The following is a 125,988-nucleotide window of genomic DNA, read 5'->3' as shown; positions in this document are numbered from 1 at the left end:
CAAGCCCCTTTCAACTGATTCTGTCTTGGGTCCATCTGGACTTCCCTAGTGCCTGGATCTGCAAGGACTGCCCCGTCGTGGAGACCGGAATCGTTCTCGGGCAGCCTCCTTTGTTTCCGGGTAAAGAGTCTCGCATCCAGCCTAGCCCTGCCATCACATCTGGTAGTCTCGACGAATCTCGAGGATTCGGTGCTCGTATACACGAGGCTCGCGCAGAGGCCGCCCCGCTGGGGGGCGACGAGCGCCACTGCGCAGGCGCCGGTCTTCCTTTCTGGACACTGCAATTCCCAGAAGGCCACGCAGCGTTCCCTGCGCCGCTAAGCCCTGGAGCCGGGCCCGCGCGGAAAGGGCTCGGGGCCGTCGCCGCGCTGCATTATGGAATACATAGTCTAATAGAAAGGTCTCGGAGCACAAACTCCCGACGAGCTCACGTGTTTACTTAGTACACTGGAGGGTGGGGTTGCAGGAAAAGTAAATGAGACGTAGCTACAGGATTTCGTCATAAAACCGCGACCAGACAGGCGGCGCCATCTTCGAACTTGGACTTCCGGAAGGACTTTGGCGAGGGTGAGTGTGCCGCTGCGGGGTGTGCTGGGGGCCCCACGATTACTCCTCCCCCTTCTTTTCTGGTATCACTAAGATAGTGGGGACCAGCTGCCGGCTGCGCTGTTCCCTTTCTGCACTGCATCGCGACCTCCAGTCCCTGCGCTGCTGCAGAAAGCATCATGCTCCCCACCTCCTTCCCCACGGTGGCAACCGTGCATCCCTCATCTCTGCTATCTACAGGTCTTGCCTTCTTCCTCCACGCGGTGCCCGTAACACTGCATCCTGTGTCCCGGCCAGGCGCCGCTGACACTGCGTCCTTTGGACTCTGCGAACCTAGAGTAGTCCTCAGTCTTCAAAAATTGGGGGCTGGCCTCCGGCACAATGTGGTAGTGAAAGCTGCGCCCGCGCCCAGGACTGAGGATGGGCAGGCGGTCACCCCTATAGTGGTTACGGGTCAATCTCCTATTGCGTCCAACATCTTCCTGAATTTGGCTCTTCCAGCCCTTGGGTTTGTGTCCCGCGCGCTGCAACCCCATTGACTCAGCCAGGGTCCAGTTATGTTTCTCTGTCTAGTCCTTTAATCCCATAGCAAGTTGGCTGTCTGCTGGGGAAGACAGAGGTGGCGACTTCACCCCCACCCCTGGTAACAAACTCTGTTACAGGGCTGTAAGGTATGGCCAAATCTATTTGCCCCAACGGCATATTGTTACACAAACTTAAGTCGTTTCTGTGCTGTCCTCACTTTTTGCTATTCCTTCTTACAAACTGTATTATCGTTTTGTAATTGGTTTCTTTCAGTTAATTTCAGTGTCTAAGTGCTTTAATCTTGAGGTAAGCAATATAGATGAAACTGGGTTTCATGGGCTAGTTTTAAAAACACAATCATATGAAGGTGTTCATTTTTGTGCCACTAGAATCATCAACCATTTGTAACATAGGAACACTTCAGCTAACAATGTGTTACATAAAATAGTGTGTTTAAAGTAACTCCATACTTAAGGGACAGTGTGATCTGATTATTTTTCTTGGCTGGAGAGGTCAGGCTGGAAGCCTGGAGCAGCATGGGAACCAGAGAAGTTGGGGTGCAAATATAAAATTTTACAAACTCGAGTGAAAATTTGCTGACCATCCCTTCCTTGACAAGTGTTCAAAGTTTGTATTGTGAAATTGCAAATGGAAATTAATCACCACACCTTGCTGCTGCCTCCTATGAGAAGTGAATCCTTGAAGGGATTTTTGTATATTGAGAAGTTAGCTGTTTAATCAATAAGCTTTCAATTATTGTGCTCACCATGTAGCAGTTTCTGGATACAGTAGTGAATCAGATAGGCAAGAGCCCTGTCTTACAAAACTTTCAGGGAAGATAGATGTGAAATAAGTAAATATACATATTTCTTTTAAGAAAAATTCAGGTGGACTGAGAGCTACCTTTAACATCCCAAAGTAGCAAAATTATTAGAAGAAAATTTCCTATTTAGGATGAAGCAGGGTAATTAAACCATCAAGACAGTTTCAGAAGTTTGAGAGAAGGAGGAGGAATATGGGTCAAAGGATAGTTGTATGTGTATTAAGATGAAAACATGAACATATGTAAGTGCTCTTTTTTAAAAAATTAATTTATTTATGCATACAAGTGCTGGGATACAGGCCAGAGATGTGTGTGGGGTATGTGTGTGAGAGGATTCACCAGAGACAAGAGTGGGGAACAGAATAGGGAGATTGAATGAAATATACTGCTGGGGGGAGCAGCAGTGGAGTCAGGAGAGGTCTGCTGCGCCATGTGGGTTGCTTCTTGGCTGGAGGGAGATCGAACTCGTGCTGCAGAGGCTGGGGATTGCTTCATAGTGTGATGCTTAACCACTTGCGCCACCAGGGAGGCCCCTCTAAGTGCTCTTTAGAAGGAGCCCATGAAAAGAAAAGATTAAACAATTCCAGTTTCGTGGAAGTAGGGTAGTGGGGCTACAACACAAGTGGAAGGTTTGGCCTTGGAAAGTGGATAAGGGGTTCAGAGGCTGGAAAGTTAGGTCACTCATCAAGAAATAGAAGTATTTCCCACTGGATGGATTTAGTTTGTTTTTAGTATCAGAGGCAGAGTAATCTACTGAGATTACTGTGCATCAGGCGTTAGAGTGGAAAGAGTATGGGAACAAGTAGAAGGTATGATTGCTTGGGTGGTTGGTTCATCCAAGGCTTGAATTTCATTAGCCCTGTGAAACAAAAAGAAAAAAAATGAAAGGAAGTTCATAATATCAAAAAGTGTCTGATTAAAATAAAGGAACCTAAGCTAGATAGGATACGGGCAACATAGGGAGAAATTGGAAACATTAATGGAAAGTGGCTTGATATGATTGAAGAATTGACACAGTGATAGTCGTTGAGCAGTCTAGGTGGAATGATCAGATACTGAGATGGCTTAGTGATTTTGGACGTTAATAGGTTTGGTGGGCCTCCCTGGTGGCGCAAGGGGTTAAGCACTGCAGTATGACACAATCCCCATCTTCTGTGAGTTCCACCCCTGATCCCCGGCTGGCCAGGGAGCAGCCCACAGGGCGCAGCAGACCTTTCCTGTCTTGCCCGCTGCTCCCCTCAGCCGTGTATTTCAGTCCATCTGCCTGTTCTGTCTGGTGAATCCTCTTTCCTTCCCCCCCCCCCATCTCTGGCCCCAACTCTTGTATGCATAAATAAATAAATCTTTAAAAAAATAGGTTTTGTGTGCTGATAAGCAGGGTATGACAGTAACAGTGGTTTAGTGGGATATTCCAGACCTTAAAGAAATAAGGTTTTTACGAGAGAAAGCACTGTTGACTTGGAAGTGACATTAGAGGGGAATTGAGAAGACAGTGATCCCACTTTCTACCTTGTGTTAAGTGGGCTATGAGAGAATGAGCAGTCTCTGTGTGAGAGCCTAGACACCTAGAAATTTCATTCTTGCAATTTTTTCATCCTAGATTTCCATCCTAGAGCCTCTTTAAATCTTGCCCATTAAATGTGCTCTTGAAGAACTCAATCTTAGACTTGAGTTTTTTTTTTTTTTTAAGATTTATTTATTTATGCATATAAGAGCTCTGGCACAGGCCAGAGATGTGGAGGGGTGAGAGGATCCACCAGAGACAGAGTGGGGAACAGAACAGCCAGACTGACTGAAACACATTGCTGAGGGGAGCAACGGGTGAGACAGGAGAGGTCTGCTGCACCATGTGGGTTTCTCCCTGGCTTGCTCGGGATCGAACTCGTGCTGCAGAGGCTAGGGATTGCTTCATGGTGTGGTGCTCAACCCCTTGCACGACCAGGGAGGCCCAATCTTAGACTTGAGTTTAGATAGAAGAGAGGCAGGGCAGGAATCTCAGGCATTTTGCTGGTGCAGATTGTGGCTGTACTGTGGTTCTGAATCAGAACCAGAGAAGGGTTTTCCCCATTTATATATGTTGCTTTCTGATTGCAGAGGTAACCTAAGGGGCCATCAGCTATGGCAATGGCTTCTTGATTCAGCATTTTAATAAATTTCAGCTAATGAAATTCAAGCCCTGGATGAACCAACCACCCAAGAAGCCATTACGGCATAGGAGAGACCATGTGGTTCTTGAACCAGCAGCTGTAAAACATCTTCCCAATCTGACTAGCACTTGTTCCTAAACTTTTCCCCCAACTCTTGTGATCCTGCATGTAAGTGGTTCTTACTTTGAGTATGCATCAGAATGACCTAAAGGACTAGTTAAACTGTATCTCATAGTTTCTGAGTTAGTAGGTCTGTGGTGGGACTAGATATTTGCATTTTAATAAATTTCCAAGGGATGCTTGGAAACCATACTTTGAGAGCCACTAATGTCAATCATATAATATCTTGTGATGAATCCTTTTTAGCTTGAACTCTTTACAGAAGAACTGAACGTGGACCAATATAGAGGTCATTATTTTATTCACTTCATCTCTGTTCTTATCTACTTGACCTGTCAATGATTAGAAGTAATTTTTAAAAACCTGAAGATTTTGCTTGATATATTTTGCTGCTGTGTTGTTAGATGTCTAAAGGTTTATGATGTTTATATCTTTTATATGATTTAAGAATTTAAAAAAAAATTATTTATTTATACAAGCACTGGGTACAGTCAGAAGCATGGGAGGGTGAGAGAATTCACCAGAGCCAGAGCGGGGAGCAGAACAGGCAGACTGACAAAGCACACTGCTAAGGGGAGCAGCCGGTGGGGAGGAGAGGACTGCACGCCATGTGGGACCCTCACCAGCGGTCGGGGATCAAACCGGCGCTGCAGAGGCTGCGGGCAGCTTCGCAGTGCTCAACCGCTGCACCACTGGGGAGGCCCTTTAAGAATTTTTATTCACTAAAAAATATTGCCTTTTTGCCTCACTTAATACTGCCCCATGAATTCTACTTGATTACCATCGAAACTCTTATTTTTTTAAAAAAAAATTTATTTATGCATATAAGAACTGGGGTGTAGGTCAGATGTGTGGGGGTGTGTGGTGAGGGGCTTCACCAGAGACAGAGTGGGGAGCAGAACAGGCAGATGGACTGAAATACACTGCTGAGGGGAGCAGCGGGCATGTCAGGAGAGGTCTGCTGCGCCATGTGGGTCACCTCCCTGGCCAGGGATCAAACTCATTCTGCAATAGCCGTTCTGCAATACCTGGGGATTGCTACATAGTGCTGATGCTTAACCCCTTGTACCACTAGGGAGGCCCTAGAAACCTGCATTTTGAGATCATCCTGTTGCCTGTACATGAATAACATCCTAGTTTAAGAATTTTCTTTCTTTTTTAAATTTTTAGATTTTTTTAATGGTTTATTTATTTATGCATACAAGAGCTGGGGCACAGGCCAGAGATACTGAGGGGTGAGAGAATTCACCAGAGACAAAGTGGGGAACAGAATAGGCATACGGACTGAAATACACTGCTGAGGGGAGCAGCGGGCGAGACAGGAGAGGTCTGCTGCACCATGTGGGTTCCCTGTCCGGCTGGGGATCGAACTCGTGCTGCAGAGGCTGAGGATTGCTTCATAGTGTGGTGCTAAACACCTTGTGCCACCACCCTCTTTCTTTTTTTAAAGATTTATTTATTTTTGCATACAAGAGCTGGGGTGTGGGCCAGAGGTGTGAAGTGGTGAGAGGATTTACCAGAGACAGTGGGGAGCAGAACAGGCAGAGACAGAATGGGGAGCAAAACAGGCAGATTGACTGGAATACACTGCAGTGGGGGGCAGCAGGCGAAAAGGGAGAAGTATGCTGAGCCATGTGGGTAGCTCCCTGACCAGGGATTGAACTCGTGCTGCATGGCTGTGAATTGCTTCATAGTGTTGTGCTTAACCCCTTGTGCCACCAGGGAAGCCTCCATCACATTTTACATCATTCATCATTATAACTGGTGCATCATGTTATGTTACTAGACATTTTGTGAAAACAGTGCCCCTGGAGGATAATTAATATTTTCCAAGTGCTTCCTCTTCCCTCCCAAATAATTCTGTCCTAAAACTGTTATATAGGGCAGAGCAGGCAGGCACTCTTGCCGGGAGCTGTCTGGTGTAGATGACAAAACTTGAGTGAAATGAGAGAGGCCATCGTTGGGGAAGATAGAGTGACTCTGGGGTGACTGGAGAGCTGGTCCTGGGCATATGGGCCTTCTCATGCTCTTCTCCTGGGAATGTGCATTTCTAGAAACTGCTCCAAGGAGGCAACCTTGGAATTGTCTTGATGTACCTAGTATTTCATTATCTCCTGGCATCAGGCGTTTCTGAGAACTCTGAATCTTACTTGACTTTTTTTCTTTCTAGGGCAAATTTAGTATCTTCACTCAGCTATTTCTTTTTCTTGTGATTTGTTACTGATTTTTTAATTTTTCTTTTACACAGCCCTATTGATCTATAGATTGAGATTTTCCTTTTTTTTTTTTTTTTTAAAGATTTACTTATTTATGCATGCGAGAACTGGAGTACAGGCCAGAGGTGCCGGAGGTTGATAGGATTCACCAGAGACAGAGTGGGGAACAGAACAGGCAGACTGATTGAAATCACTGCTGAGGGGAGCAGTGGGTGAGACAGGAGAGGTCTGCTGCGCAATGTGGGTAGCTCCCTGGCCGACTGGGGATTGAACTTGTGAGATGCTGCAGTAGCTGCAGGTAGCTTCATAGTGCTGTGACTTAACCTCTTAACCAGGGGAGGCCCTGAGGTCTTCCTTTATTTTAGGAAAGAATTTTTGTTTTTAAATCTTTTTTATTAACTTTATTTATTATTGAGAGTATTCTTATTTTTATTTCAGGAAATTTTTTTCTGTTAAATTTTTTTTTTAATAGAGGCATGTTTTGTTTATTTACTTGTTTGTTTGTTTGTTTTGTTTATACATGCACTGGGTACAGTCAGAAGCGCGGGAGGGTGAGAGAATTCACCAGAGCCAGAGCGGGGAGCAGAGCAGGCAGAAGGACCGAAGTACACTGCTGAGGGGAGCAGCGGGCGGCAGGAGAGGTCTGCGCACCATGTGGGACCCTCCCTGGTGGCCGGGGAGCAGCCGGGGATCGAACCGGCGCTGCAGAGGCCACGGGCAGCTTCACAACCTAGCGCTCAACTGCTGCGCCACCAGGGAGGCCCTCTGTTAAATTTTTGAAGTTCTTTTTTCAGTTCCCATTTTTCTTTGCTTTTTAAAAAAATACATAGTGAAAAAAAATTATTTACAGTTAGCCAGCTGGGCTCAGTTTAGATGATCCCAATTTTGTTGGCAACATCCAAAGCATTATAGTCAGGAGCCAGTCGGACATATGCCTCCTTCTCTCCAACAGGTGTGATCAAGGTGTTGACCTTGGCACGTCAACATCAAGAACCGCTGCTTTTTCCTGTCAAGCTTTTCTTCACAGCGTGTTCAATGTAATGCTTGTTGGGCCTTGACATCCACAGTGAACACAAGTGTGTTGTTGCTCTTCTTCATGGCTAACTCATTGGTCAAGGGGAACCACTGATGGCATAGTGGTCAAACTTGCTTCTGTTGGGGGTGCTCTTTCCAGGATATTTGGGTTACCTTCAGAGCTGCAATGTCTTGTGCCCCCAGAAGGTGGTGATGTGTGGATCTTCATTTTTTTCTTTAATTTCTTGTTGTAGATGCCTCTCAGCACTGCTTTCATGGCCTTCAGAGTTTTGGCTTTGGGAAGAACACCTTTGTGGGAAAAAAAATAAAGCTGCTCTCTCTTCAGGAATATCATTTATTCTTATGTTGGCTCTCTGCTTTGTCTTTTCCATCTATATCATCTTCTCACTAATCACTTCTATCTCTCTGTAATCTGTGTGGTTCTTCTTGACCTGTCCTCTGTATCACAGGTTCTCTCTTCAGGAGTTAGTTTCTGTGTGTAGCTTCTCTGGTTTTCATTTCTATGACTTTGTTCTTTTACTCGTCTTTTTTTTTTTTTTTTTAAGATTTATTTATTTGTGCAAGCACTGGGGTACAAGCCAGAGGCGCGGGAGGGTGAGAGAATTCACCAGAGACAGAGCAGGGAGCAGAACAGGTAGAAGGACTGAAATACACTGCTGAGGGGAGCAGTGGGTGGGACAGGAATGGTCTACCGTGCCATGTGGGATTCTTCCTGGCTGGCTGGGAATCAAACCGGTACTGCAGAGGCTGCGGATAGCTTCACAGTGCTGCACTCAACCCGCTGCACCACCAGGGAGGCCCTCTTTTACTCATTTTCATCCTGTGACTGCTAACTTACTTTTTACCTTTCTATTTTATCTCTTCTTTGATTTCTTGTTTCTTAGATTCCACAGTCTCTCTCTCTCTCTCTCTTTTTTTTTTTTTAAATACAGAAGATTTTGTGGGAAATTTCTTCTTTTTTTAAAAAATATTTATGCATACAAGAGCTGGGGTGCAGGCCAGAGATACCGAGGTGGGGGGGGGGGAGAGGATCCGCTAGAGGCAGAATGGGGAACAGAACAGGCAGACTGACTAAAATACACTGCTGAGGAGGGCAGCGGGTGAAATAGGAGAGGTCTGCTGCGCCATGTGGGTTGCTCCCTGGCTGGCCGGGATTGAACTCATACTACAGAGGCTGAGGATTGCTTCACAGTGGGGTGCTTAACCCCATGCATCACCAGGGAAGCCCCTGTTGGAAATTTTCTTTTGTTTTCTGGAGCAGTCTTTGAAAGGTTATTTTTCATCTTTTTTTCATTTGTTTGCCTGTGTCTTTTCCATTTGTTCTATAGTAGCTATATGCACAGGTCCTATTTGGATCCTTTTTGTCTGTTTTGCTAAATTTTGAATGTGGTACTTCTGTGAGGGCTTGCTATTTACCACAGAACTGTGTAGGTAGATTCTCACAGACTCCTACTTACCTTGGCTATTTTGTATCCTTAGTACTTGGGTTAGAGGATTGGTTGTTACTATAGTTTATAATCCTGCTCAGACTGTAGTTTATTCAAGAGAGACAGTTGAGAACTTTTAATTTTCTGTATTTGTATTAGCTGAGGCTGATTATTTCCTTATACTTAAGTCATATACAGACATTGGCGCGGGGGGTGGGGTGGGGGGGGCTGGAATTCCCTCCTGGGATTTGAGCTGTTTCTCCTCCCTTTTTCTTAGACAAAATGTTGACACTTGCAGAGTTCTATGCTCAGGTTTTTGGTTTAGTGGTCAGTGTTTTGTTTGTCTCTGTCAGTCTATTTTAGTTCTTGGTTGCACAGCTGATTTTCTGGGCTAGAGGAAAATGAAGATTCATGTTCATTCTTCAGTGTGGAAAGGGTCTCAGTGGTAGGATGTGGTGGGATGTTCCCTAACTGCCTCATAGTCTACCACTTCCCCATCCAGGTGAAAGCTTGGTGGCAGGGTACTAACTCTTTTATTCATTCTTAAATGAATCCTTTCCTTGACTAATATTCTCAAAGATGGAAGTGAGTTCTAGTCATCTTCCTTCAGTTCAGTCTACATTTTATAGTATCTGGCTGCTATTCTTTATAGTCTGTTTTAGGAAACCGTGGCTTCCTAAAGCTGTAATATATATTCCTTCTCTCTTGCTCTGTAACTTTATTGGTTTTTCAGGAAGGAAGTATCAACTAATCCTTTTTTTAAAAAAGATTTATTTATTTATGCATACAAGAGCTGGGATACAGGCCAGAGGTGGGGGGGTGGATGGGAGGATTCACCAGAGACAGAGTGGGGAACAGAACAGGCAGATTGACCAAAGTACACTGCTGAGGGAGCAGCAGGCAAGACAGAAGAGGTCTGCTGCGCCATGTGGGTTGCTCCCTGGCTGGCCGGGAATCGAACTCATGCTGCAGTGACCGCGGATTGCTTCATAAGTTGTTGCGTCTTAACACTTGTGCCACCAGGGAGGCCCAGCGAAGTATCAACTAATCTTAAGAGCTTTAAATTAAGTTATATAAATAAAGCACTAAATATAGTGCTTGGCAGTTAATAAATGCTAACTATTGGTTTTGTCATATCACCAGCTCCTAGAGCAGTGTCTAACATTTAAAAGATGCTTAGTAATCATTGTTGAATGAATGCATGATCAGGGCAGAGGGGCTTGGATTTCTGATTTAGAGGGCATAGTGAGAGGAGGAGGAGAGAGGAAACTAGAGAAATCTGAGCCAGTGGAAATAGCTTTTGCCTTCTACTCATTTGTATGTCTCTGCAGGAGCAGCCATTTTAGGGGGTGCTGATGGATACCTGCGGGGTCGGCTATGTTGCCCTGGGGGAGGCCGGCCCCGTGGGAAGTATGACTGTAGTAGACTCTCCTGGACAAGAGGTGCTAAGCCAGCTTGATATCAAGGTCTCTTCAGAAACAACCAGTGCAGAAGCTTCCATAGAGATGTCATTACCTACCCCTTTGCCCGAATATGAAGAGTCTCTTGATGAGAGTATGCTCCCTCCAGAAGAAGAAAGCCTCTCCAGATTGGAGCAGCAAGGTATGTACCTTGTCCTTTCATCTTCCTACCTTTCCATGCTTAGATGAAAGAGAACAGGTTGAACTCACAGGGTCTTACAGACCTGGGTATGGTGTTATCTATTCCAAAGAGGTTTGAGAGTTGGTCCCATCTCACAGACCCATATTCTTCTCTACAGATCTTTCTTCAGAGATGTCAAAGGTCTCAAAGCCTAGGGCCTCAAAGCCTGGCCGGAAGAGAGGTGCTAGGACACGGAAAGGCCCCACAAGGCCCCAGCAACCTAACCCTCCATCAGCCCCTCTGGTTCCTGGTCTCTTAGATCAATCCAACCCTCTACCCACCCCCATGCCTAAGAAACGAGGTCGAAAGTCCAAGGCAGAGCTGCTACTCCTGAAGTTGTCAAAAGGCCTAGATCAGCCAGAGTCTCCACCTCCAAAGAGGCCCCCTGAGGACTTTGAGACCCCTCCTGGGGAACGACCCCGCCGAAGGGCTGCCCAAGTGTAAGGATTGTGGGGCACAGCTTGGTGGAAGGGGGGTTGGGGTGAAGGGCTTGGGGTGGGGCACATGTTGGTGAGCTGAGAAGACTCATGAGCAGGTAATGGGGGCTGGTGTCTGGGTTCTGTGCCCTGTCAGTAGCCTTCTGCCTTGTACCACGGCATCTTTGACGTGTTGCTACCTTGGTCTGTCTTAGAGGTTTCTTTTTGTTCCTGTATCTTCCAGGCCCTCATTTCATCACATGTAAGCGTATATATGTGTTCTTCTCTTTCTTCCCTTCGCCCTCAATGTTGTTTGACTGAAGGGTGCTTTAGAGTTGAAGTCAGACAACCTGGGTTTGGATTCCACATGTTATGTGAATCTTCTTGGTCAAGTCACTTCACTGCCCTGGACTTCTGTTTCTTTATCTGTCAAAGGGGAGGGGAAATGAAAAGCTGCTTCACAGGGTCACTGGGAAGACCCCGTGAGATAAGACTCAGCCACATGTCCAGAAAAGTGGGCTCTCACTTAAGTGTTTGTGAGTATGACTCTGAGACTTCCTTATCCCACAGGGCACTTCTGTATCTTCAGGAACTGGCTGAAGAACTCTCAACAGCCATGCCTGCGCCAGTGTCCTGTCCTGAGACCCCTAAGGACAGCAGCCCCACCAAACTGAAGAAAAGCCAGCAGCAGGCAGCCTGTCAAGGCGGAGAACAGGATGATACTGCACGGGATGAAGACTTTGTTCTCCAGGTCGAGGCTGAAGATGGAGAAGAAAGTGAGGTCCCAAGTGAGAGTTCTTCTGACCCCGAGCCTGCGGTGCCTCAAAGCACCTCACGAGGATCCACTTCAGGGGTAATATAAATGGACAAGAGAAGGAATGGGAAAATAGGATTATTAGGGGTGAGCGGGGTGCCCAGGGGAAAAGCTTCAGCTTAGTAACTATGATGACCAAAGTAGAAGGAAGGAGCAACTTTAGAAACAGTTGATATTGGGGGGGGTGGGGGCGGGAGGCAGAGGGGCTGAAGGTGAAAGTAAAAAGATTATTCACTCATATATTGAGTATGCTTTGCTAGGAAACACAGACACGAATAAAACAGAATCCTGCTCCTGCCTCTCAGAGTTCACAGTGGGATAAGTGCCACCAGCCACCTGGAGGACAGGTAATTACTGCTTAAGCTTCACAGAGGAGTGAAAGTCGGGCTAGTTCCTGAAAGGTGGATAGAAGCTTGCCCGAGAGGGTCGTTTTCCCAGAAATTGATTGTGATTGCAGCCCAGGGCCTGGGGGAAAGTGGTGGGGAGATGAGAGAGGATGAGAAGACTAAGACTAAGAAGGGTGATTGTCTATTTGTTTAATTATGGTAAAATATATAGGTAACAAAACTTAACTATTTCAAGTGTACAGTTCACTGGCTTACGTAATGATGGATACCTGTGGGTATCCACAACCTTCTGCAAGGTTCCATTTCCGAAATTTCTTCATCATCCCAAATAGAAACTCTGTACAACAAAAGTTTCTGGTAGAAAAATTACATGATAGGTTAGGAAAACAGGTCGAATTGCATTTGACAATCAGAAGACAGCTTCAGTATTCCTGGTGGAGACAGTGAGGACATGAATCAAGCAATAAGGGCTGGGTGGGGGTGTGTGGGGGGAGGTTCCAGGAATGTAGAAGAGAATTAACAGCACTTGAGAGTTAAAGAAAGGAGCAGCAGTTTCTTGCTTCCATGGTGCTCTCTAGCACTGGACTCAGGAACACAGGGAGTGTGGGAGGTGCAAGAGGGATGAAGCTCGACGGGGGAGGTAGTGAGTTCTCCTTCTAACGTGTTGACTTGGAGGTGCTGGTGGGTGATTGGCCATCCTCTGGTTGCTAGTGCCTTGTCTCAAGTGCATTAGTTGGGGAGCACCCAGTAATCAAGATAAATATTTCGATGCAACATTGGATAAAATCAGAATTAATGCAACAAATCTATGATGAACCAGATAACATTTTAAGTAAAGAGAGGAACTGTTTCATTGATTTTTCTTCTTGCTTCAGGCTCTAATATGGCTCTGGCTCAGCACCATACTGTAGGGGTCTAGAATTTGTTGGAACTGAGTCAAGTTTATACTTACTAAGATGTAAACTTGATAGTGAGACATGACAGTAGTAGCCAAAGCCCTGGGACATGGGATAAGATTACTGGGGCAAGCCTTAGAGAGGGTTGAGAGGAAGGCAGAGGGACTCAGGTATATTGTCATTGACCAGCGGGATAGCCAGGAACATGAAAAAAGGTGGGAGGAAGGAGAGCCTATCCCATAGGACAGGCATTTCAAGAAGCACATGGGAGTCTTCTGAATCAAATGTTGGGAGATACCAGCAGCGATGGGCACAAAATAGATAACACACTTTGCAGTTTTGATGAAGAAAGGTGGAGAAGTCACTGTAATGGCTGACATTTAAGTCTTTGGAAAGGCCCTCTGAAGGCAGAGATTGGAGGGGAAGTAGTGCCAAGAAAAGCAAGAGCTGGGAAAGATGTCTCTTGGGAACTTTCTCCAGCCTGTCAGATTCCCTCTCTAATACATACATCCTTCAATTTGACCCCTAGAAGCAGAAACCACACTGTCGGGGAATGGCTCTCAATGGCTTGCCAAATCACATCATGGCTCCAGTTTGGAAGTGCTTTCATCTCACCAAGGATCTGTGAGACTTAGGGAAGGGTGCCTGGGATGAAGGGGTTGGTGGGGGTGGGGGATCTTAAGCCAGAGAACACTGACCACTGCCACCATTCATAAAAGGTGCTGCTCCAGAGGCAAGAGCTCTGTAGAACTGTGCTGTCTGATATGATAGCAACTACCCACATACAGCCACTTACATTTAAATTGTTAGGGCCTCTCTGATGATGCAAGGGGTTACGTGTCAGCCCTGTGAAGACATCCATAGCCACTGCAGCATGAGTTCAATCCCTGGCCAGGGAGCTACCCACATGGCACAGCAGACCTCTCCTGTCTCACTCACTGCTCCCTCAGCAGTGTATTTCAGTCGATCTGCCTGTTCTGCTCCCCAATCTGTCTCTGGTGAATTCTCTCACCTCCCTGCACCTCTGGCCTACACCCTAGCTCTTATATGTATAAATAAATAAATCTTTAAAAAATAATAAATTTAAATTGTTAAATAAGTGTGAAAGTCCACGTTAGCCATCAAAGATGCACTAGTCACATTTCAAGTGCCCAACTGCTACTGGCAGCTTGTGCCCTGTATACGGGACAGCCCTGTTCTAGAACCGCTTCTCCTTCATTAATGCTGCTTCTGTTCCTTAGCCGAGAACAGAAGCATTCATACTGGGAGTTTGCAGAATGGATTCCTTTAGCCTGGAAGTGGCAGTTGTTATCTGAACTGTAAGTTGAAGAGACATCTCTGAAGCTGTGGGGGCATAGCAGGGAGGTGTCACCCTTGGGGATAGAAAGGTGGCAGAGGAGAACTGTAGATTTATAGTGGGAGTCCTGGGGTGGGTGAAACTCTTCCAAGTTCAAGCTGTTTCCTTTGCCTTTCCCCAGGGAGGCAGCGCCCTATCTGCCCCAAGAGGAAAAATCGCCACTCTTTTCTGTGCAACGGGAAGGGCTTCCTGAAGATGGCACACTCTACAGAATAAACAGGTGAAAACTGTTTTTTTCTGACTGTAGGAGACAACAGGGAGAATGAATGTTAAAAGAGACAACAGAATGGCACCATCCTTCCCCCTGTTGCTGGTTCACTTGGCCCCAAAGGTGGGAGTCACAGAAAGATCTGGAAATCCCCTCCGATTTGCTGTTCTCCTCACTGCTGGTCAGATTGAGGGCAGCTAGGGAGGTTGAGGGTCAAACCAATTTACCAGGTCACATCTACTCAGATGGATCAGGGCAGACTGACCTGAGGGAGAACACTGGGAAGCTAGAGGGCACTGCTTATTGTCTTTGAAGGTGACCTAGTGCTAGAGACATAGTAGCTAAGGGCCGCTCTCACCTGTAGGCTCTTGTGATGTTCTCGTTCTGACAGTTCATACTCACTGTCACTGTAGGTAGAGCTCCCATTCTGTCCTCATTACCGGCTTGTTTTTTTTTTAAGACTGTATTTTTAGGGCAGTGTAAGGTTCATAACAAAATTAAGGGGAAAGTCCAGAGAACGCCATATCCCCCACCCCCGTCCCCCACACACAGTCTTCCCCACTGTCAGTCTCCCTCACCGCACTGGTGTTTTTGTTACAACCCATGAACCATTGACACATTATCTCAAATCCATGCTTTACAGTCATTCGGTCTTATTCTTGGTGTTGTATGTTCTGTGGGTTTGGAAAAATATGTAGACATACATGCATCCTATAGAACCTATTATCACTCTGAAACTCCTCTGTGTTCCGCCTGTTCATCCCTTTGCCCTACACCAACCACTGAACTTTACCACTGATCTTAGTCTCCAGAATTTTGCCTTTCCCAGGAAATCATGGAGCTGGAATCACATAGTATGATCCCCTTTTCAGACTGACTTCTTTCTCTTAGTGGTAGGCATGTAAGGTTCCTCCATGTGTTTTCGTGACTTAGATAATTCATTTCTTTTTACCACTGAATAACAGTCCTGTGTCTGGATGTACCACTGTTTAATTACCCATTTGCCTATTAGAGTCCTCATTGCCTTTTACTAACTCCTTTTTTCATGCCATCTTTGATTTTTTTCTCTAGATTTAGCTCAATCACAGCACACCCAGAGCGTGGAGATGTATCTTTCTTCACGGGGGGACCACTCTGGGCTCTGGACTGGTGCCCAGTGCCAGAGGGGGCAGCGGCCTCGCAGTATGTGGCCCTTTTCTCCAGCCCTGACATGAATGAGACACACCCTCTGAGCCAGCTTCATTCGGGCCCTGGGCTGCTCCAGCTCTGGGACCTTGGGACATTGCAGCCAGAAAGCTGGTGAGGTGGGGCTGGGACACTGCCACGGGAGGTACTGGAGGAGAGAAGGATGGGCTGGCATGAGGGGATGCAAGGGCTGAGTTGAGATGAGGGGAGCACAGGTTCTCGCAGCCCTAGGTCCCTTCTTCCTGCCCATTCTCCCCGCGTGCTTTCTCTCTTCAGTCCTGGCAACAGGGCCCATTTCGTCTATGGGATTGCTTGTGACCATGGCTGCATCTGGGACCTCAAGTTCTGCCCCAGTGGGGCATGGGAACTTCCAGGCACCCCTCGCAAGGTACCTCCCATTTGATTGTGGGATGGCCCGGGGGCTGGGAGCTGGGGCCAAAAGACCCTGGGTAGTCCCAAGGCTGGAGGAAGGGTTGATGCGTGACGGATGGAGTTTTTCCAGTAACTCCATATATTTTTAGGGACCTCCTGAGAGGTTCTTGATGGCCACAAGCCTCAGCACACATCTGGTCTTACCCTCTAGGCTCCTCTCCTGCCCCGTTTGGGTCTCTTAGCGCTGGCCTGCTCGGATGGGAAGGTGCTGCTATTCAGTCTGCCCCATCCTGAGGCCCTGCTGGCTCAGCAGCCCCCAGGTGAGTAGCACAGCAGGGGAGTGGGGCTGTGGTAGTAGTGGCCGGAGCCTTGCAGGTCCTGTCTATCTCCCCGAAATTCTTCTAGGCCCAGTCTCACTAAACCCCCCCCGACTCAGCCCCCCTCCCATTCTGAATTCACATGCTTTGCTTCTGACCGCTCTTCTTAGCCTGCAAGTGGTACGCTCCTCTTTAGTCTGATCACTGTGTTCTTTCAGCACTTTACCTCCCATCTCCCCTGTTCTCCTTCTGTGCTCTCAGGCCTGCTGCCATAGTTAACTGGCTGTACAAAGAGCTGCTAACGACTGGGGCTGATGGAGGGGGCTCATCTCCCCTGCCATATTTTTCTATACCCAGATCCAGCTCTCAGGCTCTCCCTCCCTCACCACCACACGAACATAGACAGTGTCTTTGTCATGAAGAGAGGGAGAGAATATAGTGCTGAAGATGAACATAAGAGGAAGGGGTCTAAAGGCAGCTCCTGTTGTTGAATTTATTTGTTTTTCAACAGTACTGAGTATTTAAAGAGGAGGGCACCCACGTTTGAGCCCTGAGAGAGCCCACATTTGGTGGTCTGGTGGAGGAATGGGTTGAAGAGGGAATGGAAGGTGAGGAAGTGAAGACAGATGTGTAGCTATTTCTCTCATGAAGTTTTACTGCGAAGGGGAACAAATGAGGGTGGTGGCTGGAGGTGAATAGGCTAAAGGAAGGATGTTGTTCGTTTCTTTTATTTGCCCGGAGACGGTAGTGTGTATTCATGTGTGACTGAGAATGCCCAGTAGGGAGAAAGTGGATGATGCAGGAGAGAGGAAGGATAAGCAGCCAGGTAGTGTTGTGGAAAGAGGAGAGGGGTTGAGAAGAGAGCAGGGGGAGGGAGTAGCCGTGCTGATAGGGGGAGGGATGCCATCTGCCCAACAGGAGGAAAGAAGACGGGGAGATTGAGATAGGTTTCAAAATGTGATGTAGAAAGATAAGTGCATAAGGGAAGGTCAGTATTGAAAGGGTGGGTGAGGCTCTAAGAGCGGGTCTGATTAGTCCTCTGGATCCAGAGCGTCAGTTTGCACTCTTCTTCCCTCACAGATGCAATGAAGCCCTCCATCTATAAGGTGAGTGAGGAACCTGCTATCTTAGCCGAGGCTCCATCTTCTAGAGCCTCCCCTGACTGATTCCACAGTGAGTCTCCTACCTCTGAAACATCTCCCCATCCTGCTAGATTAAACACATTTGAGCCTTCAGTCCAAACAGTAGGTACCCCTAACTCCCCCCATCTCTTCCCTGCAGGTACAGTGTGTAGCAACGCTTCAGGTGGGGTCTATGCAGGCTGCAGACCCCCCTGAATGTGGTCAGTGCCTTAGCCTGGCCTGGATGCCCACCCGGCCCCACCACCACCTGGCTGCTGGATACTATAATGGTAAAAAACAAAACAAAACTCAGGAGCGATTGCTCTTTAAACTTTTTATGTATGCTTGCTTTTTGGTTGTTTCCTTTAGGTTCAGTGTTAAACATTATATAGTTATAAAAATATTCAAGCATAAAAATACAAAGAAGAAAAAAATCTACACAAAAAATTTTCCACACAGAATAAAGAGTAGAGATGAGTATCATTTTGCGGAGTTCTCTATACATATATAAAGATAAAAAGATTAGTTGAAAGAATTCTATAAAAATAGGATGGTATTGTGTTAGCTATTTTAAGCGACAACGTATTTAACTTACTTTTGTAGAAAAGACTGACGTGAAACTGAAAGACATTAAACATACTTTTAAAATTAAAAGGGCAAATAAAATATATAAATGATGTTAAGTAGTTGTAGTTGTGAAGTTGTTTATAAGTGCCGTTCATTTTTAGACATCGTCAGCGGCCTGTGTGCTAGGCAGATTAGCACATTAGCACTCTTCCAGAGATTCCTCTCATCCTTCTCTCCATCTTCTAATTGTGTTTTTGCTGATATTCTTACATCGTTGGGGTGCATGATACTTGATGCTGTTTTGCTGTCTTAATTCCCAAAGTTATTTCCTCTTAATTCTGTATTGAAATGTCTGCCTCTCTCCACCAGTCCTTTTCATCTCGGTCTCCCCCTTCACTGCTGAATTATAATACCCACTTGTCATTCACTGTCAACAGTTTTTTCAAGGAAGGCTTATAGGTGCTACATTCCCAGACTTTATAGATAAATGGGATTTTAGCTACAAATGCTTTTCTAGCTTTTGTTTATTGAATTCTTATTATTCTCTTGGTTTGTGTTTTATTTTTACCCAAGTTAGATTTTTCACTACTTTTCTGCCAGCCTGTTCAGTGGTCAACAAGTTACTTTCTGTCTGTCTATTTTGGTTCTTCTACATTTTGTTGCCTTTGGCTTCTTGCCTGTTATCATAGTCTTAGAGCAGAGTTAGCAAACATTCCTGTAAATATCCAGATAGTAAATAGTTTATGCTTTGCGGACTATCTGACTATGTTAGAAATACTCTGCTATTCAGAGTGAAAGCAGCCACAGATGTTAGGTACATGAGTGGATGTGGCTGTGTTCTTAACAAACTTGACCAAAAGAGGCAGGTTATATTTTGCCCGTGGGCTGTAGTTTGCCAGCCTTTGCCCTAGAGGGTTTATGCTTTTTAAAAATTCCTGTTTTACTTAATAGAGAGTAGACGCTACTGGGTACAGTCAACCTATCTTTCAGCTGCAGTTCCCAGGCTAAGCTATTACTTTTTTTTTTTTAAGATTTTTTTTTAAAAGATTTTGTTTGTTTATATAAGAACCGGGGTATTGGTCAGAGACACTGGAGGGTGAGAGAATTCACCAGAGACAGAGTGGGGAGCGGAATAGGCAGATGGACCGAAGACACTGCTGAGGGGAGCACCGGGCAAGGCAGGAGAGGTCTGCCATGCCATGTGGTTTTCTCCCTGGCCGACTGGGAATTGAACCTGCACTGCAGAGGCTGTGGACAGGTTCAGAGTGCGGCGCTTAGCCCACTGCAGCACCAGGGCAGCCCATATTACTTTTTTTTATTAATGAGAATTTAAGCTGAAATATCAGATCAAGTCTTTTAAAGTCGGAGGGAATATTGACTAACTAATGATAATCCCTATATCAAAGAGAGAACATGTGGGCCTCCCCAGTGGCGCAGCAGTTGAGCGCTGGGTTGCGAAGCTGCCCGAAGCCTCTGCAGTGCCAGTTCGATCCCTGGCTGCCGGGTGAGGGTCCCACATGGTGCTCAGACCTCTCCTGCCGCCCACTGCTCCTCTCAGCAGTGTACTTCGTCATTCTGCCTGTTCTACTCTCCGCTCTGGCTCTGGTAAATTCTCTCACCCTCCCGTGCCTCTGACTGTACCCAGTGCTTGTATAAATAAATAAATAAATCTTTAAAAAAAGAGAGAGAAAACATGTTAGTGGGCAGACCGAGGGGCACCCTTAGACCCCCAAACCTGCCTGTTTTGAAGGGGTTCTGCAATCCACCACATAGAGACAAAACATACTCTTAATGTGTAAGACCTTCAATAGGAAAGAACTTTAATACAATTAGTGTTCAATAAAGAGAAGAAAAAGAAAATAGTTAAGGTAGTTTCCCCATGAAACACCCAAAGTTACACATTGCCTCATGGGTAAATGCCCTGCCAAACAGGGTAGGCCCAAAGCAGGGCCACTGAGGCATGAAAGCTTGCCACAAGTCTAAGGCACCTTATGGTGGAGAACCATAGAAAGGGGGCCAGGCAAGTCTGGAAGAAAAAGAGTAAAATCAAAATATAAGTCAAGATAAAGACTGCCATTGTCAGCCTCCCCACAGGTCTCTCACCCATGTCTCTATTTCTTTCAAGTGTCTCCTTCCATGCCCCCCAAGTCCCTGGTGCAAGTCCAAGGCCAAGAAGCAAACACAGCTTTTTCGCATGTCTCTGCTCCATGTGCCTCCTCCAGGTCTTTTCTCTTCTTTCTAAGTCCACTCCCAAATCATCTTGCAGTCTTTTTCAGAGTCTCCTGAACACTCACTTCCATGCTTCCTTAGGTGGAGGAACCTGGAACCTCCTTTCTGTGGGGTTTACACTGTTAGGAGCCCACCTTTAATATCAACACATTCTCTCCCTACCTCAGGCATGGTGGTTTTCTGGAACCTTCCCACTAACTCACCCCTGCAGCGGATACGACTCTCTGATGGCTCATTGAAGCTCTACCCCTTCCAGTGTTTCCTAGCCCATGACCAGGCCGTGCGTACCCTTCAGTGGTGCAAAGCTAACAGGTGCAGTGAGAGAGTTGTAGAGGTGGGAGGTGGACACTGGGACCAGCTCACTCTTCCAGACTTGTTCATATTTCATCTCTTCCTTCTCTCCCATCTTTTCAGTCATTTCCTAGTTTCTGCAGGGAGCGACCGGAAAATCAAATTCTGGGACCTTCGAAGACCTTACGAACCAATAAACTCTATCAAGCGCTTCTTGAGTACAGAGCTGGCCTGGCTGCTCCCCTACAATGGTGTCACGGTGGCTCAGGACAACTGCTATGCCTCGTACGGCAGGATGAAGATAGGAGGAGCTGGGAACAGGCCTTAAGGGTTGGGGTGTCAGATAGTGAGGAAAGGAGGGCTCAAAGTTGTTTCACTGAGGTAGTCTCAAGTCTGGAAGGAATTGGTGGAAAAGAAATGACTGATCTTAGGAAAAACAAAGTTTTATTTTCTATTTCTCTTACAGTTATGGACTCTGTGGAATTCATTATATTGATGCTGGTTACCTTGGTTTCAAGGCCTACTTCACTGCTCCTCGAAAAGGCACTGTCTGGGTGAGCCCCTTTCTTCACAATCTTTATTATACAGAAAAATGATTCCCTTTACTTATCTAAGGGGGGATCAGAAGAGACTGTAGTTATGGATAGAAGAAAATAGGTGTGTGGTAGCACCAAAGACATGGATTATGGAAAACTTCTGTGCAAGTGTGTGTGGTGTGTGTTCCCCTTTTTCAGACTTTGCAGTTGTTACCATTTTACAGAACTGAATAAATATGAGTGAATGAATGAATGAAATATATCTCTTCCTATTAGAGTCTTTCAGGATCTGACTGGCTTGGGACAATAGCCGCAGGAGATATATCCGGGGAGCTCATTGCAGCTATATTGCCTGATATGGCACTGAATCCAATAAATGTCAAGCGACCTGTAGAGCGAAGATTCGTACGTATATGAATTTTTTTTTTTAATAGAGGCATGTTTATTTATTTATTTGTTTGTTTGTTTGTTTGTTTGTTTATACATGCACTGGGTACAGTCAGAAGCGTGGGAGGGTGAGAGAATTCACCAGAGCCAGAGAGGGGAGCAGAGCAGGCAGAAGGACCGAAGTACACTGCTGAGGGGAGCAGCGGGCGGCAGGAGAGGTCTGCGCGCCATGTGGGACCCTCCTCCGGTGGCCGGGGAGCAGCCGGGGATCGAACCGGCGCCGCAGAGGCCGTGGGTAGCTTCGCAACCCAGTGCTCAACCGCTGCGCCACCGGGGAGGCCCCGTATATGAATTTTTAATGACAGCTCATCGTTTGGATCCTGATGACCTTCCAAATTATTGCTACAAATTAGTAATTGAGTGCAAGTTAGTCCTTGGTCTACCAGTCCTGAAATTATGTTTAGAAGTCTTGGCACAACGTGTACATAATCTTCCTGTCCTAGTGCATCTGAGCATGGTTTTGATTTGTTTTAGAATTATTTTATTGAAAGATTTTTATCTATTTTGTGTAGAACTGGGGTATGGGCCAGAGGTGCGGGGGTGAGGAGGAGGGTAGTGGGAAGATTCACTAGAGACAGAACGGGCAGATCTACTAAAATACACTGCTGAGGGGAGCAGTGGGCGAGACAGGAGAGGTCTGCTCCCTGGCTGGGATCGAACTCAGGCCATAGTGGTGGGCCTTCACAGTGGTAGCACTGAAACTTAATCCCAAGGCCACCAGGGAGGCCCCTGAGCATATGTTTAAACATCACTTCTTTCTTCCAATTTTAAGTGTCTCCTATCCAAAACCAATTTTTTCCCCTATTATTTGGTCTTCACTATTAAAAAAACTAACCTTATGGTCTCTTTCTAGCCTATATATAAAGCAGATCTGATGCCCTATCAGGACAGTTCTGAAGATCAAGACCACTCTTCTGCTTCATCTGGGGTCCCCAACCCTCCAAAGGCTCGGACTTATGCTGAAACTGTGAACCATCACTACTTGCTCTTCCAAGACACAGATTTGGTAAATTGAGGCCAGGAGGATGGGTGTGGCATTAGAAGAAGTATAAAACTTCAGTCATATGTATAGTAGGGAATCCTAAGAATTTCCAGCACAAACATGCAAGACTAAGAAGCTGATCCCTTTCTCTCCTGTGATGCTCTGCCTCCCCAGGGTTCCTTCCATGATCTGCTCCACAGAGAGCCAGTGCTGCGCATGCAGGACAGAGAGGGGCACTCTCAGCTCTGCCTGGACAGGCTGCAGCTAGAAGCTATTCATAAGGTAAGAGCCCTGTCTCTGATCTTCTCCACCCTCCACTCTCATTTTCTCCCAACTCTGCACCTGTGATCAAGGAAGTGGAAGATAAAAAGGTAACAAGCACGGAAGGAGGGAAAACAGCTCTGGCAGCCTCCTCAGCTTGATAGACACACCTCACTCATTGTCTTTTTCCTACTCTGTCACCCCATCATGGGTCCTATTCTGTCAGACAGTGGGCCATCTTTTGCTCTTATAGCTGGACTCTCCCTATAGCACCAACTCTCCCTCTTTTATTTTCTATTCTCTTCGCAGGTACGTTTCAGCCCAAACCTGGATTCCTATGGATGGCTGGTTTCTGGGGGGCAGTCAGGGCTGGTTCGGATCCATTTTATCCGTGGACTCACCTCTCCAGTGGGCCACCGTATGCAGCTTGAAAGCCGAGCCCACTTCAGTGCTATGTTCCAACCAACCTGCCCTACTCAAGGACCTGGCTTCCCTCCAACCAGCCATTGCCTTCTGCCCACTCCCTAGTCGTGACCCACACAGGACCCTTGGAGTGAAGTCTGCCATGAACAAATGGCCCCTATGCACAGAGCTATAGGAACTGAGGCCTTCCTGGACAGTGATATTGCCAGGCCTGGACCTTTAGACCTGCCAGGACTCTTTAGATTTCGCTCCTTCCACAGACTTTTGTCATCATAGCCTCCTGCAGGCAGAGGGGCTCTCCCTCCACAAACTTGCCAGGCTCAGCCAAAAACTATGGCTCATGAGAAACACTCAGGCCTTAACATAGGCTTGGGAGTCAAATTGCTCATATTGAGCATATTGTGAAGTGGGTAAAGCTAAGTAAAGGTACTGGGTGTTTTTGAGACCACATGTGAGTGGGTGTTTGGAGAACTGGAAAGGGTATCTGCATGAAGGCTCCTGTCTGATTGCAGGGTCCAATATTACTGCCTTCCCAAACTTCCTTTTTAGAGTAATCAACACACAGACCCATGAATGGGTGATAGTAATTTGGACTGAAGCTGCTTCTAGTACTTCTTTAACTGAGGAACACCACAAACACCCTAGCAATAGAGCAGTGGCTCGGATCTTACTTGCTCCTGCTATGAAATATTCCCAATCACTGGTTATCTGACCCTACTTGAATACTTCTAGATAGTCATGTTTTAAAACCCTCCATTTATATCGAGTCAGAGTATACCTCTTTAAATTTTACCCTGCGTATTAGGAAACCTAGTCATTCTTCCCTGTGATTTCCCTTATAAGCATTTAACAATAGCTATCATGTGTTTCCCAAGTCTTTTCTTCTCTAGATTAAATATCTTCAGTTACTTTAACCATTCTTTTATGATTTTGATCTTTCATGATATGGTCACACTGTTGACTTATTAAACATGTTTAGCTATATTATTGCTATTATGTAGGTGTTTAGAACCCAACTAAAGTAATGTTATGTCTCAATCTTGTTAAAGTCCTTTTGTGGAATGCTGCAGACTCATCGTGACTGCAGTACAGTCTCCTAAGCAAGGACAGACCCCAGCAATGAGAAGTAGGCAAACCTTAGTCCTGCAATGTATAAGAGTATAATCTGAGTTTGGAAATAATCAGATGACCTCAGGATATAGAGAAAAGTACTCTTACAGAAGGGAGTGGAAATTACTTTAGTGCCTGTGTGGAGCAAACCCCTCTGGCACTCTAGATCAATAGACCAAATGAACACCTTTCTGCCTCTTCAATCTAGGGAATTATGTCAAAAATCACTTTAAGTAGTTCAGTTTTCCTTATGTACTGAAGAGGGTACAGAACTGGAAGAAGCAGATCATTAACAGCAGAGGGACCACAACCTTATCAGTGCAAAGGAGCCAAGTATTACACCATCCTGTTGTGACCCAGCTCAGGTTCTACCTTTTTTTTTTTTTTTTTTTTGAGCTGACTGATAAATGCCTTACATTTCAGAGAAGTTTGGTTCATTCTACACAGCAATTCCTTGATAGTGCGTTGTGAAGTCTCACACCAGGTGGTAGGAAAGTTGGGGCCTGGGGACCCACACTGATGAGGCTGTAGGTTGGTGCTGGCCTCTGCACCTGCTGCTGATTCCCAGCCCTTTTATCTACCCCAGGCTACTCCCCTTCCAATCTGCTCGCCCAGTATATCCACTTCATGCTATCTGTGGATTCCTACACTTGATTGCCTCTGTGTCTTTATTACCTTTGCTCACATTAGTCCCTCCAAGAGTGTCTTTTTCCATCTTTCCTAAGTCCTTTTCATTCTTCAAGATTCCAAGTCAAATTCCATCTTTACCAAAGAGCTTCCCAGATGTCTCTAGTAAAATGTATTCTCTTTTCTATGTGTTTCTAACAGGGAGGAAGGAAATGAGAACAAGTGTTACATATTATATACTTGATCTGTTTTCAGGTACTTTGTATGTTAATCTTATGAGGTAGGTATTACCCCACTCAATATCATTCTGAGTGATTAAGCATTCTGAATGAGATTACGAAACTACCAAATTATGGTGCTGGGATTTGAACTAGACTAATTTCAGGATACAACGTTGCAACTTAACATTTGGTGTCATTACATATACTAGTGTAAATTCACTCTACCACAGTTTTTTGTATATAGAAACCTTTAGTTAAATATTGAAAAATCCTCTTCCTGTGTTTCTCTAATATCTGAAAGTTCTTCCTGCCTTAATCATACAGGGATTAAGCAAATTGGGCTGGGACTACTGAGGTGGAGAAAGAGATTGCTGTCTCTTGAAGAATGGACTCCCTGGAGATAGTTAAGCAAAGGCTCTCAGCCTGACAAATACACTGCCAGGGATTTTGTTGTGTTTCTGCGATCCTAGGAAGGAAGTTGCACTATATTCACAAAATTTTAAACTGTTAGAGCTGGAAAGGGATTAAATCATCAAATCTGTTGGACTTCAACTGTTTCGGGCTTCTTTGTTTAAAAGTAGCTCTTTCTAGAAATTTGTTTAAAAGTAGCTGTTTCTACACACACACACACATACGTGCATACATACACTTACACACACGCACACATATACAATTGAGTTTAAGAACCAGGAGTGATACCAACCCCCCCACACACACACTTTGCCCCTAAAACCAAGGAGTCCGGTTTGAAAAACAGTCATTTCACAGAAGAATCTTAAATTCAAGTTTAGCGGTGGCCACTGCTGCACAGCCCGCTAGTTAATGAAACCTGTAACTAAACCTGAGGTTCTGTAATCCCAACGCTTGTCGGGGGTCACCTACCCAGCATTGCTAAAGGCTATTGTGGACAGAGCACGAACTAGCTGCTGTGAAGATAACAAATACAACAAGACCGAGGCTCCCAACTGAGGCTTCTGAAGATACACTAAAAAGGCAACGCCCGCCCACTTTACTATGGTTTATCGTTTCCAAACTGATTCCTGAAACAAGGACGTCAGGGCCGGGGCTCGGGGACCGCGAGGTCTATGGGTTGAGACCCGGGCCTGGACGAGACGGAGGCCCAGGTCGGGCCCCGCCCAGACCCGGCGCAGGCTACCGGGGAAGGCGGCTGTTCCGGTGGGAGCTGAGCTGCTCCGCCCGAGCGCGGGCGAGTCAGCCCCCCAGCGTCCTGGCGGGGGCCGGGCCTCGGGCGGAAGGGGCGGGGCCAGGCGGAAGTCCCGGCGCCGGCTCCGGTCACGTGCAAGGGGCCGCGGTCACGTGCGAGGGGCGCGCTCGCGTGCGGGCAGGTGAGTAGCCCGCGCTCCGCAGCCGCCGGCGCAGCGTGCCTGCTCCCCTGGGGTGCACCGCGTGTGTGGCAGGCGCGGGCCCGGGAGTGACAGGCCCCTTCTCCTGTGTGGCGTGGACTTAGGAAGGGTGTGGGTTTGCGCGTGGAGACGCACCGGGCTCTGGATGAAAGCCAGAGCTAACCTGTCCTCACAGAGTCCCGGGCGGGACGGCGGCCCCCAGGACCCTGCCTCGGGCTGCGGGGGGGGTGGCGGCTGGCCGCCTCCGGAATTCCAGGGGCGCCCCAGACTCTGACAGGAAGCTGTCCGGGAAGCATCCCTCCAGAGGCCTCTGCCTCTCTGGGACCCGTGGGAAGCGGAGAGGGCAGAGGGGGTGGGCGCGAAGGAAAGTCTAGCGTGTCTTCCGTCGTGGGGAGGAGCACGGGGGTGAACCCCTCTCCTCTTGGCTTGACAGGATTCATGGCACTGTGGCGCGCATACCAGCGGGTCCTGACTGCTCACCCATGGAAAGTACAGGTTCTGACTGCTGGTGAGTGTCTCTCTGGCACCCGAGTGGGACCAGAGCTACCTGATTTGGGAGGAAGAAGCTCACCCAGAAGACTCCTTGAAGAGCTGTCTGTCTGTCTGTCTGCTTCTCAAATTGTACCCATACTGTTATGGAGGGTGGGTTTCCAAGGCTATTCTTAAAAAAGAGGGTATGACTAGTTGACCTAGTTGTAAAGTCAGATCTGGACGTCCTTAAAAAGCTGAGATGTAATCTCTTCAGGATAAAGGCATTGCTCCAAGAGGCCTTAATTTAGATAACTAGCGATAACAGATGCTCTTCTAACATTTTGGTGTGCCAAACACTTTCAGCACATTAATGTTATCTCATAGGGTGAACTAGGTTGCTTGAACCCACTTTTGATCACACATCGATAAGTGCTGGAAATAGGGCTGTTACCCCAGTTTGTTTTTCTTAGTTTTTTTTTTTTTAATCATAGCAACTCTTTTTTTTTTAGAAGTACTTTTTTTTTTAAATTTTTATTTATTTATTTATACAAGCACTGGGTACAGTCAGAAGCACGGGAGGGTGAGAGAATTCACCAGAGCCAGAGCGGGGAGCAGAGCAGGCAGAAGGACCGAAGTACACTGCTGAGGGGAGCAGCAGGCGGCAGGAGAGGTCTGCGTGCCATGTGGGACCCTCCTCCGGTGGCCGGGGAGCAGCCGGGGATCGAACCGGCGCTGCAGAGGCTGCGGGCAGCTTTGCAACCCAGCGCTCAACCGCTGCGCCACCGGGGAGGCCCTGTTTTTCTTAGATTTTTAAAGTGAAATATAACTTAAAATACAAAAGGATAATAATACAGTTTAAAGTATTAAAACAAGTACTCCTGTATCAATACTCAATTTTGAGATCCCTTGAGCACTTCTCCCTGACTCAGACAAGAGATAACCACTTTATTTTTTTTTTTAAAGATTTATTTATTTATGCATAGAAGAACTGGAGTACAGGCCAGAGATGTGGGGGATGAGAAGATTCACCAGAGACTGAGCAGGGAACAGAACAGGCAGGTCGACTGTAATAACACTGCTGAGGAGAGCAGCAAGTGAGACAGGCGAGGTCTGCTGCACCATGTGGGTAGCTCCCTGGCCAGGGATCGAGCTCCTGCTGCAGTGGCTACAGGTAGCTTCATAGGTTGCGTCTTAACCCCTTACACCACCTGGGAGGCCCCAAGAGATGGCCACTTTAATTGAGTTTGGTTTTTATCATTCTTTTTGATTTTTTAAAAATAGGGTTCTGTTACCTATGTTTAAATCCCCAAACAATATATTAAGCAAAGATTTAGTAATTCAGTAATTGAGTTTCGACCTCATAGAGCTAACCCAGTGACTTACCTGCATTTGTTACCTTCTCCATTTTGCTGTTACCATCTTTGTTTCACAGGTTAGCTAACATAAGAGGGGGTGGCGCAGAGTAAATTTTATAAGGGAAGGTTTAGAAGGTCTGTGAGAATTAGAGTAGTGGCAAGGGTGATGGAGTTAGGATGGGGTCTTCCCTATGTTTAAAGTAGGGGAACAGAATTCTAATGAGAACCGGTTGGCCTCTGAGAAGCAAAGACCGTTAAAAGGGTGTTGGGTGGACAGAAATCTTGTTATTAATATAGCTCCACATCACCACTAAAAACCTCATTGGCCCTCCCAGAGTCCCTTTCCAGGCTTATGTGCCCAACCACCCCATGTCTTGTCCTCAGAGTGTCCGTCAGCCTGTATGACTCACCTGGCTGCGTGTGTGGTGACTCATGCAGGACTGTATGGCTGTGATGGGAACTGACACGCTGGGCCTTTTGCCCAGCCTCAGATTCCCTCAGGGCCTCTAATGCCAGAAGGAAGGTTCCCTCTTGTGGTTATCAAGAATAGGAAAGGAAGGATAATCCTTATGTTTTCCTATCTAAGGGATCTGCAGCTGACTAGAAGCAAGTGCAGATAAGTGGCTGAGCTGGGGTGCCTGTCTTGGTGATAGAGCCCTGTGGCTCCACACCTGCAATCTTTCTGAGGTTGTGGGGACATTTCAATGTAGCCCTAAAGCAACCTCTAATTAGAGGTGTCCTCTGACTTTTCCAAGTCTTTCAGGCTTTTCCTTCCCTGCTGCTCAGTGTATTTGGATCAACCACAAATAAAGGGAGGAAGTAGATTTAGATTACAGAGCTGTTTTTAGACCCCATCACCGTAGTTCGTACAGTTCCATGGGCTAACTCATCACACAGGAAAACAGAATAGAGATTTCAGGCTTCAGGTTAGAAGACCACAGTTTGAATAGCACTTAGTAACTGTGTGAGTCAGGCCAAGTCAGTAAATCTCTTTGGGCCTCAGTTTCTTCCTTTAGACCTTATGTTTAGTTACGTGATGATCTCACGGATTCATTGTAGGAATAAGTCTTTGAAAAGGCATAAAAAATAATTTTAAAAGCTAAACAAAAAATTTTCAAGGCTTAAGGTGTTGGCCTTTTATATGAGTGTTGTCAACCCAGACACAATAAACTGTTCTTTTTAGAGTGGTATTTGGATTGGGTTTCCACTTACCATAAATCTGAACATGGATAACTATGTAAGCCTTGCTTCTCCAAAAAGCAGGGCAGAAGCTTCTGGGCAGGTGCTTAATTGTTAGGAACTGGAAAGTAGTCCTATGCAGGCAAGAGGGAGAGTCAGTATAGGGAGAGGCAGCAGTCAGCACACCTGACTGCTCAATCCCTTAAAACTGACTGAGAAGCTTCCTGAAAAGTCCCTTAGGACTATATATGTGAATAGTCTTCTCTGGAGAAAAGGAGAAACCTTTACCCACCTACTCCTGCCCAAATTGGTCAAAGCTTCACCCCATGGGATAGTTAACACCCCTGTGCTACCAGGCTGCACAAGCACAGTCCCCAGACAAGCATCCACAGTGCCGCCCCAGGTATGACACAGGCCTGAGGGTGGGATCTATCAGGTAGAACTGCGGCTTAGTGGCTGGAGTAAGGAGTGAGTCAAAAAGAGCTGAAATGGTTCAAAAGAAGTGTTAGTTACACCCATTTTTAGCCAAACCAGAGTTAGGAACAGGAACAACCTAGACAAAGATCTGTGTGTTCCGCAGAGTCCGAGTCAGCCCTATCCCGTCCCTTCTTTGGGGCCCTTCCAGTCTCCAGTGGATCGAGGGTTCAGCTCCATTCATCTTCGACCACCCTGATCCTGCTGTGGGAACAGCTAAGCTTCTGCAGATACTGGTTTCCCTGGAGTCTGAATTAAGCCAGGAGCTAGGAGCTCAACAGGCATTAGAGACCATCTAGTCCAGCCCTTGACACTACAGAGAAGGAAACGAGGCAAGAGGGCAGAGTGACATGCACTGAGATCTTGCGTGCTCACTGGAGAACTGCATAGAACCCGGGCCATTTCCCAGTGTATTGCTCTATGCTTACACTGCTGGGGCCTCAGGTCGCTGAGTGTACCCTGTCTGGTCTGGACTTAGATAACTGACAAGCTGCTGAACCTCCATTTTGTCTCACTTTCTGGCAGGAGGGTTCAGACCAAGAATGGGGAGAACATTCAGACCAATCCCAGAGAATGCACATTCCTCTCACCACTTAGCTTCACCTTCCTCTGGCAAAGTTTTGCTGGGCAACTCATGGGGAGGAAGGAGTCAGCAGCGCCTCTGGCCCTGTGCCAGTAGCTGCATACCTGCTGACCCATGCCGCCTACGCTCAAGGACTTTCCTGCCCCTCTGCATTCTCATCTTCCACTAACACTTTGTTTTCTTGCATGGAAGACTCCACACAAAAACCAGGAGAAGAACAAAATAAGGGAAGTAGGGAATTTACCCCCACCTGTGTCTAGGAAGAGGGGGTAGAAATTGGGGCTTTTCCACTAGTGGGCAAGGGGCAGTCCCAAATACTGCTGGGAGGCAGGCTCCCCCCCACACCTCCCTCTGCTGGATCCGGTGGTGAGTGACGGCATGAAAACTGGCACCTACCCAGGGGCATGATGTCACATCCGCACCAGTGTCTGCCCGCTAGGCTTTGTGCCCAGCCCGGCATTGGGGCATCACTGCCCAGCAGCCCCAGGTTCCTGCCCCATTGGGACTCGGGCCTTATTTCTGCAGACCCTCGGCCCTAACCACCTGGAAACAAGTCCATGGACAGGACAGCCAGATCACTGGAAGATCCAGATAATTATGTCCCAAAGAGCCTGGGTTTGACTTGAGGCTGCTTGAGCTCTGGGGTTGGAGGAGATGGAGTGACGAATCTGAATGTCAGACTGACTGCTCAGTCAGTGACTTGGATCAGAAATCAGGCCCGGCTCCAGGCTGGGACCCTGCTCCATGCTGTGACCAAAGCCTTAGACCACCCAGGAATTGATGGAGGCCATTGCTGTGGGGCGGGGTGGCTGATGAACAGAGGGAGACCTCTGGGTTCTTTTCTGTCTGAAATGGCCAGAACTGGTGGCTGTAGAGCTGCACACACTTACTGCAGTGATGACTCTGTCCCCTGGTAGTCCTCAGATTTGACGGGCACAATTTGGGTGCCTAGAATCCATCTTAAAGACTACAAGCTTCATGACTATGAGGCTAGAAGTAAAGGACTTCTGTTTTCCTACCTAGCTGTGTGACTGCTGACAAGTTGTGAAGAGTGAAACACTCACCTCACTTTATGACTATTTCTTCCCCAGGAATATTGCCCACCCCACAACATGGCAAGAACAGAAGTGATCCCATTCTGGGGAGTCAAAGACAGAGGGGAGTGCATTCATACAAGAGGTATCCTTGATAAGCATGGCTTTGGGGCCTTATTTGAACAGGAACCCATGCCAAGCAGCAGTCACAGTAGCCTCTTGGCGCCTTCTGGCCCCTGAGTCCAAGCCAGGCGCAGCTGGGACTTCCCCGGCTTCCTGTTCCTCCTTGGGGGAAGGCCTGGTTTCAGGTCCTGGCCTCACTTCTTAACCAAGTCACCCCCTCACTCAAAGACATTCAGTGGAGGTATGACCCCTTTCTCCTAGGCCTTTAAGGAGGACTAAATATGTGAGCCCTTCGTAAACTGGAAATATCTGCCTAGGTAGAATGTTAGACTGTTAAACACCCTTCGTTTAGGAAGTGACTGGCTGTGTTACCCCTACCCCTGGTCCTCAGTGTCAGGGTCACTCTTCCCTTTATGCATGACCAGGCAGTTGGTGACCCCAAGTTGTCAGAGGAGGGATAGAGAGGTAAGTGCTAACTGCGTGGAGAGGGCAGCAAGCTTTCAGTCTCATCTGATCCTCATACCTTGAACCTCAAGTACTGCCCTTTGGGCTAGACCTTGAGTACTTCTGTCCTTTTGAGGAGCAGTCCTGTTGTTTGCTATAGTACATGGGACATTTGTCCTCTGAGCATCCAGCAGAGGCTTGGTTAGGTGTGGTAGGGAATAAGAGAACAAAAATGCCTAGATTGTTCTATCCTTGCCCTCTGGGAGGGTCTACCTAGGCATGTTCTGGGAAGACCCTCCACCACTTGGGGAATTCAAGGGAGAAGAGAGGTAGGGAAGCCTTTTGGGTAAGTGGGGGTGGAGCTGCACCATGGCTAGAGTGCCAGCAGCCTAGGTCATCTATAGGTGCCAGCCCCGGCTCTCAGCGCCACCCCACTTCCTCTGACGAGCTTCTCAGGGGCAGGCCATGAGGCGGGTGTGGGGGAAGAACAGTGAATGTACAGCCAGCACAGACGTCAGAGGCAGCTCTGGGCCAAGGAATGGGGTTGAAGGATGTGTTTGCCCAGTGCTAATTGAGGGCACAGGGAAGGTGGTGGCTGCGGGGCTCTAGGGGGGCTCTCGTTACTCAGTGAGATGAACAGACAAGCCAGAGATCATACGGTCACTCCCAAGCGGCCCTTTAAGTGTGTGTTTGTTGGAAGCCATCACGCCACCTTAACTGACAGGGGTTCTGTAAATAGTGATTATTTCTATCTTGGGTTTTGGGTGTGGGTGTCTGACTGGGCCTGCATGGAGTTCGGTGTGCAAGTGAGGGGAGAAGATGTGGGTGCAGAGGCCTGAGGGGAGACGTGACTGTAACACCAGCTCAGTCTGAGTGGTGAATGGGGAAGCCTGGGCTTGGCCAATTGTGCTAAGAGGTGACTGGGACTCCTCCTGAGAGGATTAGTAGCTTACCATTTGTCTTCCAGCCTGGTACCATTCAAGTGCTTGTTTTAGAAAAAGAGTTGTTCTTGCTGTTCTCCACAAATATGGACTCTAACACCAAGGTGAAGGACATTGCCCAGGATTTTGCCTTGGGTGGGGGCGAAGACCAGGGTTCCCTACCATTGCACATGTGGCCTGTTATAGTACAGTGTCCTGGGAAGTGCTCTGTCTAGGAAAGCAAGCCACCTGCTCTTGTGTTGACTCTGCCGCTTAATGGTTATGTGAGGTCCTGGACCTTCATATCCACTATTCTAAAATAAGGGGTTTGGATAAAATTACCCAGAAGGTCTCTCCAGTTCTGACAGTTGCTGGTTCACAGTCCCTGGCACCTTAGATTCTCCTTCCTCTCTCTGACTCCTTCGTGGCTCAGTGTGGAGTTCATGGACCCTGGCCTGCTCAAGGCTGTTCGTCCCAGTTTCTAGTACGAGGTGTCACCAGCTTCGGGAAAAGAGAGCTTGGAAGCAGCAGGAAGGGACTCTAGGGAAGGGCTGTAGGCCCCAGAATTAAGCCCTTGGCTTCAGAGTGCCGGCGCCTACTTCATTTAGTCGACTTGCCTCCCTCCTTGGTAGGCTTCTTTCCCCAGGAGTTATCCTGACCGTACTTGTTTACCTACACAGGGCTGCTGATGGGTCTGGGGGATGTTATCTCACAGCAGCTGGTGGAGAAGCGAGGTCTGCGAGAGCACCAGACCGCTCGGACCCTGACCATGGCCTCTCTGGGCAGTGGCTTTGTGGTAAGTTCTGCCAGGGCTGCCATATCATCCTTTGCTCTCCCTTGGCCTCTCACGTCTAGCCAACCTTGAGTGTCTGCTTCCCTTGGGACTTGGTTTCTAACTCTAAAAGCCAAGTGCTCCCTTCACTGCATCCCTGCTCTGCCATCTGGGCTTTACTTCCAGGGCCCGGTAGTAGGAGGCTGGTATAGGGTTTTGGACCGGCTCATCCCTGGCACCCGCAAGGTGGATGCACTCAAGAAGATGGTGTTGGATCAGGTGAGCAGAAGGAAATCAGGAAGGGTGAACTGTGTTGTGGGTGGCTGGGGCCACAGGTGCTCCCAGAACTCTAATTTCTCTTCTCTAGGGGGGCTTTGCCCCATGTTTTCTAGGCTGCTTCCTCCCACTGGTAGGGGCTGCCAATGGACTGTCAGCCAAGGACAACTGGGCCAAGCTGCAGCGGGTGAGCTGGGCAGGATTGGGGAAGCTCTTGGGCTGGCAGTGCTAGGGGAGTGAGACAGTCTTCATGGCACAGAAAAGGGGAGCATGCAGATAGAGACCCAGGCTCTGGAGGAGTGGAGCAGAGAGGGCGTGGAACAGGAACGTGTTCTGGAACTATCACACTTTGTGATAGACTGGGAGGGGAGCTGCTTGAAAGTGCAGGCACTAATGTACTCCTTTTCTGACTCCTCAGGATTATCCTGATGCCCTCATCACCAGCTACTATGTAAGAGCTGACACCTCAACTGCCTCTTCTTCTGCTTCCTTGAGTCCAGAAGTGCCCAGGGATTGTGGGTTCTCCTGACATAGAAACCCCACAGTTGGGATCACTCTCTTGCTCCCAGTTGGGAAAGCACTCAGGAAAGCATTCTCCTGGTTGTCCATCTTGTTCTTGTCTGCAGAGGTTGGAGCAAGACCAGGCAAGGCAGCCCCCCAACCTTTGCCTTCTCTTTCTCGTAGCTCTGGCCTGCTGTGCAGTTAGCCAACTTCTACCTGGTCCCTCTCCACTACAGGTATGACAAATCCCTATGCTATCCTTCAAGGAAAAATCCACATTACAAATATTTGGAGACAAGGTGGTTCTCATTTCAACCTTGCACTACTTTGGATGGCCCAAAACACTTTGCCCTGATCAGTGCTCCTCGGGCCTCCGAGCACTGTATTGCAAGCCTCCTACCCGTTACCTGTTCCAGAGTATCTGCCACTAACCTTTTGTCAGAGGGTGTCCTGTTCCACAAGCCAGGTCTGTATTCACCCTGAGCTCTCTGTTTGCTGAATATCTGCAAGGGCCATGTCTGGGCCAGACAACCTAGGCTAGACAGAAAGGTGGACCACATAGAGCGAGTAGGATCCAGGCTGGCCAAGTTAGTCCACTGCAAAGTATGTCTTACACTAATAATAAAGGTAGTTGCTGAAGCTGCAATAAAGGATATAGTAGATCTTGTGTTCAGTGGTTAAAATTTATGTTGGTGAGGCAGGATGCTTTGGAAACAGAAAAATATAAAATTCTTCAGAGAAAACAGGGTCAAATTTTTAAATGAAAAGCATAGCTAGGCAGCTCTTCCTGCCCGCTTGTGTCTATGCAAGTGTCTTTTACTCTTCTGTCCCTTTCCCTAATAAACCTGTCCTTTAAATATAAAAGAAAAAAAAAGAAAAGCATCGCTAAAAGGAATAGAAACTTATGAGCCAAATCCTAAACATTAGGGTTCTGGCAACACTCTCTGAAACTACAGCAAAGTAAATTTAAAATAAAGAGGAGTTACTTTATATGTCAGGCAGTACATTTTTGGAAGGTGAATTCTCCTCAGCTGGTACAAGATGAAGAAAGGTGTGTATTTAGAAGGGACCTGGACAGGGGCATGGAGGACAGAGAGGACAGAGCCATGCATGGCAAGAGAGCTGCTGAGGGGATTTGACTTTGAAACTGTTGTCCAGAAGACACAGCGCTAGGACAGCACCAGAACCTGAGCTGGCTGTCCTCTGGTCTGAGCCAGTGCCTCACGCCCCCCACCCCCCGCCTGAGGGGCAGATGGAATCTGAATCTGGACACTCTCAGAGATAATCTCTCCTTTTCCATTGCACTTCCCTCCTGGCTTGTCCCTTCTTGCTCTTCACGATGCCTTTCCTGTTCCTTAGGTTGCCTGTTGTCCAGTGTGTTGCTGTTATCTGGAATACTTACCTGTCCTGGAAGTCACATCGGTCCTAAGCCTGCCTCCCTCCCATGCTTCCACCTTGCAGTGATGTAGCTTACCCCTGGAATGGGCAGGCAACCTCCTCAAAGTGCGCTTACTAGTTTTCATCAGTTGCTTGTCAAAAATTAATGGGTTAGCACTTTGAAATGGCTCATCTCACCCTTAAATGTAACCTGATTCCTTTTGAAGTCACTGAAACCTTTATTATGGTCTTACACCCACCACATTGTAGGTACTTCATAAATATTGGGTGAACAATATGATTTGTCAACTTTAGTTTATACCTGTATTCCAGCAGATGCCTCTCATCCCTCCTCTTCATAGACCATTTGTTTCCCTAACTCTTGCCAGCCTTGGCTCCAGCTTTTTGGGAACCCTTCCTCAAACCTTTTAATTGGCACCTCTATAAATATTAAATACATAATCTGGAGCTTGCAGAGGCACTGAGTAAGCCCTAGCAGAAAACTGTTGGGGAGTCAAAACTTCTAACGCTGGAAAAAACCTCCAAGAAGCTAGAAAGAAGAGTTCACCACGCTCAGTCCTTTCGTATGAGGATGGTGAGGTCCACAGCAGTGAGATAACCTGTCCACATCACTCGTTAGTGGCAGGTACAAAGGTGCACACAAGTCCTATAGGTTGAATATTTGCAGCATCCCTCTCCCTGCCAATGTTCATAGTCTAGTGTCCAAAGTAATGGTGTTTGGAGTGGGACCTTTGGAAAGTGAGTAAATCACAGGACCAGGGCCCTCATGGTATTGGTACCTCTGAGGACACCAGATAGCACCCTCCCACCTTCCACCATGTGAGTCACCATCGTGAGCCAGGAAAGCGGGTCTTCAGCAGACATTGACTCTACTACTGCCATGATCTGGGACTTCCCAACCTCCAGAACTGTGAGAAATAAATGTTTATTGCATATAAGCCACCCAGATTGTGGTATTTTTGTTATATCAGCTCAAATGGACTAAGATGAAGTTTTCTTCCTACCCAGTGATCTTAATCTGGAGGGTGAAAGATGTGGTAATGTTGCTGCACTGGCTCCCAGGAGAAAAAATTAACTTGGCTAAGCTACCACTTTGGGGAAGACTCAAACAGATGGACCAGTCTTTTTGTGATCTGAAAGCACCCTGAGATCAGAGGGGCACCCCCCCCTTTTTTTTTTTGGTGATTCTTTAGTCAGCTAACCCTAGAATTTAGATCCTAGAGCTAAAATGTGATTTTTAAAAATCTGGCTGCCTCTGGGTGGGCGCTATGGTGACAACGAACTGCCAGCTGCCAACAGTGCCCTCCAGTTTGCTGAACTGATAGCTGGGGCTTGGCACTGAGCAGCAAGCACCGTCCCTAGGTGTCTGGCCCCTTGTAGAGGCCCAGGGCTGGGTCAGCACCACGGACAGCTCCGCGATCCGCCTGCCTTCCTGTGCCGGAGCCTGGCGGCCGGGACTGCGCTGCGGGGGGGACCGGTACTAGTCACGGACTATCCCAGGCGGGTAGGGGGCTCTTGGCCCCCAGAGCAATCTTTGCAACCTGGTCACCTTCTCGCTCTCCTGCCCGGTGCCGCTTCAGCACCAGCCTTCCGGGCGCATGCAGCGTCCCGAGGCGCGCCCCTCGGGGTCTCACAGCCCGCCGGACTCGCGGCCGCGGTCGTCATGCTTCCACAATCAGTGCATGCTCCTCGCTGACGTCAGCCGAGCTGTCCTGGCGCTATATAAGGCTGGCGACGGTCCCGGGACAGACCCCGTGTTTCCCAAGGCGCCCTCAGTCCGCCCCGAGGGACAGAGGCTGAAGCTCCGTCCTGCGCGGTGCAGACGCTCTCCGGCAACCGTGAGTGGCTCCGAGCGTCGGCCCAGACTCCGGCACGGGACTCCCGGCTACCCCGCCGCGACCCGCCGGGAGGGAGGGAGGGTAGGAAGGGTGCCACGGGACTGGGCAGCGGCCGGGGGCTGGAGGGAAGGGTGTGGGCCTGGGGCAGCAACTGCAGCGGGCGGTGGGGTTCTGGACGCGCGCGGGAAGGGAAGTAGCGCTACCTGCGGCTGCCCCAGGCGCACCTCACCTTGCACTCCCGTGTGTCCAGGGCCGGTGGCACCATGAGGCGGGCGGGACGCGCGGCTCTCCTGGCGGCGGTGCTGGTCCTGGCACAGTTGCGCCCGGGGAGCAGCCAGTGGAGCACCGAGGCAGCGGCGGTCGGGGTGCAGGACCCGAGTCTGCGCTGGAGTCCCGGGGCGCGGAACCAGGGAGACGGGGCCCGTGCGCTCCTCCTGCTGCTGGCCGAGCGCTTCCCGCACCGCGCGGGGCCGGGCCGATGGGGAGCCGGGACCTCCAGCCCCCGCCCGCGACGGGACGACCCTCCGCTGTCTATTGACCTCACCTTCCACCTGCTGCGGACCCTGCTGGAGCTGGCGCGCACGCAGAGCCAGCGGGAGCGCGCCGAGCAGAATCGCATCATATTCGACTCCGTGGGCAAGTGATCGGCAGGGTCTGGGGCCCTGTAACCCCGGCCCGTCCCTTCTCCCGCGCCCACCCGGCGGGGCCAGGCGCGACCAGAACTGACCCAGTCCCGCGGGACTAGAGCCCCAGAGATGCCCTGAGCACTCCGCGTTACTATTTTTTAATAAAAGTGCTGAAGAGCCTTTGGCTTCCGTTGCAGGGGGTGGGAAACCACTGCAGGGTGGGAACCCGTGGGAAAGTGGGGTTGGGAAAGTGGGGTTTCCCCGACTGGCAGGAGGAACCAGGTGCTGCAGGAGGGCTCCCCAAGAAGAACGTTCACCTAGGGTCACCCAGGAATGCAAGTCCTGGTGCCGCCGCACTCTCCCACCCTTTTCCCTTGGCACTGGGTTCGGCCATGGGTGCTCAATGACAAGGAGGTGCCGAAGAGGGGTTCCTCCATTTCCATCCCCCAAATGGTCCCAGTTCCGGAGAAGGGCGGGATGGTGATGAGCAGCCTCAGAAGCCTGGGCTGAGTGGGCAGTGAGAGGAGCAGCGCGTCAGGATGCGTTAATCCTTTATTGAGCCCCTCCCCACCGCGGGAGAGCTGGTGGCATGGTGGTCTCTGCAGATCCTCCACAACCCAAGCGCCAGACCTAAGGGCTGTGGGCTTCCCAACAGAGGGCGGGTCAGTGCAGGGCTGTGACGGAGAGAGAAAGTTCTGGTGGGCGGGAGGTGGAAAGGAATAAGACCACGACAAATCCCAGCTTGGCCACTTTCCCCAGCCATGTGGGTTTCTTCCCCGCCCCCCACCCACCCACCCTGGGCTCCCAAAGGAGTGGCCGGTGGGGATGCAAGTGCACTTCTGCACCAGCGTGGTCAACCGAGAAAGGGACAGGAGCGTACCTGCCGCTTCCCTTCCAGCCACACTCACCTTCTGGCCCATCAGGCCGCTCTTCCTCTGGCCCTGCACTGCCCTCTTCCCCATCCAATGGCGCCTCCTCATCCTCTTCCTCCCCGAAAGCTCCTAGGGCACAGGAAGGCCCTGTGAGCCTAAGCCCACCTTCTCTAGTCCCCCACCCCTCCCCCACCCGGAGGGCTGGGCTGCCCAGTCCCAGTTGCCTGCGGCCCCATTCTCTCCCTGCTTCCTCACCCGGCTGGAAGTCGATGGTCCTCAGCATTTCGGCCACGTGCTCCACACTCACGCTGAACTTCTCCATGCTTTCATAGCCAGGCTCCGGCCTCCCAGCCAGCTCCACCTTTGACATTGTACCAACCCTGCAGCAATGGCTGCCGCTCAGCTGGAAACGCCCCAACACCCTTCCCCCCTTCCCCATGTCTGTGGAGCCCCTGCAGCCCAGTCCTTTCCATGCCCGCTCCGCCTACTCACTTATTGATCAGCTCCTTGGCCTGCTGCAGGGAGGAAAGGAGGGTGAGAGTAAGCCGTTTGCCAGCCTTTGACAAATCCCCATTTCTAGTGCCCACCACAGACTCGCAGCATAGGTGGGGATGCTTAACCCCATTTGTTAAGAAGGGAAAAAAACTCAAGAGGGCAGGTGACTGCCCAAGGCTTTAGGGCAAATAGGTGTCAGAGATGAGAGTTTAATTGAACCCAGGTCTCCATGACTCCCCCTCCCCACCAGCCTAGAGGCAGCAGCCACCCTCCCCCGGGCCAACCTGGAGGTAGAGCGCCATCTGCGGTTCCTCCATGGACTGGATAGCCGACTCCACCAACTTGGAGGAGGCTTCCAGGTGGTCTCCGTACTGGCGGATGAGGCCACGCACGTGCTGCAGCTTCTCCTCCTGCTCCTGAGCTAGCGCCTGCAGCAGCTCACCCTTCCGCTCCTCCAGCACAGCGCACAGGGTCTCGAACCTCTGGTTCAGCAAATGCTTCTGCCTCCGGCTGTTGTCCTAAAACACAGGGAGCAAAGATGATACCTTGTAGCTGGACGAGCACACCCCCACTTGTCCCACTCCCCATTTCATGGAAGACACAGAGTCCAAGAAGGAAAATGATCACAGCACCAATTAGTGGTAGAGCCAGAAGGCCAGCCAAGAACTGCCAATTCCCAGATCTTTTCAGTAATAATAATAATATATTTAAAGGAGTTTCGCGAGTGCTATATATACCTCTACCTCTGGCTCTGGATTCTGTTATCTCATTTAATTCTCAAACAGATCCAATGAGGTAACTACATTTCATTATCATCGTTTGCATGTAATTAAAAACAAAGCCAAAGCACAAAGAAGTTAAGTAGCTAGACCAAAGTCACACAGCCTAATGAGGGGCACAGCTAGAGTTCAAACCCAGCAGACTGGTTCAGCACATCCCACGGCTGTGATCTACCTCCAGGAGCCTAGAAACTTTCCCTGCCTCCCATCCCAGCTCACCTCGATGGTCTGGCACACCTCCTCCATCTGAGTGATCACTGCTTGCACACGGTCATTGCCGGCCACCAGCATTGCGATGCCATCACTGAGCTCACTCTGCCACACACACAGGCCGGAGCTCAGGGCTGGGGCTAGAGCCACACCCTGCCCTGGAGCCAGGCCTGTGCAGGAGGAGCCTGTCCCCTCCACCCCACCCTCAGAGCATCTTCAGGGCCGCTTTTCCAGAGAGCTAGAGGGCTTGGAACCACCCCAAATATGTGGAAGCACATTCTATAGATTCTATCAATAGAAGGAAGTGGAGAGGGGAAGGCCCTCAGCACCACATGGGAAAGGAACAGACATTTGTCAGATTGTCAGATATTCGCCAAATGCCAGGCTCTGGGCTCGATGCTTTATTTGTTGAATCCATCCGTCCTGAAAAATTTTCAGGGACTACCCATTGGGATAATATTGTCTCTTCTCCATTCTCTTTATTCCATGACTCTGCCGTAGCCGTATGTTAGGTCACCTCGTCTCCAGTGCTGCATTCTGGTTATATTTTCCATCCTCTCTAACTGTTCACTAATTCTCTCTTTGGAGACATCTGTCACTTAATTCACCTAAGAATGTTTTATGGCAATAATTATATTTTTATTTTTTAAAGTTTTGCTTGGTTCTTTGTGAAGTCTGTATTTTTGATAGTCTACTATTGATTTTTACAATTCCATTTTTAAAAGTCTTCTGGACACACTGTTTTTCAAAAACTCCAATATCTGAATTCCTCAGGGGTCTAGATCAGTAATTTTTGTTTTTGCCAATTCCACTCATGGCATATATAATTTTTTATTTTTTTAAATATTTTATTTTATATAATTCTTACAGCATTTTTCATTTTTGCACAATGTATACATTTTCATTTTGGTTATATTCCCCATACAATTGCACCCCCCCTTATTTTGACCCTAATCCTTCCTCTCCCCGCCTTCCCATGGCGTATATTTCTTTGCCTCTCTTTAATAATGAACTAATCTTCTGTCATTCTTAATCCAAGGAAAACCCAAAGGTCTAAATCGAGGGGCTTTTCCCTCCTGACCGAATTTGCATTTGTTTTTGTCAAAAGCCAGGTGGCTATTAGCTTCTGGGGATCCAGTTAACTTGGGATTCCGTGGGGGTCTTCAGTCAGGCCCCTACCTTTTAGGGGCTGGAGACTTAATCTCATCTCTCTTGGCTCAGCCATGCTGCCAGCATTTGCCATGAGCGCACTCTGCCACACACATAGGCCAGCGCTCAGGGCAGGGGCTAGAGCCACACCCTGCCCCGCAGCCAGGCCTGTGCAGGAGGGACCTATCCCCTCCACCCACCCTCAGGGCATCTTCAGGGCCTCTTTTCCAGAGTTCTGGAGGGCTTGGAACCACCCCAAATGTGTGGTAGTCCTGTTTTCTCTGTGTTCACCATTCAGGGTTCACTTCCCCTTCACTTGGTCTCCCTCCTGCTGCTCCTCCACCCATGCTGCCTCCACTGGGAGATTTCCTTTGTGCCCACCAATATCATTTTAAAATTTTAAAATTATGCTTCCTATAGAATTGAGTTATGTGATAGTGAGGGCCTTGTGAATTTCTAACCCACCATAGTGAAGCCTCTGCTTGCATCCACTGTTAACTTGATCCTCACAACGACCCTCAGAAGTAGGCATTTTTATTCCCATTTTGCAAGTGAGGATGAGAGAGGCCGGGTGCTGAGTCACTGCATAGACCCTGAACGTGAGCCCTGATCTCCCTGCCCTGAAAGCCAAGTGGAGCTAGAGCCTGAAGTCCAAGACCCTTCTCATGTCCCCACCTCTGCCTGCCTGCTCCCCTGGCCGCTGCTGGATACCTTCTGGCGTTTGTAAATGGTGGGCAGCGGAGCCACCTCACAGTCCTTATGGGCTCCAAAGACCTTGCAGAGGGAGCAGGTGGGCACTTCACAGCTCAGACAGTAGATATTGATCTTCTCGTCTTCGTGCTCCTCACACATGAGATGCTGCTCGGCCTTGGAGTGCAGAGGCCTGGAGGGGGGAGTGCAGGGGGCTCAGGGGCCCAGGCGGGGGGAGCTGGGCTCCGAGACTGTGGGGCCCGTGAGCACCTTCTCTTCAGCTTTCACCAACCACCACCTTCTCTGCTCCTGCAGTTGGTGCTAGAGCCAGGCAGCAAGCACTGCCGCGCTGCCCTTCATTCGAGGGCTAGGAAGACCAACGGTAGAGGAGGCGAGACCCAGGGCCAGTCTATTCCCGAGAAGTCCCGCTGGACAGCACATCGTGGGGAGTTGGCCAGGACCTTGCTGGTGAACTGCCAGCCCCTATCTGGGTGGAGAGGGTGAGGGGGAAGCACTGGCCAGGGATCAGAGACTAACCAAGCTGGGTGAGTTGGGGCAAGCCACTCCCCATCTCTGGGTCCGGTCCCCTCCTCTGAAACCCAAGGGTAGGTGGATTGTTTCAGCGCCTCTCTTCTGGCTCTCTGGGCTCTCTGTCTGGGCCTCAGGGAGAAGCCCTGACAGCTCACCGGGATGACTCCTGCTTGTAGATGTCGATGATGTTCTCCACCAGCAGGTTTCGCTGTAGGCCATAGACGCCATGTCGGTCCAGGACAACCTCATGCCTGCAAGATGGACATCGGAAACGGCCTCCCGAAGACACGGTGGTGGAGCTCCTGGATTGCCACAGAGGGTTTGAGGCCTGTGGGGACAGACAGAGTGAGTCATGAGGGGAGGGGGCAAGCAGAGGAAGGGTCGTAGGGGTCCAGGAGTAGGAGAAAGTGGAAGGGGAGACACCAGCTCCTCCCTAAGACTGGGCCCTCCTCTGAGAGCAACTCAGGGTAGATGGCCAAGGAAAGATCTCACTTCCTGCCTTTGCCTTATTACTCGGCCCTCCTCCTTGAGTGTCCCTCCATCTAGCTTTTGTCAAGGCCAAGTCAGGATAGACTCTCCCCAAAGGGCTCCAACTTGGAGCTAGGGGGAGACATTGGTCTTTGGCAGGAAGGCTGAAATCTGGATGGCGTAACCTATGTGCTCCAGCCTGGGGCTCTCACGGCCACCTCTGGGGGACAGTCTCTGCAGCCCTGGACAGTACAGGTAGGCCCAACTGCTGACCAATGGGATGGACAAAACAGATGTGCCAGGTGATTCTGGGAAATCTCTCTAGAGACTGGGAGTTAGGTTATTGTGCTGTGCCAGCACTGTTCTACTGTGTAAGTGTGGGTAAGCAGTTGGCCTTTGTAAAATTAATGACTAGATTGTATTCATTTAACAGCAAATATTGAGGATACCAGGTAACTGCTATGTTTGGGGGAGAAGATAAAAACACATGTATCCCTGCCCTAGGGACAAGCAAACTACAACCACAGCTGCCTTCAGCAGGCTAGGTGTTACAATAAGTTATGTAAGATGGGGGTTGTAAGCTAAGGAGATGTTCATCCCTTCCTTCCACTTCCACCACTTTTTTTTAAGGATTTATTTATACAAGAACCGGGGTACAGGCCAGATGCGCAGGAGAGAGAGGATTCACCAGAGACACAGCAGGAAACAGAACAGGCCGACTGACGAAATACACTGCTGAGGGGAGCAGTGGGTGTGACAGGAGAGGTCTGCAGCACCATGTGGGACCCTCGCCAGCAGGCTGGGATTGAACTGGCGCTGCAGAGGCTGCGGACAGCTTCACAGCATGGAGCTCAACTGCCTGCACCACCAGAGGAGGCCCCACTTCCACCATTTAAAAAACTTGCTTCTGGGCCTCCCGGGTGGTGCAGCAGGTTGAGCTCTGTGCTGTGAAGCTGTCCTCAGCCTCTGCAGCGCAGGTTTGATTCCCAGCCAGGGAGAAACCCACATAGCGTGGCAGACCTCTCCTGTCTCACCCGCTGCTACCCTCAGCAGTGTCTTTGTTCTGCCTGCCTGTTCTGCTCCCTGCCCTCTCTGGTGAATTCTCTCACCCTCCTGTGCCTCTGACCTGTACCCCTGTTCTTGGATAAATAAATAAGTCTTAAAAAAATAAAAGTCTTCTTCCTTTGAAAAAAAAAAATAAATAAAAAACTTGCTTCTCCCTAAACTAGGCACGATTGCTCTGCATTGAGGAATTATCCCTGAACTAAGCAGAACCAATCACATTTTCTCTAGGAACTTGGATTGAGATCCAGAAAGAATTGAGGTAGCCAGACTATGTTCAACCAAGAGCTGACAGTGTGGGCAGCCCAGTCTTGAGCATGTGGAAATGGCGAGGGCTCAAGCTATGAGCAAAGCAGGCTGTCTACAGAGAAAAGAGCCAATTTGTGGAGCACAGCAGAGAGGGGAGACCAGGAGAGGCTGCATCAGGTTCTGTGATATTCTCTCCCTCCCTTTACTTAATAATAGGGCCCCTGAGCTCTTAGGGAGAGATATGGAATCAAGATGGAGGTCCAAGTCTCTCTCCCAGTTGGGTGTGGCCCATACTGGCCAATGGGAGAGAGAGAGTCAAGTGTTTTGTGCAATTTCTAGGAAGTATCTTTAATGGGAGGGAGGTGAGAGTTACCCTACTCTTTTATCTTTCCTGCTGGCTGGAATGAAGTTGGAACGGCTCAAGTTGAAGCAGCCATCTTGAGCCATGAGGTAGCGGAGAATGGCAACAAGAAAATAGGAGTGAGGGGTCTCCCTGGTGGCGCAAGGGGTTAAATCTTAGCACTATGAAACAATCCGCAGCCACCGCAGCATGAGTTTCATCCCTGACCAGGGAGTTAACCCACAAGGCGCAGCAGACCTCCCCTGTCTCGCCCGCTGCTCCCCTCAGCAGTGTATTTCAATCCCCCTGTTCTGCTCCTCAGTCTGTCTCTGGTGAATCCTCTTACATCACACCCCCCCATACCTCTGGCCTGCACCCCAGTTTTTCTATGCTCAGGTAATATACTTAATGCTGAACGTGAAAAGCAGAATGTCCCAATCTGCAGTTTGAAGTACGTTTGCTACTAGATGTGTTTCACCCTTGCATGTTGTAAAGTCATCAAAGTCAGAAATCCAAACTCAACCACGGCAAGTTGGGACCCATTTGCACAACCTCTCAGAAGAGATGGGAGACAACTGTGGCCCAGGTCAGGAAGGTGAAATGAGGATGTTTGGGAAGTTTGCTCTAACCCTTTCCTGCCTCTCTCTCCCTATCAAAGCATTTCTGTCCCGTGTCCCCAAACCTTTTGCAAATGCTGAGTGGCTACTTTGGGAAGGTGATCACTACTGGGCACGTGGATAAAATTGTTACCCCTTCTTTTTTTTTTTTTTTTTAATAGAGGCATGTTTTTATTTATTTGTTTGTTTTGTTTATACAAGCACTGTGTACAGTCAGAAGCGCGGGAGGGTGAGAGAATTCACCAGAGACAGAGCGGGGTCTGCGCGCCATGCGGGACCCTCCTCTGGTGGTGGCCGGGGAGCAGCCGGGGATCGAACCGGCGCTGCAGAGGCCGCGGGCAGCTTCGCAATCCAGCGCTCAACCGCTGCGCCACCGGGGAGGCCCCTGTTACCCCTTCTTTACCTCTATCTTAACAGGGAAAGCTGCGCTGCTATGAAGATCTGATTTGGGATCCCCATCTATGACCTGGGAAAATAATTCTCACAGAGCTCCAAGTTCCTCAGGTATAAAAAGGGACCGCTAAGTACTGGCGCCTTTCAAAGGCTGAGGTTCTCTGAGCCTTACCTGACAGGTTTATTATGGTGAGAATTTCAGAGCCCCTGGCCAGCGTGTGTTTGCCTGTGAGATGGCAGAGGCAGCTGGTGGTTTTTCTAGCACCCTCCTCCGGGCAGGCCACGGTCTGCAGCTCCCACAGCCGGTGAAGGGCAAGTCTGTCCTGGCGCGCCCTGGCCGTCGCGGGAGCGCCCTCTCCCGGCCGATGTCAGCAGTGCCTGAACCCCCACTTCTGCGGCCGCTGTGGCGGGGGTGGGCGGCCTCCTCCCGCCCCGCCGGCTAACCACGCGGCTCCGCTGCGCACCTGCACCTGCACCTGCAGCGAGCCCTTTGTTTCCACACCGCACCGGTATCTACTACATTTAAATTCGAGGAGGATTTTCATAGAGCTTCCTCAGGACAGGACGCGGCGCTGGACCCCGCGCGTTCCCCCGCGCGCCCCGCGCATTTAACGGGGGGGGGGGGTCTGTCCAGCAAAGCCGCGCGGCCCGGGGGTGCTGCTCATTGAAGCGGGCGCCCTCACACGCTGCCGGGGTGGAGGGGGTGGGGGGGGCGGGGGGCGGGGGGCGGGGGGGCGGGGAACATGGGTTAGAAGCAACTATCTGGAAAGCTCTATGCAATATTTGACCCAGTAGTTCCACTTTGGACTTTATTTCAGGATAATAACTCAAACTATAATGATTTATGCCGAAAGATATTCACCAAAGCCCTGGGGCAACAGGATACATGACATAAGTAATTGTAACCCCATTCAGTAGGATACTCTTGATCCGTTTAAAAGAATGAAGTAAGCACTTCATGGGGAAATAGCACTAAACTGTCAAGTGGGAAAGGTAATTTAAGAAAGACTGAAAGAACATTTATTTTTTGGAAAAAAAGGTTATTATACTTGATGGAAGCCCGTTTTTTGGTGTTTGTTACTCCATGTGAAAGGGGAAAATGGCAAGATACACTACCAGACGTGCACAGTATTTTGTCTCCCAAGTTGTATTATCTGTAAGATTTGAATTTCATATAATACATCTGTATTACTTTATAATCAACATCATAATTTATAATTACATTATAAAGCAACAAGAAAGTTGCTTTTTTAGATGGAAAAATGCTGGCATTTATGCATACAAGAGCTGGGATGTAGGCCAGAGGTGCAGGGTGGGGAGGGGGTGAGAGGATTCGCCAGAGACAGAGTGGGGAGCAGAACAGGCACATCTACTGACATACACTGCTGAGGGGAGCAGTGGGTGAGACAGGAGAGGTCTGCTGGGCCATATGTGGGTTAGCTCCCTTGCTGGGGATTGAACTCAGGCCACATTGGCTGCGGATGCTTTCACAGTGCTGACATTTAATACCATCCACCACCAGGGAGGCCCTGTTAGGATTTTAGATAAAAAAAAATAAGGCTATAAATGTATATATAGATAGTAAAATCCAAATTTGGAAGTGGATGATGAGATTTACAGTGATTTAAATTTGCTATTCTTTCATTCATCTACATTTCTCAAATTTGCCTTTCTAGATCATGAGTTACTTTATAAAATGCATACAAATTATATTTGTAATAATGCCATTGAGTGATAAAATTGTGGGTGATTCCCTCTTTCCGTTCTTCCTCCTCCTTATCTTTTTTCATTCTCTCAAAAGTAATTTCCAACTTTTGTATTGCTATAAGGCCCATGGGGGTTGGAAAAAGCTTTAAAGAATGCAGTGCTCCGTCCTGACGTGGATGAAGAGGGGGTGCTAGAGGGCCTTGAGAGGCAAGGAGATGAAACACTGCTTTCCTCACTCCCTGAAGAACAGCGTAAATTCAAGGGAGGGATTTAAGCAGATGTTATGTGAAGACAGGCTGGATATGGAGCGGGAGATGGTGGGCAGGAGACCAGAGGAGTTTAGGTTACAAATAGGGGAGTCACAGGGAGAACCCAGAAAGGTGGACTTGACAAGAAGAGCTTTTTTGTTAAATCATGGTACAATAAGGACTAAGAAATAACTGATGAACTGCTGTACACGGAAATGTTTTTGTTCTTTCCTTAAATCTTATATTACACAAGGCAGCCCGCCCCATGGAGTGACATTTTGTGAGCAGTGATGTGATGCGCAGAGGAAATCCGTCGCCCCAGGAAACAGCACACCTGAATTGCTGTCTCCTTTGGCTTGTGTGTCGGTGACCTGTTCCCTGCGTTCTCCCCTGTACAATGGCAACAACAGCCCTCTGTCGAACTCACATGGAACCGGGCATGTGAAGGTCTCTATGAAAGCACTGTGCAAAGGGATGGTAATAATCCTAATCTAGGCCTTAAAGATACACAGTCACACCGAACCACAGGATATAAAATCACTGTTCTTGCTTCACTGTGAAGGATAAAATGGAAAAAAAAAATGGCATTAATTCTAGGTTGCGTTTGAAGCTTCTGTATGGCACATGTGCCATAAGCTCTTTTAGGTGTGGTGCCTTCTACTCCTATGCATTGTTCCACAGCACCAACGGGAATGTTCCACTGAGAAAGACACTCTGTGACTGCGGTTATTGGCCAATCTATACTCATCTCCGAATGGTTTCCATCTTCCCTAGCTCTCCAGAGTGATGCTAACTTAGGGGTTGTTAGAGGCTCTTTCCCCCGACCTGATGGCCTGGCCATCCTATCTTGCCTGCTTCTCCCCTCAGCAGTGTACATTTGGTCATAGGGATGAAGGGTGGATTGTGCAGGTGCTCAGAGCCAGCCCCATGGCTTACACTGGAGAAACCAGGGAAATGGTGGGCAGGAGACCGCACATTTGAAGAAAAGTTGAAGAGACTCTGAGTCAGTAAAAACTGAGCTGTGGGTGGGAAGCGGAATTTGAGTGGACGGTTAGCTCTGCTCAACAGAACCTAGCAAAGAGCCCGGCACCAGGGCTTGGTGAAAGTAAGCTGGCTGGAAGGAAGAGGGAGTCAAGTTAGGATGCCAGTAACAGAATGGGAAGCCCTTAAACAGTGGAAATCTATACTATTCTATTATATAGCATAGTTTATACAGAATATACTATTCCTTGAAGTTGTGAAATCAGAGTGTTAGAATTACAAAGGTGTTAAAACACCTTTTTAATCTGTATTTGTGCAAACAGGCTTGGAGAGGTGACATATCCTGATTTACATTGTGAAGAAAGTAGAGGCACTAGAACCCAGGATCGCCAAATCTCAACTTAGGTTATTGTTCTTCAAAACCAAGTTTCTTCCCTAAAGTAAGTAAGACCCCAACCCCTCTACAAGGTTAATGCAATTCACAAAATTTCTCACAAAAGAGACCTGTCCAGGGATGGACTGGGAAGTGGAGGCAGGCTGGGGAGGGTTTTCAGTGGCGGGGCTACACTTGAAGACAAGGCCTGGTCAAGAACTGATAAAAGAACTGGCATTTGGGGTACACTGAAACAGCAGTCACCTCTTTCCCAGACCACCCTTCTATTGAAGAAGGAGGCCACTTTCTTGCTATTTTTCTCTCTATAAATCTCTCCCTAAGCAAAAGCCCTCCAGAAAAACTGTTCCTGAGCCACCTTCTTACAAAGCCTTCTGTCTGTGAAATTACAACAGGTTGCAGCTCATAAACAAGTGCCCACAGTGAAGTGGGGGCAGGTATAAAAATAAACTGAAGGCTTGCTTTAAAGTAGTTTAGGAGCGAACAGAGTTTACAAATACAGAAACACATGGGAAGATGTCTGTGTCAAATTCCCACACCAACAGCTTTCCTCTAGTCAAAATGCTTGGTAGCTGAGTGGGTGCAAGTGTGGGGAAAGAGGGAGAGAGGAATTAGAGGGGGTTAATGTAGTGTTTTATTCTGTTTAAATTAAAAGCTCTACATTAGAGCTTTTAGAGCATTACAGCTCTAAAGAAAAGCAGTTGAATAATAATGGCAAATGTGTCAGAGTATGTATGGGGACAAGGATTTGACAGCAATATGCAAACATGAAGATAATTGTGTTGGGGGGAGGTGGGATGATGGATGATTTCCACCCAAACTCTTAATACTTCGCCATTTTTTTAAAAGATTTATTTATTTATTTATACAAGCACTGGGCACAGTCAGAAGCGCGGGAGGGTGAGAGAACCCACCAGAGCCAGAGCAGGGAGCAGAGCAGACAGAAGGACCGAAGTACACTGCTGAGGGGAGCAGCGGGCGGCAGGCGAGGTCTGCACGCCATGTGGGACCCTCCTCCGGTGGCCAGGGTGCAGCCGGGGATCGAACCAGCCCTGCAGAGGCTGCAGGCAGCCTTGCAACCCAGCGCCCAACCGCTGCGCCACCGGGGAGGCCCAATACTTCGCCATTTTTAATTAAATGTTTTAACTTTTTATTTTTTTAAAGATTTATTTATTTTTATATAAGCACTGGGGTACAGGCCAGAGGCGCAGGAGGGTGAGAGGATTCACCAGAAACAGAGTAGGGAGCAGAACAGGCAGAATGACCGAAATACACTGCTGAGGGGAGAAGCAGGCAAGATAGGAGAGGTCTGCCACACCTAGGGAATCTCTCTAGCCTGCTGGGAATCGAACCGGCGCTGCAGAGGCTGTGGACAGCCTCACAGCACTGCACTCAACCTGCTGCGCCACCAGGGAGGCCCTGTTTTAACTTTTAAACTTTGCTTCCTGGTTCTCTTATAAAAATCAAATTACCAAAAATTCTTGCTCATTGTCCAGCACAGCAATTTTAAGGACAGTAAAACACTGGACACCATCCAAGTATTTTAGAGACTGATTAAACAGAATGTGATTCAGTGACAATGGAATACTCTATAGTCATTTAAAAAGAAGAGATAGACCTGATGTACAGATAAGGGAAAATAAGCAAAGAGAGAGTGAGTGAACAAAGGCAGGTATACAGTGTACATACAAACATGTACCCATCCATGGAAAATTTCTGGAAGGATACCCAAGAGAGTTGTTAATAGCTGTGTCCACCTGGATAAGGGAATTGAGGGCCTGAGGTGCAGATTCAGAAACACAAATTGTGTGTGTGTGTGTGTGTGTGTGTGTACTGGTATCATTTGTACATGTCCTGTTAACTTTCTAGACAATGTTCTAAGAGTAGTCCCCCCGAAATGATTTTAAGATAGAGGAACCAAAAGTCCTATTCTTGTCCTCATACTTAGAAAACAGACAATCTGATTATGCCTGGAGTTGTCAAAATGTGGAGGCAATGTGTGAAAAACTAAATATGTTCATCTTTCAGAGGGAAATCTACTGAGATGTATATACATAAATGCAACTAAAGAACTGGGTCAGCCTCCCACCTGGCCGTCCCAAATAAAGCAGCAAGGAAATGAGCTGTTTGGTCTCCTCTCCCCAGAGGGCTCAGGGGCGCTCTTCACTTGAAGATACACATCAGTCCTGATCCTCAGAACCATGACCAAACCCTGGGAACCATGCTATCTCCCAAATACTCAGCGCAGGGTTTGATATAAGCCATCCCCAGGTCTTGCTGGGTCCAGATCATGTATTCCAACACTTCAGGTGACCAAGACTGCCCGGGCACAGAGGGCTGTCTTGAACAAGGGAGGCCACTTTGTATCTTCTGGCCTCCACAGCAGGAGCAAGCTATCCCTGGGTGTCTCTGCTCCAGCACACCATGCACCTTGCACCTTAGTAATCTGACCACGTTTTACAGGATGCATTACCTCCACTTCCAAAACCTCTCTTTGCTTTCAAGTATTTCAGGTTCTAATAAAGGGTGTTTTACTACAAACTCACAAGAAGGGGTGGCAGAATCTTTTTGCCATTCCCTCCTAGGCATCTCAGTCTGAAGGAAGTTCAGAGAGTTACTTAAGACCAAAGGGAAAACCAAGATGGTAGGCAAGACACAAATACTTGCACATGATGTGGTGCCTGGTGGGACAGGAAGAGTAGTTGGTCTAGGACGGGGAACTCACTGGTTCTGGACACTCTGGAGCCAAGAAGTGGCAGGTTTGAACACTTAGAGGAACAGGCGGCAGGGATGGGCCTCGGGGAGCTGGCAGGAGAGACCACAGCATGGGCACTAGTGTAGGTGGCAAACAGCAGCAGAAAGCGTGGGCCACAGGGCAGGTGTGGGGCAGCCTGACTTAGTTGCCCATTATCTTCCCCCAACATGCTGTCCCAAAGAATTTACAATGGAAGCATTTTTCTTGGTTAAGCTGAAAATCACTTATGCTCCACATAGTCCTCAAATTTCAGATTCAGATGAAGAACATGTCCTCGCGATGGCCCTTATGGCGGCCATGCATATTAAAACAGGCAGCGCTGATCTATCTGACTTTTACTTCACTTGCAAGGTCATTTTGTGTGTGCACCTTTTCCCCTCTCTTTGATCTTTGTTCCATTTTATAGATGATGAGAATCTACACCAGTGGCCCAGGGCAAGAAAGCATGGCTGTTTATAAACTATTCTGGTATATGCTGCTTTTATTTTTAAAGACAGTAGCTAAAGTGACATCTGTGAATTTGATTAACTATGCTTTGTCCCGCGACTACAAATAAACCATAACAGGTTGCGTTTCTGGGAAGCAAAATTTCTTCTGCTTTCTCCCTGCTTAAGTAACCACAATCCTTTGGAACCAATAGGCCCCTTTACTGACCATCTGGAGTGGGCCACAGGGGTAAACTTGAGGGAGAGCTGCCAGTCTCTTGCCTACTGTCTCACTCTTTTCCCCCAAAAGATGGGTGCATTGAGTTTTGCTCAAATGCAAATAGTTTCACTGTCAGCATGGACTTGCCTCAAAGATTTATTTTTTAATTTTCATTATCTCACTGATTTTTTTCTAGATTTTTCCATATTAGCCTCAAAATCTGAAACTCCAAATTAGAATGCAAGTCTAGCACAGACTGTTATGCAGCCCAGTGGAGGACCTCCTTCGTCCCAGTTTCTGTGGGGGTCTTCTTTCCTTTCCAGCACTCCCAGCTGCTGTCCACGCATGGGCTGTACTCTGCCAGCCTGGGAGCAGCTGCTGACTCATGCTTACTCTGGGATCTGCCCAGACCCTGCCTCCTCTCTTCAGCCAGGACAGCCACCACCCCCCTCACAGAATACTCCACCCATCACCTTTCCAGGTCTCAGCTCTAACCCGTAGGAGATCTCCCACAATCCACAAGGCTTTACCTGACCCTGCCCCCACCTCAGCCCACCTGGAAGATGTCGTTGGCACACTTGCGGCAAAGGTTGTGCTGGCAGGGCAGGATCACCACCGGTTTGGAGAACATCTCCAGGCAGATGGGGCAGATGAGCTGCTTCTCCAGGTTGTCCATGCTGTGTGCATCCCCTAGCAGCGGCTTGAAACCCACTGTGAAGTTCATCCCCTCAGCGCTTGTGCCTTCTCCGGCCTTGGCTCTGGTCCTGGCCTCCTCTCGCAGCCTCGGGACCGTCCTCGCTTGCTTCAGTTTATGGTTCTTATGTCCCCTGCTGCTGCTCCCTCTTGAACCAGTTCAGCTGTCCCTCCTGTCCCTTCCTCTAACAATCCACCTGCACCTTCAAGAGCTGTCTTCACGCACTTCCCTGTCTCTAGCTGCGCTCAGCATGCGAGCCAGGCACATGTAGCTTTGTTATCTGCCCTCCCTGAATGTCTGTTCCTGCAAACTTCTCCTTTTGTTCCCCCAACGACTCTTGCTCACTCTATGGGCAGTGCTGTTTGTCTCTCACTCCCCAGAGAGGAGATTAATTTTAACATGGGGGTGGGGAACAAGGGGCATCTGCGTGACATTCCAACTCCCAATTTAGCTCCTGTAAGGCGAGCCACAGCTGTCACCAAATGAGTGACCCTGACTCACTCAGGAACGGGTGACTCCCTTGAGCAAGAGCAAGGCGGGCTTCGCTGCTCATGGTGAAAGGTGGGACAGCAAAGGTGTCGGCTCCTGCCGGCCTCAGGCCCCTGGGCTCTGGGTTGGGCCTCTCTTCCAGGGCAGTGACCCAGAATCTAATTCAGCCTGTGGGAGAGGCACCAGATGTGACTCAGAATGGGGGGAAAGATCTTGCTAGACCTACAATCAGTAACAGCTTCTGCTTCCAAGGCTTAGCCGTGAGCCTGGCCCTCTTCCTGTGAACCCTGGGATTCAGAATAGGGGTGTCGGGGACTAGAGGGAAAAGCTCTAGTCCAACACTTCTGGCCCACTTTTGTTCACACCACAGTGTGGGGTTCTGGCCCACGAATACATCTCTGGAGCCACTCCAAGGATTTAAAATTTGTTAGGAAACTGAGAGAAGCTGGGCTGGGCAGAAAGGACCTGAATGTCAGGGACCTATTTTGGGCACAAGGGGAGTTGGTCTCCAGGGCAATTTTAGGGCAGTGACAAAGTCATAATCACAAGGCTCCTGGAAGCTTCTCCCCCAGCTCCACAGTTGTCTTGGGGCTGAGCTGCAAGCACCAATCCTCTAGCTTTTTCTTACTTTCTCTCTCTTCCAGGCACAGTTTGTCTTTTGGGGCCCAATATCTACACTGGGATTGGATGAAAGTTCTTTTATTTGCTGACATTCCTTGACCCTTCTCCCAGTCAGGAGAGAGAAGTTAGAGGAGTTACTAGGCTCTGACCCTGGGTGGATGGGATACAAATGGTGTGGAGAAGATACCAAATAGGCAGTGTGAGGAGGCGTAAGTTGGGTGATGGCCTGTAGCAGTACAATCTTTTCCCTAACACATTTCATACCCGTTTCAAGAACAAAATAGATGGTGATCAGCTTGCATAAGACATGGTAAAAAAAAAAAAAAAAGGCGGGAACCAGCAGGCATGGATGTGTGAGCTTCAGTCACTCGAGGACCCTGCTGATGGGTGCTGTGCTGGTAGCTGCAGTCCGGGGAGTCCCAAAGGTGGGTGAGCTAGCCTCAAGTTTCAAATGCACTCAGACTTTTCCTGAGTTGAGTCGTGGAGGCATGGAATGAAGCTGGAGAGGCCACATGCCTGGGAAGCAGAAGGTGAGACAGGCACAGTGTACTGGCTTAGGAATGATGCTACAAGTTCTTGGACTCAGAGTTGCAACAAAGCCACAGTCATCAGGAGCGGAGTGGAAGTATCATCAGTGGCTCAGGGACCCCACCAGCTGACACTGGCTCAACTCTCAAGGAATGCACTGGAAAAAGAATGCCTGGGAAAGTTCTTTCAGCACTGCTTGAGACATAAAGGTAAAGATGGGAGGGCCGCTTTCTAGCAGACTGAAATTGGGACTGGTGCTAAAAAGACTAGCTGGGCCACCCTGTATCCTCAGGGTCAGTCTGCTGAAAGACAGAGATGGCACCCTCACCAGGACCAACAGCAAAAATGCTTCTGAGGTTGGGGTTCTTACAAGTAGAGGGAAAATCAGGGTCGATGTCAGAACAGGGTTACTTGCTCCTCTCTTCAGTGTGTCCAGTAGACCGGGTGGCAGAAGGAACCCTCATGGGTGAGCACCTACGAGAAGAAGGTGGCATCTTGTTAGCCAGAAGGAATGCTCACCCAGAGTTAAAACAAACCCCTCACAGGTTAAAGATATAACTGTAAGGATACAAAGTCACCACCGGTGATTCATCTGGTTAGTCTATATTCTTATCTTTTAATTATTGTTGCATTTCAGTTTCCATACCTCACTATTCTTGGTATTTTAATCATCACCATCATCATCATCTTCCACCTTTTCAAAATTTTCTCTTTTTCCTAGGATGGAATTTGGAGAGGACGTTGGTAAACAAAAAACAGTAACAGTTTTTCAGTCTGCTGGTGAGGACAAATCTGTTACCTTGCAGTTTCGCATTAGCATCACAAGGTGGCACTGGTGTGACCTTCAGGCAAGTCACACTGAAGTTAACTACTTGGGGTGGGGATAATCTCAGACACTTCCTATTCCTTTTGGGTAAGTGCAATAAGCTGCATCCTCTACTTTGTCTTCAACAATTCGAGGCACACTCTCCCACTCCGGTCCTTACCTGAACTTCCACCATGTTCTTTAGCTTAACAGTCATGACATTCAGACTGTCACTTTGTCATATAAGCCCCTCAAAAGTCCAGTGCCTCCCATCTTCCTTCTTTGTTTTGCCCCAATACTGACTTGAGATTCCCATATTCAGGGGTTCATGGTTTTACACCCAACCATTTCTTTCATTTCCAATCCACTTCTTACCTCAGTCCCTGTCTACGGTTCTCACCTGCCCTTGGAGGCTGGCTCTGGACATTCTGCTGGTATCTTCTAGCAACCTCCTCAGATGGTGGCGAAAGTGATCCACAGCAAAGGCAGCAGCAGCAGCAACAGCAGCAGCAAGTGAGCAGAAAACAAAGGAGGACAAGTGTCTACAAGGCAGGAGAGAGTAGCTTCAGGCCGCTGGATCTTCCATACGCCCACTCAAACTCCCCTCCCTCCACCCTCCTGGCACCCAGAAAATAAGACGACAAAAGCAAATGTCCTAGGTCAGGAGGGTCAGCTGTCCTAGAAGAGAGGGTCACCCCTCCTTCCTTATTCTTAAGGGACTAGGAAGAGTTGTGTACCTTGAACCAACAACTAGTCGTCAAAAAATAGTATCTGACGCCATCATCACCAAAGTGCTCATATATATATATTCCCAATGAGCCATGCTGGTCGTAGATTTTCTTCTTCTTAGGGTCACTCAGTATGGCATGGGCTGTGTTGATCTCTTTGAATATTTCTGCTGCTTGAGCATCCCCTGGATTCTTGTCTGGATGATACTTCAAGGCCAGCCTCCTACCCAGGCAATACCCAAAAGGAGAGTGGAGAGTCGGTGGGGAATGGCCGGGGTGGGAGGGTTAGGAGGAATGAGAGGGACAGGTTTGTAGACAGTGAAGAAGGAAGCATGAACCATGGCACAAAGGATAGAGGTAAGTGGCCCGAGTCTGAATTCCTTCTCATGCCGCACTGAAGAGGTGATGGCCCCATCTGGCCCCAAAGTGAAAGCTTGGGGGTTTAAAAACGGGTGAGAAAGCAACGTAGGAAGAAAAGGGCTTAAGGTGGGGGCAGAGAGGGAGTTCAGGGTTAAGGAGGGGCTGAGGTCTGAACCTGTAGGCTTTTTTGATGTCTTCAGGTGAGGCACCCTTCTTCAGCTCAAGGATAGCATAGAGAGCCTTCCCACTTTTGGAGAGAGAGCGGGCAGCTTCATCCATGTGAGACATGATCTGGGTCAGAGAAGACACGTTTGTGAGAACTTCCACAGAGGAGAAGTGAATGTCCAGTGGCAATGACAGCCTTCGGGGACAGTCAGGTGAGTGACTACAGAGGGACATGTGTAAGATGGCAGTGAGTGGGACCTGTGACTGGTAGGAGAGTTCAAGTGAGAAGACAATCAAACAAAATTTAAAAAAAGGAAACATCCCACATTTCCCAGCTCCTTCAGCTATGCAGACACCCCACATCCTACAGAAGTGTAAGCAAGGGGAGGCCTGGGGAGAGACTGACCGTCCACTTCTATAGTAACTAAGTGAACAGCCGCCAGTCTGTCCAAGCGCATCGCTAGGTTGGAAAGACCTGGCAGCCCCAGTCACTGAACAGGTTGGGTCAGAGACTGGGATGATTTCTGAGTGGCCTAAAAGCAGCCAGGTGTCCCCAAGCCAGACCAGACACAATACGAGCAGCTAGGCCAGAGATGTTCTTCTCCAGGGTAGGCTCCCATCTCAAACCATCCCATGCTTGGGGAGACCAGGGGGAAGGATGCAAGAGATGAAGAAGCCAGTGAAGTGGGGTACTTGTAGGGGGCCGACCAGCAAGGGAACAGGGAGCAGTGCCCCCAGAGAGTGGGGGGAGAGCCCAGGAGGCCTGGGACCAGGAAGAACCAAGACAACAAGCTCAAGAGGGCCTGCTCTTGTCTCCCAGGGCTCCACTGGCTCCGTATGGCCTGCCCAGAGCGCCGGGCGTTTTACCTCCCAGCCGTGGTCTTCCGCTGGGTAGGCCCCGCACAACCTCCACCGCCAGGCTGTGAAATTTCTCACCGCAGGGCCCAGCGCCTCACTGCGCCTGCGCAGTGACTTGGCCCTCCCGGTCACTTTTTGGCGCCTCCGGAAGGGCTGGGAGGGGAGGCCGCAGGCGCCCTGGGACTTATTTCGCTCTTGAGAAGGCGGAAGGAAGCGATGGGCTGGGCGCCAGCGTTGTTTCCAGACCTTCTGGGGGCGGGAGGCCCCAGGGTGGGGAGGCCCCGGCCTTGGGGGACCTTCCCTTCGTAGTGGGAGGACATCGCCCGCTATGCGCCTTCGGTCATGGCGCCTCGACTCGCCTAAAGGAAGGTAATGGGCCTGTGGACGGGGCGGTGTGAGACGCGTGGGTGCTCCAAGTCTTCCTCGAGAGGCGAGTGACCTCCCGGCTTCTGTCTGAGAGTGTAAAGGGCGGCGCTCGGGGGCCCTTTCCGTTTCCTCACCTGGAAACTCCTACACATACTTTAAGACCCACCCGCCCGTGTCCTGAGACTCCTGCCCTCATGCCCCCAGTTGTTCTCACCTTGCTTTATGAAGGGTTTATCGTATCATATCATAGGGATTCGTGACACCTTCCTTTAAGACGGTGTTTTGAACATTTCCAGAAGTCACTGCTGTGCTTCAAAATCTTCCTTTAACTACTAACTGCATCATGACGAGGCACCATAATGTAATTATAATCCAGTTTGCATAGTTAGGCTTTCCTAACCATGGGCGAGTGTAGTAATAAAAACTACTTATAATGAAAAATCTTACCTATAAATCTTTAGTCTTTTTTACCCTTGGGAGGGAAAATTCCTGGAAATGGAATTTATTGGATTTAAGTAGTGGTGGTGGTTCTTTTTTTGAGGTTCCTGATCCATAGCTAACTCTAGTCTCAGAAAGGTACCAATTTATATCTGACCAATTTACCTCCCAGGTGGCCTCAGTTCCTGTGAGAGGAGGTGATGTTTGCATTACGTATAATTTACCACTTTGTGATGCTGGTTCTCTTTTCAGAAGAGCACTCACTGGCTCCTCGAACATGTCATTGAAGAAGCTTTATTGTCTTGGTAATCTCTCAGTTACCCCTCTTACAGTTTTCATCACTTTTCCATTTATTACAGTTATTTGTGCACATTTATCTCCACTTCTAGGTGGAGGGAGCCATCGGCACAAACTCACTAAGGAGTGCACATGCAACAGTGTTCATTGAATTAATTTATTTCTGTGAAACTGTGATTCGTGTAGGGGGTGGGGGTGAAAATCTTTAGCAACACCAACTCATTTCCTAGCTCAGCCAAAGTGAAGGAGCTAAAATTGACCATTTTTCTCTATACTGTTTTGTTTGTACTATGCCAAGTTTCTCAAACTAACCTCCAGCCCTTCCCCGCCATCATTGGACAACAGAATTAACACAACCCAGGCCATTTCTTCAGTAGCACAGAACAGTATGAAAGGTGAATCTAGTGAAAATCTTGCTCCAGTCTAAGGCTCAGCACACTGCAGCCCCTGCTCTCACCGCAGCCCTGTCAAGTAACATGGTACCAAGTACCTGTGCTCGCTCTCACTTCAGGGGTCTTGGCCATGACTGTTCCCTCTGCTTTGCTGGCTGACTTGGTATCCTTGGAGGATCTCTTGGGAGATCATCGTGGGAGCCTCTCTTGTCTCCTCAGATCTATCCACTCCTCTCTCCCCACCTTATAACACCTTCAGCATGATAAATGAACATATCTTTATTTGTATGTTGGTTTGTTTAAGTCTTTCTTTTCCAGTAGACAGTGAATTCCATGAAGCTCTCTGCACCTCTGCAGCATGAGTTTGATCCCCAGCCAGCCAGGGAGCTACCCACATGGCGCAGCAGACCTCTCCCATTGCACCCGCTGCTCCCCTCAGCAGTGTATTTCAGTCTCTCTGCCTGTTCTGTGCCCCTCTCTGTCTCTGGTGAATCCTCTCATCCTTCACACCTCTGGCCTGTATCCCAGCTCTTGTATGCATGAATAAATAAATCTTTAAATAAATAAATAAATCTTTATTAAAAAAAAAAAGAAGAAGAAGAGACACCAGGGTAAAGAGAAAGAAAGTGATGAGGGAGATAGAAATGGTGGTTCCAAGCTCTTTGTGTCTTCTTTATCTTAATCTTCCTTCAGTTCCTAACATAGCTCCTGGGATATGTAGGTGCTTAATACACATTAGTTTGAATGAACAAACTTTTGTGTGGTTTTTCAGATGGGTTTTTACCTGATTATCTTCTTTGGATTTTCATAAAACCTTGAGAGGTGAGTGACCCTGTCCCTGCATTATAGCAGTGAACCCTGAGAAAGGATACATTTAGTTCTGAGAAAAGTTAGTAACCATCTTTCAGGTCTTGCCAGAGGCTCCAGGATGTTATTATTGCCCTCTGACACTCTAATTAATTCAAATCCTAATTCATGGCTCCTGAAATAGCCATTATCTTTTCAGTCTCCTGAACCTCTGCTCTGGAGAAATGATGCTGCGTCTGGTAGGCTGCAAGGATGGGAGCAGACTCTCTCCACTTTACCTTCACCTAGAAACAGAGCCCCTTTGACTGTATGCTCTGCGCAGGATGTTTTCTAACACCCAGCACGGTACTAGGAAGAACACACAGGCAGGTGTCAGAAGCCCTAGGTCTTAATAGTTCTGGCTCTTGCTCTAACAAGCTGTGTGATCCTGTGCAAGTCACTTAATCTCTGAGTCATTTCACAGGGTGGAGGTCAAAACTAAATTAGATTTGTTATAAGAGAATAAAATAAAACAATAACTATGCTAAAGAATGACTGCAAACTAAAACATTTTCTGGAATTATTTGGTTTCCTGCCATACATTGAATCCCTGATCTTATAGTTTATTACCTCACAGAACCATTTGGTCTCTCCTGGAGAAAACCAGGAAGCATTCCTTATTTACCCACAAACAACTAAAGTTTTAGTCATATAGCTGGAATATACACATACAGACAGCAGACATTGGCATATTTACACCCAAAATATCACGCTTGGTAACATATGCAGTAGGAGAGAGAGATCATAATTTGTCATACCCAACCAGCAGGTTCTGGGATTGTACAATTTTGAAGCTGGAAGGGACCTCAGAGATTTAACTCTTATCCATTGTCTTCAGTTCGTAATCGAGGAAAGTGTGGCCCAGAAAGAAAGATTGACCTGCTCAAGGTCAACAAGAGATCCAGACCGAAATCTTTTGACTTCAAGATCAGTGTCTATTCCACGCACACTGGCTCACTTCCCACATTAAAATTTAGGTCTAGAGGCCTCCCTGGTGATACAAGGGGTTAAGATGCAACCTATGAAGCTATCCACAGCCACTGCAGCACGAGTTCAATCCCTGCCCAGGGAGGTGACCCACATGGCACAGCAGACCTCTCCTGACTCACCCGCTGCTCCCCTCAGCAGTGTATTTCAGTCAATCTGCCTGTTCTGTTCCCTACTCTGTCTCTGGTGAATCCTATCACCCAGTTCTTGTATGCATAAATAAATAAATCTTTTTTTTTAAAGATTTATTTATTCATTCATTCATTCATACAGGCACTGGGTACAGTCAGAAGCTCAGGAGGGTGAGAGAATTCACCAGAGACAGAGCGGGGAGCAGAACAGGTAGATTGACGAAATACACTGCTGAGGGGAGCAGTGGGAGTGGCAGGAGAGGTCTGCGCACCATGTGGGACCCTCGCCCGGTGGCCTGGAATCGAACCGGCGCTGCAGAGGCTGCAGACAGTTTCGCAACCCAGCGCTCAATCGCTGCGCCACCGGGGAGTCCCAATAAATCTTTTTTTTTTTTAAGATTTTATTTATACAAGCACTGGGTACAGTCAGAAGAGTGGGAGGGTGAGAGAATTCACCAGAGCAGGGAACAGAACAGGCAGACTGACGAAATACACTGCTGAGGGGAGCGGCAGGTGCGGCAGGAGAGGTCTGTGCGCCATGTGGGACCCTCGCCTGCGTCCAGGTATGGAACTGGCACTGAGGGGAGGCTGCAGGCAGCCTTGCAGCCCAGTGCTCAACTGGTGCACCACAGGGGATGCCCAATAAATAAATCTTAAAAAAAATTTAGGTCTAGAGACAGACCAAAGCTGTGGTTGGTATTCCCTCCCTTTCATGGGTGATACCAAGTAATGTCCCTCCCTCCAGTTGAATACTATGTATTCACAACGCTTTATGTGTGGCGAAAGCCACCATCCTTAGTTTGTTTGCATGTCCTCCCAGGACAGACATCTTAAGGTGGGAGGTGGAGGTTTCCAGCCAGAGAGCCTGCTTCATACATACCCTTGATCTACAACCCTAGACACTTAGTCTGTCTGAAGACAGACTAAGAAGGGCACATCTGCCTCAGGTGTAAAATGGAGATAATGGTGTCTAGACTTGTTAGGAGAATTAAATAATTTGTTTTTAAAAATGATTTATTTTATTTATACTTACAAGAGCTGGGGTGCAGGCAGATGTGCGGGGTGAGAAGATTCACCAGAGACAGAGTGGGGAGCAGAACAGGCAGATCTAACTGAAATACACTGCTGAGGGGAGCAGCAGGTGAGACAGGAGAGGTCTGCTGCGCAATGTGGGTTTCTCTCTGGCTGGCGGGGGATTGAACTTGTGATGCAGAGACTGCGGATTGCTTCATAGTGCGGTGCTTAACCCCTTATGCCACCAGAGAGGCCCCTCAAAATGGCTTTTACTTGTCTTCTCTTTGGCTTCCACAGACTTGAAGTAGCCCAGTGAAAGGACCTATATCAACACTGACTGTTGGCCTAGCCTGCTAACTGTCCTTCCTGCTGCCAGTCCCATCTTGGATATGCTAGGAGATCAATGTTCTTAAAACAACGCCTCTCTCACTACTACCCCTTTGCTCATAGCCTACAAGATACAAGTCCACCCTGCCCCCCCCTTTTCTTTTTATTGAGCTAACATTAGTTCACAACTCTGTGTAGGTTTCAAGTGTATAGTTTCTCATCTCATGCCCACCGTCGAGTGTCCTGTCACCATCCACCACCAATCTGTTTGTCCCCTCTACCCACCTCCTCCCCCACCTAACTCTAGTTTACACTGTTGTGTTCTCAGAGTCTAAGGATTTATTTTTGTTTCAAATCTGGCATTGAACTCTACAACTTGATACTAATTTATCACTCCAAAGTCATTGTCTGTTGTTGCCCTGAAATACACCTTCCCAAAAAAATCAAGCTGGTCTCTCCTCCCACATATTCCTGTGCGCCCCTCTGTGCCGCTGCTCTCCCAGCGCTTGCCCTCGCAAGTCGTGCTTTTCACTGGTAGGTTCACGTATTCAGCGGATTTGTTAAGCCCTGCTCCGTGCCTGCATGCCAGGATAGTCAAAATACTTCTGCCCTCGTAAATTATAGCCTAGGGTAGAAATATTCATTAATACCTTTAACACACATTTATTGGGTGCTTTATGTGCCAGACTTTGTTCTAGGTTCTGGGGATACAGCAGCATACAAAACAGTTTCTGCTGTCATGGAAGTTACAGTCTGGTGGGAAGAGATAGACAATTAATGAAATAAGTAAAATACAGTATGTTAGGTGATAGGAATGGCTATGGAGAAACATAAAGGAGGGGATGGAGATAGAGAACTTTTATGGGGAGGTCACAGTTTTTAAAAGGATAAGCACCCCTTGGTGGTGCAAGGGGTTAAGTCTCAGTACTATGAAGCGATAAGCAGCCACTGCAGCATGAGTTCCATCCCCGGCCAGGGAGCTAACCCACATATGGCACAGCAGACTGCTCCTGTCTCGCCCTCAGCAGTGTATTTCAGTCACTCTGCCTGTTCTGCTCCCCATTCTGTCTCTGATGAGCCCTCTCACCACCCCCACCCCTGCACCTCTGGTCTACACCCCTGCTCTTGTATGCATAAATAAATAAATCTTAAAAAAAATAAATAAAAGGACAAGCAGAGAGAGCCTGCTATTTGAGTCAACCCAGAAGCAAGTTCTTACTTAAGTTATGAAGACATCAGCAGGGTGCACTATTGGTAGAGAGAGGCGTAAGTGCAAAAGCCCTGGGATGGGAGCATGAAGGCTATAGTGGCTGAGGAGTGAGGTGGGAGTAGAATGAATGGTATATATCAGAAGGGGTGAGATTGTGTAGGGTTATGCTGGCCATTGGAAGGAAGGCCTTTCACTGGTACTAAGATGGAGTGGGGGCGTCTGGCTTATCTTGCCTGGTCACCAGACTAAGACTAAACTGGAGGGCAAGTAGGGTGGAAAAAGCAAGACAACCTAGGAGGCTGCTGCAGTCATCAGGAAGACAGTGATAGCGGTTTGGACAAGAGTGAGAAAAGGATTGATGGACATAGTGGATGTGGGGTGAAGATAGAGGATTCCAGGATGACTTTAAGGTTTCTGATCTGAGCATATGGGAGGGTGAGTTATCAGGTTTTGACCTGGAGGACTAGGAAGACAGGGAGGATTGCTGAACAAGAAGGTTTGGGAGAAGGGAGATGAGCAGGAGCTCAGTGTTAGATTAGTGAAACTTGAGATGCCTGCTAGACATTAAAAGGAGAGGCCAAGTTGACATTGGGGCATATGCATTTGGAGTTCAAGTGAGTGAGTTGGGAATCATCAAAGATATGGCACATATTTTTTTAAATAGAAAATTCCAAACACATATAAAAATAGAAGAGTACAGTGATTTCCCCCATGTATCCGTCACCCAGATGCAACAACCACTGCTTTATGCTGTTTCTAGTTGGTATGTAAATCCTTGAGACTGGATGGTAGCTTCATGGAGTCAGTGTAGAAAAGTGAGGTCAGACGGTGACCAAGTTGTGGATGATTCCATCATTAGAAGTTTGAGAAAATGAGGAGGAACCAGCAAAAGAGACTGAAAATAAGCAGTGGATGAAGTAAAGAGGAAAACCACATTGTATATTCTGGAGGACCTGGAAGCCAAGTGAAGAAATAAATCATTCCCAGCTCACAATTAACTATAGTGTAAGTGCTCAAGAAGAAAGGGAAACGTACAGTGAGTGTGTGTACCATGAAACTAACCTAGTTTTGGGGCCAGGGCAGGGCTTCTCAAGGAGGTGACATTTAAGATGCAGCTGTCCCTCACCCTATGTCCAGCTGAAGGCCTTCATCCTGCTCGCGCCCTGACCACCAGCTTCTTTCTGATAAAGGGCGTTAATCGAAACTTCTGTCAGCCACTAGGGGGCGCCGGTGGCCCAATGTTGAGAAAGCACTCGGTCCTCAAGGAGCTTGTACTCCACCCAGGAGAGAGACTGGTGAGAGTATTTTTTTTTTTTAAAGATTTATTTATTTATTTATTTAAAGATTTATTTATTTATACCAGCATTGGGTAGAGTCAGAAGCGCGGGAGGGTGAGAGAATTCACCAGAGCCAGAGCGGGGAGCAGAGCAGGCAGAAGGACCGAAGTACACTGCTGAGGGGAGCAGCGGGCGGCAGGAGAGGTCTGCGCGCCATGTGGGACCCTCCTCCGGTGGCCGGGGAGCAACCGGGGATCGAACTGGCGCTGCAGAGGCTGCGGGCAGCTTCGCAATCCAGTGCTCAACCGCTGTGCCACCGGGGAGGCCCCGACTGGTAAGAGTATTTATTACAAGGCAGTGAGTGCTGCAGGCTGCCTAGGGAAAGGCTGGAAGGCTTACCCAAGTTAACACTTATGCAGAGAATGGACTAGTAGTTGGATCTCTCTGGTTTCCAGCCCCCTGTAGCCTTGCTTGATCCTTTGAAGTGTTAATTCTTGGCCACAAACTTGAATTGCAGATCTTGCCTGGGCTGTGTGGCCCAGTCATATCCTGAACTCAGCACTGAGCTTTTTGCTTTCTTCTCTCAATATAAACTGTTCAGTCTGGGACCCCCTGAAGGCCCTTTTTTATCTGATCCGCCATCCTCTGCTCTGAGTTGGCACTGACCTACCCCCACTGGGTTACATCCTGGACTTCCTACCTTTTAGAACTATACACCTTGGAGGAGACTGGTTCCGAAAGCTGTATAGGACAGGCATAGAGCCTGTAGGTGAATCAGTAACCCGAACAGTAATCTCTGGCAATCAAATCAAAACCAGGAGGGGATGTAATGGGCCTACCTTGCTCATCAGGTATTGCCAGTTACCCTAACAGGGTGCACAGCTGAAAATAAGTGTTCAGTAAATGTTGAATGAATAGTTCTTGTAGGACTACAAGCTCCTACATGGCACCAACCCTAAATTGGTCTTCTAACTCCTGTCCCCGTAATTTTCCATGCTCCTATCCAAGGTGCAGCTTGCCTTCCTCAAGCCTGGTATTCAAGAGGACCTTTGCAAACATTCTCATCCGGCTATTTGATGGTATAGGGAGCAGGAATGGACACTGAGCACGTTTTCTATGATCCAGCAGACCGGGTAAAGGAGGAGTCAGAGTCCTCAGTGGCTTCTGCAGGTCTTTTATTGGGATTTACCAGGCATCCAGGATATGGCAGGCAAGGGTACTGGGGGGCCAGGAGGCTGGCAGGCCTCCCAGCCCCCAGCAAGTCTTCACTCTATCGGGGCTCTCCGGCGTTCTCTGCTTCTCTCTCAGCTTCTGCTGCTTCTTTCTCGGCTTCTCTTTCGGCTTCTGCTGGCATCCCCGTGACACCGCCCTAGGTCTTAGCCCAGGTGAATCCCATCTACCTATGCCCACAACCTATTCCAGGTGCCCGCCATCAGGCATGCATTCAGGACCGCAAGGATCCATCATCTATCCTGATGGTGGGAGGGCAGGAATGCCTGACATTTTTCCTTACCCTACAGTCCACCCCCTCAGGGTTTTCTGCCATATAGTCTTCATATATACAATTTTCTTAGCAAACATAAACAGTGCAGCCATGGCCCACAAAAGCAAATACATCACACTATAACAACAAAATACAACAGAACACGAATAAGTCCAAGCAGGGCACCAACCTAGTGGCAAAAGACTATCATTGGTACTAGCAGATGAGCCACCAAATCTGCTGCCGAAGGCACTGCTCACACGAGGGAGGGAACCACTCACGGCATCTACTGTAACATACCAGGAGCTGTCAGGCTTCCTGGCCTTCTCTGGCTGTAGTCTCTGCTACAAGCCACACACCACATCCACCCCCAGGAGGCACTCACTCTAGGATTGGGGGTTCTCTACTCTTTGGGGATAATCACCCAACCCTCAGGGTTTCTGTCTGCAGTTGCTCCAACACTCGGATTTCGTAGCCACCAATGTGACTCGCAGACCCCTGCACTTAGGCCAAGCCACTGCACAAGCTCATGGTTCGGGGATCCTTGGATACAAACTCTACATTCAGCTTGGGCTCCACCCCAAGCCACATTCCTCACCCGTCCCCCAAGGACGGGTTCCTCAGTTCCTCACCCTCACTCGACAATGAGCAGGGCATCACCCACAGGTGATTTTACGAGACTCACTGGCCTTCCTCAGCTTACTTAGTGCTTAGCAGCCACTCAGGGCTTCCCAAACTTAGCATCAGCACCAGCTTTTGCCTTCTTGGTTGGCTTTTCTCCTCCGCCTGGCTGCTGGGCATAAACAGGCTGCTTTTGGCCATCGAGGCCCACTGGCCACCCCCAGATTCTCAAAAAAACATAACCTGCCAAGGTCCTCCACCTTCTGGCGGGATTGTCAGTCCAAGTCAATTAGTCCAAGTCTGTTGGCCTCTCCCTGCCTCAGCACTGGTGAGCTCCGAATTGTGGTCCTCTCTTCGCTGATGATCCTTGCTTCCTCAGGCGTCACTGGCTGGTCCTCTCGGGCGTCTCCTCCTCCAGCTGAGGTCTCATCCTGGACCGTGTCCATCTTCTGTGCCGCCATGGCACCTCCAGCGTCATCACAGGCAAACACAGTGTTACTCCTTAGTCCCTCCAGATCTTTGGAGGGCTCCATACTCATCTGCATGGATCATCCTGCCGACTACGCCAATTGTGGGGAGCAGGAATGGACACTGAGCAGGTTTTCTATGATCCAGCAGACTGGGTAAAGGAGGAGTCAGAGTCCTCAATGGCTTCTGCAGGTCTTTTATTGGGATGTACCAGGCATCCAGGCATATGGCAGCTAAGGGTCCTGGGGGGCCAGGAGGCTGGCAGGCCTCCCAGCCCCCAGCAAGTCTTCACTCTATCGGGGCTCTCCGGCGTTCTCTGCTTCTCTCTCGGCTTCTGCTGCTTCTTTCTCAGCTTCTCTTTCGGCTTTTGCTGGCGTCCCCATGACACTGCCCTTAAAAAAGCACAGTCTTAGCCCAGGTGAATCCCATCTACCTATGCCCACACCCTATTCCAGGTGCCCGCCATCAGGCATGCATTCAGGACCGCAAGGAGCCATCATCTATCCTGATGGTGGGAGGGCAGAAAAGCCTGACATTTTTCCTTATCCTACAGATGGCTCTTTGAAAAATGGGTGCAAGCAATTTGTTTTGTTGCCAGACTTTTCTTGCATAAATTGCCAAGCAGAGGTAATTCTTGGTATTTTCTGGTCAGTGCCCTCAGCTTCCTGAGGCCCTACAGCTGGGAGTCAGGTCCAAAGGCAGTCCGCTAATCCTGCCCCGCTGCCCTTTTCCTTTCCCTGCTTTCTTGCTCCCTGCCTGGTGGGCACTGGCCAGCGTCTCAGCGCCTTCTCAGGCACTAGGGCTGCTGTCCCTGAGCCTTGGGCTGCCCAGGAAGGGAAATCACGCAGGAAGCCTGTAGGGGCAGGAAATGGACACAGTGCAGGTTTTCTGATCCCATGCAGACCGGGTAAAGGAGGAGTCAGAGTCCTCAGTGGTTTTGCAGGTTTTTTATTTGGGGTTCACCAGGCATATGGCAGGCAGGGGTGCTGGCTGGGGGGCTGGGAGGTCTGCCAGCCCCCAGCAAGTCTTCACTCTATCTGGGCTCTCTAGCGTTCGTTCTGCTGCTTCTCGGCTTCTCTTTCGGCTTCTCTTTCGGCTTCTGCTTCGGCTTCTACTGCTGCTGCTGGCGTCCCCGTGACGCCGCCCTTAAAAGAACAGTCTTAGCTCAGCTGAATCCCATCTACCTATGCCCACACCCTATTCCAGGTACCCGCCATCAGGCATGCATTCAGGACTAGGATCCATCATCTATCCTGATGGCGGAAGGACAGAAAAGCCTGACATTTTCTTTACCCTACAAAGCCATTGTTATTTTGTCTCCTGTTATCATCTGCTGATGAGAAGCCCCTTCCCTGCTTGTGCCCATGGTTTTTTCCTGTTCTGGAGCTCTCCTGGCGGCTTCCTCTGAGGCTACTTTATCCAAGCCCTGGAGTACCCTGAGCCCCTTGGGGTCTCAGCTCATAGACTCTCAGAATGGAGCTTTGAATATTTGGCAGGTTCTGAAGTGCCTGGGGCCCTGGCATGAGTTCCACCCTGGCTCTGACATGGACCAACGAGGTAACTTTGGTGGGTGGCTTTGCTACTCCCTGCCGCAGTTTGCCAGCTATGGCCCAGGGAGAAAGCTGAAGCCCCACGCTTCTGGGGATGATTGGCGGTAGAAAGTCACCCCTACCCTGAGATTTGGGCAGGGCCTTGGGGGCGGGGAGAGCACGGAGGATAGGCTGCCTCTGGCCTCCCGGCCCGCTGAGTGGGCGGAGGCACTGAGCCAACCCCGGGGCGCTCGCAGACCCTTTCGTTCTTCCCTGCGGCACTGCTCCCAAGCGCAGTACGATCCCTTCGCACAAACGCCCGCAAACCTTGGCACGAGCCGTGCTCTCCCCCGCCGAACAGCCAGCCCGCCGCCAGCTTGCCTAATCCGTGCAAGCCTCACCTCCTCCGCGAAGCTTTCCCAGGTTAACTCCATCACTTCCAACCACTCTATTTGGCAAATGCTCCAGCTTTTTCTTTTTTTAATGCGTACTGTGGCCTCATTGCTTGCGATAATAATGTTGGGGGTAGGTGTCTATCTCCAGAACCCTAATTCAGGACTTCCAGTGAGTTCTGAAGGGTGTGTTGGAGGGGTTTGTTGCCTAGGCTCAATAACCACTCCCACTTTCCAGGCTTCCCCATCCGCGCTCATTCTTTCGCCTTCTCCTGAGTACCCCCCTCTTCACAGAGTGTCCCAGAGTGGAGTACACAATCCGATCCCCACCCCCTTTTCATTCTACAGGGGCGGCAGGTGTGAGGGGCAGAGAGCATCCAGGCCTGGCCACTGACTTTGCTGTAAGTCACCCCCTTATCCTCGGCTTTAGTTAAAACGAGGCAAAATAAGATAATGCCCAAGAAGGTGCTACGGGTTCTGAGGTAAGAATCACCGGCTGACAAGCTGGTCAAAGCCTTCCTCCGTGAACACTGAACTGTGACCCCAGAGAGGTGGCGCCGCTGCTCCCCGCTCCTCCAGCTGCTCCCGCCTGCGAGTGACCGAGGAGGCGCCGCGTCTGCAGCCCCCAGCCGGGCCGCGCGGGAAGGAGGGTGGGCTTCGGGCCCGAACCGGGCTGCCTGGCCCTGGACACTGCTCCCTCCAGGACTCTGTCACTCATCTGAAAGACAGGAGTCACGGTGGGCTGAAGGGGAGCCGGGTTGAAGGGGGGTAGGAAACTTGTCACCCGAAGTCTATAAACATATATGCTAATGAGCGGTGCGGGGCCTGGCGGCAGATTTTGCTCGCGAATTCTGACCCCACGGTCTCCACAGACGGGCTTTTGGCCGGAGTCCTTGGGGTTCTTCCGGATGTGGCGCGCCCACCCCACCCCACGTTCTTTTTGATTGTCTGGAGCTACAGCATTGGGTCCACACCTGTTGGTGCCCCCGCGTGGTACGAAGGGCCTGGGTGGCGGCCGGCGAGGGGCGACGTTGCTGCGCGGAGGTGGGTGGCGAGGCGGGGCTGGGCGGCGGGGCTGGGCAGCGGGGCTGGACCCGGCGGGCGGGCCTCGCCCGCGGGGGTGGGGCCATGGAACGTTCTCTGGAACCCGGCGGGGCGCAGAGGGGGCCCCCAGTAACCAGCCGGCTCCGGCACTGGGATCTGGGGCTCCGGCTACGGGGGTGGGAGTCCGGGGCGGGGCCTAGTCTTGGGGGAGAGACCCGGGAACCTGGAGGCGGGGCTTGGGGAGCTCGCCCCACGCGGGGCGGGGCTCCAGCCGCCGCGGGATCTGCAGTTCGGACTCCCCGCGCCACAGTCGCCGCAGTCCCCTCCACTCCGGTGGCCCCGCGGCCCTGCGGGGGTCCCCGGGATCGGCTGGCCGCCGGGTCTTGGCGCGGGGCCCGCCCCGCCTCTCTCGCCCTCGGCGGGGCCTGGACGGCCCGGGCCGCGGGGACATGGAGCCCTCCCCTGCCGCCCGGGGCTCGGAGACCACGCGGCTGGTGAGCCCCCGGGCCCGCGGCGGCGCGGCTGGCGGCCTGCGCCTCAAGAGGTAGGACCCCGGGACCCCGGCCGGGCGCCCCTCCTGCCCTCGGTCCCTCCCGTCCTCGCCCTCGGAGCCACCCAGGCCCGCGCGCCGCGCACCCGGCTCGCCCGGCCCCGGACGCCCTGTGGCCGCCGCGTCCCCCGCGCGCCCCTCTGCCCGGTCCTCGGCGGGGCGCCCTGGCCGCCCGCGCTCAGGCCGCGTCCCCCGCGCCCGCCTTCCCGGAGAGCGGCCGCCCCCCGTCGGGCCGGAGCCGCGCGGCCGCCCCGATGTCCGCGGGCTGCGGCGGGCGGAGGGCGCCCCTCGCCTTCCAGGTCGCCGCGTCCCCCCGCGCGCCGGCTCGGGCGCCCCTTCCAGCCGCGGCCAGCCCTGGGCCGGGGGGCGGGCGGACCCGGCCCCGCGGCGCTCCCGGGCGGGCGGGCGGGCGGGCGGCCGCGGAGCGAGGGGGCGGCGAGCAGGTGCGGGCTGGGCGGCAGGGGGTATTCCCGGCTCCGCACAGACGGGCCCGGGGGCGGCGAGGTGTGAAACGAGGCGCGCGGCGCGGCCGGGACAGCGGGCCGGGGGCGGTGGGAGAACCGCCTCCGCGTCCCGCGGCCTCCCGCGCCCGCAGCCGCTGCTCCGTCTCCGGTCCCGAGCGGCCGCCTCAGGCCTCCCTGGCCGCCCGGCTGGCCATTTTGTCTGTCACTGACCGTCCGTTTGTCTGCGGAATTGGACAGGATCTCAGCTTTTCCTTCCTCCTCTGCTCTCCCAATCTTTTCGTTGCCCTCCCGGCCCCTCTCCCTTTGTCTCCGACATGGTCCCTCGCAGTGTTTCTGGCTCCTTCCAGGGATGGGGACCGTGAACTGGCCGTCGGCCTGGGGGAGCGGGCGGGCGGGGGAGCGGGAGCGGAGTGAAAGGAAGACTCCCCGTCGGACTGTTCTGCAGGGCACTGCAGACAGGGCAGCCGCCCTGGCATCTCTTCACATAGTCTGTCACTCTGCTCCAGGCCAGACTCCCCTCCCTGCAGCTCCCCGCTACCCTGCTCCATGTTTGTTGTTTGTTGGGGATTTCAGAGGGCTGGGGAGAGGAAACGGCCTTTCCTTCTCTCTCAGCAGCATACAGCCCCCCCCCCCCATACACACATACACACCCACTCGCACACCAACAATCAGGCTGCTTTAGTACCCAATTCATGCAGAACAAAAGGGAGCAGCCTGTTGATGGGTGGCTGCTTTGATGACTGGCTGCGGTGGCTGCTGTGCCCACTGCCCCAAAGCCACCCGGCCTTGGTCTTCAGACCCGCATCTCTGCCTCCAGCTCATCTTCCTTCTCATATGACCATTAGTCACCAAATCCTGCAGTATTTTCTCAAAAAGGCTCTTCCCTACCTACCTGACCTTCCTTTAAATTTCTGCACAGGAAGCCTCTGGCCTGGTCTGATCTGGAGCCCTCCATCTCTGCTCCTCCCTTCCTCCCAGACGGGGACATCAGCAAGGTCACGTGTTAGACAGTCAGTGTGTCTCTCTTTACATTCCTCTGAGCCCACCATTTCCCCCTGGGTCCTCCTTCCTCCTTCTCTTAAACTCCAAACCTCACATCTTGTCTTTCATGTGTCTGGAGGCCCATTCTCCACCTTGGTCCCATCTTCAGCCTCTCCCCTCCGTGAGGTTCTCCTCACCCCCTGTAGAACTGGTCATTCTTTTCCCTGTGCTAGGAAGTCCTTTGCTTGTAACCCTCCTGGCACCGTTTCTTCTTGCATACTAAGTTGGTTGTCACGCATCTCTCTCGCCCGCTAGACTGGGCTTCAATGTGTGCACACTCCCTGGTGCACCGACTGGAAGAAAGCCACCCTCAGATCCCCATCTCCTCTGGAAGCGCACCCAGAATCACACACACCCAGATCTGAACTCTTGGGAGGGCTTTTGAGATTTAAGAAATTAACCTATCTACCCATGCTTGAAATTTCCCTGCAAGTACCAAATGTACCCCCCTGCCTCCTGCCCCCCCCCCAACATCTCATTTGGCCCACCTGGCAGAGCTTTCTTTAGTCAGAAAGCCCAAGGTGCCCCTCTGCTTTACCACTGTGGTTACATTTCTATCTGGAGCCTTCATCTTCACTTTTGGGTGTTCTTGTCACTGGTATTTGTATTTAGGCCCTTTATTGTGTGCACAGTGCATTCCTTACTGGGGCTCAGGTCGGGGAGTAGTGGAGGTGAGTAGTGGGCCAGATGCACCTAAAACTCAGTCTGTCTGAGCTCAGTCTTTGGCATGCTCCCCTCTTCATTTGCCGGGGGAGGCTGTGGCCCTGGTCAGGTGGCCTCTGCTGGAGCATATAGACACACAGGCGAACATGTGCTCCCAACCCACCAGCTCCAGTCACAGCAGTCTGCACTGTGCCCTCCCCATGACAACCCCCGTTCTGGAATCTGGCCTTCAGTCCTCTGTGTCAAGAACCTCAGACTCTTCGGGTCCCCGCATTCCTCTCCTGTCTTAAGGGCCACACTTCAGCACCATGAATGGAGAGAGATGATGGACCTGTGGTAGAGGACTGGAAGGTGGGCCTGGGGAGGGCACCAAGGCCAGGACTCCTGTTCATGAGTCCAGCCCCACACGCCACACCACCCTCCTTCTCCCCTTGCCTTTGTTGGTGTGTTCATGTCTTTGTCAAATCCTTCCCATCTTTCAAGGCCCTTTCCATGGTTCCTCCTTTGGTCATTTCCCTGTTTCCTCAGAATTGTTCTATCTGAGCCCTGACAGCACTTTGTTGTCATGGCTCTGATAGCAGCAGCACCCCTGCTGCATATCCCAGTGAGTAGGGACGAGCTTGTCTTGTTCCCCAAGAGCAGAAAGTGTCCTGCTCACTGGGAATTCCTTAGAAATGGGGCCTGTCATGCCAGTTGATGTGGTTAGCCCTATCCCAACTTGTGGTGTGGCAGCCAGAGGCCCCTCCCCACCTGAGCCTCAGACTTGTAACTTCTTTAATAAAATGTTAGGACAGACCACCTCTAAGGTGCTTTCCAGCTGTGAACTCCAAGAAAGGAAAAGGGCCACAGGGACCTAAGGTCTTGTTTAGCCCCCACCTCTCATGTGGTCCTCGCCCCATGGCTCTGACCAGGTGCTGGGAAGCAGTGGAAGGTGGGCCCTGCCTGATGGAGGCCCTGGGCATGAGGAGCGGCCAGCTGTGGTCAGGCCCCAGTTTGAACCATGTTGCCCACCTTAGTCTCTTCACAGAGTCCTCAGAGGCCCTCTCAGAGGAGTCCAAACCTGTGGAAATGCCCTTCCACCACTGCCACCGGGATCCCCTGCCGCAGCCGGGTCTCACCCCCGAGAGGCTGCAGGCACAGAGGCAGCTGTGTGCCGCCTGTGCCGTGTGCTGTGTCTTCATGGCAGGGGAGGTGGTCGGTAAGTTGGAGAGAGGTTTCCTCCGACACCCCCCGCCCCCAGCACCTGCCTGAGCCACTCCCCACACGGAAGCCCAGGGAGGTTGGGGTGGAGGTGCTGAGAAGCTGGAGAAGCTGGGTAGGGGGAGTTGGGTGCCCAGGACTCAGGAATTGGGAGAGGGTGAAGGACAGCACCAAGCGGAATTCAGGGCCCGGGCCAGAGGACTAGGGCACCTGGCCTTTTAAATGCCTGGTTTTCCCATTTTCAAAATATGTCATTGTAGAAAAACTAGAAAATGTGGATGACTGAGAAGAAGAAAATAAAAACTACCTGGTGGGAAAAACATCCCCTTACTAGAGAAAAATCATAGCTCATATTTTGGTGTATGTCCCCCAATTTATTTTCCCTATTCCCACCCCCCCTACACACACACACACACACACACACACACACACACATGCACACTGCATGGTGTTTTCTAAATGGACCCAGATGACGCGTCGTCTGCCCTTGCAGGTGGGTATCTGGCGCACAGCCTGGCCATTATGACTGACGCAGCCCACCTGCTGGCTGACGTGGGCAGCATGGTGGGCAGCCTCTTCTCCCTCTGGCTTTCCACCCGTCCAGCCACCCGCACCATGACCTTTGGCTGGCACCGCTCAGGTAAGGCCCCTGCCTGGCCTGGGGACACTCCTGTCTGGCCAGAGGATACCTTAGGGTCCTAGGAAGGTGTCTGATAGCTTGTCTCCCCCTGCAGAGACTCTGGGGGCTCTGGCCTCTGTGGTTTCCCTCTGGATGGTCACTGGCATCCTCCTGTACCTGGCCTTCATTCGTCTGCTGCACAGCGACTACCACATCGAGGGGGGTGCCATGCTGCTGACCGCCAGCATCGCAGTCTGTGCCAACCTGCTGTACGTGTCAGTGCGGGGCAGGCATCCCATGGGGCTTGGGGCTCAGGGCCAAGGGTCCTTCTGCAGGGTGGGAGAGCTGGCACCCCTTTTCCTCAACAGATGCGCAATGTGCACACGTAGTTCTCAACTGTCTTGGGAACTCCCGCCAAGGGCACCCCGGGAGACCTAAATGTCAAGGTCATCAGACATTGAGGGCCTGGCTGTCTACCAGCCACCCTGGTGGGGCGGGGGGATCTCTTCAGTGTTATCTCAACCACCCCACAAGGAAGATAGTTTTACTCTGAGTTTACAGTTAATAGGATCGATCCCGAGTGGTGACAGGAGACCCGCCCAGGCACGCGGTCCTTTCGGTAGTAGGGCCAGGATCTGGTTCCGTGTCCCCAGCACCACGCCCAGTGCTCTTTCCGCAGGCCGCACTCCTGTCCTCACTTACACGGTGTGTCTTCTCAGCAGGACCGGGAAGGGAGGGAGGAAGTAGGTGGAGACAGGGATCACGGGGAGGTGTGAGGAAGCCCGAAGGAGACCCTGCTGACTGCTGCTTCACCGTCAGAATGGCCTTTGTGCTGCACCAGGCTGGCCCCCACCACAGCCATGGGTCCCATGGGGCAGAGTATGCACCGCTGGAGGAAGGGTCCGGGGAGTCCCTGCCCCTGGGGAACACCAGCGTCCGAGCAGCCTTTGTGCATGTGCTGGGGGACCTCCTGCAGAGTCTTGGGGTGCTGGCTGCCTCCATTCTCATCTACTTCAAGGTACCGTCTTGTCCCATCTGTGCAGGCCCACTCCAGCCCTCCTCCCCAGCTGCACACCCAGCCCCTTTACTGGGACCCGCTGCTCCCCGCCCTGACTCTACCTCCTTAGGGCTCCTGGCCCCTTTCCTTCAACTGGGGTCCGAGCTCAAGATGCCCCAAGAACTTCCTTGGAAAGCTCCCTGGTTTCTGGGCTTAGGGGTCTCTTCTCTACAGCCTCAGTACAAGGCAGCTGACCCCATCAGCACCTTCCTCTTCTCCATCTGTGCCCTTGGATCCTCGGCTCCCACCCTAAGAGATGTTCTCCGTGTCCTCATGGAAGGTGAATCAGACACCACTGCTCCCCAGCCCTGGGGTCCTCTCTGACCTCACTCCAGCTCTGGGCCTCCTCTTTTTGTTCTGCAAAGAGTGTGGAGAGAAGGCCTGAGGCCTTCGGGCCTATTGCTGGTAGGAACACTCAAGTACAGAGTGAATGTGGGGATCAAAGGATGAGCAGAATGGGGGAGGCGAGTCTGTGGGGGCTACCCCTGGGCAGGACCAGTCTGGGCAGTAAAGCATGGTGGGTGCTACTTACAGGTACCCCCCGAAATGTGGGGTTTGAGCCGGTACGGGATACACTTTTGTCAGTGCCAGGAGTCCGGGCAACTCATGAGCTGCACCTGTGGTCTCTGACGCTCACTTACCACCTTGCCTCTGCACACCTGGCCATTGGTGAGTCCACGCCCGCCACCAGCTCCTTCCTGAGGTGTTTCCCTCCACCCCTCTCACCCCCATACAAATACAGGAAGAGAGCTTGATTACTGGGGTTCTTTCAGTGCCTCTTTCTTTCTTGGTCTCTGTCTCTCTCTCACACACACGTGTATTGGAGACAAGGAGCCTTGAAAAGGATGCTGAGGGGGCCTCGCCCCCTCTGAAGTAGTGCAGGGAGCCAGCACCTCTTTAAGAAATCAGTAGTGCCTACAGGGCCAGCAATGGGGCACAGCCCGGTAACTCGCAGCAGCTCCGCTCAGTGGGGAATCATGTAACTATTAAAAGCGATGATTATGAAGACTGTATGGCAACTAGGAAAAATGTTTATGGTATAATGCTAAGAGGAAAAAGTGGAATACAAAATTATATCTACATTATGATTCAACTATCAAAAATATATATGGTGACTCACAAAGCTGACAAAGGATTTTTGAGTTTCTTCCAGATGCAAGAAGCAATCAGAGATGCAATTTGGATGCCAAAAATATTATACTCTGTGGGATAGTTGATGGTGACTCTAGATGGGACAATGGTTAGAATATTTAACATCTGGGTTTTCCTGGAAAATTAGGTGGTTCGGCTGCTGAAACAGAGCTGCTTGTGCCGCTCCAGGCAGGAGAGAACAGAAGAAATGAGAACAGTGCAGTGTGCTAGCACGGTCCATTAGGGGCGAGTCTCTCTAGCGTCTTCTTTGACGTTTTTTACGCTGGTCATACAATAGAGAACGAGAAGAAAGCCCCCCACCCCACTCCGCCTGGCTTTAAAGCCGTGCAAGCCCTTGGGTACCCCTTCGCCGGTCCTTATCTCAGCCCCTGCCTGGCTCCTGACTCCCCTGGGAAGCTGCTGCCTCTTATCACTCTCCCACAGACTCCACGGCTGACCCCGAAGCTGTCCTGGCTGAAGCCACATCCCGGCTCCACTCCCGGTTTGGATTCTCCAGCTGCACCCTGCAGGTCGAGCAGTACCAGCCCGAGATGGCCCAGTGCCTGCGCTGCCAGGAGCCCCCCCAAGCCTGAGCCGCTGTCCCAGCTCCACCCCACTGCCAGGCCCAGCCTCAGCCCCGGACTCATCACCTGCCTCCCTGCTCAGAGAAGGGACAGAGCCGGGGTCATACCCCTTCCGCTCTCCTTCCTTCCACCTGCCAACTACCAGCCCCCGGCCCTCGCAGGCAAGACCAAAGTGTGCCAGGGAGTGGGGCTGAACAGATTTGGCCATTTCTGGAGCGGGCATCCTGGGCCTCAATGCAGTGGGGGTGGTAGGTCTTGGGGTCCCCTATTCCCCACGGTCCGGGAAGCCACTAGTGTCCTTTCTGTGCAGTTCATTTGTCCGTGTGGCAGGCTGGCTGGCTGGGGGCATCTGCCTGTCTGTGTGCTGTCGGTGTGCCTATGCCCGGGGGAGGTCAGCAGGGGCCCCCTCCCCACCTGGCCCTCGCGCTGTCTATGCAGGAGCCCCAAAACTCGCACTTTGTCTCTGTGTTCTAGCCCTGTGGTTTTGTCTCCGTGTGTGTTTCTTGGTGCTGTGGCCTGTGTGTGTCTGTGCCTGTGTGGCTGTGCTATGGTCTCTGTGGGTCTGCACCATCCCTGTAAGTGTCTGGGGGTCTGTCTGTCGCTCCCTCTTTTGGTGCTGTGCCCTTGGCTATCCCAGAGAGAGGGAGGACTCTACCACAGCTCCACCAATAAACTTGTGTCTGACTGCATCTTTTAGCAGCTTCACTGACTCCTGAGGAGGGGAGTAGAATTGCCCATGGGGGAACTGATGGGCCTCTCCTCTGGGGTGCCCTTCCACAGCCCTCCTGCCCCTTCTCTGCCTACCCCCACCCCAAAATACCCATTCCACTATGGGCTAAAACCCACCTTTTCCCACCTGCCCTACTTCACAGGGCACACAAGTCTGGATCCTTGGCTCAGGGAGACTCTGCCTGTGCCCTGGGCTCAGTTGCAGGAGAAAGCTGGAGGCAGGGAGCCAAGCAATCCTGGAGAGAGGTTCCCAAAGGCACCCTCGGCCGGACTGTTCTCTGGCTGGCGGAAGGAAGCTGTGTCCCCTTGCAGGAGAGTGGCTGGCCCACAGGCTGTGTAGGGTATGGGGCCCAGGCCCTGGCTGTGCTCGCTGACGGCAGCCAGTCCGTCCAGGTTTCCGCTGCAGACACGAAGGACCTCTTACAACTATTCCCCTTTGCTTTAGGAATCATGTATTTTGACATATTTTGTCTCACAAAGTAGTCTCATGAAGGGACTGTTGATTTTCTCTTCCAAAAAAATCTAACACTTTGTACTTTGGTTTTCGACCCAGTGCTTTGAGAGTTCGCTGGCTTCCACCCTGGTTCTTGATAGTTCAGCCAGAGCAGGCACTGAGCATTTTCATTAGCCCAGGCCCCTTCCCGCCCCTGGCAAAATATCTTTATCATATGAACAATGTATACTTGTTTTAGGAGTCCAACCAGGAAACGTGGAGAGAGTAAATGTTTCCTCTGTGATCTCACTCCCAGAGGTAACTGCTGTTCACAGTTTGGAGTCTGCCCCGCGCATATTCTTCTGTATGTACAAACACTTCTCTGTAATAACCCTAAATGCGCTCACTTATAGGTGAGATCGTGTAAGCTGCTTCCATGACTCAGCCATACAGCCTGGGTATGTCTTTCCTCATCGATACACATAGATTCCACTCCTCTTGATTTTCAGGTGAGATTTTAGATTCCTTAAAAATAGGCGTCCACATTCTGATCTCCAGCTGGGGGCCCTGGCCCAGGCGGGGTGAGTGGCTGCCCACCTGGCGGCTCGAGCTGGGCATGGGAGGCCATGGGAGGCCGGCAGGGAGGAAGGACGGGCTGTCCATCACGAGAGGCTGCCCCAGCTGCTCGCCATGCAAGGCTAGTTCCTGATACTTTCTCATTTTACGTCTCATTGATTACAGACCCCCAGCGGCAGGGTGGGGGCTGGGAAGAGGGACGGGAGGAAGGTGGAGAAAGTGAGGACTAGATTTTCACCAGATGAACAACCCTAAGCTGGGTCCCTTTGTAGGGGAGGCGACAGGGCAGAGACCTCACAAAGCCTGCGGCCCATCGGCCCATCCCCTACCCAACACCCCTGCGAGGTGAGGAAGGAGCTAAGAGGGGAAAGATTTCCTCAAGGTCACCCAGTGTGGGCCGGGGCAGGCAGAGCTGGGGCCCTCGGCCCCTTTAAAACTGGTCTCAGCAAACCTCCTCTGGGTGGCTCCCAGCAACCTGCTGCTCTGAGCTCAGGCTCCTTCTAGTATCTTGGTCACTGTTAACCTTACTTTGGGTACCAGCTTTCCTAATTGCAAGGAGGCACTCACTATATGACATGTGGGCGTGCATGGACTGCCCTCTAGGAAAGGGTTAACTTCCAATGTAGGGAAGAGATTTCAGGGACACGGGGTATCCCAGCACCCTGAAAGCAGGGACAGGAGCCAACATGCATTGATCTCACATTGGGTGCCAGGCACTGAGGTTGACAGTGTGGACTGTGCTTTCCAGATGGGAAAATTGAGGCTTCGCTGCCCGAGTCATACAGCTGAGAACTGTCAAAGCTGAGATTTAGATTCAGTGTGGCTGTTCTCGGCCCCAGCGCCTCTTCCATGGCAGCATCCCCCCTGCCCCCCACCTACCTCCAGATGCTGCTGCTCTGTCAGGACAGGAGGGTCAGGGGCATTCTGCCTCATTCAGACAGCCGCCAGCTCCCCATCCCTGGGGAGGCCGCAATCCTTATCAGCAGGAGCTGCTTGCACCACCCTATTATCTCCCCAGCCACCCCCTCTGCTTCCTCGGTGCCCTTCCCTGATGATAAAATGTGTGATGGAGGGAGAGGTGAGCAGAGGGGTGGGGGCGCAGGGGAGGCAGAGCCGAAGCCCCCATCCATCAGCCCCACTGGCAGCTCTTTCCATGGCTGATTAGCCAGGGGCGGAGAGGGGAGGAGGCCTCCTGTGAAGCAGAGGGGGGTCGCCAAAAGGGAGAGCCAGAGTAGGGTGAGGTGAGAGGAGGAAGACAGGTTAGTGGCCCCTGATAGCGCAGTCGTAGGCGTGTTCACGCAAGAGGGGCCGGAGGCCAAGGAGCTGAACAGAAAAGCCAGACTGGTGGGTGCGGGGAGCAGGTTCCAGAGGCCTGTGCTGCACAGGCTAGGGAGAACACCCAGGCGGCCACTGGCTGGCTCTGCTTCCTCTCTGGGCTGCTCACTTAGGGAGCTGCCTATCTGAAGGGGAGGGCTGAGAACCCAGTGGGCAGCCTTTGGGAGGTCAAGAGGGAGCTCCAGTGATAAAGCAGTGCCCTCCTCCCTCCAATGGCCCTGTGACACTACCCTTCAGACACTCCCTCCATCCTGGCTGCCTGGAGGGAGAATGTCAGAGCTGGAAGTTGCCCCCTTGGGGCCTGCACCATGGTAGCAGCAGAGGCGGCTGGAAGACTCTGGAAGGAAGGATGGGAAAACCCATGCCCCTCTTCCTTGTAGGTTCTTCCACCTCTGTGGAGAGCTCGTTAGGGAGGTTCCTTGAAAGACTCTTCGTTCCCTACTTTGGGTTCCAGTGTCTCCCTGCCCCTGCTCTGAGCCTCAGCATCTGGGCAAGAACTTCCCGGAGGTGCTGGCAGTTCCCAGGTCTCAAGGGGCAAAGCCTGAGGCTGTGCAAGCAGCTGTGATTACAAATGATCCCACAGACCAGGTGGGTTCTTGCCAGGAATGAGGGGGGGGAAGTGTGTGTAGGGGCAAGAGTAGGGGGGAAGGGCGCAGGGTTGCCAGACAGTGCCTCTCTTCACACAGTCTACCCTCTTTCTCGATCCCAGGCCCCCTCAGCTGCTCGCTGGTTACAGTCTCTCGAAGCCCCAGTGTAGGGTAAATGAGGTTGGTCGGGCTTTTGCGCCACTGGCCTCTGTGGCTATCACCTGCAGCTCTGATCTTGTTTACAGAAGGCACGAGGGTGTGGGGCATGCATGCCTGATTATGGACACCTGAGCGTGGGTGCGCATGTGCAAGTATGCGCACCTGTACCTAGGAGGGAGGGGTCTAAGGATGGCGGAAGAGCTATGAGAGGCTGAGCAACGGCTATGAGAGACCACCAGAGAACGCCAGAGAAAGCCTGGAGAAAAGAGGTACAGGGATTCATAGGGGGTCAAGGTGCTGTCTCCCTGCTGACTAAATCCTGTCAAAATGATGCCAAAATTCTCCTTCAAATTTCTAGAACAATGAACCTACCTGGCCTAGGATGGTTGCAAAACACAGGAAAAAACCTCTGAGGACAGGTCTTCTGGAGTCAGGCTGGCACTCTACACTGGCACCAGTGTAGAGGCCATAGCACCGCCCCTTCTCCCCTCCTGCACCAGAACCCCCACTTCCTCTGGAAGTCCTCCTGGTCATCTCCTACATACGTATCTCCCCACTAAAGAGAAGGGAAGTGCAGCCTTCACAGCTTCCCCCAGTCTGCTTGGAGCTGTGCTCCCGAGGCAGGCTGCAGCTCCTTTTCCCAGTCTCCATTCTTAAGAAGAAACACAGGCCTTCCCAGAATAGACAGGAGAGCACTGTGTAGGTGGGTCTCCAGGTGCACCCCTTCTGAGTTTCCTCTCCCGTCGGGTGCTGTGCCCGCAGCTCCTGGCCCCGGGCTTGCTGCCTGACTTTCTCTCTGAACCAACAGTCTTAACATCCAATTCCAGCCTCTTTTTCCCCTCGGGCTCTCCCAAGATGGGCTGTGCATTTTAAAAGGACTGTAGCCAAAGCCTAGGGAGAAACAAGAGAACCAGACTAAAGAAATACAAGAGAACAAAGCGTACCAAGAAAAACAGGTTCGGGGCCCTGTAACAGCAAGCTTGCTTCTCCCTGACTGCAGGAGATTGCCCCCCTGCTCCCCCATCCCACCCACACACTGCCCCAGAGCCGGGTTCAGAGCAGGGGCATGGCCAGGGGCGCCTCGGAGACCACATGCTTCTCGAGGAAGCTGCACCCAGCTCACAGCCTGGCAGTGGGTGAACAGTCACGACTGTTGGGGAAGGAGTAAGGGAGGCCAAGGTGTGAATGGACGCGGGGGCAATCAGAGCCTAGAAAGGACCCTCTTCCCCAGTAGGAGTCTAGGGGAAAATCTGCAGCACTTGCTGGTCACTGAGCAGGTGACCTATGTCTCAAGGAAGACATGGGTATTTCCTGGGTCCTCCAGTGTAGGTGACGTGCCAGTCCATGGCCCTGCCTGGACATCCCCTCCCCAGCTCTACCACAGATGGTGCCTGGCTTCCCCTGGAGCTCTGCTGGGAACCCTGTGATTACTCTCTTGTGGAGTGATTGCAGTTTTCCCCAGACTTTTCTAGACCCTTCCCCGTCCCAATTCTAATGCCTCTTTTCCCCTTGCCTCAGCAAAGGACCCCAGATTCTAAACAGACTCCTGACAGAGCCCGTGAAAACTGGGTCTGTCTTAACCACCACAAAACAACAGAGCAACTGCCAAGTGCTGCCCCAGGCTTCATTCTCTTGGGCCTACAGCGGGGCCTGGCTCTGCCCAAGCCTCTCCCCATGTCACATATCTGAAATTCTGGGCCTCTTTGAGGGCTTCCATCTGAGTTCTCTGGCCCACGTTTTCTGAGATTCAGGTTCTGGGATTTAGGTTCTAACCTCTACTCAGTTCGCCTTCTTCAATAAATGCTTAACTGAGCACCTACTAAGTGCTCTGTACTGTTCAAGTTGCTGTATTAGTGAATCAAGTCCCAGTCCTCGTGGCACTCATGTCATCACATGTAACTAGCACATTTGTCTCCATCACCCCTTGCTCCAGTTTTCCTGCTTCATTATCTACAAGCCTCCTCCATACAGACATCCCACAGTAGCTGGAAAGCACCAGAGAATCCAGCCTCCCCCACCCCAGCAGTCTGGCTGCTTTATCAATCCTCATTCTCCAGATCTCAAGTCCCACGCTGCGGAGCCATTTTTCACCCTTTCCTTGGTCTGTTATAACGTCCACATGCATCTGTGTCTAGACCCTCCCTCTTCACATGAGGTGTTTGGTGGATAGCACCCAGTTGGCTTCCTGGCGCGTGCCACCCCCCATCGAGTGTAGATATGGCTGCCAGATGAGTCTCTTCCCCCACATACATTTCATCCCTGAAGCTCCTTCTCTGTTCCCTACTTCACCAGCTAATGTCCTTTACTGTGGCTATTGTAACAGAATCACAGCTGCCCACTGGGATCGCAGGGCAAGCTCCAGTTCCGCCCTTTCATCTTAAAGCTCTAAGATGCCCAGGCTTGTCTTAGGTTTTGACAAGAGGCAGGAATAGGATGAAGGGAGCCAAGCTCCAAATGGGTTACCTGCCTTAAGAGGATTTCCTTCCCCACTAGGGTAGACAGTGAAGAGTTGGGGGCCGTGACTTTGCAGTGATAATCAGCCAACAGGTCGGACATTTTTTCAGAGGGGACGTACTTAAAGGGATCTTTCCAAAGTAAGTCAGAAAAGAATGTTAATATTTGTAAAGTGCTAGAACAGTGTTTGGCACATAAGCATAGCTATGCCAGCTTATAAAGATTAAACCTCAAATATCACGGGAGACAGGAAACTTTCCATGGTTAATGGCAACAACACTGAGCATATGAACTTGTTCTTCAATGAATGTGGAATAGGCCCAGACATGGGTATTTTGTTTAAAGGACAGTTTTTGTTTCTTCTGATAGCTTCTTTCAGTTCCCAATGTAGTGTCATTTCTGGTTGTAGGGGAAGACACTTATTCAACTTAGAGCTGTGTTATGGCTAGGAGAGCCAAGGAGAGAATGAGGGCAGGAACACCTCCCACCACTTAGCAACTGGGTAAACCGTGTGTGCAGCTTGGCAGCTCCTACTGCTCTTGCTTGAGGACGAGGCTCTCCCAGGGCCGTGGGAACCTGAGTGTGACAGATTCCCAACTCGTGGGGAAAACCGTCTCTGACGTGCTCGAGTAGCCTAAGGGTAACTGAAGCTCTGAAGAGAAGGGCTCTAAAAATGATCCTCTTTAAACTAACACAGCACTCCAGGTACCCAAGGGAGAACTCGATGGGAAGGTTTACCACTGGCTGGATGGGGGAGGTCTCAGCTTCCCAGCCTTACATCCAGTCACTCGGCCTTACACTCTCCAGAGTCTGTGGCCACGAGCTGCTATTGTAGGCATCTGGATCCATACTTCTTGGTCTGGTTAGTTAAACTCTCCCCCAACAATACAGAGCAAGAACCCCGTGCTGGGTCCAGGGGTTGCTCCTCATTGTACTGCAGACCCAGAGGCAGGTCTCTCAAGCTGTGCTTCCAGGCCTTTCAAGCTGTGCTAGAGATAAGATTCTTCACCCTCCTCTCAGCCACCTGCTAAACCTGCAGCTTCCTTGGGACCCGGCTCAGACCCCAATTCCACGAGGCCTTGCTTACTCCAGGTCGGTGTTTGGGCCTCTTTTCTAAAGACCGGCCCCCAAGAACTTGTCCCTCAGTGATTTAGACTCTGTGACTGGTCTCTCGCTGGTTTTGGTTGTCTGTAAAGCCCAAAGTGCCTTCCTTCTAAATAGAAAGATGGGCTTGGAGTCAGGTGGTGTGCAGATGAATCCTGGCTACGCAAATGAGGGCGTCACCAGGAACATTCCTGAGTTAGTTCCAGCATCTGTGAAACAATTGTCTAAGATGAAATGAGTATGTAGAAAGTCCTGCCCACACCAAGTTTTGCAAAAGTCCTCCCTCCTTTCCTCATCCCTGTCTCCTGCGGACAGTTCTGCCCACACAGGGTGGTGTCCCTGTGGGACGCTGGAGTGGTTTGGACCATCACGTGCTGTGTGGCGGTTCAACCTGCAGATGGCGCCGAGGCCTTACCACCCGAGAGGCCGCGACTGAGGCGAGAATTACCTTATTCACCCTGTACTCCTATTGTACATGCGCTTTGTACCCCGAGGGGGCTAAGCTGAAGGCTGTTAGAACAAGAAATTTCTCTAAAGCTACTAAAGTGTCAGAGAAGGGGCTACTGGAAGCAGAGGCTCCAGGGATAGTAGGCGCAGGGGCTCCTGACAGTGATGGCAGCTGGAGAATGCCAAGGTTTTAAGGGCAAGATGGCTGTCTCAGCCCCTGCGGGAGAGGACAAACCAGAGAGAGGGGAGAGGGAAGGTCTAGGGGATGAGGAACTCTTCAGTCCTGGCTGCTAAGCCGCCTTTCACCGTGACTCATGTCAGGGCCACATGCGCAACTTCTGTGAGGAAGGGGCTGCCCACGTGGCCGCAGCATCAACAGACCACAGGTTCCTGCCCAGGATCCCAGAGAGTCACGGCTCAGCTTCCCACCCTGCTTCAGTGTCTGTGTCTGAGCATGCCCAGGGAGGCTGCGCTTGTACTTGGAACCTGTCCTTGTTATTTAGAACAAAGTTCTGCAGTTACACATTTAGCAACCCATAATGAAGCCACAATACGTGCAGGAGAGTAGGAACTAGAGGCAGCTTGGCTGTTTATTAGGTAGAAAAGTGACTGTACAGACTTGGGGTGCAATAACAGAGAAGGGCTGACTGGCCCCAGTATCTGAGGCCCCACACCCATGCCAGAGAGCTCCAGCCTGGTCCAGGGCCTGAAGCACCGTCCGCATGTGTGTGCAGATGAGCATGTGACACTGGGATGCCCCCAATACCTACTAAGTGTATCTAGGGCATCCAGACAGAATACCTACTAAGTGTGCTGCCCCCGTGGGGGGCACTGATTCCTTGCCCAGTCTCTGGGCGTGAAGAGAAGAGACTGAGCTTTTGGGCCCTAGAAGCGGCCCAGCACGGTGGCCAGCAGGGCCATGCGTATGTACATGCCGTTCTCGGCCTGGCGGAAGTAGGCTGCCCGGGGGTCCGAGTCCACCTCCACACTGCAAGAGAAGGAAAGAGTGAGCCTCAGCCCCATGGCCCGTCCAGGACCAAGTGCCCACCCATGGCCAGCCCCAGTGTGGCTCCAGTTTTGGTGCCGTGTTACCTTATCTCGTTGACTCGGGGCATTGGGTGCATCACTACCATCTTCTTCTTGGCGCGGGTCATGATGTGCGGAGTGAGGATGTACTGGCCAAAGCACTGCGAGGCAGACGGCCCATCAGCGCCTCAGTGTAGGGGTGGCTCTGGGTTCCCCCCGCCCCCAGCCCACAGTTATCACAACTAAGGGGCCAAAGGCTCTGGCCTGGCCTGCCCGGCCTCTAAGCAGCACGCCCAGCAGCTACAGCCCCAGTGTCTCAACCGGGCACTCACAGCTTCGTACTCCTGGGTGGAACCAAAGCGCTCCTTCTGAATCCGAGTCATGTAGAGCACGTCCGTGTCTGGCAGCGCCTCCTCAATACTCTCGAATTCCTCCTGGTGGGGAGGAGGAGGCAGAGCAGGGTGAATGCAGGGCAGGGATCTGACAGCCCACCCTTGACCCCCTACCCCTACCCTGCCTCCCAGGGCCTCACCTGCTTGGTACCACGGGAAGCCACGAAGTCCCACACGTTGGGCGGCATGCGCAGGCTGGGAGGTGCCACGTAGCGCAGGCTAACTCGGTACTGGGTGAGCAGGCAGGCCAGAGAATGCACCGTGCGTCCATGCTTCAGGTCCCCCACCATTGTGATCTAGGGGAGGAACCATCACCCAGAGGCCCCCAGGATGAGCACCCATTGCCATCTGAAAGCTCTCAGCCTCAGGACCAGATCTAGGCCTCCCTGATGCAACGCACCCCAGAATGGAGAACCTACTCCCCAACTACCCTCCTTCTCCAGGCCTCCAAGCCTGGCACCTCCTCACCGTCATGCCATTGACGGTCCCGAGCTCCTCCCGGATGGTGAAGATGTCCAGCAGGGCCTGAGTGGGATGCTCGCCAACCCCATCCCCGGCGTTGATCACCGGCCTCCGGCAGTGCTTGGCTGCCAGCTGGGAAAACAAGAATTGTCTCTGACTTCCGTGGCCTCCCCCAGACCTCGGTCAAGCCCTTCTGGGTCCCCTCACCCATTGGGTCCATCCTGACACGTGCATCCACAGAAATTATGAGCAGAAGGGACCTCTTGTTGCTGGCTCCAGCCTAACCAACCCATCTGGGGCACTGCCGGCCTCACCTCCACGGCTCCGGGCTGGGGGTGACGAAGCACGACGACGTCCACGTAGCAGCTCATGGTCTGCACGGAGTCAGCCAGGGACTCGCCCTTCTGGACGGAGGACGTGGCTTCCGAGAAGCTGAGCACAGCACCCCCCAGTCGGGCCATGGCCGCTGCAAAGGAGCTGCTGGTCCGCGTGCTCACCTCATAAAACATGGAGGCCATTACCTTTCCCTGGGCAGAGGGCAAAGTTCAGTGTGTACATGGGCGTGTTCATTTGGAGACACACAGGCTACTGCTTGCCTCCCCAATGTACACAGAAAGGGTGTCCGGAGAAGACCTCCCATTGACCTGTCGGAGCCTGGCTGCCCCACCGTTAGTGTCACTCCAAGTTAGAGGCTCTGCCTCCAAAATGTCATCGCACTGTGTCTGAATGAGACATGACTCTCTGAGAGAAGGAAATAGCCTGGCTCTCCTGTGACCGATGCGTAGCGCATACTGGCTGGAAGGGCAGAGGAGGCCGCTCCTTACAGCATGGGGTTCGGACACAGAGGGGTCCTGTGCCAGGGGAGGGAGCCCCCTCTGGCCGCTGCACAGCCCTGCTGTCAAGGGTTGTGGGGCTGGTAAGAGCCTGGATCCTTTGCCCGCAGCCCTGACCCTGACCTTGAGGATGTCGAGGCTCCGCTCCTTCTGGACCATCATTCGCAGCGTGTGTGCCACGTTGAACAGGTGAGACATCTGGGAAAGAGCCCAAGTAACTGGGAAAGGCCATGGCCCCCGCGGCCCGAGCCCCCGTTCTCGTCCTCAAAGCTCTGGGTGGCTCCGTCCTCCCTCCCTCCCTCAGGCACCTGATCCTTGGTGAACTGCTGGACGGACAGGATGTGTTGGCCCACTAGTGAGTGCAGCAGGGGTGAGGTCTGGGGGTGCAGCAGGCCAGGGGCCCCCAGGTTCTGGGGTGACGCCTGTCTAGGTACTGGTGGTGGAGGGTAGCAGGTGCCGTCAGGGGTTCCCATCAGCTCTGCAGTGAGGGACGGGGCAGAAGAGGCTTGTCAGAGGGTTCCTCCTACCCAGGCCAGAACATAAAGGTCCCCAAGGTGAGCATATGCTGAGGGGGAGTCTCTCACCTGGCTCAGCTGCCTTCCGAGAGGACTTTTCCTTTGGCTCCTCAGCTACAAATAGGGCGACAGAAGAGATGTAAGCCTGTCACTGAGGTTTGCAAAGAGTATCCATTTTCCCAAACTCCGGATCACGGTGGACGTGTTAAACCAACTCACACGACAGTAATTACAGCCAGTTAGGGGAGGGCGGACATGTGGTTTCCCACAGGGGCAGCTGTGTGGGGGTAGTGGTACCCTCCCGGGGTCCTCCCACTTGGCCAAGGGATCCTAGGCAAGGGGAATGGCCAGGCTCACACCACGCAGCAACCTGGATTTACCCCACGCTCTGCTGCCCTGTGGGGTCCCAGCTCCTGGGCGGAGGAACACAGCTGCCCACAACAAGAAAGGGCCCATGAGTATAGCTGTGGGGCGCTGGGCAGCTGATCGAGGCATAGGAGGGTGTGGTGCACTGGACTAGGAGGGGCTGGTGGGAAGCACAGGGTGAGTGGACAAAGGTGGGTGCTGGGAGGAGGCCTGGACTAGGTCCTGGGCCTGAGCTGGTCCACTCGGGAAAATGCGGGGAGAGGAGCCCATCCCTACTCTTCCAAGCCCAGGTGGCCCCCATCCCCCACTTCAAGGACCTTCTCTTACCTGGCAGGCCTGGGTCAGAGGCTCGATGGATTCGGGGTGGAAGATGAAAGCGGCCATCAGGGAGCCCTGGGACACCCCGGCGGGGTCTTTCAGGTGTCTGGAGAGAAAACATTGGTTTTGAAAAGTAAGTGACCCAAATCCTCTTCAAATTAAATCCCTTAAAAGCCCGACTCTCACTGCCCACAGGGATTTCCTTCTATCATCTCCACTCAGCTCCACCGTTCTGCTGTGCTGCCCTCAACGGGCACACACATGTGCCCTTAGAGATGTGTGCTAACCCCAGGACAGGCCCCCAACAGCTCTGGGTCGGTTAATCATCGGCTTGTTTCTGGAAGGAAGCCTCTGAAATTGAGAGTTAATCCTGTGTTTCGCAGGAGACATAAAGGTTGGTGGTGGGGATTTTAAGCATCCAGTGAAGATGTCTGTGCTGCCAGCCCCGCCCCGACCACACCCCCTGGCCAAGCAGCAGCATGGGTACCGTGGTCATCTCACTGGCAGCAGGGGCCGACGGTGTGAGCTGGGGAACAGTCCCTTGAGGCCACTTGCGGACGTCCTGCCCATAGCCTGGGGGCACCAGAACCTGCAGAGAGAAGCAGGGCAGGCGAGTGAGGCTCCCAGAACTGGGAGCCACAGGAATGGAAGCCAAGAGGAAAGCTGTTTGGGAGGACCCGGGGCGGGGGGGGGGGGGGGGCAGTGGGGTTGCACAGATGAGCTGGGCAGGCATGAAGAGGCCGGCAAGGGCCACATACGTACCTGCCCGTCGATATAGGCCACCTCTCCTCGCAGGACCACACGGCGGACAGTGCCCTTCACCTTCTGCCCTTCAAAGGGAGTCCAGCGGGCTTTGGAAAAGGGCATGTGGCTGGGGATTGTCCACTCGTGCTCCAGGTCCACCTGCCCAGAGTCACAGGTTATACTAGGGGAAGGCCCTATCACGGACTGGATCCAGGGCTGGAGAGCCCCCACCTCCTGGGCCCTTGTTCCCGCACCTCCACATAGGTGTCCTCCTGTGGGGGCAGGTGGAAGATACGCCGAGGATTGTGGTGCAGCCGCTGCAGCAGGTCGTCCAGACTGAGGCGGCCCTCGCTCACGGCCGTCAGCAGCAGAGGCAGCATGGTCTCTAGCCCTGGGAAGCCAGGGGGAGGCCTGGGCCCACACTTCTCCTCCACGGTGTGGGGTGCTGGGAGAAAGAGATCATTACCCTCGCGACCAAATGCCTCCCCCTGTGGGAAGTCACACATGCTCGCAGGACAACCATTTTTTTCTGGGAACTGGAAGACAGAGAAACGGGACCGCTGCTATCTTCTGGGACCACACATCCTCATTTATAATGGGACTTGCTTGTTCATCTTCCCATGGGGATTTGTCGGGCACCTACCACAGAGCAGGGCGGGGGTACTGCCCAGGCTGGGCCCAGTCGCTGAGCTGGGCACAAGCCCTGTGGGCCTTCTCACCATGGTCTGAGGCAAAGCAGTCGATGACAGCCATGTTCTCCCACAGGGCTTCCACGTCCTGGCGGGAGACCAGCTCAGGCCGGACCTCCCCCTTGCCAGGCCCCAGGCGCTCCAGGTCATCACAGCTCAGAAACAGATGGTGGGGGGCCACCTCACAGGTCACTGGCAGCCCCTGTGCCTTTGCAGCTTTAATAAGCAGGATCTGGGGGAGAGTAGAGGGATGCCTGAGGTCCCCCTTTGTGCCCTGCCCTATTAAGTCTACACACAGCCAGCATCCCCCCTCTCTTTGAGAGATGGGGCAGACATGCTGAGGGAGCTGGCTCCAGCAGTCCCATCACACCCTCCTGCCCCCAGGGACTACCTGGCCTCCTGCTGTTACAGGGACTGGGCCCTGTGGTGTCCTCTCACCTCCTCCTTTCGCGCCACATGACATATGTGCACCGAGCGCTGGGTCAGCTGAGCCACCATGAGGACGGCAGCAACACTCTGGCGCTCCGCGTGTGCCACTATGGGCAGGTGGGACGGCCATGTCTCGAAGTGCTGGGGACAGAAAGCATCTTCAGGGAGCGTGTGGAGCCTGATTCTGTGCTTATCAGAGCCCACAGTCCCTCCTGGTCAGCCCACCAGGTGGGCCCTCATGCTGGAGGAGTTGGCTGCCTCCTTCCCCACACACTCACCTCCATCCATTGGGCCACATTGTCCAGACGCAATTCAGAGAAGGTCTCATTGAGGTACAGTTTCAGCCCCGCAGCAGACCCAGCCACAGCACCCAGGGTCCCTGCATTCTCCGACGAGGCTCCAAGGAATAAGGCAAAGTCACAACGGGCACCAGTCTCTGCCAGCTGGAAAGGATGCATAGGAGTTAAGGCCCACCGGCACCCATGCCAGGCTGGCACCTGCAGGCAGAGACCCCTGGGTCGGGGCAGACATAGAACGGCTCAGGGAGGCAGGGGCTCACCTTCTGGGCCAGGGCCAGGGCAGGGGCGTCAATGATGGGGGGCCGGGTATTAGGCATGGCACACACCATGGTGACGCCCCCCGCCAGGGCAGCGGCAGTGCCTGAGGCAAAGTCCTCCTTGTGTGTCCCACCTGGTTCCCGCAGGTGTACATGCACATCGATCAATCCTGAGAACACAGAGGCGGCATCATGACAGGAAGATTCAACATGAGAGGAGATTCAGAGACATGAAGGGCATCAAGGAGGTTAGTGGAGATGGCAGGAAGATTAGCAGCCACTGAGAGAAGCCTGAGGCAGTGAGGATCTGAGTCATCAGGAGTCGGTTGAGGGAGGAGCGCTCAAGAGCGCTCAGAGGACTGGTCCCTGCTCTGCAGTCCAGGGAGGAGCTTATCTGTCACTGTGCCCGCAGCTTCTGTCCTACCAGTGCCCAGAAACCTGGCTCTCCCCACAGACGCACTTACCAGGCAGCCGCACCAGCTTTCGGGAAGTCATGCAGTCAACGTGCACCTTCATAGGAGGAGCTGGCCCGATCTGGCCAAGGGCCTGCGGGTGGAAACCACCATTAGCTTGATTTAAGGGCACCCTGGGAGTTGGAGGTAGAGACTGGGTTTTCCCATTACCGGGATCCTCCCTCTCTATGCCGTTTCATACCGAGACTCCCCGGCCCCATGACCCCTCACTTTTCTCTCCTCCATCGACACTGGCTGTGTCTGGCACCTGGGTCTGTTACCTCCACAAACAGCTTGGTGCACTTGATATCGATGATGAGGGGCACGGAGAAGTCAGCGGCCAGACGCCGGGTGCGGTAGCCTTTGGTGACAAAGGAGGAGAGACGTCGGCCCCCAGCCCCACGCATTGACAGGTTGATCACGAGCTCAAAGTGATTCTCTGCCAGCTGCTCCAGGATGCTTCGCTGTGGTGGGCACTCGCCATCTACTGCCTCCTCAAAGTGCCAGTCCACAGCTGTCACCTGTGGCCGGAGACAAGGTCAGGGTCAACCTGAGCCTGGCAGTGGTCAGGAAGACCTGCCTGAAGAAAGGCGGACTGGCCCAGGAGCCCGTGATGGGGAGACTGGGGACCCATAGGCTGGAGTCCAGGGTTGCTCTATTTGCTAGTGGCAAAATGTATTTCTTGACAGGGAAGATGTTGGCATTATGTTAATGAAATCTAGGTTGCCAAGGGCTCTGCAGTATGAGCCCACACACCTACGTAAAAAAATACATGCAACGTCTTCATATCCTTGCAGGAAGGGCCACTGGGGTGGGGAGGGGAGTCCCTACCTTGACGCCGTGCTCCGTGTAGAAGTCAGCAGTGCCCAGACTGGCGTAGAGGCTGTAGCCCAGGCTCTCCAGCAGCCGCACCGTTGGGAGCAGCTCACTCTTGTTCTAAGCCAAGCAGGAAGACAACGGGGTTGTCATGCCTGCCCTGCACTGCCCAGAGTTACGGCCACCTGCCCCACCTCTCGGTCTTTCCTGGAGTCTGTACCTTGTAACTGCCGATGGTCAGCAAGATGTTCTTCTTGGGGATCTTAAAGCCGGTGCTCAGCATGGCCTTGAGGTAGGCCTCGCAGCGGCTCTCCCCAAAGCCAGCCACTTCCCCTGTACTGGTCATTTCCACTCCCAGCACCACATCAGCACCCGCCAACCGGGAGAAAGAGAACTGGGGCACCTGTGGGAACAGGAGATAAGAGGAGGACAAGGCTTGAGGGGACCCCCGCCCCCAGGAGAGGCAGCTCTGGTCCCCTGCCCTTTGTCTTATCTGAAGAGGAGGGCCAGCCTTCCCTGCTGCTGTCCCATGCGTGGCCTACACACACCAGCCAGCTGCTTCCCAGACACGCCCTGGGTTCTCTTTCAGCTTCCACCAGGTAATTCCCTGACCCCAGAGTACTTCCTTAACCAGCTCTGCCAACCACATATCCTGACCACCCTTCATGACGCAATTCAAAGACCACCTTTCCCCTTCAGTTCCCCCAGGTCACCCCTTTATGAGGGCTGCAAACTCCTTTAGCATTTTGTTTACATCTGTTACGTAGGTTGGTGACAAGGCTGTTCAACAATGCAGCTGGGTTTGGACCTCACGTCTCCTGCCTCCTACTGCTGGTGTGTAAGTGTCCAAGGGCAAAGCCATCTCACCACCCTGAGGTACAGCAAGGCCTCGCCCACAGTAAGCCCCAGGTTTCTAGCCTGTGCCCCGAGGGAACCCGCTCCCACTACCTTCCTCCCTGCTTGTGATCACTACCCCAAGGTTTCAACCCCTCTTACCTTTACCCCCACGACTCCAGAACCAGTCATGAGCCCCACAGGCTCCACTTCTTCTCCCATGATGACCTGTGTGGCCAAAGCTACCAGGTCCACACCCAGTGTCTTGGAGACGAAGGGGAACGAGCGAGAGACACGTACATTGCACTCGATGACCTTCAGCTGATCGTCCTGGGGTGGGGAGAGAGAGACCAGGCTCGCTAACACACTTCACTGGCCCTGACTTCTCCCCTCACTTGGGTGGCCAATCTGGGAGAGGGTTCAGGGTGACTGACAGCCCTGCAGGCCCTGGCTACAACCCCTCCCAGCTTTCCTGCCTACTCTGATGAGGGCTCCCTGACACCGTGGCCCTTAGCCCTTCCCTGAGCTCCCTCTTACTACCTTGGCAATAAGCTGCAGATTGAAGGGCCCAGTGACCTGCAGCTCCTGGCCCACAGCATGCACTATGGCTTTGATTCGCTCCAGGGTCTTGGTGGTGATGTCCTGAGGTGGCGTCACCAGCGTGGCATCACCTGAATGCACACCTGCATTCTCCACGTGCTCAGAGATGGCAATGGCCGCCACCACGCCATCACAGGCCACAGCATCCACATCGATCTCCTGGGGGGGGCGCGTGCACAGGGAAATGTGCTGTAGGGCAGGGACCATTTTCTTCTGTCTTGCTCTAGGATGCTGCCCTCCTCCCACCACCACAGAGCCACCCACCCTTCCCAGCCCGCTGTGCACACATTTCTGCAAACCAGAGGGGCGCTGCCTCCAAGGCTGGGAGTCTGCCCTCAGACACCTGTCTGCAGCCTCACACCTTGGCTTCCTGGATGAACTTAGAGATGACCACAGGGTGCTCCTTGGAGACAGCTGCTGCACTGCTCAGGAAGCGCTCCAGGTCCCCGTCAGTGTAGGCCACATTCATAGCTGCACCACTCAGCACATAGGAGGGGCGCACCACGCAGGGATATCCCACGGTCTGGCAGAACTGGCGAGCAGACTAAAGGCACGGGGAGTGTAGCTGGGTTGGCCACATTCACCTACAACATCATCCAGCCTCCAGCCCCCTTCCAGGCCCCAGCCCACCTCCAGGTCACTGAGCTCCCTCCACTGAGGCTGGCTGATGCCAATGGTGTCAAGGAGCCGGGAGAACTTGAAACGGTTCTCAGCTGAGTCAATGGCTTCTGGTGAGGTACCCAGCACCCGGCACTGTTGCCGATGTAAGGCCATGGCCATGTTGTTGGGCAGCTGCCCACCCATGGACAGGATCACACCTTCAGGGTTTTCCAGCTCATAGATGTCCATCACCACCTGCACCGAGGGGGGGACCAGCAAGGTCAGGGAGCTGAGTCTTCTTGCTCATGGCTCGTCCTCCCCCTATAACCCTCACCTCCCAAGTTCCAAAGAACCTTTGGTGAGCCAGCCACCCAGCCTTCAGTCTTCTCACCTCGAAAGAGATCTCGTCAAAGTAGAGTCGGTCACACATGTCATAGTCTGTGCTGACCGTCTCTGGATTGTAGTTCACCATGATGGTCTTATACCCCATCTGCAACAGGGAGGGAACGATATTTAGCAAACTGGAGGGAAGAAGAGTGTGGAGAAACAGCCAAAGCCCCAACTTCAGAGGCCACCACGCCGGTTAGCTCTGAAATAGCTGCAGAGATTGGGAAGGGCCAGCGCTGCAGGTCCTGGGAAAGCAGCTACAAAGTGCTGGAGAGGAGACACGTGCCCTGCCTGGGGCACAAGGTGACCTCCGGGGATCCTTCCACCCTGAAGCCCTATAAGAATGTAAGGGTAGGAACTAAAAAGGTGTCAGGATTAGGTGCAGGTGGGCGGGCAGGTGCAGCAGTGGATGCAAGGGCAGAGAAAATGGTACAAAAGACTAGCTTCCGGACCTTGCGGAGCTGCTGGATGCAGCCGACGGCACACCAGTCAAACTCAACGCTGGAGCCAATACGGTAGACGCCAGAGCCCAGGACCAGGACATGAGGTGTTCGAAAGGTGAGGTCATGGGTGGTGCCCCAGTACGTCAGGTACAAATAATTTGTCTGGGCTGGCCACTCAGCTGCCACTGTGTCAATCTGCTTCACCGCCGGGCAGATCCCCAGTTCCTGACGCAGCTTGCGAACAGCCAGCTCTGTGCTAAAGGAGAAGCAGCGTCAGAAGATAGGCCCTGGGAGTGGGGCATGGACCGAGGAGAGGCCAGGGCAGGGAATGGAGGGAAACATCCCGGGGATGGAGGTTAGAAGTCTCCAAAGCTCCCATTCTCTCTCTTCAGAGTCTCTCACTAATAAAATATTCTCTGCCCCACCTTGCTCAACTCATCTCCCAGCCTCCCTCTGATCCAGCCCACCACCACCTCTGACCTCAGAACGGCGAGGGCAATCTGCTTGTCTGAGAAGCCAAGGCGTTTAGCCTGTTGCAGCAGGTCTGGGGGCAAAGGCTGTCCGCGGTGTTGCTCCAGCAGCTGGGCGTGCACGATGATTCGCTTCATTCGGTGCAGGAACCAGCGGTCAATGCGGGTGAGTTCATACAGCCGCTCCACCGAGTAGCCGGCCCATAGGGCGGCCGCCACCACAAAGATCCGCTTATCTGTTGGAGTCTCCAACTCCTAAGGGTGAGAGGGCAGACAGGTACAGGAGGGCTGTGCAGAGGCAGCTGGTAGGGTGTTAAGGGTATGTCCCAACCTCCTGCCAGTGCTACAAAGCCTGCACATGAGCGCAATGGCTGCAGGAAAGGAAATGGTTTAAAGTGCAGACTCCGCAACTACAAAAACCTCGCACACTTTACCAACTCTGAGCAAGTTCTACAACTTCCCCATGCCTCAGTTCCTCACCCATGGAAACAAATCTAACAATTTGTCCTTATAGAACGATTCATGAGATGACATCACAAAACTCGGCAAAGAGGGCCTCCCCGGTGGTGCAGCGGTTGAGCGCTGGGTTGTGAAGCTGCCCGCACCCTCTGCAGCGCCGGTTCGATCCCCGGCTGCTCCCCGGCCACCGGAGGAGGGTCCCACATGGCGCGCAGACCTCTCCTGCCGCCCGCTGCTCCCCTCAGCAGTGTACTTCAGTCCTTCTGCCTGCTCTGCTCCCCGCTCTGGCTCTGGTGAATTCTCTCACCCTCCCGTGCTTCTGACTGTACCCAGTGCATGTATAAATAAATAAATCTTAAAAAAAAAAAAAAAGATTCAGCTTAAAAAAAAAAAAAAACCTCGGCAAAGAGCAGCAGCTGCACAGTACCAACTTGCTGGCACTACTGGGCGGCCAGCTCATGGGCTGGGGGCAGAGCAGCAGGGTCCACTTTGGGGGTGTTACTGGGGGAATGGCGTGCTTACCATATCACTGACTGGCTTTACTGTGTGATCAAAGCCCACACAGTTCTCATCCACCATGCGCAGAGCCTTCTGGAAGGCCTCCTCAAATGAACGCCCGATACCCATGACTTCACCTGGAAGGAGAGGGTGGAAGGACTGAGGGTGTGGAGGTGAGGGACTCCCCAGAATGTCTGTAGAATATGGGAGACTCTCAAGGCAGCTCCTGTGGGGAGACTTACGGTGTTTCATTGAGGGATAATTTTTGTGTAAAATGATTATGGAAGATTTTTTTTTTTTTGGTTAGAATATCTCTTCTCAGTGATTCAAGTATCTTTTTTTTAAAGATTTCTTTCTTTCTATACAAGAGCTGGGGTACAGGCCAGTGGCACGGGAGGGTGAGAGGATTCACCAGAGACAGGGCAGGGAGCAGAACAGGCAGACGACAGAAATACACTGCCGAGGGAAGCAGTGGGAAGGACAGGAGGGGTCTGCTGTACCATGTGGGATTCTCACCGGCCGGCTGGGATCAAACCCGCACTGCAGAGGCTGCGGACAGCTTCACAGTGCTGCACTCAACCTGCTGTGCCACAAGGGAGGCCCTTTTTTTTTCTTCAAAGATTTATTTTATTTATGTATGCACATAAGTGCTGGGCTGTAGGCCAGAGGTGTGGGGGTAAGAGAATTCACCAGAGACACAGTGGGGACAGAACAGGCAGACTGACTGAAATACACTGCTGAGGGGACCAGTGGGCGAGACAGGAGAGGTCTGTGCCATGTGGGTAGCTCCCTGGCTGGCTGGGGGATCAAACTCATGCTGCAGTGGCTGCAAATAGCTTCACAGTACTGAGACTTACACCCTTGAGCCACCAGGGCGGCCCCTGATTCAAGTATCTTACTTGTTTTAATAAGTTACAAAGGTTACTCAAAAAGATCAAATTCGAATGTCTCATCTAGGAATTGCTCTTTGTCCTATTTTCAATCTATTTCTTTTAGCCACAATTTAATTATGGCTTCATTCCCATGTTTATTAAAATTTTCATATAACAGGAAGTCATCTCCAGAAGGAACAACTTGGCAGTCTGGTAAGACTTCTAAAAATTCAGAAATAATATGAGCTTAGAACTTAGTTGCTTAAAGGCTACTACTGCTCTTACTAAAAATCTGGAGCACAGTGAGCTGCTCTGATCTTTTATGCTGATGACACTTTGGCACATGTACATGCTTGCTTTGGGTGAAATGTATTAGAAGACAGGCTAAGGTAATTTATGATCCCTGAGGAAGCACAGTAACTCAATTAACTCAATTCCATCATACCCACCATACCCACTTGGAGGCTATTACACCCATTCAGAGTTCACTAGTTTTTATGAAAAAGGTCTCTGATCTTAAACATGGTGTTGAAAAAACATTTCATTTAGTGACCATGGCACAAAGTGCCCAGACAAGAGATAAGCTGAGAGTGGCTGCCACTGTGCTGACTTGGATTTAGAAGGATTCACAGGAAAACAGCAGTTATTTCTCTGAAGTCTTAGTATTTAAAACAAGCATGGAGAACAAAATGTCACTGGCATTAAAAGCCGACTGATGAGGCAATGGGCAAGATGCCATGAAATGCTGTGGGTGGAGTTTCATGAACTGGTCTCACCAATGACAGGCAACCTATGTATGTAGCAGAGGGACACAGAACCAGGAAGCAGGCCAAGTCTTCAGTTTTTGGCTCTGCCTCTGTGCAGTCCCACACTTTCCTTCTGTGGGTACCTCAGTTTATTCATTTGTAAAGTGAGAGAGATGAGCTTGTTGAAGGCTGTCAGCGTCCCACAGACTCTGACGTGCCATCTGGGAATGGAGGTGGCATGTGTCCGACAGACTTCCAGTTGCTTTTGATCCCCACTCCTGATGAGGCCCACTATTGTGGTTTGAAATACCTCTATGAGTTAAGGAAATGTGTACCCAAGAAGTGGTTAAAACAGGGACTGGAAGGCCATGTCAGAGAGCTCCGATATTCTGGAGATCTAAGGGGTCTCTTGGGATACATCTCTTACCAACACTCTTCATGCAGCTCCCAATCTTTGTGCTGACGCGCAGGAACTTGCTGAGGTCCCACCGAGGGATCTTTACCACACAATAATCCAGACTGGGTTCAAAGGCTGCTGTTCCCCCTGTCACAGAATTCCTGGGAGCCATTGAGTGGGGGTGTCAGAAAGAGAGAGCAGAAGTCAAGGGCAAGTTTCCAGATAGCTCTCTCCATCCTCATAAATCTAGGCTAACGTTCTATTCATACCCTTATCCCAGAATGATTTCTTCACTCCCGACCCTTTACCTGAGCCCAGGCAGAGGGATGCCCAGAGCTAGCTTGGCTGCTACATAAGCCAGTGGATAGCCTGTGGCCTTACTGGCCAGGGCAGAGCTGCGAGAGAGCCTGGCATTCACTTCGATGATGTAATACTGCAAGAGGGAGAACAGAAAACAATCAGCAGGTAACTAGCCTAAAAGCTCTGCCTCAGTGATACCTCAGGAAGGCAAGAAAAGGAAAACCCTCCCCAAAGGGATGGATAACAAAGGACTTTCCTCCCCCATGGCCCAACCTTACCAAGGTCAATCCTGGCTTCTACTCCAGAGGTGATGGAGCCTCCTAGCCTTGAGGCCCCAAAATTATAGAAGGCAGTTCAACAGCTAGAAAATCAGCTCCAGGACCTAGAGCCTTACCTGCTCAGACTCAGGGTTCAAGGCATATTGCACATTGCACTCCCCAACGATTCCCAGGTGCTGGGTCACCTTGATGGCTGTCTGTCGCAGTAGCTGGTACTCCCTGTCATTCAGTGTCTGGCTCGGAGCCACCACAATGGACTCACCAGTGTGGATGCCCAATGGGTCCAAGTTTTCCATGTTACACACCTGTGGAGGGAAGGGCCCGTGAAGTCACTGCTGAGAGGAGTCAGGAGAGGTGGGAGGCTGCAGCCCAGAGTCCTGTTGCCTGTGGGCCTGCACCCATCTAGGGTCTGAGGGGCAATGGAACCCCAAATCTCAGACTGGCCTCTGCTCGTACAGGAGCTCACAATGCCTGATGTTGCTCCCCCCACTTCCCACCCCTGCCATCACTTACTGTCACACAGTTGCCGTAGGCATCTCTCACCACCTCATACTCAATCTCCTTCCATCCCTTCAGGGACTTGTCTACCAGCACTTGGCTGGTATGGGCGAAAGCTGGGGCCACGAGAGCAGACAGCTCCTCTTTGTTAGATGCAAAGCCAGAGCCCAGGCCACCCAGGGCAAAGGCCGCACGCACCAGCACAGGGTACCCCAGTCGCTCGGCAGCTGCCTGGGCCTGCAGCAAGTGGAAGAGACGAAAAACAGATCAAGCTACTATACCTTGAGTTCCTGCTGTCAAGAGGGTGGCTGGACCCAGAGAGGATAAAATAGGAAGAAAACCACGTCCGACCTTCCCTCAATTACCCCTCGAACCTGTTCAAGAGAATTTGCTGCTTCACTGGGGGCCACGTGCTCCCCGATTTCCGCCATTCTGGAGGCAAAGGCTCGCCGATCCTCCGTCAGCTCAATGGTCTCCACAGGCGTGCCCAGGACCCGCACCCCATAACGAGCCAGCACACCGGCCTTGGTGAGTTCCACACCGCAGTTCAGAGCTGTCTGGCCTCCAAAAGTCAGTAACACGCCATCTGGGCGCTCATTACGGATCACCTGAACAGCAGGGAGTAACAGGCACGAAGATCTTGGGGTTAGGTAGCTAGCTCATCAAAGAACTCTAAAACCAAAAGTGATCACAGGGTCCCCTTGCTCCTCAGATGTCCCCCAACCTTACCTGGGTTACATAGTGAGGTGTTATGGGAAGGAAATAGACCTTGTCAGCCAGCCCCTGGGAGGTCTGCACTGTAGCAATATTGGGGTTGATCAGTAACGTCTGGATGTTTTCTTCCTTCAAGGCCTTAATTGCCTGAGAGACAAGAATGGCCCATCAGCTTCAACGGCAGAGCAGAGCTGTGAGTGGCTTCTCACTGACACTTCTCTTCTCTCTATTCCTTATCCCCTCACCTTTCCCCATAGCCCCGTGACCTCCTGGCTCATTTCCTCCCTGTGACAATGTTTGTGCCTCCCCCCTTCTCAAGATTCTGTCCACTCCTGAGGGTCACATCCAGGAAGGCAGGCACGAGCACACCCTACCTGAGAGCCTGAGTAGTCAAACTCCCCAGCTTGGCCAATGGAGAGGCCCCCTGAGCCCAAGATCAGAACCTTTCGGGGTGGTGGAAGCCCAGAGCCTGGGGTGGGAGTCCCAGGGGGACAGAGGCGCTCAATTAGCCGCTCTCGAACTGTGAAGGCAGAGAAAAGTCAAAGAATGTTAGAATAGAATGAGGCCGAGAGATCATCTGGGGTTCAGAAGACACCAGGGCAGAGGCAGAAGCCAAGCCTCCCAACTCCGGAGTTCCTTTCAAAGGAAGAAGCACGTACCAACTGTTTTGGCTTGGTTGCCATCCCACCCCACTCCCCACCCCATTTGTGCTCCTAGACTACACATAAGCCACCCCACCCCCTTAACTTCCTAAAGATCTATCAGTGTTCTGGGTGTGTCCACCCCATCCCCATCCTAGAGCCAGCCATATTCTTAGTTCCACAGCTCTGTTCTACTCGGGTGTTTACCTGTCTGGCCCCCAGGGTTCCCAGCTATGGCTTCTTTCACAGTGTCCAGAAAGATATCAAAAAGCAGTTCCATATCTGAGGGGCCAGCTTGGTGCTCTGGGTGAAACTGGACACTGTAGAAGAGATAAGATCACAAAACCCGTTGTCATCACTGACATGGGCCGGGGCAGCCATGGAGAGGGGTAGTATAACACGTCTGGGGTCCACTACTGTTCTTTACTTTTCCATCTTCAAGTCCCAGGGGGCTTCAAAGCTGCACAATCTAGTTACCCTGCCAGAATCACCCAGGCTCACCTGAAGAAGGGCAGGCTGTCATGTACGATGCCTTCACTGGAACGATCGTTGGCATTGGCGAAGAGAGGATGCCAGCCTGCTGGCAGTGAGTCTGTTTCTACGGCAAACCCATGGTTCTGGGATGTCAGGAAGCAGCGCCCAGTGCCCACCAGCAAGCATGGCTGATTATGGCCTCGGTTGCCATATCTGGAAATGGAAGTGTGCTAAGGGACAGGCTCTCCTCACTCTCCCTTCACCCCCTCACCAGCCCCAGTTGACTCTGACCCAGTCCTTTCTCAACATTAATAAACACCAACTCGATCTCCATTCCCAAGATGCCCCGCTCTACTGTCAAAGTTTAGGCTCCTCTTCCTTGTACAAGTCCTACCTCATTTTGTAAGTCTTGGCCCCAATGGCTAAGGCTAACAGCTGGTGCCCCAGACAGATCCCGAAGATAGGCCGGGGATTAGGTTCGGATAACACGCGGCTCAGTGTGGACACCACACTGGGGTAGGAGGCGGGGTCACCAGGGCCATTGCTCAGGAAGAGTCCCTCATACTCTGCAGCGGGGAGGAAAGACGACATCAAAAACCTTCCACATGAGAGACACACTTCCAGCCCTGACCGTCAGAGTAAAAGGCCTTATCGCCATCTTCCTCCCCGCAACTCATGCTGACTTTTAGCAACTGGACCGAGGGACAGATCTTCCGCCCATGCTGCCTGTCCATGGCCCTGCACCGACGCTAGCTACTCACCGCAGCCGTCTAATGTGTGGTCCCACGGCACCACAGTGACCTCGGCGCCACGCTGGCACAGGCACCGGATTTGATTGTATTTGAGACCACAGTCCAAAGCAAGGATCCGCGGGGTACCTCCTACATTGAAGACCCGGGGAGCCTGAGGAATAGAGAAATAGGGTTGATGGTTGGCAGTTGTGATCTCTCGGTATAGATACATGCACACCAACATCCCTCTTCCAAGGCCTCTTCCGATTCTCCCGCAAGTGAGTATCCCAGTCATGGGCAGATATTTCTAAGGCGCTACAGCTTGTCCCGCTCTCCCGTGCTATCTCTGTACCTTAATGGAGACCTCCGGCACAAGGGGGCGGGCATTGGGGTCCAAGAATGGCAGGGATGAAGGGTCTGTCCCATCCTGGACCAGCTTTCCCAGGAGGGACCCCTGCTCTCGCAGCTTCTTAGTCAGCTCCCGAGTGTCCACTCCTGTCAAAACACCACTCTGTGAGGTCACACCCCCACCCAGTCATGCGAGTGTCAGAGTGACTGGGGAGGCAAATTTAGAATTAAATTTAAATTTAAACTAATTAATGTAGAATTAAAGGCTCCGGAGGCACTTTCACTCCAGAGCCCCAAGTCAAAATCCTGGGCCGTCCTGATGGAAGTACACTCGCACCCAGTATTCTTGTCAGAGAGATTACAGCGGAACTAACCACGACTCTAGATCTATCTATAGATAAAAATACCCAAACACACACAAAAAAGCTACCTAGACATTATCAACAAAATGCAGTCTGGGCTACCCTAAAAGGAAAAGTGTGCTATTTTCCTCAAGCAAGTTACAAAACCCATAGGTTACACAGACATAATATGTGGGCATTAAGTACAGATTTCAATAAACAGTTTTTTAAAAAGTAGATAATTGGGAAAATTTTAAACATTGTCTGGACATTTAGTCATATTAGAAATGAACTTTTTTATTTTTATTTTTTAATTTTTTTAATTAAAAAAAATTGATTTATTTATACAAGCACTGGGTACAGTCAGAAGGGAGGGTGAGAGAATTCACCAGAGTGAGAGCAGAGAGCAGAGCAGGCAGACTGACGAAATACACTGCTGAGGGGAGTAGGAGAGGTCTGCGCGCCATGTGGGACCCTCACCTGGAGGCCAGGGATGGAACCGGTGCTGCAGAGGCTGCGGGCAGCTTTGCAACCCAGTGCTCCCCAAAAAGTTGGGGAGGCCCAACTTTTTAAAATGTATGTTATCATTAAGTCTTAAAAAGGATTTCTTTTTCATAGATAATGAAATATTTATGGATGAAATGATACAATGTCTAGATTTGCTTCAAAATAATCTGGGGGGGTGGGGTGGTAGCAGAGGTGAGGTACAGTTAACCCTGAGTTGATTTTCTGTTTGAAATCTTCCACCTGAACAAGAGCCCAGTTGTTTCCTCCAGGCCCAGGTTCCAATGTAACCCTTCCAAGGGAGGTACATTCCATCACAACCATGGACTTGAGTCCCAGTAGGATACAGAAATCTTGTTTTTATTCATTCCATCCAAGCACCTGTGCTTTGCCCAGACACACCTGTATTGTACTTTACCTTGTAGGCCAGGTATGCCATGCTGTTGCAGCCACTCGTGCAGGGTGTGGGTGGCACTCCAGTGGCTGGGCGTGGGGCAGCATTCTCCCACCACCAGGCCTGCCACGTGAATCCCCGAGGATTCAAACCACTGTTGATGGAAGGAGACGGTGAGGAGTGCGGGGCTACATGCCTCCCCCGGCACCTTTCTCTACCCCGTATATACACCTGCACTGCAGCCACACCAAACGACCTACTATACCTGCACCAGATACCTCAAGCTTTTGCCCTATCCCAATGATGCTGCCTCGGTGTGAAACACCAAACACAGGGCCCAGGGTGTGTGATTAATAATTGAAAAGGACAAATTTCCCCTTCCTCCTCTCTTTTATCCAAAACAAAGACCACAAATCCGCTGTGACGCCACCCCTACTCATCACGGCAGCTTTGCCTCCTGAGAGTTCACCTAAGCTCACTGAATTTCCACTTTCTTGTCACTTAACACTGCATTACTAATGTGTTTGTATCTTCCTCACAGAATTCTGAACTCAAGAGCAAAAGTGTGTGGCACACAGCAGCCAATACTTCCTGAGTGTCTGTGGGGTGCTAGGTGTTGTAGCGGGTGGGGTGGTGAGTAAAAATGAATGAAGACAAGTTGCCTATCTTCATGATTTTAATTTGCTACTTAGGGAGACTAAAAATGAGCAAGCAGCATGTAAACAAGATTATAATCAGTGTGATGAAAACAGTAAAGCAGGTAGGTGAACAATACCTTACTAAATAAAGGTTCAGGCTGGGCACGATTATATCCCCATAGCCCTTAGGAGATTATTATAGAAAAATAACATTAATTTGCTACCCAATAGACAGACATTCAATAACTAAATAAATTCTCAGGTAGCTTGTGCGGGAGGGAGCCATGTTTTTAAATTACACTCTTAGTAGAGGAAGATTTAAAGGAAAATGGATGTTACACTGTCCTCTAGGGATCACGAACAGTTTGGTTAGAATTCTCTGTGGCCAAGAAGACTAGTCTGCACTAGAAGGCCTTGCCCTCATTCTGGCAGGGCCTCAATTTTGCAGGTTTAGAAACTCAAATTTTGTGTGCTTAGAGTTGATGCATGTGTTGACCAAGATACTGGATCAACCAGAATACAATGCGGCTCCAGCTTTATAAAGAGCACTAGTGTTTTCCAGGAATAACAAGTGTGTCCCTTATCTAGAGCTCCTTCTCCCAAGTGTCAGAGTGACTGGGGAGGCAAATTTAGAATTCAAGGCTCAGCATGTTGGGAATCAGGACCAAATGAGTTGTGAGGGATATTGCACCTAGGCGCTGGTGACTTCCACATTAACTTGCATTTATTTCTTTATTGCCGGGACTCTCAGAGGGCAATTTAGATTCCAAGTTTCAAAGGAGAAAGTACATGAAAAAACTTCACGGTGGGAGGAAACTGAGTCTCCTTACCTAGAGGTAACAACTTTACTGAAAATTGGTAGAAGTGAGGCCAGGCAAGCTGGTTTAGAAGATAATGCCCTTCACTGATTTAGTAGGTGAGCTGAGACTATCACTGGCAAGGGTGGGTTTGGTTTCAGGTCTCTTTCCCACTAATCCGTATAATCTCAAGCACTGCTCCCATTCACCATAAGACTGCCCGTCAGAAAAATCTTCCCTAAAAAGTCTTCACTGGCTCCTCACCAACGCTGGTTTGGTCTCCAGCACTTCTAGCATAACAAAGTACTAAAGGCCCTGCCTCTGTGTAAAAATCCACTCCAGTGTATCTTTTCTCTCCAGGATGCCTACTATAATGTCAAAGCCTTCCCTGCAACAACAGTCCGATTTGAAAAAAACTTAGAGAAAGCAATGGGCGTGGCTACCTTGCTGAGACCGAACTCATCCGCCTCCTCTGGAGGGATGCCATAGTTGCCAATCAGAGGGTATGTCAGCACCAAGATCTGTGCTTTGTAGGAGGGATCAGTCAGGGCTTCGGGGTAGCCGATCATGCCGGTTTGAAACACTGCAAGAGAGAGGCAGGGCTGGGGCTCAGGCGGGGGCTCAGGCGGGGCGTTCTTCGGAACACTGCCCCGGAGACGCGGGGGTCCAGGCGGAGGCTGCTCTGATCGAGAGGATGAAAGGGGCTGCGGACCACGCGCCCGGATACTGGGTGGGGGGTGGGGGTGGTCCAGGCAGGAAAATGGCAGGGTCCGGGCAGGGCGGACTGGGCCGAGAGGGGCAGCAGAGAGCGGGAAGAGGTCGGCGGCCGGCCGGGTTCGCTTACCCACTTCCCCGGCAGTCGACACCTCGGCCCCGAAGGGCTGGCCCCGCAGGACCGACCCGTCCTCCAGCACCAGGGCCGCCATGGGGACGCAGCTCAGAGGCGGGGGCGAGCGGAGACGCGGGAAACGCAGCACGCCCCAGCCGGTGCCGGAGCCACGTGAGGACGGCGCGCCCGGGCGGGTCCACGTGGCCGACCGCGCCGGAGGCTGCAGCGCGGGCGGCGCGCAGGGCGCAGGATCCCGGGCGCGCTGGGCGGCGGCCGACTGCGGCGGCGCGGGCTGCGGGCGGCGTGAGGGGCGGGGCCGGGCACGTAAGGGGCGGGGCGGCCGGGCGGTCCTGGCGGGCCGAGGAGACGCTGGGGAAACCTGGAAGATCCAGCCCGCTCCTCCCAGGCCCTCTCCCACCACAACCAAGACACACACAAAGCCAGGGCGCCTTTCCCTAGAAAAAGAAAAGAACGAAGAACCAGGTGTTTATTATTACAGTTAACAGCACAAGTAGGAACTGCTACTAGTCCAGTCCTGGCTGGGGGTGCCCACCGCACTACAGGCTTGCATAATTTTATGTCTTCCTTCCAATGGCGCCCTCAACCTTGAGGATTCGTGGACCAACGATGCCTGTCAAGGAAGCAAATCTCCCTGGCTGGGCTAGGGTAGCTCAAGATGACCTTTAGGTCTGTAGGAAGACTCATATACGGTTCAGGAAGCCTTGGCTTTTCGGCGTTGAGTCCCCCAAAGCAGGATGGAGATGGATAATGTGGTGGATCCCAGAATCCCAAAGAACAGAAGCGGTGAGAAAAAACCCTGTGAATAACAGAACAAAAAATCTCATTCAGCATCACACCAAAAACTAAAGCCTATGGGCCTCCCTGGTGGTGCATGGGGTTAAGTAAGACACAGCGCTGTGAAGCTATCCACTGTCTCTGTAGCACGAGGTCGATCCCCCGCCAGGAAGCTAACCCACATGGCGCAGCAGACCTCTCCTGTCTCGCTCGCTGCTCCCCTCAGCAGTGTATTTCAGTCAATCTGCCTCTTCTGTTCCCCACTCTGTCTTTGGTGAATCCTGTTACCTCCCACACCTCTGGCCTATACCCCAGCTCTTGTATGCATAAATAAATCTTTAAAAAAAAAAACTAAAGTCTCCTACTTTATTGGTATTGCCCATTCCCTCCTCTAGAACAATTCTCCTAGTGTCCTTCTCTACATGATTTGCATCAGCTTCTGGTCTCTGACTCTTCTTTCAGAGGGGTTCTGGCTCTGTGTATTTCTCTAATCTCCAATTTGAAGGTCTAATGCCTCACCTGGCACATACACTTATAGCCATGGAAACCATCAGCACAAACACACTGCAAGAGACCAGGACCATCAGGCGCACAGGATCCATTCTCAGGACACATTTCTGGGAGTCAGAGAGAAACAGAACATTCACTGCATCTCATTAGATATGTTTCTCAAACATCTACTTCAAGTTAGAGTCTCTCCATTTGAGGTCAAAGGTAGAAGATACAGATAATCAGAACAACTACTGCAACAACAATAATAAATATATTTTAAGACCTTTTCTTTCCAAGAGATTAGAACCTCAGAAACCAGAATAAAGGGCACTTTACAATCTTTCTGTTAAGTGGAGAACAGAAGGGAGGAAAGGCAGTTCCCAGCAGGATGGGGGGGAGACAGTATACCTGTGTCTCCAGTGCTGTTGCAAAGATTCTTCTGCCCTTGACAGGTTCGGTTGTCGTTATAAATGGTGACCATATCCCAGGCTTTGATACCTCCAGGACACTTGACATCTGGTGGCAGTACCCTGAACATAACACAGGCAATCACAATATGCAGCCCAAAGTGGCTGAGCTCACAGCACTGGCCCTCTCAGAGTCTCTTGCCCAACCCACAGCCTTACTCACAGAGTCTGGAGCTGGGTAAAGCCACGGAAGGTGCCAGCCAAGTCATCCTTAAGGGGGTTCTCTCGAAGATCTCTGAAAAGCATACTCTTGTTAGTACTGAGCCCTAGGAAAACACTCTACTTCCAGTTATACATCTTCCTAGACTGGTAATCGGTGTTCATTCTGAGTGATCCAAATTTAGTGATTAACATTCATGCATCTTTTAGGAGTCCCTCCTCAAACACCTTCCCATCAATCCTTTTCCTTATTCACCTTTTAGGGGGAGGCCAACTAAGAACTTACATGATGATAGCAGTATATGCCTGAGGAAAGTTTGGTCCAGGATCCTTCAGAGAACAGTTCTGGAGATCTATCCTGAAGAAATAAAGCATTAGTGTAACTATATGCCCCTCTTCTCTTCATCCATGGTAAGCTAATACAACCCCCCATTCAGCTAATATTAATTGAACATAGCTGTGTTCAGTGCCACGCACTAGATGCAAGATATTTTAACCCTGCATTGTCCAATTCAGTTGCTACTGGCTACATATAGCTACTTAATTTAAATTAAAAAATTCAGTATTTCATTTGTACTAGCCACATTTCAAGAATTTAATAACCACTAACATGAAGTTAGTGGTATCACCGGAGAGTAAAGATACAAGACATTTCCATCATGGGAGAAAATTCTATTGGATAGAATTATGTATCTGTGCATATATTGGAAGAAATGTGTTTCTTGTCAAGTCACCATAAATGAAAAATTTTTCCCAAGTATATTTTGTACCACAGACTGAATATAAACTACTGGACATTAAGAACCATGATGCATAATTTTCCATCAATATCTACTGCTGTCTGTTCCTTTATTCTACAAATATTTACTGATGGCTAATTAACAGCAACAATTAGGAGAATGAAAAAACACACAGCCTTAGCATCTTAGTTTTCAAGTGGCTTACAATGTAGTAGGAGAATAAGACCATCACCAAAAATACTAACAATATAGGGGCCTCCCCGGTGGCGCAGCAGTTGAGCGCTGGGTTGGAAAGCTGCCCACAGCCTCTGCAGCACCGGTTTGCTCTCCGGCCACCCCGGCCACCGGAGGAGGGTCCCACATGGCGTGCAGACCTCTCCTGCCACCGGCTGCTCCCCTCAGCAGTGTACTTTGGTCCTTCTGCCTGCTCTGCTCCCTGCTCTGGCTCTGGTGAATTCTCTCACCCTTCCGCACGCTTCTAACTGTACCCAGTGCTTGTATGTATAAATTAAAAGAAAATACTAACAATATAAACACTAAATTACAATATGAAAGAAATCACAGGACAAAGGATAGCTTTCCTCAACATTGTTCAGATAGGCTTTTTTCAGTATGTCACCTTGGCAGGTAGCACTAAAGTCAATCAAGGCCCTGGGGGCTTCAAGAGAAACTGTTACCATGAACAAAAAGAATGAAGATTTCCCAGATTTAGGGTAATCTCCAGGAGCAATCTTTTTATCAAAGACACTGGTCTATGTCAAATATCTAGAGCATTTGTTTTTGACATGTGAGACACCCCGCCTCTCTCCATGAAATAATGGTGGTAGACTCCCATTCCATTCATTAGCTCACGAATATAAACCCTGGCCTATCCCATTTACTTTAAAACTTACAGCAATGTAAATTCTCAATATGCATGTAATTAAATTTGTGTTTCTTTTCTCCTATAAATCCGATGCTAATTTGCTTGTTCTACACAGTCCAAGAAGCCACAGAGGTGTATTTATATACACTACCAGTGTATATAAATTTGAGGAGTACAGACACTAAGGATTTGAGAAAGTAAAAAATGTTACCAGTTTGCTATTTAGTAGTAGGGAGCATTCACAAAATGAAGTTGGAATCAAAGGATGGAGATGTATTAATTTGGTGCTGGAACACAATTTCAGGTATGGAGAGTGGCCTGACCCAAGAAATTAAGGTGGATTACCTTTGGAGGCAGGCTCAAGCCAGATCCTCATGGACCGTGTGAGTGGACAAATAATTGGAAAGGATGTCCAAAAGATGGGTCGGGGCTAGTTTGTGATAGATAGCTCATGGCCTGAACTTTATCCTGGGGGCACAGACAGTTAGAAATCTAATGCTACAGCCAAGAGAGTGATAACGGAAATAATTTAGGTTTCAGAAAGTGTAACAAAAGAGGTATTTAGGTAAATTAAGAGGAAAAGGAAGAAAGACATGTCATGTGAGGCTGAAGTGAGGGTGCATTCAAGAGAGAATGTTTAAAGGAAGGAGAGTTATCCACATGTACCTGTTAGGGGGAAATGATGTCCTGAGCTAATCCCATACAGGCTTTGTGGACCCCACCCCCACTCCAGACTAAAGCCATCAGATACTGGGAAAGACAAATCCCGTCACCACCAAAGGGAAGGTGGCTGGTACCTGAGGGTGGAGTTGGGCAGCCTGGTTGGATATAAAAACCAAACACGTGGGCCTTGGGGTGGCTCGCTATCGCTCGCCTCCTGGCTTCACCGCTCCTGGCTGGCCACCAGCTCTCAGAGTGCCATTTTGGGATTCCTAATCAGCAGATCAGGTAGGAGTCATTTAAAACTTTGTCTCCCACTTTTCTCCCTGAGCTATACATCTCCTCATTTCCCCTTCCCTTGTAAATAAACCTTTTATTAACCTTTCGCGTGTGCCTGCAGTAGAGCATTGATAAGTCCTTTTAAGCGCACGGGTGAGGACCCACAGTCAGGCACCCCGTTTTGTATTGGGGTTGCTCTACAACAGTTATAAGCTGAAGTCATAAAAATAGGTGGATTCTCAAGGCAGGCAAATTTAGTACTAACCTGAATAAGGGAACAAGAGGAAGAGTTTTGTTTCAAATATGAATTGATCAGAAAGGGAAGGAAACAATAGCACATCTTGAAGACAAAGGGGGTTATTTCAGACACAAAGTAAACAATCCAAAGACTTGATAATATGCAAAACAACAATGTTCATTTTTAAAACGGGGCCATAAAAGTTTTTTTTTTTTTAAACAGGAAAAACACTTTTAAGGTGTTTCAACCAAGGATAACTAATGGGCTTTCTAGCAAGCTGAAAATGCTATGATAGATTTAGAAGTCTTGAGAATCATGGTGTTGATGTTTCTAAACTAGACACCAATATTTATCCTAAAAGCCAATTGGGCCAGCCTTGATGTTTCAGCTTGGGAACTGTCAATATCCAGGGATTTCTTCATCTCACCCCAAGATGGTGCCCTTCTGATTCAGGCAGCAGCGGGCTTGCAGCATTCCCACAGGATTCTGCTTACAGTAATGGGCCACTTCTGACAAATTGTGTACACTCCCTGGACACTGGATGCATATCTGCAGAAGACAGAAATATATTAGCATTTTACAAAGAAAAGCCAAGAAAAGAACAGGGACCAAAAGTTAACTGCCAGAACACCTCTCTGGAATTATCCAACACAGGGGAGAGGAGTGTCCTACCTTTTTTTTTTTTTTTTTTAATATCAGATTTGGCTAGATGTCTTTCTTCCTTTAGGGCCAGTTGCCAATCAGCGCAACAGGCACTTCCTGTACCAGAGAAAGTTCTATCTTTGAGGATCACTAATCAAACATATTATGCTTTCTCCGGTGACTTCTCAACCTGACAGCCCCAGATTGGTATAAAGGAACACAAGGACCTCATCAAGCATTGCACGAAGGACAGTCCTGCCACCGCTCAAAATGCGGCGTTCGTGCGCCGCGAGCTTGCAGAACACCCAGGGGACGTGTCTGTACAAGGAACAACTTAGTTATTCAAAGGTTGAGGAACGAGGAGGTCAAGTTTCAAAGGCCTTTGGACGCTGGCAGGCCAGAGGCCCAGCGCCGCGTGATAGTTCGGGGCTGCAGCTGCCTGGGCTGCCGCGGGCCCCCGAGGCCTCGGGGAAGAAACCCGAGCGGGAGCCGGGCGGGGGCAGGGGGCGCCGGGGGCGGCTGGCGGGGCCGCGGCTGGCCGCCGAGCCTGCTAGCTCGCCCTCGAGCTTGCTGCTGTACCTCGGGTAGCGCCAGAGCCCCTTCCACGCCCAGCGCGAGGAGCAAGGCCGCAGCCCAGGGGACCAGGGGCCCAGGACCGCCGGGCCAGCGAGGGGCCATTTTCCGCTCCCTCAGTCCGCGGCGACTCGCGAGACCCGCGCTCCCGGCCCCGCCCCTGCCCCCGCCGCGCGGGGCGTGGCCTCGCCGGCCCGGCCAGTCGCCCCGGGGCGGGCCGGGCGCCGCCGCACTCGCGGAGGCCCGGGCCTTCTCTGCGCCGCGCAGCCCGCGTCCGGGAGGCCCGGCCGACCCCCGCCGCGGCGCCTCCGCGCCCGGCCGAGGCCTTCCCGCCAGCGCCCCCGCCCTGAGCGCCGCGCGCCCGGCGCGGCGTCCGCGTCCCTGCCGCCCCCTCCCCCCCCGCCCGCAGGCAACATGGCGGCGCGGGGGCGGGCAGGGGCGGGGCCCCGCGGGCCGGCCGGGGCGCGGCGGGCCCGGCTCCTCGTCGGTCGCCGGCCCCACGTGTGGAAACCCGGCAAGTGGGCCGGCCGGGGGCGGGCCGGGAGCGTGTGGGCCGATGCGGAGAGAGGCGGGGGCGGGGCGAGCCGGCCCCGGCGTGGGGGCCCGCGAGGAGCGGAGGGTGCCGCGGCGCGGTGGTAGGGGTCCCGCGCCGCCTCGCGGGCGGGCGGGAGGCAGGGAGGAGGGCGGGCGAGGGTGAAGGAGGCGCGAGGACGAAGGGCAAAGCCCGGCGGGAGGAGGCGAGCTGGGGACACCTCGGGCGCGCTGTCCCCGTCACCTCAGGGCTGACCCCGCGCTGCGTCCGCAGCCCCGGCGAAGGGGTAGGGGCGGCAGAGGCGCCTGCCTCACTCCTGGTGTCCTTTGCCTCTGCAGAAAAAGGGAGAGATGCTGATCTCAGGGAGGGCGGCGGGACCTTCTTAGCCACGGAGGTAAGAAGAAGCTGCCCCAAGTGGCCCGGGGCCCTGACGACCGGGCGCGGGGCTGCGCCGGCAGGGACGGAGTGTTGCCTTTGGTTCGGGCCGGCGCGAAGCTTGCCAGAGCTCATCTCGAGCCAAGCTTCCCTTCCTTCCACTTAGCCCCAGGTATCTGGAATCTCCTGAAAGGCTTTATTTTCAGCTGACTGGCACATTTTCTAAGGTGTTAGTAGTTATTAGCATTTCGGTGAGGCCCTGCAGCCCTTTGGACTTGAGGCACCCTAGGCTCCAGGACAGATTTTGAAGGACCCTTCGGGGTGGTTGGACCTGCCTGGCCTCTGCCTTTAGTAGGAGTCAAGGCAATTAAGTTCAGCGTTGTGACTGAAGTGCGCGTGGGAGTAGAGTGCTGGAGAATGATTCTCTTCCTTTTCTGTGTGTGTTAGACTTTACTAAAGAGGTCCCACAGCCCCACGTCTGTGCCCTGTGTGTGACAGTTTTAGTGAAACAGCTCAGCTGCCTGACTTGGACTCTCTCACAGGGGCATAAAGCTTGTTGGCTTTAGATCACTGTAGGGTTTTCAGAAGGCTCCTATCTGGTCTTAGAATCATGTCAGGTGTTTCCTATCTTGCCTTGAAGCCACCGAAGAGGGTACTCTGCTCCTTTTGCAAATAGAATTCTGCCAGTTTACTCCAGCCATAGTGGTTCTCCTTTTCTGTCCATCTGCGTTCCAGTCTATATTGGACCTTTTTTCCCTTATTCAGTGACCTGCCTATCTTTAATCACTGCACATTCTTGTTTGCACACAGCAGATATCTCCCTTACTTTCCAATAGTTTCATCATCCCCATCATAACAGTAAAAATTTGCCAAAGAGGTGAGAATACTCAAATGTGCAGAGGCTCAGGGCATCTCTAGGTTAAACTAGAGTGACCTGTTGGGAACATTGTTCTGGGGACTAACATTTGTGACTCTGTAGAATATATGACACATATTGTGATTTTTCACTTCATTGGCCCCAGGAAGTTCAGAGTTCCAAGTCTGGTCTGCGTGAGGCTAGTGTTGTCAGCCCGGCAAAATCTCCCCAAGAACAGTGTGAGAGAGTTGGAAGCCAGGCTGATCTTTCTCCTAGTGGGCAAGAACAGAGACATAGCTTTTATTAATCTGTCTCTAGATTAGTTGAAATCTAAACTTTGTCTAGGAATGATTGACTACAATTAATACTCTGCTGCTTTGGTTTTGGAAGTAATGAGGACAGAAACCCTGGTGAATTACTGTTCATACCTTCAGGTGGCACTGTATCTTTCTCCTTTATTTTGTATTATGTGTAACCTTAAGCAAATTGATTCACTTTGGTAAATCTCAGTCTCCTGGAGAACTCTTGAGTGATTGTGTAAAGTGCATACCTTCGTTAGTGTTGTGTTGAAAGTAACAGCTATAATTCCTTACTTGTTGATCACTAATCTTTATAGGGTTATACAGCAGATGTTCAAAAAATGTTAACTGTTATCATGTTAGGGTATGCATCCTCTGGTACTTTTTCCCCATACCAATAGGTACCCCAGGAAATAGCCTCTAAAGACAGACAGGACGTTATAAATGGAGAGCAGATGGATGGGGAATCACCAGACCTGGCTTTTCATGTAGCCTCTATCAGTAACCAGCTGTGTGGTTTTGGAAAGATCACTTGAGTCATCTGAGTCTCTGTCTTTATAAACATGAGGACTGTAATAGTGACCTCAAGATTTCTGTAGGTTTTGAAATGCAGATGGTTGCTGTCTTATGGTAGTTCCACTTAGATTTTTTTACTTTGTGATGGTATGTAAACAGTAAACATTCAAGTAAATCATGGTATGAGGCTGGGTGTGGGGCTGGGCGAGGCAGTGAGCAGGTGACTCCCGGTCAGCAGATTTGATTTACTGTTATTTTCTGTTTAGGGTGGATCGCCCTGGCCTAACCCCATCGTAAGGTTGAAGGTCTGTACTATGATCCTGTCCTTGTTTGGAGGATAGTGGTATATTCTTTGAGGATTAGTATTTCTTGTGCAGGAGTCAAAAAAGCAACTTTCCCATGTTCTCTCAGCTCCTCCTTTCTAGTTTCCTCCAGCATACGGTGCCAAGTATGACTTGCAGTGAAAGCCTAATCCATCTAGGAATGCTGCTGAATATGAGCTCTCTGCTCCCCATTCTGGAGCCTCTAGGACTGAGCTGGAATCTGGGGGTGATAGGGCCATTTGGATTACAGCGATTGGTTCCTCAAAGGAGCCAGAGCAAATAGCTGTAGCGCTACAGTCTGCCCCCAATTCCTGATCTCACTTCATTTCTATCCACCAGACCCTCAGACTCTGCCCAGCTTCAGACACACACAGCTTCTCCAGGCAGCTCTTCTTCTGAACAGGGATTACTTCTCTAGGTAGGTATCTGCCCCAGCGGGATAGAACCATGCTCCCTGTCTATCCCCCCTGCCCCCCAACTCCCTGGCTGCATTGCTTCTCTCCAGGATGACCCTGTAATTATCACTTTGAACCCTGGCTCCAGCGCATAGCTCTCTCACCTCACACCTCTCACTTCTGAATCCCACCACTCTTCCTGGATCTGTTTGTTATTAACTGTGTGTTACAGGTGGAGGGCACAAGAGGGGGTGGCAGGACTTATCTAGTGGTTGGAGTGGAGGGGGGGCGCCCAGAGTAGTTGATTGGGGATGCCCAGAATGGAGTCCAGGGCTTCCCTGAAGGTGATCTCCCTGGTGATCAGTATTGAGAAGAGGTACTGCTAGGAAGTGACACAGAGGATGATGGGAATCAGGGGCTGAGACCAGGGGAAATAGAGGAAGCCTGTTCTCTTATTTCTTCTTCCCTGCTGGGCTGTGGCGCCAGGCTGGGCCCTTCTGGCTTAGTGCATTGTAGTCACTGGGTCTGTGCCTGCAAATGGGGGCAGGGAATTCTTGAAGTATGGGCTGCAGTTGATTTTTCTTAATACTGGGGTGGAGACCTACGAAGGTTCTCAGAAATCACAACCACTCACACCCAAATTGGCCAAGTAGTTGTCTCCTGATTGCCTCACTGTGCTCTTCTTCCCTCCCTTACCTGCCCCACCGAACCCATATGGCATCTCTAGGCCTTCAAGGATTGTCAGCGAGCTGGCTGTTCCAAGTTTGATGGGTGTAGGCACAGAGACCCATGGTGTGGCAGCCGGGAAGGCAGGGTGGCTTGACTAGGGATTTATTCCTTTGCAGCTCACCCTGGATGATGTCACTTGGTAGCAGAGGGGGACTGTGAGACCGTGGCTGGGAGCCAGGTTGAAGCCACTTGCCCACCTCTGCCCAACCAAGGGGCATCCCACAGTCTGGGAACAGCAAGTGGCTGTAGGCCACAGACACAGCGAGGATATGCATGTCGAGGGGAGCACCTCCACTCCCCTCCCCCCAACCTCAGACACAAGCCCGGTGACATCTACCTTCTCCGTCGTGGACTATGTGGTCTTCGTCCTACTGCTGGTTCTCTCCCTTGCAATCGGGCTCTACCATGCCTGTCGTGGCTGGGGCCAGCATACCGTTGGCCAGCTGCTTATGGCGGACCGAAAAATGGGCTGTCTCCCAGTGGCGCTGTCCCTGCTGGCCACCTTCCAGTCGGCAGTGGCCATCCTGGGTGTGCCGTCCGAGATCTACCTATATGGGACCCAGTATTGGTTCCTGGGCTGCTCCTATTTTCTGGGACTACTGATCCCAGCACACATCTTCATCCCTATCTTCTACCGCCTGCATCTCACCAGTGCCTATGAGGTGAGTGAGGGAGAAGGGTGGAACACAGAGGAGCAGTGGGGCAGGGACGGAGGGGAGGACCTGGATCCTTGGCTTTCCTCTGCCTAAGGAGAAGGCTGGGGAACATACCGAGTATTCACAAATTCTTTCTGGTGGAAATGGGGCATAGCAATGTGGGGTAGGAGCAGGGAGTCAGGGGAACAGGATGCAATGCTGAGGGGGGACCAGAGTCAATGTGAACTGGATATTTATTACCTCATGTTCTTGGACCTATTGAGGGAAGCCATATGTGAGTTGGGGGTGGGCGGGGAGTGGAATGGGTAGGAATACCATGTTTCCCTCTATGCTCCTGCCTAGTACCTGGAGCTCCGATTCAATAAAGCCGTGCGGGTTTGTGGGACCGTGACCTTCATCTTTCAGATGGTAAGTGAAATGAAGATGGAGGTTGAACATGGTGTATGGCAGGGAAGCCTGAACTCAGGCTTGCTGAGGTGGTGGAGGGTTGCCTGGCAGAGTGAAACTCCTTCTAGGGGTCAGTGTCACAGAAGTCCCTCAGAGGCATCCTACTTCCCCTTCCAGCACAGATACTATGGTGACAGCAAGCCAAAATTTGGAAGGCGAGGGAAGTTAGCCTAAGAGAAGGGAGGCCATTGGGACCTCTGAGCAGAGGTCTGTCCTTCCTCCTGTCTGCCTACTCTCATCTCTCCTCTTCACGTCCCTCTTCCATGCCAACAGGTGATCTACATGGGGGTTGTACTCTATGCACCGTCATTGGCCCTGAATGCAGGTGAGAAGTTGTAGTCTTTGACTCCCAGTTGAGACAGGCCAGGAAAAACCTTAGGGAGGGGCAGGAAAGAATTTGACCTTAGCCAGGGAATTACCTCACTGCCTGGGCCCTTGGCTTTCTCTCCCAGAGATAGGTATTGTTCACCTCGCTTGACAGCTAATCACATTATTCCGCACCTCATGCCCCATCGAAGTGGTTAGTTAACACCTTTTGGTGACGCTTTATGGACTCCCCCCCCCCCATTGCGCTGAATGATTTATTTTATCCTCAGTGATCAAATACATCATGTCTGCAACATGAACATGGCTTCCTTTACCAGAATTCCTCCGGCTTCCTGACTGATAAATCCTTTTCCAAAGACCAGATTGTGACTTTTCTCTGTTGCAGTAACTGGCTTTGATCTGTGGCTGTCAGTGCTAACCTTAGGCGTCGTCTGCACCATCTATACTGCTCTGGTAAGTACAGAGGACTCAGGAGAGGGAGGAGAGAGGTGGAAGAGGGGACATGGGAGAAGATGGCAAGGAAGGAATGAGGTGAGTTAGGAGGGTAAGATAATATAGGGGGGAGAGGGGTGAAAGTCTAGGGTGGAATGAAATGCGGCGGGAGACAGGAGGGGTTATGGCAGGGAGTGGGATGTAGGACGTGTTGTATGGCACGTGCAGTCAGGCACAGGGTGGGAATGTCTAAGCGTCCTGGCTGTTGCCGCCTGCAGTGGTGTGGCCCTCACGGGTGGGTCATTGTCTCCCCTGGTGGGTTGCTTGGAAGGCCTCTGTAATGTGCGCCGCCTTTCCTCTGCAGGGTGGTCTAAAGGCCGTCATCTGGACAGATGTGTTCCAGACGCTGGTCATGTTCCTGGGGCAACTGGCAGTTATCATCGTCGGGTCAGCCAAGGTGGGCGGCATGGGGCACGTGTGGGATGTGGCTTCCCAGCACGGCCGCATCTCTGGGATTGAGTAAGTAACCCCCTCCCCTGCCTGGGGTCTATTGTGCTGGGAGCTGAGCCTACCTTCAGGCCCGAGTGCAGGCTGTGGGAAGCAGAGAGCATGCTATGGAAGCCTCAGGGCCAGCACTGAGAGGGCTGGGCAGTGTGCTAAGGAGATGAAGGGTGGACACACATGTCTGGTTGTTGGTTAAGGAAGGTCAGCATAGATTTAGAACCTGGGATCACCTGGATCCTCTTTCCAAATTGCTGCACTACCTCTTGAGTCTGCCTGAGTTTTGCCTTCAATAGCTGCGTGGCCCTCTCGGTGGTGTCTGCTCCCCTCTGACCTCTGTCGTAGGCGGGTAAGGAAGGCCGAGTCTAGGACTGTGGCAGTGAGCCTTGGCATCTGTCGCAGGCTGGATCCAGATCCTTTTGTGCGGCACACTTTCTGGACCTTGGCCTTTGGGGGAGTCTTCATGATGCTCTCCTTATACGGGGTGAACCAGGCCCAGGTGCAGCGCTATCTCAGTTCCCGCACGGAGAAGGCTGCGGTGCTGTGAGTGCAGGGGACGAGTGGGGAGCAAGGTCTGGAGGGAGGGAATGGCCCTGTTTCCACCGAGTCAGTTGGGGCGGGGACAGAACATGGGTCTACTTTCTGGGGGCTCAAGGATGTGCCTCGTGGCCTGTTAACACCCTCTCCCCCTTGGCACTGATCTTTCCTGCAGCTCCTGCTATGCGGTGTTCCCCTGCCAGCAGGTAGTCCTCTGCATGGGCTGCCTCATTGGCCTGGTCATGTTCGCCTATTACCAGGAGTATCCCATGAGTACCCAACAGAGTCAGGCAGCCCCTGACCAGGTGAGGAGACTCCCTAGTCCCCTTCTGTACGCTTGAGAGACCAACGAGAGACCAGTTTGGGCCCCCAAGGGGAGCTTCTGGTGGTTGCAAAAAGGACTCCTAGCTTGGTGGGAAATGGATATGAAATCCTCTCCCTCTGGGGTTTTAGCAAGCTAGCTTGCAAGGATCCCAGTCCCTGGCGTCACCTGATTACCCTTCTCAAGGGGGATCCCTCCTCTACTGACTCCCCCACTGTGTTCCCAGCACTCAGCTCTGCTGGGAGCTTTTGGGCCTCTGTCTCCTCTAACCCTCCAATGGCTTCACCTTATGGAGGAGAAAGGCTTAACAAGCTGGTCGGCTTGTTCAAGTCCACTGCCAGTCAGGGGCGGGCTGGGCCAACCACATCACTCCACTGTGGGGTCGCTCTCTGTGCCTGGCCCCTTCCTGATGCGTGCAGTCTCTGTCGACTGGCCAAGGCACCTTTGGGGGTTTGTCCACACTTCTCTCCTGGGGAGGGGCTCCTCTCAGGAGAACCGGCACCCCTGCTCTGCTCACAGTTTGTCCTGTATTTTGTGATGGACCTCCTGAAAGACCTGCCAGGCCTGCCTGGGCTCTTTGTTGCCTGCCTCTTCAGTGGCTCCCTCAGGTAACCTTTGTGACCTTTTCCCTCGGGGTTGGTGCATGTCACCCCTACTTGTCACAGGTGGTGGGTGGAGGGGATGCCTCTGAGTTTCTCATTGTCCCCTTTCTGTGAGTGCCTCAGGACAGCACTTCTGTGTGGACAGTGTGTCGAGCAGAACCTCTCCTGGGAGGCCCCCGTTATGTTGACAGATTCTTCTATAATCCTGGGAGTCCGCCTGACCTCTGCCCACTCAGGAGCGGACACATGGCCTGGCCCTCGTAGCCACCTCTCAGGTGGTCTCCCACTGGGAGGGCAGTTTTGGCCACACAGGTCATCACCCGTTAGGGCATTCCCCCCATCGGGCCCCTTCTCCGTGTGGCTTTCTTGGCCCCCAGACTCAGCACAGCGCTGTCTTCTCTTCTCCTTCCAGCACTATCTCCTCTGCTTTTAATTCACTGGCAACCGTTACGATGGAAGACTTGATCCGGCCCTGGTTCCCTGAGTTCTCTGAATTCCAGGCCACCATGCTTTCCAGATTCCTCGGTGGGATATGCTTCCTCTCTCCTCAGTCAGGTTCTCTCAGCCGTGCCGTCATGCATGTCCGTCTGCGTCAAAGCACCTGCTTTAGCCTGGCCTGTTTGCCGAGTGGAGACACAGCCTGTTTTTGTCCCAGGGCCTTTCCCAGGGAGGGCTCTGAGTCACCGAGGAGGGAGGACAGATTTGGAGGAACCTGCTGGGGCGTGAAATAGCTTGCTGTTTCCAGGCTCTCCGGAGGTTGTGGTTTGGTTGGGGGAAGAGCTTTGCTCTGTTTTCCCCCCTTTCTATTTTGACTCACATTTGCTTGCTTTCCTCCCTTTTTTCTCCCCAGCCTTTGGCTATGGGCTGCTTTGTCTGGGAATGGCCTATATTTCTTCCCAGATGGGACCCGTGCTGCAGGTAATGACTGGAGGGAAGAAAGCAATTTTTAAGGGAGAAAAGGAGCTGTTTGAGACAGGAAATAGAGAAAGACAGTTACTGTGAAGAGAATGATGTAGGGGTCAGGGGTTGAATTCCCTTCTGATGGACCACCTCCAGCTGTGAGCAGGCTCTCAAGTGGCCTGCAATCCCAGGGTCACTCCTGGGATGTTGTAGCCTCAGCTCTAAGGCTCGCCTCAGGGGAGCGCCCAGAGCAGCCACTCCTGCCCTCAGGCACCCTTTGTTCTGATCAGTCTGGGTGGAAGACAGGCAGGCAGAGCTGACAGGTGGGGCTCTGAGGCAGTGGCAGTTGGCTGTGCTATCTGTTTGGTGAGGCTGGGGCCTCTGAGGTGGTGTGTGTTTCTTTTCCTCAACCCTGTCCTCTGTAGGCAGCCATCAGCATCTTTGGCATGGTTGGGGGGCCGCTGCTTGGACTCTTCTGCCTTGGGATGTTCTTTCCTTGTGCCAACCCTGCTGTGAGTGATCTTGTTGCCACGGTCACGGGCTGGGTCTGGGGAAAGTGCTGGGAGCGGCATGAAGGTTGGTTGGCTGCATTGTGATAGGGGAGTGTGTTGTGTCCCTGGGCAGGGTGCCATCGTGGGCCTGTTGGCTGGACTCACCATGGCCTTCTGGATCGGCATTGGGAGCATCGTCACCAGCATGGGCGCTGGCATGGTCCCCTCTCCCCCTAACGGGTCCAGCTTCTCCCTGCCCAGCAATCTCACTGCTGTCACGCTGATGCCCACAACCACCCTCTCCAAGTGAGTTTTTTCTTCTAGGGGAATGAGCTCATTTATGAGGGATTCCTCAGGGCCTTGCTAAGGGAAGGATCACGGAAGCCTGAGGGAAAAGTTGGATGTTGGGTCTTGAGACCCTAGGTCTTGGATGGGGTTGGGAGGGAGCCAGTACCTGAGAAATGCCCTGTCAGTGAATTGCTGATTGTCCTCCCCCATCTGTCCTCCCAGGCCTGCAGGGCTGCAGCGGCTCTACTCTCTGTCGTACTTATGGTACAGCGCTCACAACTCCACCACGGTCATTGTGGTGGGCCTGACTATCAGTCTTCTCACCGGTGAGGGCGTGTGGGATGGGCCATAGAAATAGGATGGGCTTCAGGAGGGTACTCAGGGTGTCTGGACACTGGAGCTCAGAGGGTTGTGGGGTCCTGGGGGTCTGTACCTGTCAGGCTTCTTGGCCGAGTTCTGGTTGGTGAGGGGGTGACTAGAGTCTTGGAACCCCGAGGACAGACAGAACAGAGGGCTGTCGGGGTGTGTGCTGGTGACTCAGTAGACTCAGCAGCACCTTTGCCTTCAGGGGGAATGCGTGGCCGGACCCTGAACCCTCGGACCATTTACCCAGTGGTGCCCAGACTCCTTGCCCTCCTGCCCCTGTCCTGTCAGAAGCGACTTAACTGCAGAAGCTGCAGCCAGGTAGTACTTCTGTCCCTAATGTCCCCTCTCCTCTGAGTGATACTACCGACCTTCCAGGTTCCCTTCCATCCCTTTGCTTCCTCCACCCAGCACCCCTTCCTCTGGTCATTGCCTGAGTCTGGACTGCCCCACAGCGGCTGTCCAGCTTCTGCCATCGGGGAGCACTGGTGCCGGCCTGCAGGCCTTTCCTCTCCCCTCCGCTGCCATTTGGCTTGCCCCTGTGCTTCCCTTACTCCTTGCTGATCTCTCTGCTGGGAGAGCTTAAACTGGGGTCTTTCCCCACTCTCTGCATGAGTTCCATCACCCCCTTGTTTCATGTTCATGCCGCTCCTAGGACATCTGCGTGGACAACACTATGTTTCCGGAGAAGATGAGTAATGGGATGCTGAGGGACAAGGAGGCGGTGGCAGTGCCTGAGGAAGGCTCAGCCCAGCAGGGGAGCAGCCCCACCTTCATTCTCCAGGAGACCTCCCTGTGATCTGGACCTGAGGCTCAGGCCCAGAGGCCACCCTTGGTGCAGCAATGAGTTACTTGACGCGTTTTGCAGGTGCAGGACTGGATGACTTAACCCACGCCAGAAGACCTTGTTCTTAGGGGTTCTCACTGCCATAGAAACTGTCATGTCTTGGGAAATGCAAGGGTCCAAGGTTTTTCTTGCCCAATGTCAGTCTGGTCTAGAAGACTAGGCCTGGAGGGGGCAAGATTTTGCCAGAAGAGGGGACAGAAGTGAATCTTCTGGGAAAAGGAAAATGGCTTCTTACTCAAATGAATAGAAACAGCATTACAGGCTTTAACTGCTCTGGGGCCCAATTTGGCAAGTTTGACTTTCTCGAAGCTGCCTTGGCCAGCTATTGCTTCCCTTGCGGTTAGCAGGAAAGCACAGATTCTGTCAGCCACAGAGGGTCCCTGGGACTCCTTTCTGGTTGTCTGTGACACCCAGACCCCCCTCATTCCTATCTGTCTACCTCTATTCTTGAGAGGGAGGTTTTGGTATTTCCAAGAGGCCTCCTCAACTAGACAGGTACGTGCGTACATTCATCTCCTTTGTGTCAGTTTCAGAAGCTTTCCACCCACTGCCGCCCCCACCCCCTCTTGGGGCACAGGGCAGGTATTAATCCAAGAAACCAGGGCATGACCGGTCCACTGTGGAGTGTGTCATCCATCCGATTCCTGAGCCACGCCACCCTTGTGTCATTCTATGACTTGTGATCCTGATTCCCTTTGGAGTTTCTTTCCCACATGTCTTTGTTCCTAGGGAATAAAAACCTTTGGATGTACAGTCTGAACTCCAGTGGTGTGTGGCTGTCCTTGTGCACCCCAACCCTTGCCCTGGACAGGATAAAGAGCCCCCTCCTGTGCAGAGTTTTTCCTTACTGAGAGGCAAAGGACACTGTCACTGGCTCTGGAGGGGTCAAGTGTCTATGGCCAGCACATCTGTTGGGGCAGGAGACGGACCTCTTCTCAAGCTGCTTCTCACCCCTGCGGCTTAGTCATCCCCCAAATGCAAACCTGTCATTCCCCTCAGTCCCTCTCCTGTGTGACTGCCTACGAGAGCCAGCCACCCTCTGGGTGGCTCCCTCCACCTGCTGCAACACAGCCCGTGATGTCGCTGGACGTGACTTTACCCCAGGTGCTGCCTGTGCAACCTTCCACATTAACAGGTGACGCCAAGGAAGATGCCGCAGCCGATGATGGCAAGCACTGGAGATGTGGTTGCTGAACTGAACATGGTTTGGTTTTGTTTTTTAATTTTATTTTTATAGTCCTCATACAATTGCCATCCCCTTATTTTGACCCCAATCCCTCCTTTCCCCGCCCCCTCCCCATAATGTGTCTCTGGTTCATAGTTGTTTGTTGAACTGAACACTGTTTACCTAAATACCCTGAGGCTGACCTTTGAGTGGCATTTGCAGAGTTAGTAACTAAGTGATTAGCCCAGTGCTACCATGACTCCTGCTTGTGCGTGAGCCTGTCACCCTGCTCTCAGCTGCACTTTGGGGCACGTCATTGCACCACCTATGGAGCCCTTCAAACACTCAGTTGCCTGCCTTTTCCATGCACGTGGGATAGGTCACTCTGCTCCCCACTGCAAGTTCCCTGTTGGGAGGACACGTGCTGTGGATGC

The 125,988-nt window shown here is 51.4% G+C and overlaps 9 protein-coding genes across 18 annotated transcripts; 5 read left to right on the top strand and 4 right to left on the bottom strand.

The window, feature by feature from the left end:
- Positions 1-10,179: 10,179 nt before the first annotated feature.
- Positions 10,180-23,354, top strand: GTF3C2 (general transcription factor IIIC subunit 2; the record flags this gene model as incomplete). 5 transcript variants are annotated; one of them, XM_084235827.1, is made up of 18 exons in its annotated part: positions 10,180-10,441; positions 10,599-10,920; positions 11,467-11,749; positions 13,483-13,577; positions 14,195-14,272; positions 14,432-14,530; positions 15,590-15,817; positions 15,980-16,091; positions 16,287-16,395; positions 17,473-17,498; positions 17,674-17,803; positions 20,477-20,621; positions 20,724-20,885; positions 21,067-21,154; positions 21,413-21,541; positions 22,437-22,589; positions 22,740-22,847; positions 23,136-23,354. In XM_084235827.1, the coding sequence occupies 18 exons, from the start codon at positions 10,195-10,197 to the stop codon at positions 23,352-23,354; spliced, it is 2,733 nt and encodes a 910-aa protein (XP_084091953.1). The 5 variants fall into 5 exon arrangements, with proteins under 5 accessions (XP_084091953.1, XP_084091949.1, XP_084091950.1 ...); XM_084235823.1 differs by having other exon boundaries at positions 10,195-10,441; positions 15,992-16,091; XM_084235824.1 differs by lacking the exon at positions 14,195-14,272 and having other exon boundaries at positions 10,195-10,441.
- A 3,655-nt stretch (positions 23,355-27,009) lies between these two features.
- On the top strand, positions 27,010-36,132 carry MPV17 (mitochondrial inner membrane protein MPV17; the record flags this gene model as incomplete). The annotated part of the gene is made up of 7 exons (XM_084235423.1): positions 27,010-27,079; positions 33,835-33,950; positions 34,113-34,205; positions 34,294-34,389; positions 34,621-34,653; positions 34,887-34,939; positions 36,063-36,132. 7 exons carry the CDS (start codon positions 27,010-27,012, stop codon positions 36,130-36,132), a joined length of 531 nt encoding a protein of 176 aa, XP_084091549.1.
- A 2,070-nt stretch (positions 36,133-38,202) lies between these two features.
- On the top strand, positions 38,203-38,583 carry UCN (urocortin; the record flags this gene model as incomplete). Its single annotated transcript, XM_084235184.1, has 1 exon — positions 38,203-38,583. One exon carries the CDS (start codon positions 38,203-38,205, stop codon positions 38,581-38,583), a length of 381 nt encoding a protein of 126 aa, XP_084091310.1.
- A 532-nt stretch (positions 38,584-39,115) lies between these two features.
- On the bottom strand, positions 39,116-54,032 carry TRIM54 (tripartite motif containing 54). The gene is made up of 9 exons (XM_084235107.1): positions 53,704-54,032; positions 43,447-43,619; positions 42,782-42,953; positions 40,931-41,026; positions 40,217-40,450; positions 39,930-39,952; positions 39,693-39,817; positions 39,474-39,566; positions 39,116-39,239 (listed from the first exon to the last, which is right to left on the bottom strand). Exons 1-9 carry the CDS (start codon positions 53,869-53,871, stop codon positions 39,229-39,231), a joined length of 1,095 nt encoding a protein of 364 aa, XP_084091233.1. The 5' UTR covers positions 53,872-54,032; the 3' UTR covers positions 39,116-39,228.
- Positions 54,033-55,939: 1,907 nt separating this feature from the next.
- On the bottom strand, positions 55,940-57,660 carry DNAJC5G (DnaJ heat shock protein family (Hsp40) member C5 gamma; the record flags this gene model as incomplete). The annotated part of the gene is made up of 4 exons (XM_084236018.1): positions 55,940-55,953; positions 56,685-56,826; positions 57,022-57,235; positions 57,548-57,660. The coding sequence occupies 4 exons, from the start codon at positions 57,658-57,660 to the stop codon at positions 55,940-55,942; spliced, it is 483 nt and encodes a 160-aa protein (XP_084092144.1).
- A 14,006-nt stretch (positions 57,661-71,666) lies between these two features.
- Positions 71,667-78,535, top strand: SLC30A3 (solute carrier family 30 member 3; the record flags this gene model as incomplete). The annotated part of the gene is made up of 8 exons (XM_084234664.1): positions 71,667-71,761; positions 74,952-75,133; positions 75,629-75,775; positions 75,870-76,023; positions 76,574-76,772; positions 76,986-77,091; positions 77,346-77,480; positions 78,387-78,535. The coding sequence occupies 8 exons, from the start codon at positions 71,667-71,669 to the stop codon at positions 78,533-78,535; spliced, it is 1,167 nt and encodes a 388-aa protein (XP_084090790.1).
- An 8,664-nt stretch (positions 78,536-87,199) lies between these two features.
- CAD (carbamoyl-phosphate synthetase 2, aspartate transcarbamylase, and dihydroorotase) lies at positions 87,200-107,838 on the bottom strand (the record flags this gene model as incomplete). 5 transcript variants are annotated; one of them, XM_084235817.1, is made up of 45 exons in its annotated part: positions 87,200-87,338; positions 87,443-87,537; positions 87,709-87,810; positions 87,909-88,064; positions 88,237-88,362; positions 88,545-88,757; positions 89,187-89,261; positions 89,372-89,541; positions 89,648-89,692; positions 89,959-90,009; positions 90,272-90,368; positions 90,750-90,851; positions 91,025-91,165; positions 91,261-91,451; positions 91,726-91,927; positions 92,134-92,265; positions 92,403-92,567; positions 92,684-92,850; positions 93,145-93,226; positions 93,414-93,653; positions 93,964-94,068; positions 94,169-94,351; positions 94,945-95,112; positions 95,323-95,541; positions 95,744-95,926; positions 96,013-96,237; positions 96,374-96,472; positions 96,822-97,068; positions 97,293-97,537; positions 98,264-98,376; positions 100,285-100,415; positions 100,563-100,687; positions 100,949-101,137; positions 101,346-101,567; positions 101,705-101,938; positions 102,060-102,191; positions 102,419-102,564; positions 102,893-103,005; positions 103,187-103,372; positions 103,554-103,725; positions 103,921-104,062; positions 104,243-104,385; positions 105,502-105,631; positions 107,356-107,495; positions 107,757-107,838. In XM_084235817.1, the coding sequence occupies 45 exons, from the start codon at positions 107,836-107,838 to the stop codon at positions 87,236-87,238; spliced, it is 6,729 nt and encodes a 2,242-aa protein (XP_084091943.1). In that variant the 3' UTR covers positions 87,200-87,235. The 5 variants fall into 5 exon arrangements, with proteins under 5 accessions (XP_084091943.1, XP_084091944.1, XP_084091946.1 ...); XM_084235818.1 differs by lacking the exon at positions 89,959-90,009; XM_084235820.1 differs by lacking the exon at positions 89,959-90,009 and having other exon boundaries at positions 88,728-88,757.
- Positions 107,839-108,232: 394 nt separating this feature from the next.
- Positions 108,233-113,969, bottom strand: ATRAID (all-trans retinoic acid induced differentiation factor). Its single transcript, XM_084235727.1, has 7 exons — positions 113,658-113,969; positions 112,864-112,985; positions 109,941-110,012; positions 109,659-109,730; positions 109,437-109,558; positions 109,056-109,153; positions 108,233-108,558 (listed from the first exon to the last, which is right to left on the bottom strand). The coding sequence occupies exons 1-7, from the start codon at positions 113,754-113,756 to the stop codon at positions 108,454-108,456; spliced, it is 690 nt and encodes a 229-aa protein (XP_084091853.1). The 5' UTR covers positions 113,757-113,969; the 3' UTR covers positions 108,233-108,453.
- Positions 113,970-117,945: 3,976 nt separating this feature from the next.
- On the top strand, positions 117,946-124,364 carry SLC5A6 (solute carrier family 5 member 6; the record flags this gene model as incomplete). 2 transcript variants are annotated; one of them, XM_084235183.1, is made up of 15 exons in its annotated part: positions 117,946-118,338; positions 118,675-118,740; positions 119,053-119,104; positions 119,492-119,559; positions 119,903-120,057; positions 120,442-120,582; positions 120,752-120,881; positions 121,418-121,506; positions 121,913-122,025; positions 122,351-122,418; positions 122,826-122,912; positions 123,025-123,197; positions 123,402-123,505; positions 123,748-123,863; positions 124,198-124,364. In XM_084235183.1, the coding sequence occupies 15 exons, from the start codon at positions 117,946-117,948 to the stop codon at positions 124,339-124,341; spliced, it is 1,899 nt and encodes a 632-aa protein (XP_084091309.1). In that variant the 3' UTR covers positions 124,342-124,364. The 2 variants fall into 2 exon arrangements, with proteins under 2 accessions (XP_084091309.1, XP_084091308.1); XM_084235182.1 differs by having other exon boundaries at positions 123,748-123,866.
- Positions 124,365-125,988: the final 1,624 nt, after the last annotated feature.

Source organism: Talpa europaea (genome assembly GCF_964194135.1).
Source record: "Talpa europaea genome assembly, chromosome: 6".
NCBI classification, from domain to species: domain Eukaryota; kingdom Metazoa; phylum Chordata; class Mammalia; order Eulipotyphla; family Talpidae; genus Talpa; species Talpa europaea.
Note: the sequence above shows the minus strand (reverse complement) of the source record. Positions and strands in the feature narration are given on the sequence as shown.

Bases quoted from the DNA above. Each gene is read 5' to 3' on its own strand.
- TRIM54 (XM_084235107.1), bottom strand. From the start codon at position 53,871: ATGAACTTCACAGTGGGTTTCAAGCCGCTGCTAGGGGATGCACACAGC. The intron at 42,954-43,446 runs GTGAGCTGTCAG...TCCCCCCTCCAG, and splicing joins TACAAGCAGGAGTCATCCCG to GCCTCTGCACTCCAAGGCCG. The intron at 41,027-42,781 runs GTATCCAGCAGC...TGTGTGTGGCAG, and splicing joins CCATTTACAAACGCCAGAAG to AGTGAGCTCAGTGATGGCAT.
- ATRAID (XM_084235727.1), bottom strand. From the start codon at position 113,756: ATGGCCCCTCGCTGGCCCGGCGGTCCTGGGCCCCTGGTCCCCTGGGCT. The intron at 112,986-113,657 runs GTACAGCAGCAA...TGTCTTCTGCAG, and splicing joins GGGCTCTGGCGCTACCCGAG to ATATGCATCCAGTGTCCAGG. The intron at 108,559-109,055 runs GTGAGGCATTAG...TGTTATTCACAG, and splicing joins GCTATAAGTGTATGTGCCAG to GGTTTTTTCTCACCGCTTCT.